The 134,300-nt window shown below is 55.8% G+C and overlaps 9 protein-coding genes across 20 annotated transcripts; 4 read left to right on the top strand and 5 right to left on the bottom strand.

Moving 5' to 3' along the window:
* Positions 1-9,978: 9,978 nt before the first annotated feature.
* Positions 9,979-47,000, top strand: CRKL (CRK like proto-oncogene, adaptor protein). The gene is made up of 3 exons (XM_002719717.5): positions 9,979-10,825; positions 19,553-20,018; positions 43,462-47,000. Exons 1-3 carry the CDS (start codon positions 10,515-10,517, stop codon positions 43,594-43,596), a joined length of 912 nt encoding a protein of 303 aa, XP_002719763.2. The 5' UTR covers positions 9,979-10,514; the 3' UTR covers positions 43,597-47,000.
* Positions 47,001-52,471: 5,471 nt separating this feature from the next.
* Positions 52,472-66,479, top strand: AIFM3 (AIF family member 3). 2 transcript variants are annotated; one of them, XM_070065924.1, is made up of 22 exons: positions 52,472-52,746; positions 54,378-54,447; positions 54,984-55,155; positions 58,880-59,093; positions 59,257-59,366; positions 59,584-59,693; positions 59,784-59,828; positions 60,061-60,157; positions 60,253-60,365; positions 60,642-60,728; positions 61,013-61,104; positions 61,207-61,337; positions 61,447-61,562; positions 61,669-61,740; positions 61,829-61,892; positions 62,090-62,166; positions 62,264-62,381; positions 64,343-64,441; positions 64,637-64,712; positions 65,102-65,206; positions 65,466-65,486; positions 65,701-66,479. In XM_070065924.1, exons 3-22 carry the CDS (start codon positions 55,125-55,127, stop codon positions 65,738-65,740), a joined length of 1,818 nt encoding a protein of 605 aa, XP_069922025.1. In that variant the 5' UTR covers positions 52,472-52,746; positions 54,378-54,447; positions 54,984-55,124; the 3' UTR covers positions 65,741-66,479. The 2 variants fall into 2 exon arrangements, with proteins under 2 accessions (XP_069922025.1, XP_069922026.1); XM_070065925.1 differs by lacking the exon at positions 65,466-65,486 and having other exon boundaries at positions 52,480-52,746.
* A 70-nt stretch (positions 66,480-66,549) lies between these two features.
* LZTR1 (leucine zipper like post translational regulator 1) lies at positions 66,550-79,766 on the top strand. 3 transcript variants are annotated; one of them, XM_008251873.4, is made up of 21 exons: positions 66,550-66,639; positions 67,492-67,554; positions 70,116-70,172; positions 71,509-71,588; positions 72,303-72,411; positions 72,788-72,871; positions 73,159-73,216; positions 73,641-73,780; positions 74,334-74,535; positions 74,881-75,036; positions 75,261-75,371; positions 75,754-75,846; positions 75,949-76,044; positions 76,421-76,586; positions 76,851-77,020; positions 77,143-77,299; positions 77,570-77,696; positions 77,786-77,935; positions 78,457-78,562; positions 78,640-78,720; positions 78,820-79,766. In XM_008251873.4, exons 3-21 carry the CDS (start codon positions 70,123-70,125, stop codon positions 78,934-78,936), a joined length of 2,253 nt encoding a protein of 750 aa, XP_008250095.1. In that variant the 5' UTR covers positions 66,550-66,639; positions 67,492-67,554; positions 70,116-70,122; the 3' UTR covers positions 78,937-79,766. The 3 variants fall into 3 exon arrangements, with proteins under 3 accessions (XP_008250095.1, XP_002723493.1, XP_051696984.1); XM_002723447.5 differs by lacking the exon at positions 66,550-66,639 and adding an exon at positions 66,774-67,075; XM_051841024.2 differs by lacking the exons at positions 66,550-66,639; positions 75,949-76,044 and adding an exon at positions 66,774-67,075.
* Positions 79,767-79,919: 153 nt separating this feature from the next.
* THAP7 (THAP domain containing 7) lies at positions 79,920-82,181 on the bottom strand. Of its 2 annotated transcripts, XM_002723448.5 has the most exons (5): positions 81,842-82,172; positions 81,588-81,667; positions 81,048-81,203; positions 80,589-80,729; positions 79,920-80,501 (listed from the first exon to the last, which is right to left on the bottom strand). In XM_002723448.5, exons 2-5 carry the CDS (start codon positions 81,665-81,667, stop codon positions 79,967-79,969), a joined length of 912 nt encoding a protein of 303 aa, XP_002723494.1. In that variant the 5' UTR covers positions 81,842-82,172; the 3' UTR covers positions 79,920-79,966. The 2 variants fall into 2 exon arrangements, with proteins under 2 accessions (XP_002723494.1, XP_051696993.1); XM_051841033.2 differs by lacking the exon at positions 81,048-81,203 and having other exon boundaries at positions 81,842-82,181.
* A 210-nt stretch (positions 82,182-82,391) lies between these two features.
* On the bottom strand, positions 82,392-89,095 carry LOC100349209 (tubulin alpha-3 chain). The gene is made up of 5 exons (XM_002723451.5): positions 88,949-89,095; positions 85,868-86,090; positions 84,959-85,107; positions 83,990-84,670; positions 82,392-82,755 (listed from the first exon to the last, which is right to left on the bottom strand). Exons 1-4 carry the CDS (start codon positions 89,078-89,080, stop codon positions 84,317-84,319), a joined length of 858 nt encoding a protein of 285 aa, XP_002723497.2. The 5' UTR covers positions 89,081-89,095; the 3' UTR covers positions 82,392-82,755; positions 83,990-84,316.
* Positions 82,459-84,142, bottom strand: LOC138847476 (tubulin alpha chain). The gene is made up of 2 exons (XM_070066296.1): positions 83,990-84,142; positions 82,459-82,755 (listed from the first exon to the last, which is right to left on the bottom strand). The coding sequence occupies exons 1-2, from the start codon at positions 84,140-84,142 to the stop codon at positions 82,459-82,461; spliced, it is 450 nt and encodes a 149-aa protein (XP_069922397.1).
* A 1,634-nt stretch (positions 89,096-90,729) lies between the features above and the next one.
* On the bottom strand, positions 90,730-107,067 carry LRRC74B (leucine rich repeat containing 74B). Its single transcript, XM_008251876.4, has 9 exons — positions 106,868-107,067; positions 106,111-106,253; positions 105,617-105,749; positions 104,518-104,724; positions 100,583-100,692; positions 99,614-99,729; positions 96,942-97,020; positions 95,441-95,536; positions 90,730-93,058 (listed from the first exon to the last, which is right to left on the bottom strand). Exons 1-9 carry the CDS (start codon positions 107,010-107,012, stop codon positions 92,906-92,908), a joined length of 1,182 nt encoding a protein of 393 aa, XP_008250098.1. The 5' UTR covers positions 107,013-107,067; the 3' UTR covers positions 90,730-92,905.
* P2RX6 (purinergic receptor P2X 6) lies at positions 107,010-114,478 on the top strand. Of its 6 annotated transcripts, none has more exons than XM_002723453.5 (12): positions 107,010-107,871; positions 108,362-108,512; positions 110,525-110,596; positions 110,857-110,932; positions 111,052-111,145; positions 111,256-111,336; positions 111,437-111,578; positions 111,656-111,765; positions 112,783-112,876; positions 112,990-113,055; positions 113,204-113,281; positions 113,410-114,478. In XM_002723453.5, exons 1-12 carry the CDS (start codon positions 107,582-107,584, stop codon positions 113,530-113,532), a joined length of 1,377 nt encoding a protein of 458 aa, XP_002723499.2. In that variant the 5' UTR covers positions 107,010-107,581; the 3' UTR covers positions 113,533-114,478. The 6 variants fall into 6 exon arrangements, with proteins under 6 accessions (XP_002723499.2, XP_069922029.1, XP_069922027.1 ...); XM_070065928.1 differs by having other exon boundaries at positions 111,740-111,765; XM_070065926.1 differs by having other exon boundaries at positions 112,783-113,055.
* A 974-nt stretch (positions 114,479-115,452) lies between these two features.
* SLC7A4 (solute carrier family 7 member 4) lies at positions 115,453-118,976 on the bottom strand. Of its 3 annotated transcripts, none has more exons than XM_070065921.1 (5): positions 118,897-118,976; positions 117,205-118,242; positions 116,185-116,825; positions 115,881-115,989; positions 115,453-115,767 (listed from the first exon to the last, which is right to left on the bottom strand). In XM_070065921.1, the coding sequence occupies exons 2-5, from the start codon at positions 118,184-118,186 to the stop codon at positions 115,592-115,594; spliced, it is 1,908 nt and encodes a 635-aa protein (XP_069922022.1). In that variant the 5' UTR covers positions 118,187-118,242; positions 118,897-118,976; the 3' UTR covers positions 115,453-115,591. The 3 variants fall into 3 exon arrangements, with proteins under 3 accessions (XP_069922022.1, XP_069922023.1, XP_051696990.1); XM_070065922.1 differs by lacking the exon at positions 118,897-118,976 and adding an exon at positions 118,364-118,890; XM_051841030.2 differs by lacking the exon at positions 118,897-118,976 and adding an exon at positions 118,358-118,890.
* Positions 118,977-134,300: the final 15,324 nt, after the last annotated feature.

The following is a 134,300-nucleotide window of genomic DNA, read 5'->3' on the forward strand; positions in this document are numbered from 1 at the left end:
GTGAATATTCTAATTATGATAGCAACAAAATAATAGAAGAGCAAAAAACAAAATCATCAATGTGCTTCTGATTTGTTTTAGGAAGATGAGCATAGAAATGTATATAAACCATGGGGAATAGTGATTGAGAACTGATGAGAGACAAAACCTGGGTAAAGCCACTGCCTGCAGTGCTGGCATCCCATATGGGCGCCAGTTCTAGTCCCGGCTGTTCCACTTCCCATCCAGCTCTCTACTGTGGCCTGGGAAAGCAGTAGAAGATGGCTCAAGTCCTTGGGCCCCTGCACCCACGTGGGAGACCCTGAGGAGGCTCCTGGCTCCTGGCTTCAGATCGGTTCAGCTCTGGCTATTGTGGCCATCTAGGGAGTGAACCAGTGTATGGAAAACCTCTCTCTTTGCCTCTGCCTCTCTATAACTCTGCCTTTCAAATAAATAAGTAAATCTTTAAAAGAAAAAAAAAAAACCTACCACATAGGAGGAATTAGTGAGTAAATGCAGAAACAGAACAAGCCAACCAATCCTTGTGTCATAACCATTTGAAGGCTGCCAAACTTACCAAGTCACTGAGCAAATAAATACATTATGTAATTCCATCTCTACACTGGCATGCCTCTTTAAAAAAAAAAAAGATTTATTATTTGAATGGTAGAGTTACAGAGTGGCAGAGGCAGAGAGAGGTCTTCCATCCACTGGATTATTCCTCAAATGGCTGCAACAGCCAGAGCTGGACTGATCTGAAACCAGGAGCCAGGAGCTTCTTCCAGGTCTCCCACAGAGGTACAGGGGCCCAAGCACTTGGGCCATCTTCTACTGCTTTCCCAGGCCATAGCAGAGAGCTGTATAGGAAGAAGAGCAGCTGGGACTCAAACCAGCGCCCATATGGGATGCCAACGCTGCAAGCTGCAGCTTTACCCACTGTGCCACAGCTCCGGCCCCTGGCATGCCTCTTTTGCCCTTAGCATCATTGCTGGAAAAGAATCAAAGGACAAGAAGTGACAGATGTGTGTTTTGGTGCCTTCAGCAAGAACAGCAACCTAGGAAGTCTGCCTGGCCTAACTCATTTCCCAAGGGTTTGGGCCTGCCCAGGTAGGGGGGATAAAGTCAACAGTGGGTCACAAAGCAGTGGCCTTTGTGCAGAGGCAGCATTAGGGTAGGAAATAAGGAATCCAGACAAGTTGCTCAAAAAGCTGTCCGTGTCCTTTGAGTCTAGACTGTAATGCTGTTAGTAAGACAGGAATCTAAGTCTAATACCATCTGGGAATCCTGGGAATGAGCAAGCCAACGTAGGATCACAAATCCATAGGTTATAACCATTTTTTAAAAAGATTTATTTATTTATTTTAAAGAGTTATACAGAAAGAGGAGAGGCAGAGAGAGAGAGAGGTCTTCCATCCAAAGGTTCACTCTTCAATTGGCCTCAACAGCTGGAGCTGCACTGAAGCCAGGAGCCAGGAGCTTCTTCCTGGTCTCCCACGCAGGTACAGGGGCCCAAGGACTTGGGCCCTCTTTACTGCTTTCCCAGGCCATAGCAGAGAGCTGGATCAGAAGGGGAGCAGCCGGGACTAGAACCAGCGCCCATATGGGATGCTGGTGCTTCAGGCCAGGGTGTTAACCCGCTGTGCCACAGCGCCGGCCCTGGTTATAACCATTTTTTTTTAAAAATTATTTATTTGAAAGGTAAACTTAGAGGTGGGAAGGGGGAGTGACTGAGAGATCTTCTATCTACTGGTTCACTCCTGCCAATGGCTGCAATGTCTGGTGCTAGATCAGACAGAAGCCAAGGGCCTGGAACTGCATTTAGGTCTCCCAAACAGATGGCAGGAGCCCAGACATTTGGGCCATCTTCCACTGTTTTCCTAGGTGCACTAGTAATGAGCCAGACTGGAAGTAGAGCAGCTGGGACTCGAACCAGTGCTCATATGGGATGCCAGTGTTGCAGGTGGCAGCTTAACTGCTGTGCCACATTGTTAGCCCTGTGTTATAACAATTTTTAATCTTTCCTTGCTGTTTCTCCATTCTTCTCTTGGCATTTAGGAATTGGTGGTTTTTTTTTCTCTTTAATTTTCTTTAAAGCTTGTCTCAGTTGTTCTATGGAAGAATAAAGCCAAGTATTTTTAAAATTTTTTTTTTTTTGACAGGCAGAGTGGACAGTGAGAGAGAGAGACAGAGAGAAAGGTCTTCCTTTGCCGTTGGTTCACCCTCCAATGGCCGCCGCGGCTGGCGCGCCGCGGCCGGCGCACCGCGCTGATCCGATGGCAGGAGCCAGGAGCCAGGTGCTTTTCCTGGTCTCCCATGGGGTGCAGGGCCCAAGCACCTGGGCCATCCTCCACTGCACTCCCTGGCCACAGCAGAGAGCTGGCCTGGAAGAGGGGCAACCGGGACAGAATCCGGCGCCCCGACCGGGACTAGAACCTGGTGTGCCGGCGCCGCTAGGCAGAGGATTAGCCTAGTGAGCCGCGGCGCCGGCCGTATTTTTAAATTTTTAAAAGATTTATTTATTTTAAAAGCAGAGTTACAGAGAGAGAGGGAAAGACGGAAAGAGAGGTCTTTCACCTGCTCATTCATTCCCCAACGGCCCCTATGGCCGGGGTCAGGCCAGGTTGTAGCCAGAAGCCTAGAACTCCATCTGGGTCTCCCACATGTGTGGCAGGATCCTAAGTACTTAGGTCATCTTCTGATGCTTTACTAGGCACATTAGCAGGCAGCTGGATTGGAAGAAGAGCATCCAGGGCTCGAACTGGCACTTTGATATGGGACATGAGCATCTTGAGTGGCGGCTTCACCTGCTGCCCTTTTTTTCTAATTTTATTGTGAAAACTTCCAAATGTACACAACGGTAAACACCTCCACACACATTATGTCATGTGGCATCAACAATTTTCCAACACATGGCCACTCTTTCTTTTCTTTACATGTGGCAATTTTTAGTTTTACCTTTTTCTAACCTACTTCCTATTTCCCTTTGGGCTATTTTAAAACAAAAGGAGAGGTTTTGATTCACTCTTCAGAGGAATTTTTAAAAAAAGATTAATTTACTTATTTACTAAAAAGACAGAGTGAAAAGAGAGGAAGAGATAGAGAGAATGTTCTTCCATATTCTGGTTCACTCCCCAAATGGCTGCCAACAGCCAGGGCTGGGCCAGGGTGAAGCCAGGAGCGAGGCACTCCATCCTGGTCTTCCACATGGGTGGCAGGAGCCCAAGTACATGGGCCATCCTCTGTTGCCTTCCCAGGTGCATTAGCAGGGAGCTGGATCAGAAGCAGAACAGCTGTGACTTGAACCAGCATTCCAATAGGTTGCTGCCAATGTAACCAGCAGCTATCCTTCTACACAATGCCAGCCTCCAAGAGGAATTTTTAAAGTGGGGAACATGGACAGCTGGCATTGTGGTGCAACAACTTTAGCATCCAGTACAGGTCTTGGCTGCTCCAGTTCTGATCCAGCTCCCTGCTAATGTGCCTGGGAAAGCAGCGAAGGATGGTTCAAGTCCTCGGGTCTCTGCAACCTTTGTGGGAGACCTGGATGGAGTTCCAGGTTCCTGCCTTCAATCTAGCCCAGACCTAACTGTTGTGGTCATTTGGGGAGTAGGCCAAGCAAATGAAGATCTCTTTCTTTGTCTTTCCTTCTCTCTGTAACTGCCTTTCAGATGAATACATGAGTCTTTAAAAAAATAAAACAACAAAAAAAGAAGGGACCAAGACACTTCAGCAGCTGAATGGCACTTGTATCCAAAATCCACACTGGGGGAACAAATCCAACTAGCCTATTCCAGGATTTATATCCCTTTTGCCAAAAGATGTATCATTCTTGGGTACTTTGTTAAAGTTAATTGTTTCTAAAACAAACAAACAAAAAAGAAGTGAAATTAACATTCTTTGGAGGGCATCAGGTTCCCTATCTGCAAGCCAATGAAAACAGATTAAGTCATCCAGTCTTGTCACAGCGAAATAGGAGACTCTGAGTTCAGATCAACAGATCTGGCTGGGGGTGGCTGTTTGATCTAGCAGTTAAGATGCAGCACAGCCCACTTCCCACAGGAAACTGGCTGGGTTCAAGACCTGGCTTCACTTCGAACTCCATCTTCCTGCTAACGTGCAGCCTGGGGAACAGCAGATATGCAGCTCACCATGTACTTAGACCCCTGCCACCCACCCTGGAGATTGAGTTTGGGGCTCCTGGCTTTGGTCTGGCCCAGCTCTGGCTATTGCAGGCATTTGGGGAGTGTACCAACAGATCTCTCTTTTTGCCATTCAAATAAAGTGAAAATAGCTAAATAAAAATAACTGAACATGTAAAAAAAAAAAAACCAGCATGAAATAGTTTTTAAAAAGTTAGTTTCACATGAAAGATCTGGGTGGGTGAGACCCCAGTGGAAAGAAGGGGCCATCAAAGAAGAATGTACTTTTCTCTGAAGGGAGGAGAGAACGTCCACTTTGCTTATGGCCTGGTCTAAATACTGATGGAGTTTGTGGATTCAGAAGGTTTCCATTGCCTAGGTAGCTCATGTCAAGAGCTTCAGGTTGGGCCTGGCGCCATGGCTCACTTGGCTAATCCTCCACCTGCGGCGCCAGCATCTCATATGGGTGCCGGGTTCTAGTCCCAGTTGCTCCTCTTCCAGTCCAGCTCCCTGCTGTGGCCCAGGAGGGCAGTGGAGGATGGCCCAAGTCCTTGGGCCCTGCACCCCATGGGAGACCAGGAGGAGGCACCTGGCTCCTGGCTTCAGATTGGCACAGCACCGGCCGCAGTGGCCATTTGGGGGGTGAACCAACGGAAGGAAGACCTTTCTCTCTTTCTCTCTCTCACTGTCTATAACTCTACTTGTCAAATAAATAAGTAAATAAATAATCTTTTTTACAAAAAAGAGCCTCAGATGATCACTGACATCATACACAAGAGTGTTAATTGTTAAAGTAACAACAGGAGTCATAAGTATGTCTGAGTGCTCACAAAAGATGTATCATTCTTGGGTGCTTTGCTAAAGTTAATTTTTTCTAAAACAAACAAAAAAGAAGGGAAATTAACCCCAAGACTTTGAACAACCCTTGTCTGGAATGTTGAGGAACAGTTTTTTTGTTTTGTTTTGTTTTTACCGTGTAAATTGTTGAACTCTTTACTTAGTATAGAGTTGATTTTCTGTGTATAATAAAGTTAATAAAAAATGGATCTTAGTGGAGAATGGGACTGGGAACGGGAGAAGGAGGAGGAGGACAGGTGGGAATGTGGTGGGAGGGCGGGTATGGTGGGAAGCTTCATTATATTCCTAAAGTTACACTTATGAAACGCATGAAGTCTGTATTCCTTACATAAAAGGTTTCTTTGGGGAGGGGGAAATATGATAGTTTCAGGGGCCAGCGCTGTGGCAAAGCAGGTAAAGCTGCTGCCTGCAGTGCCGGCATTCCATATGATCACCAGTTCGAGTCCCAGCTGACCCACCTCTGACCCAGCTCTCTGCTGTGGCCTGGGAAAGCAGTAGAAGATGGCCAAGTCTTTGAGTCCCTGCACCCACGTGGGAGACCTGGACAAAGCTCCTGGCTTCTGGCTCCTGGCTTCAGATTGGCAAAGCTGCAGCCACTGTGGCCATCTGGGGAGTGAACCAGCAGATGGAAGACCTCTCTCTCTCTCTCTCTGCCTCTACCTCTGTAACTCTGCCTTTCAAATAAATAAATAAATCTTTAAACAGTTAGCTTCAAATACATTTTAAATATATATTTATTATCTAAAAACAGATAACTACACAAGCTAAAATAAATTTTCAGTTTTCTCTGACTTCTCATCTTTTATTTTTTTAAAGGGAGAGTCTCTCTCTCTCTTTTTTTTTTTTAAAGGTTTATTTATTTATTTATTTGAAAGGCAGAGTTATAGAAAGGCAGAGAGAGAGAAAGTCTTCCATCCAATGGTTCATTCCCCAAATGGCCACAATGGTGAGTTGGGCCAATCTGAATCCAGGAGCCAAGAACTTCTTCTGGGTCTCCCATGCAGGTGCAAGGGCCCAAGGACTTGGGCCATTTTCTGCTGCTTTCCCAGGCCATAGCAGAGAGCTGGATGGGAAGTGGAGCAGCCAGGATTTGAACCCAGCGCCCACATGGGATGCAGGCACTGCAGGTGGTGGCTTTCACCCACCATGCCATAGTACCAGCATTGTCTTCTTCTCATCTTAAGCCTACATTCAGTACATACTGAATCAAGCCTTAGCCGGCTAATTAAGACAACATCCCACATCAGAGTTTCATGCCTGCCTCAGCTCCCTGCTAATGCAGACCCTGGAGGCAGTGGTGATGGCTCAAGTAATTGGGTTCCTGCCATCCATCTGGAAAACGTCACTGAGTTCCCGGGTCCAGGTTCCAGCCCAGCCCAATCCCAGCCATTTCAGGTATTTGGGAAGTGAACCAGCAAATGGGAACTCCTTTTCCTACCTCTCAAATAAATTTAAAACAATAAATCATTATGGATTCATTAAGTATTATGTGCTGGTCAAATATGTTAGGCACTGGAAATACAAAAAAAAAAAAAAAAAGCTACATTCTGCCCACAAAATACTCAGATTAGGAAGGGAGAGACACCTATAAAAAACTGCAGTAGAATGTGGTAAGAATTAACTTGGGCTTTGACCACAATGTTTGCATAGTAATCATAAGGTGTGTTCAGTTTTTGTTCTACTCTGTTTATTTATTTTTGTAAAGATTATTTATTTGAAAGGCAGAGTTACAGAGAGAAAAGGAAAGACAGATAGTGATCTGCTGATCTTCTATCTGCTGGTTTACTTCCCAAACAGCGGCAATGGCTGGGGCTGAGCCAGGCCAAAGTCAGGATCCTGGAGCTTCTTCCAGGTCTCCTACATGGGGACAGCAGCCTGAGCACTTGGGCCATCTGCTGCTGCTTTCCCAGGCACATTAGCAGGGAGCTGGATCAGAAGCAGAGCACCCTGGTCTTGAACCAGTGCCCATAGGTATGCCGGCATCACAGGTGGTGGCTTTAGGTGGCCCGGCGCCACAATGCCGGCCCTGTGTTCTTCGTCTTAGAATATACATGTTTGGAGTCACCGGTGAGATCACCCCCTAATGTGTTTATGATGATTACTAGTCTGTCAGAGAAGCCGCTACACAGGCGAAGGGCTGAGCCTATTCTACACTTGGAGGCTGGAGCAAGATGTTACACAAAGAGGCTGAGAACGTATATTTGGAGATGTAAAGAAAAATCATGTTAATGTCACCAGCGTTTAAAAAAAACAAGTTTTTCCGGCCGGCGCCGCGGCTCACTAGGCTAATCCTCCGCCTAGCGGCGCCGGCACACCGGGTTCTAGTCCCGGTCGGGGCGCTGGATTCTGTCCCGGTTGCCCCTCTTCCAGGCCAGCCCTCTGCTGTGGCCAGGGAGTGCAGTGGAGGATGGCCCAGGTGCTTGGGCCCTGCACCCCATGGGAGACCAGGAAAAGCACCTGGCTCCTGGCTCCTGCCATCGGATCATCGCGGTGCGCCGGCCGCAGCGCGCCAGCCGCGTCGGCCATTGGAGGGTGAACCAACGGCAAAGGAAGACCTTTCTCTCTGTCTCTCTCTCTCACTGTCCACTCTGCCTGTCAAAAAAAAAAAAAAAACACCAAGTTTTTCCAAAAGAGGAAGTTTTCAATATAAACATAGGGCCAAGCAGATCAAGGGTAATGATATTTTCAAAGGAGATCACTATTGACCCTTAAAAACCTAGCCAAGCACTATTTCTAAGCTCTTTCCATACATTAGCTTAATACAGCTGCTTCTACCCAGGAGGTAAGTGCAATCATGATTCCTTTATTTTATTTTATTTTATTTTATTTTATTTTATTTTGACAGGCAGAGTGGACAGTGAGAGAGAGAGACAGAGAGAAAGGTCTTCCTTTGCCGTTGGCCACCACGGCCGGCGCACCACACTGATCCGAAGCCAGGAGCAAGGTGCTTCTCCTGGTCTCCCATGGGGTGCAGGGCCCAAGCACTTGGGCCATCCTCCACTGCACTCCCGGGCCACAGCAGAGAGCTGGCCTGGAAGAGGGGCAACCGAAACAGAATCTGGTGCCCCGACCGGGACTAGAACCTGGTGTGCCGGCGCCGCAAGGTGGAGGATTGGCCTAGTGAGCCGCGGCGCTGGCCCCTTAATTTTATTTTTTTAGATTTATTTGAGAGAGAGAGAGAGGGAGGGAGGGAGAAGGTCTTTGATTTGCTGGCTCACTCCCCAAATGCCTGCAACAGCCTGGGCTGCACCAGGCCGAAGCCGGGTACATGGGACTTCATCCAGATCTCTCACATGGGTGGCAGGGTCCCAAGTACTCGGGCCATATCTGCTGCTTTACCAGGCGCATTAGCAGGGAGCTGGATGGGAAGCAGTCCCCCATTAGCTGGGACGTGAACCTAACAGCAGCTTAACCCACTGGGCCACACTCCTATCACTCCCATTTTGTTTTCAAGATTTATTTTATGTATTTGAAAGACAGAGTTACAGAGAGAGGTAGAGACAAAGGGAGAGGTCTTCCATCCGCTGGTTCAATCCCCAGATGGCTGCAACAGCCAGAGCTGTGCCAATCCGAAGCCAAGAGCCAGGCACTTCTTCCGGGTCTCCCACGTGGGTGCAGGGGCCCAAGGACTTGAATCATCTTCTACTGGTTTCCCAGGCCATAGCAGAGACCCGGATCAGAAGTGAAGCAGCCGGGACTCGAACCGGTGCCCATATGGGATGGCAGTGCTTCAGCCCAGGCTTTAACCCGCTGAGCCACAGTGCTGGCCCCTACCACTTCCATTTTATAGATGAGGCACATTATTAAGTAACTGGCCCAAGGGCACCCAGATAGTCAACTGACTAAGCCAGGATTCAAACCCAGGCAGTCAGCTTCAGGTCCTGTGCTTTTTTCAAATCGCACCTGAGCCAGCACATCTCTGGAGAAGATGAAAACCTACTTATCCAGAGTCACAAAAAGCGATAGATTTTCACATTCGGCTGGGCCTAGGGTGGACCCTACAACCTAGGTCACGTTCAGCTTGCTGCGGGAGAGACGGGCAGAGAGGCGCCAACCGCTAAGTATGGTCTACCTGCAATGTCCTTAGCAAGGAAATCCAAGTTTGCTTCTCTCTACTCAGCCATGCTTTCTGCGGCCAATTCCGAGGGCACACGCACCCTGACGACTTTTCTCAACAGTCACTCACTTAACAAATATTTGCGCAGGGACTCAAGGCCAGACATTGTGCAAGGCAGACAAGACAAAGGTGAACCAAGACAGACGAGATCTCTGCTCTCTTAAAAACATACTTCTCGTGGAGGATGCAGGGGGAGGGAACAGGCTTGGGAGGGCATGGCTGGAGCTGGGTAAGCAAGGGGCGCGCCGGGGGGCGGGTGAGTCTTGGGAGATTAATTTGGAGGGGCTGGCGGAATCCGGAGCGGAGGGAGCCCTCAGGGCCACGCCCGAGAGGCATTTTCCTTGCAGCCACTCAGAGCCCGTGGCTGCGGTTGTCCTAGCCCACTTAACCCCGGGTCAATCCAACCTTCATACCCCCTATTGATATCAATCAGGACACTTAGCCACCTGGAGTCCCTCGGCCTTTCAGGTCACCTAGGGCCTGCGTCATCCACTCGCCTCCAGGACTCATCCTCTGGCCGGGCTCCCTCGGGCCGCTTAGACCCGGCCAGGTCACCTCAGTGCCACGCCTCCATGGCCCGCGATTCGCCCGGCACGTTACGCTTTGTTTCCCAGAAGCAGGTTTTCAACCCGCCGCTCCCTCCTCAGCTCCAGCTGTTTTCCTGCCAGCGCTGGGAGGCCCAGCGGCCGCAGCGCCCCCGGCGGCGGAGGACCGAGGCCCAGGAAGGGAGTGCCCGCCGCCCCCCACCTCCTCAGCCTCCTCCCGGAACGCGGGAGCGGGCGCGAGCGGCGCGCGCCCGGACCGCCCCGACCGTGCTCCTGATTGGCTGTGACCCGTGACGTCACGGGGAGGGCCTCGGCGGCCGCAGGGAGCCGGAGCTCCCGCGCGTGCGCAGACGGAGCGCGCTGAGCGGAGGGGGGTGGTGGCCGGTCGCTTGTCCCGCGTCCGCCATTTTGTTGCTGTGGCTATTGGGAACGGGCTGGTCCAAACTGCCCCGGAGGCACGAAGCTCTCTGGAGTCCGGTGCTTCGTGTGACGGCGTGGGGGGTCCGTGAAGACTTGTGGGGCTGCGGAGCCGGTGCGTTCTAGGCCGGGAGTCACCGGAGCCACCCCCTCCCGGCCCCGGGACGCCAGGCAGCCAGATAACCCCGGGGCGGCCTCCGCTGCGGCTCGGCGTCGCCCGCCCAAGGCTCTGCCCCGCATCCCCCCGGGCCGGCTCTCTGTGTGAGGCGGCCTCGGAGCAGGCGGGCGGCGGCAGAGGATGCTGCGGGCCCGGAGCCCAGAGAAAGGTGCTGGCCGGGCCGTGTGAGCGCGCTCCGCGGTGTGCCCAGAGGCCCTGCCTCGGCCCCAGCGCCGTCTGCCGAGCTTCCAGGCTTCCAGGGCAGGCGAGAGCAGCCGCCACCCCGCCGTCGGCCCGACACCATGTCTTCGGCCAGGTTCGACTCCTCAGACCGCGCCTCCTGGTACATGGGGCCGGTGTCTCGCCAGGAGGCGCAGACCCGGCTCCAGGGCCAGCGCCACGGCATGTTCCTGGTGCGCGACTCCTCCACCTGCCCCGGGGATTACGTGCTCTCGGTGTCGGAGAACTCGCGGGTCTCCCACTATATCATCAACTCGCTGCCCAACCGCCGCTTTAAGATCGGGGACCAGGAGTTCGACCACTTGCCGGCCCTGCTGGAGTTCTACAAGATCCACTACCTGGACACCACCACCCTCATCGAGCCCGCGCCCAGGTAACGCGAGCTGCCGCCCTTCCCCGGCGCGCGACCCCCGCCACCGCCGAGGAGGGAGGGGAGGGCATGTCCGGGTGAGGGGCTGGAGCCCGGTCCTCCCCAGCCCTCAATCCAGAACCGCATTGTTCCCCAGAAGGCGTTCCGAACGGGAACGGTTAGTGTCAGGATCTGGGTCACTGGATCAGAGGGCTGCGTGTAAAATCGCGGGAGCGGCGATCGTATAGCTGAAACTCACGCCTTTTGTCATGTTTTCTGCAGTACTAATGGGGTTTTATTTATTTGTTCTTAAAATTTTTTTTTGGGGGGGGTGGGACCATAAACTGCTTTTGAGAATTTGAAGATAGCCAGAGGGTGTCTCCACCCGCCAGAAAGTGCCGGTACACGGAGGTTCACCCCTTGCAGATCTCCAGGTTAAGAACCCCTGGGCTGCAGCCCTTGGGTAGTCGCCAAATGAAAATGCTTTAGCGTTTAGCAGCACAAACCTGTAACTGAAAGAAGTGTCGGCTGATGGTCTGGTGCCAAGTTTGAAGCAGCCCAGACACACCTGTTTCACCTTACATGAATGACAAAGAAAAGAGAAAGTGCGACGCCTTCAGCGAGGGCTTTTTGGGGGGGGGGGGAGTTGGGGGGTTGTACCCTCTCCTCAGGTGGATCATTCAATAGGCTCACGCCTTAGTTTCTGTTTTTTAAAGACAAGAACCCGCAGTGACATTACCGAGCATAATGCGCTATTTTATTTGATTGTTTTCTTTAATTGGTTTAAGCGGGTTTTTTTAGCGGTTTATTTTGTTTAAAATTATGCCAAATTGGAATTGAAAAAATTGCCTAGATTTTTTTTCAAAGGATGTTTCACTGCTCAGTTGGTTTCCTAAAACATCTGTTTAAAAAGAACGGGATGTTGATGTAGTTTTTTTCCTGGAGTGAGGTGTTCCTGACTTTATAGATTGCCTAATGACAAGGTATTGTGCTAAACTTAAAACATTAAGAGCTATTATAATTAATTAAAAACACCAACTGAATGCATAAGTGTTGCTTCTGTGAAATAGAGAAGAAAGCAAGCCACAGTGGTATATTGACTGTAAGATTACTTAGCTAAGAGAGAAAGTCATATAAATCAAATACCGTATAACAAAGGCCACGACGCCAAGAATCTCATTGGTCAGACTCCAAATCCTAACCTGCTAGGAGATAAAGTCCGAACGAGTGTCATTCCAGTGTAAGAGGTGGATGCGAACCTTACCACTGTAATATGGTATTTGTAATACAAGTAAATCCCTTCTCTAGTTTGTACAAGTAAACTGCCTCTATGAAGCTGTATTGTGTGGTTATAACGAGGGGACAGTTGCTGTAATACAGCTGTTGGTTTGAAAAAGTGTGAGTTAATGGGTGAGCTTCCACCAGAGGGAGAGAAGGAAGTACGCTATGGTGGGCTTCCCACTCCCCACAAAACCCAGATTTCCCATAGGCATCTTCCCAGCGTCGGCGCTCTCATCCATGCCTTACGCCTCTGTACCTTTGGTTGTTCATTGACAGACTCCACCCACGCTCCACCTATTGAAATCCTACCTGTTGTCAGTCCCCTCACAAATAATAGGGTGTTTCGCCCTGATCCTCCCCCTCACAATCCACTTATATAACTCTTTCTCTTTCTCTGTGCCCTCTGCCCATGGTTGCTGTTTTTTCCTGAGTATCCCAGTACTGGTCAAATTAGATCTGGGCTTGATTTACTTTTTTATGCTGAATCTTTTTTTTAAGATTTTTTTTTGAAATTCGGAGTTACAGAGAGAGGGGGAAAAGACAGAGACCCTCCATCCTCTCTGGTTCACTCCCCAAATGGCAGTAACAGTCAGGGCTGGACCAGGCCCAAGCCAGGAGTCTGGAACCCCATCTAGGTCTCTGTTGTGGGTGGTAGGGGCCTAAGCCCTGGGTCATCTTCCACTCTTCTCTCAGGCGCATTAGAGGGAGCTGGATTGGAAGTGGAGCAGCTGGGACTTGAAGTTGAACCAGTGGTCATGTGAGATGCCAGTGTTGCAGGTGGTGGCACCACAGTGCCTGAGCTCTTGTTAGGCTGGATCTTTGAGGTGCTACTCCCAAGCTTGAAATTCACAGAAAGCTAGTGGTTAGTGGAAAGTTACCAAATGGAAGACTCAGTGTGGTATGTCTTCACAACCCTAAACAGGATAAATTCAACGATTTATCTTCAGGCATCAGAACTGAACCAGTTTTGGGCCCCTTGGCTAACAGTTCATTTATTTGGTTTTGTTGTTCCATTGTTGAAGGTCATAACTGAAGTGTTTTCCTCAGAAGTTAAGGGCAGATGCTTTTATGTCCGGTCATATTTATTGGCATTTTTCTTAATTCTTCATTTTCTATTTTCATTCTGAACTCTAACCAGCACTCATAAGGGACATTGGCCTCAGAGGTGGCGATTTAACTGCTGCACCACAGTGTCACCCCTATTGACAGATACTCCCTCGTGGATTTTCCATATTAGTGGAGGAGACAGACTAAAAAGTACTTGGAAGAGTAATACAACAAAGGAAAGGACCTTCCTGAGGCAGTACGGTCACAGAAAGCATGGCCACTGTAGAAACAGCAAGCTTGGACTGGAGGAGTCTTCCAGGCAGAGGGGAAAGCTTGTGCAAAGTTCTGAGAAAGCAGTGTTGGTTCTGGGAGGAGAAATGGGTTTACTTGAGAAGAATTCAGAAATAGTGGACAAGGGAAGGAAATTGGTTTTATTTAAAGTGAGATGGGCTCCTTGAAAGGAAGGAAGTTGTCAGTGTAATCCAGGTGCAAAATGATGGTGACTGATAGTGACAGTGAGTCTGTGACTGAGAGGTGCCTATCATGGAGATAAAATTGATGTTTCTGATGACTGGGAGGCATGATGGGGGAGAAGCAAGATCATGGTGTGATGTATTTGTAGCTGTGTGTCCTCTAGGTTTATTTTATTAATTGTTTTTCCTATTTGTTGGATTCCTGTGGTGGGTTTTAAATTTACCCTCCACCGGGTATCCATGTTGAATGGCTTTCGTTGATTTTGAACGAGCCAGTAGAATTCTCCTTCTGCACATGGCTGTCATTTTTATGATGCAGATCATTTGATGAACAGGAATCTTGTAGTGGTTTTCTTTCCCATTTTATTTGATTGGAAGCATTCTAAAGAAGGTTTCTGGACAAATTGTCGGAATATGCAGATGGTCTTTTTTGTTTGTTTTTAGTTTTTATTATTTGAGGGGTGGAGAGGGCACCCATCCACTGGTTCACTCCTCAAAAATGCCAGAATGATCACAGCTGAGCCTAACTGAAGCCAGGATCCTGGGACTCAATCTGGGTTTCTCACATGGGTGTGAGGAGCCAGAGTTGGGAATCAGATCCAGGCACTGGATGTGGGTACCTGAACCACCAAGCCAAATGTCCACTCCTGTCTAGTTCTAGTTTATGTAGATAATATGCAGGATAAGAAAAAAGATCATCAGAAATAAAAATTTATCATTAAGAACTGAGGGAACTTGACCCTTTGAGAAAATCATGTCTGTTTTCACTCAACAGACATTGAACATTGAGTTTATCTGGTAATTCGGAGCCAGCATTTAATCTGATGGTTCCTGTCATGCTCCTGGGGGAGCTTGCTGGTTCCTGAGGGTTTTGTTTTGTTTAAGGCCACTTCCACACGTGGTAAATGAGAGAACCAAGAAAGGGTGTTTAGTCTAACCGAAGAGCCCAGAGGTAGACCCCCACACCTGTGATGGAGAAAGCACCTCGATACCTCCGTCCACATACCCTGTTCTAAATATTATGGACGCAGATGTAAACTTTCATAATTGGGAATAGAGGAGAAGGATTACCAGCGGCTTTGATCAGCATGGAATTTGACCCTTTGATTTAAGCCAACCGGTAGTGTAAATCACCCAAGTTTGCTTCGTTATGCTGAGAATGGAAGCTTGTCCAGTTAAGAGTTGTATTCCTATGCATGTAAAGTGCTGGAAGCCAGGGGCTGGTGTTGTGGTGCAGCGAGTTGAGTAGCTGCTTGTGACGCCAGCATTCCCTATCAGAGCGCTGGTTTAGATCCCGGCTGCTGTGCTTCTGATCCAACTGAAGACAGTGGAGGATGGCTTCAGTGCTTGGTTCCCTGCCACCCTGTGGAAAGATCATGCATGGAGCTCCTGGCTTCACCCCGGTCCAGCCCCAGCAGGTGCTGCCATTTGAGGAGTGAACCAGCAAATTGAAGATCTCTGTTTCTACCTCTCTCTCTCTGTCACTCTGCCTTTCAGATAAAATCTTGGAAAAAAAAAAACAAACTACTGGAAGCCATTTGATTTGTGGCTTTTTGTCAGACCGTTTGTTCTGAACAGATGAACTAAATGATTTCTAAGGGTCCTTGAGGCCGGAATATTTTAGTTCTTTGTGATGAGTAAAAGTGGACCCTGCTTATTAATGGGAGTTGAGATTATCCTGAGCCAAGATCATTACAAGCAAGGTGGGGCCACCAGGCATGTGTCAGCTTGCCTGGAATGATGGCTGAGAACGTCAGGCTAAGAACCTGGAAATACAGGCGGAGGAATGATAAGGTGAGCGGACTGCACAGGCGCACCAAGTGGCACACGGAGTTCTCCTTGTCTGTATAACAGAGCTAAACCAGAGTTAGGTCCTTAGCGCTACAAGCTGGGCTTTTGTGCTTTCAGAAGGAAACAGGAATGGAAATAGGAATGGGAAGTTCTAACATTTGCAGACCTGTGTACCAGTACTAGACAAAGCATATTATGGGAGTAAACCATGGGTTTTTGTTTCTCAGAAGTTCAGTTTGTTGAAAAAAAGGTGATTACCTGTGCCTGAGGAGTCCCACCAGGCTCAGAGGGCTTGCTCTTTCCGGTTCTGGAAGGATGGGAACAAGGATCTGAGAGAGAAGAGGTGGTGGGTGGTGCCTGCTGGGAAAGGCAAGGATTTGTAATTAATGTGAGTGATGCGCTGGAAGCTAGGTAGGAGGGATAAAGCTGACTTGGAAAGCCGGGGCCCCTCTCCCCCACCCCCATGCCTTGTAAATGAGTCTGGCAGTGGGAGCCCGCCAGGTTTTTACTTTTTAGAAACTGTTCTGGTGTGGACTGGGTTAGGGAGAGACTGGAAGTTAATTAAGCGCTACTATGGGAGAGAAACCATGACCAGCGGAACTAAGATTAACTCTGTTGGGAATGTAAAGTGGGGACTCAATCCTTGCTTGGCAGTTGAGCGTAGAAAGTGAGGGAAGAGGCCGGCACTGTGGCTCACTTGGCTAATCCTCCACCTGCCGCGGTTCTAGTCCTGGTCGGGGCGACGGATTCTGTCTCGGTTGCTCCTCTTCCAGTCCAGCTCTCTGCTGTGGCCCGGGAAGGCAGTGGAGGATGGCCCAAGTGCTTGGGCCCTGCACCCGCATGGAAGACCAGGAGGAAGCACCTGGCTCCTGGCTTTGGATCGGCACAGCGCACTGGCCGTAGTGGCCATTTGAGGGGTGAACCAACGGAAAAGGAAGACCTTTCTCTCTAACTCTGCCTGTAAAAAAAGAAAAGAAAAAGAAAGTGAGGGAAGAGGTTTGACTTCAGAGAGGATTAAGAAATGCCTTTGAGGGAAGAGAAAGGATTAGGTGAGGGGGGCAGTTGTTTTCAATAGGAAGTCTTTTGGGGAACCTAATGGCAGCCAGGTGTGCTTTAGTAACCTGATGGATTTGTTACTGAGGGAAGAGGTGGGGACTGAATATGTTGGTTTGGCCCTTAGAATCACACAGAATGGGGCCGGTGCTGTGGCTCAGCGGGTTAAAGCTGCGGCGCCAGCATCTCATATGGGGGTTAGTTCCAGTCTGAGGTAGTTTCCAATTCAGCCCCCTACTAATGTGCCTGGGAACGCATATGGGAGACTGGAAGAAGCTCGACCTGACTGTTGGGGCCATTTAGGGAGTGAACCAGTGGATGGAAGATCTTTCTCTCCCTCTCTCTAACTCTACCTTTCAAATAAATAAATCTTTAGGAAAAAAAAAAAAAACTGGAATGAGCAAAGCAAGAGATGTGGAAGGAAGGTGAGGGGTGTATTGCATGTAGGCCAACAGGTGAAAGCTTTTTCTCTCTCAAAATAATGTTTGAGATAAGTTTATTGTAGTGCAACAATTTGAAATCTAGCTTTTTTTTTTTTTTTTTTTTTTTTTTTTTGACAGGCAGAGTGGACAGTGAGAGAGAGACAGAGAGAAAGGTCTTCCTTTGCCATTGGTTCACCCTCCAATGGCCGCCGTGGCCGGCGCGCTGCAGCCGGCGCACCACGCTGTTCCGATGGCAGGAGCCAGGTGCTTCTCCTGGTCTCCCATGGGGTGCAGGGCCCAAGCACTTGGGCCATCCTCCACTGCACTCCCTGGCCACAGGAGAGAGCTGGCCTGGAAGAGGGGCAACCGGGACAGAATCCGGCGCCCCGACCAGGACTAGAACCCGGTGTGCCGGCGCCGCAAGGCGGAGGATTAGCCTAGTGAGCCACGGCACCGGCCCACACCTGATATTTTTAAGACAAACTGCTATTAAGCAGTTTGCCCTTGGTTATAAAATTGTTAATAAGTAACAAGGCCTTTGAAATTTTAAATCAAGCTCCTAATCACCTAATCATTATGACTTATGAAAGTAGTTGTAGTAAAAAGAGATACAAGGTTTTGTTTTTGTTTTTGTTTTAAGATTTATTTTTCCCCTGTGCTGTGTGGCATAGTGGGCTAAGCCTCAGGTGCCGGCATCCCATATGGGCACTGGTCCCAGTCCAGCTCTCTGCTATGGCCTGGGAAAGTAGCAGAAGATCGTGCAAATCCTTGGGCCCCTGCACCTGCATGGGAGACCGGAAGAAGCTCCTGGCTCCTGGCTTCAGATCAGCCTAGCTCTGGCCGTTGCTTTCATTTGGGGAGTAAACCAGCAGATGGGGGAATCTCTCTCTGCCTCTCTGTAACTCTGCCTTTCAAATAAGTAAATAAATCTTAAAAAAAAAAAAAAAAAGTAATGTGGCTGTATATATTTAGGGCCATAATAAATGTTCACGTTCTTTAACCTAGTTATTTGAGTTCTGGGAGTCATAAGTTAAAAAAGTGATAAAGGGAAAATATGCTCAAAGTGTGTGGCATTGACGGCTAAACATGAAGAAACAGTGAACTATCCAGGGGCGCTTCCTTATGTTGTGCTCACAGAATGCTGTGACAGTGGAGGTGGTGGAGGCCAGTGATGTGCAGACACACCTGTGCTGTGATTTTAGGAAGAAAAGCTGCCGCAGTTTTTCTGGAGTGGATGCAGGCTTTGGTGAAGCCCCCTCTTAGTGAGATACAAACTCTGGAGGCACCCCAGCCTAGGGTAGATTCTGGGCTTCAGAAAAGGGGAAGGGGAAGAAACGTTTTTTTCCACTTGGTGGCTTTCCAGCTTTTCAAACCTTGTCTCAGGCGAGGAGAGACTCGTGTTTCTGGTGGGTGTTAGCAGGACTGTGCTTGTGTGGCTGACCCTGGGAGTTCATCCTACATGTCGTTGGGCAGATATTAATATATCTGTAGCCACTGCAAAGCTGCAGTGGTGGCAGCAGACTGACGCTTACATGGGGGCTCTGACCTGTGCGTTTTGCAGTGTAAGTTTCATTGATGCTCATTTTGATGATCAGGTGGTAATTTTATTTTGGTAGACATCTGGTTTTTGTACTTTGAGGGACCAGAGGCAGACCTTTCTCATCTTTTCTCTGTGTAGCCAGGGAAATGTGCAGGATGTGTCATTAAATTAGGACTGGGAGAAAGAATTTGTGGCATTTGTGACAAAGTCCAATGGAAGGCAGCTACTGAACTTAAGATTTTAAAAATAAATTAAGATTGGGTATCAGCTGGCACCCTGGGTTCTAGTCCCGGTCGGGGCACCGGATTCTGTCTGGTTGCCCCTCTTCCAGTCTAGCTCTCTGCTGTGGCCCAGGAGTGCAGTGGAGGATGGCCCAGGTCTTTGGGCCCTGCACCCGCATGGGAGACTGGGAGGAAGCATCTGGCTCCCGGCTTTGGATCAGCGCAGCGCGCTGACCATAGCAGCCACTTGGTGGGTGAACCAACGGAAAAAGGAAGACCTTTCTTTCTCTCTCTCTCTCACTAACTCTGTCCAAAAAAAAAAAAAAAAAAAAAATTGGGTATCTATATGTAAACAAAAACTTATAAAGCAGATGTGGTGTGTATATACATTTGACATGTAATTTGAAAAGGCATACTCAGGATATTGACTTTCATTAAAGACTACAGAAAGTACAATCTGAAAGAACCTTCTTACTCCTGAGAATAAATATAGAGAAATAATTCATTATGGAGGAGTGTGGTTTATTAAAAAATTTGATAGGGACCAGCATTGTGGCATAGTGGGCTAAGTTTTTACCTGCAGCACTGGCATCTCATATGGGCTGTGGTTCTAGTCCTGCCTGCTCTTTTTCTGGTCCAGCTCTCTGCTGTGGCCTGGGAAAGCAGTGGAAGATGGCCCAAGTGCTGGGGCCCCTGCACCCCATGGGAGACCTATAGGAAGCTCCTGGCTCTTGACTTCAGATTGGTCCAGTTCTGGCCGTTGTGGCCATTTGGGAGTGAACCAGTGGATGGAAGACCTTTCTCACTGTCTCTCTCTCTCTCTCTGTAACTCTACCTCTAAAATGAATAAAATCTTAAAAAAAAAAAAAAAAAGTTTGATGACACTGGTAAGATTTTTCTCCTAATTTTCTTTCTCTCTTAAGGTATCCAAGCCCACAAATGGGATCTGTCTCGGCACCCAACCTGCCTACAGCAGAAGAAAATCTGGAATATGTACGGACTCTCTATGATTTTCCTGGGAATGATGCTGAAGACCTGCCTTTTAAAAAAGGTGAGATCCTGGTGATAGTAGAGAAGCCTGAAGAACAGTGGTGGAGCGCCCGGAACAAGGATGGTCGGGTCGGGATGATCCCTGTTCCTTATGTTGAAAAGCTCGTGAGATCCTCGCCACACGGAAAGCACGGAAATAGGAATTCCAATAGCTATGGGATCCCAGAACCTGCTCATGCGTATGCTCAACCTCAGACCACAACTCCTCTACCTGCAGTTTCCAGTACTCCTGGGGCAGCCATCAACCCCTTGCCATCCACACAGAATGGACCTGTCTTTGCGAAAGCAATCCAGAAAAGAGTGCCCTGTGCTTACGACAAGACAGCCTTGGCATTAGAGGTAAAACCTGTTAAGACTGTCCTTTTGGGTTCTTTGACGTTTGGTTTTCATTTTCAGTTTTAATTTCTGCAAAGTCATGACTTCTCATTTAAGGTTATGTTCATGGGAGTTAAAAAACTGGGTTATTCTGAAAGATGCAGTTAGTGTTGCAGTTTTTGTCCTTTCCTTCTCCTTGTTTCTTCCAAGTTCTCAGCCTGCTTATTCTTAATTCTTGCTCCTAAAAGCCCCTAGATGTGATTTCAGTAGTTGGTTTTCTTTTCAGTAAGGAAAGATGATAATTAAGAAAGGTCCAGAGGCTGGTGCTGTGGCGTAGCAGGTGAAGCTGCTGCCTGTAGTGCTGGCATCCCATATGGGTGCTGGTTCGAGTCCCAGCTGCTCTACTTTCAATCCAGCTCTCTAATATGGCCTGGGAAAGCAGTAGAAGATGGCCCAAATCCTTTGGCCCCTGCGCCCACATGAAAGACCTGGAAAAAGCTCCTAGCTCCTGGCTTCGGATTGACCCAGCTCTGGCTGTTGTGGCCATTTGGGGAGTGAACCAGTAAATAGAAGATATCCTCCCCCCCCCCCCCCCCCAGCCTCTCTGTAACTGCCATTCAGATAATAAATAAATCTTAAAAAAAAAAAAAAAAAAGTCCATGACCTTGAGGAGAAATCAGCATATAGACACATAGTCATTTGTGCAGTTCCCATATTTCTAACCTGCTAAGTAGATCAGCTAGGCAGAGAAATGATTGTAAAATGTTACAGATTTTATAAATTTATAATGTATCATGAAATAGAGCTTGAACATTTTTTTTTTGACAGGCAGAGTGGACAGTGAGAGAGAGAGACAGAGAGAAAGGTCTTCCTTTGCCGTTGGTTCACCCTCCAATGGCCGCCGCGGCTGGCACGCTGCGGCCGGCGCACCACGCTGTTCCGATGGCAGGAGCCAGGTGCTTCTCCTGGTCTCCCATGGGGTGCAGGGCCCAAGCACTTGGGCCATCCTCCACTGCACTCCCTGGCCACAGCAGAGAGCTGGCCTGGAAGAGGGGCAACCGGGTCAGAATCCGGCGCCCCGACCGGGACTAGAACCTGGTGTGCCAGCGCCGCAAGGTGGAGGATTAGCCTAGTGAGCCACGGCACCGGCCGAGCTTGAACATTTTAATCACCATATCATTTTCTTCTGACTAAATACTAACAGCCTTTTTAAAAAAGAAGACTCTTGTGCCAGAGCTGTGGTGTAGTGGGTTAAGCCACAGCCTGCAACACTGGCATCCCATATGGTGCCGGTTCAAGTCTCAGCTGTTCCACTTCTGATCCAGCTCCCTGCTAATGCACCTGTGAAAGGAGCAAAAGATGGCCCAAGTGTTTGGGCCCTTTCCAAAACCTGAGTGGGAGACCTGCAAGAAGCTCCTGGCTCTTGGCTTGTATTGACCCCGCCTTGGCCATTGCAGCCATTTGAGGAGTGAACCAGTAGATGGAAGACTTCTCTCTCTCTCTCTCTCCCTTCTCTCTGTAATTCTGCCTTTCAAATAAATAGAATCTTTTTTTTTTTAAAAAATTTTGTATTTTCAGAGCGGTCCTGTATACTTCCTTTCTTTTCTTTTAAGATTTATTTGTTTGTTTAAAAGGCAGACACAGATTTACATCCACTGGTTCGTTCCCCTAAATGGCCACAACAGCTAGGATTGGGCCAGGCTGAAGGTAGGAGCCAGGAATTCCATCCTGGTCCCCCATATCAGTGGCAGGGGCCTGCCTTCCCCAGCACATTAGCAGGAAGCTGGATCAGAAACAGAGTAGCCAGCATCACAAGTGGTGGCTTAATCTGCTGTACCACAACACCAGCCCCTTTTTTTATTTTTATTAATTTTTGGCCAGGTATACAAATACATACAATGAGGTACAACCTTATTATTTCATTTTAACTTATTTTAAAAATAGATGTATTCTTTAAATTAACTTATTTGAACAAAACGGAGAGATCATCCATCTACTGGTTCACTCCCCAAATGCCTACAACAGCCAGGGCTGGGCCATGCTAGCCCAGGAACCTTGTTTCCCAGAGTGTGCATTAGCAGGAAGTTGAAATCAGAAGAAGAGTCAGGACATGAACCTTTGCACTCTGATATGGGATGTGGACATTGCAAGAGAAACCTTTTTTTTTTTTTTTTTTTTTTTTTTAAATTTTTGACAGGCGGAGTGGACAGTGAGAGAGAGAGACAGAGAGAAAGGTCTTCCTTTTTTGCCGTTGGTTCACCCTCCAATGGCCGCTGCGGCCGGCGCACTGCGCTGATCCGAAGCCAGGAGCCAGGTGCTTCTCCTGGTCTCCCATGCGGGTACAGGGCCCAAGCACCTGGGCCATCCTCTACTGCACTCCTGGGCCACAGCAGAGATCTGGACTGGAAGAGGGACAACCGGGACAGAATCCGGCGCCCCGACCAGGACTAGAACCCGGTGTGCCGGCGCCGCAGGCAGAGGATTAGCCTATTGAGCCGCTGCTCCGGCCGCAAGAGAAATCTTAACTACTATATCAAACACCCTCAAGACCTAAATATCTGCATCAGAACATGGAATTTGGTGCCATAGAGTCCAGCTCTTGTACTTTTGTACTTACTGTTTAACCTGGGGGAGAACACTTCACCTCTGAGGGTTAGTTTCGTTTTATTTTGTTTTCAAAAGATTTTATTTATTTATTTGAGAGGTAGAGTTACAGATAGTGAGAGGGAGAGACAGAGAGCTGGGTCCTTCTGTTGGTTCACTCCCCAAATGGCCACAACGGCCAGAGCTATGCCAGTTCGAAGCCAGGAGCCAGGTGCATCTTCCTGGTCTCACATACGAGTGCAGGGGCCCAAGCACTTGGGCCGTTTTCTACTGCTTTCCCAGGCCACAGCAGAGAGCTGGATTGGAAGAGAAGCAGCTGGGAGTTAAACCGGCACCCATATGGGATGCCAGCACCACAGGCAGAGGATTAACCCACTGCGCCACGGTGCCGGCCCCTGTTTGGTTTTAAGATTTATTTATTTAATTGAAAGGCAGAGTTTACAGAGAGAGATATCTTCTATCCACTGATTCACTCCTCAGATGGCTGGAGCTGGTCCCATCAGGAGCCAGGAGCTTCTTTTGGGTCTCCCAAGTGGGTGCAGGGGCCCAAGGACTTGGGCCATCCTCCACTGCTTTCCCAGGCTTTACTCACCATGCCATAGCACCATCCCAACATCTGAGCTTTTTTGCCCTTACCTGTAAAATGTAAATAGCTCTGTTATGCTCAGTAGCTGTGGTGAAGAAAAAAAATCAAATGATGTTTGTAAAAAATGCTTTTGTAAACCACGGATTGCTGTATAATGGTCACTTGAGTTCCTTTCTTTGATATTATCAAATTGCATATATATTAGAGAAACCAAGATTGTGTTAGTGACTGTTGTCTGTATTCACCATAAGGTCAAAACTGAGAGGGTTGAGAGCCCAGTCATACCATAGGATGACATAATGGAACCCGCTGCTTCAGAAGAGCAAAACTTCACCCGCCAAACAGCCTACCCACAGATAAAAGTCACTGGAATTCATTTTGTGTGTTATTTTCCCCTTCGTATCCTCAGTTCTCTTTGGACCAGGAGAAATAGCTGAGTGAACTACACCTGAAGGTTTATTTCAGAGTCTGTGATGAGGTCTCCCTCTCATGTTGGTTGTTAAGGACTGAATAGTTGAGGCTTGTGGCAGAGACCACAGATGGGGAGGACCCGAGTGGTTTTACACTTCCCAGGGGAAGAACAGCAAAGAAAACAAGAGAAACCTGCCTCTACAGATAAGAATCCTGGCTCTACAGATAAATATCCAGCTTTCTCCCATTTAGTGCCTTAGACAAAACAGGGACCTGCCCCCTCACCCTCACTTTTAAGGTTATTTTGGGGCCAGCAGTATGGCCCAGTGGGTTAAGCCATGGCCTGTAGCACTGGCATCCCATGTGGATGCCAGTTCGAGTCCTGGCTGCTCAACTTCAATCCAACTCCCTGCTAATGGGCCTGAGAAAGCAGTGAGGATGGCCCAAGTAGTTGGGCCCCCGCATCCACATGGGAGACCTTGGAAGAAGCCATTGGGGCCCAGCGCTGTGGTATAGAAGGTAAAGCTGCCACCTGCAGGGCCAGCATCCTATGTGGGTGCTGGTGTGGGTCCCAGTTGTTCTTCCAATCCAGCTCTCTGCTACGGCCTGGGAAAACAGTAGAAGATTGCCCAAATCCTTGGGCCCTTGCACCCCTGTGGGAAACCCGGAAAAGGCTCCTGGCTTCGGATTGACCTAGCTCCAGCTGTTGTGGCCATGTGGGGATTGAACCAGCAGATGGAAGACCTAGCCCCCCACCCCTCTGCCTCTTCTTCTCTGTAACTCTGGTTTTCAAATAAATAAATTTTTTTTAAAGCCATTTGGAGAGTGAACCAGTGGATGAAGTCATTTCTCTCTATAACTCTGCTTTTGAAATAATGAAATCTTTTAAAAAATTAAAATTAAAAAAAGATTATGTATTTGGAAAATCAGAGTTAACAGAGAGGCAGAGAGAGATCTTCATCCCTGGTTCACTCCCCAGATGGCAGTAGCTGCCAGGGCTGCGCCAGATTGAAGACAGGAGACAGGAGCTTCTTCCAGTCTCTCTTACGTGGGTGGCTGGGGCCCAAACACTTGGGCCATCTTCTGCTCTTCCAAGGCCATTTAGAAGGGAGCTGGGTCGGAAGTTAAGCAGGAGGGTCATGAACCTGCTATGCCACAATGCCAGTCCCACCGTGGACTTTTTTTTTTTTTTTAAGATTTATTTACTTATTTGAAAGAGTTACACAGAGAGAGAAGGAGAGGCAGAGAGAGGTCCTCTATCCACCAGTTCACCCCCACAATCAGCCGTAACAGCTGGAGCTACGCCGATCCGAAGCCAGGAGCTTCCTCTGGGTCTTCCCATGCGGGTGCAGGGACCCAAGGAATTGGGCCACCTTCTGCTGCTTTCCCAGGCCACAGCAGAGAGCTGGATCAGAAGAGGAGCAGCCAGGTCTAACTGGCACCCTTATGGGATGCCAGCACTGCAGGCAGCAGCCTTTCCTGCTTTGCCACAGCACCAGCCCTCCCTGGACTGTTTAATACCCTCTGGTTTGCAGGAGTGTCTGGCATAGCAGTTAAAACACTGCTTTGGGAGCCAGCATTGTGGTGCAGCCAGTTAAGCTACTGCCTGCAACTGGCATCCCATGAGCTTTAGTTCAAGTTCTAGCTGCTCTACTTCTGATCCAGCTCCTTGTTAATGTGCCTGGCAGTGCAACAAAGCATGGTCCAAATGCTTGGGCCCCTGCCACACTCGTGGGAGACCCAGATGGATTTATTGGTTCCTTGGCTTCACCTTAGCTCAGCCCTGGCTGTTGCTGCCATTTTGGGAATAAACCAATGGAATGAAGATCTCTCTATGTATCTCTTCCTCTCTCACTCTGCAACTCTGCCTTTCAACCAAAGAAATCTTAGAAAAAAACAAACACTGCTTTGGACGCCTGCATCCCCTATGAGAGTGCCTGGCTTTAGTCTCAGCTCCACCCTAGAGTCCAACTCCCTGCTAGCATGCACCTTGGGCAACAAGTGATGGCTCAAGTGTTTGGGTCCGTGCCACTCACATGGCAGACCCAATTGAATTCTAGGCTCCTGGCTCAGCCCCAGCAGGCATTTGGGGAGTAAACCAGAAGATGGAAGATCTCCTGTCTGCCTTTCAAATAAATAATCAAAAACAGTTTTTAAATACTCTCCAGTTTGCATTGTGGTTTCAGCATTTTGAAGCATTTTCACATCTGTCATTTCAGCATGGGATTCTGGGATTAAGGAAATGGGTGTGACTCATGTTAGGCCACTCATTTATGTTAGCACACCAGAGTGAGAACCTTGGGGGTCAAATTCCCAGTCAGAATTTTGAGCCACCTACCTGTTGATCTTTAGCTCTGTGCTGTGTGCATGCTCGCTTGCTTGCTTTTTTCTTTTATTCTGAGAGGCAGAGAGCTCCCATCTCCTGGTTCACTCCCCAGATGCCTGCAATGGCAAGAGCTGGGCCATGTCAGGAAATCCAATCCAGGTCTCCCACCTGGGTAGCAGGGAGACAGCCACATGAACCATCACCGTTACCTCCCAAAGTGCCTATTAGTAGGAAACTGGGGTCAGGAGCAGAGCTGGGACTCACCCATACACACCTATAGAGGATGTGGGCATCCAAGTAGTGTCTCATCCGCTACCTACCCCTAAACTGTGTGTGTTCCAGAGACCTTGTGTTTGCTCTGAGTTCCTTGGAGTATGTGTAAGGAGGCTGCAGGAAGCAACACAGGAAGTATTGCACTGGGGATCTTTTAGAGTTTGGTGAGTGGGTGCCCAGGCAAATAGGTGCCTAAGAGAGGCCAGGACTAAAAGAAAGAGCCTGCCCACCTGATGATGGATATTTTTTAAGGTTTCTCTACTAATTTGGAAGGCAGCATGTCAGAGAGAGACCGAGATCTTCCGTTAGCTAGTTCACTCCCCAGATGCCAGCAGGAGCCAGGGCTGGGCCAGGCCAAAGCCAATAACCAGAACTCCAGCTAGTTCTCCCACATGGCTGGCGAGAACCCACATACTTAATGCCATCGTTGGCTGGTTCTGAAGAGGAGTAGCCAAGACTCTGACTCTTGATATGTTATATCCCCATCCCATCAGCAGCTAAACCCGTTACACCACAGTGGCGCCCCAGATGATGGGCCTGTTTTAAGATAGCCAACATTATTGGCCATCATGCAGCTCTCCTAGGCTCTTAAACTCTAGAGAGAAGTCTCAACACCTGAGCCTCCTCAACATCACAGCCGTCTGAGTTTCTTTAAAGGCCTTATTTGGTGCTTCTCTGAGAATTTTTGATCAGAAAAATATGCTTTTACCAAATTCCACTTAACGGTGTTTCATTTTCAGTATTATTTTTTTAAGATGTATTTATTTGAAAGAGTTGTGGAGGGGAGGATATTCCAGTTTCCAGATGGCTGCAATGGCCAGCACAGGGCCTAAACAAAGTCAAGAGTCAGAAGCTTCTTCTGGTCTTCCGTGTTGGTGCAGGGGCCCAAGCACTTGGGCCATCTTCCACTGCTTATTCCACACCATTAGCAGAGAGCTGGATCAGAAGCGGAGCAGCTGGGACACAAACATGTGCCCACGTAAGATGCTGACGTTGCAGGCAACGACTTTACCTACTACGCTACAATGCCAGCCCTGACTTTCTTTAGTTCTATATATTTAAATGATGCTTTGACCATAGCATAAATAAATGTGTATGCTTATGTTATCTCTAAAACTATTAGGATAATGTTGCTAGTTTGATCTTGTTCAAAGGAATTCTCTTGGGACTGTTGTAACTAGGTTACAAGGAAAAGTATTAAAATTAGAATGAGAAACAGTGAGACAAGTAGGACAAAATGTGCCAGTCATTAAAGCTTCCTTATTCCCCTTGACAGCATTACAGGGAAGGATGGTGGCTCAGGTCGGGTGGGGATTGTCCGTCTGCAGGCCACATGAGGCCTGTGAAATCGTTCTGTCAGCCCTGCCAAAGCAACTGCAGGCAGGGCTCAAACTCCAATAAATCTACAACAGACTCATTTTTAAGTTCCTAATTTTGTGTGGCCCACAAATGATGTTACAAAAAATATTCTTCATCTCTGGCTTAGCTTAGAGGATCTGCCTTATTTCTTGAATTATTTCAGAAGCTTTTTTTCCTCCATAGCCTGATTTTTTAAAGACTTTCTGTAAGCAAAGAGATATTTTAAAGCTAGTGGTTTTTTTTTTTTTTTTTTTAAGATTTATTTTTATTTATTTGAAAGATAGAGTTACAGAGAGAGGTAGAGATATTGGCCGGCGCCATGGCTCACTTGGCTAGTCCTCTGCCTGCGGCACCGGCACCCCGGGTTCTAGTCCCGATTGGGGCGCCAGATTCTGTCCCGGTTGCTCCTCTTCCAGTCCAGCTCTCTGCTGTGGCCCGGGGAAGACAGTGGGGGATGGCCCAGGTTCTTGGCCCGTGCACCTGCATGGGAGACCAAGAGGAAGCACCTGGCTCCTGGCTTCGGATTGGTGCAGCACGCCGGCCGAAACTGCCATTTGGGGGGTGAACCAACGGAAGGAAGACCTTTCCCTCTCTCTCTCACTGTCTAACTCTGTCAAAAAAAAAAAAAAAGAGAGAGAGAGAAAGAGAGAGAGGGCTTCCATATGCTGGTTCACTCCCCAGATGGCCACAACGGCCAGAGCTGAGCTGATCCAAAGCCAGGAGCCTCCTCTGGGTCTCCCACATGGGTACAGGGGCACAAGCACTTGGGCCATCTTCTGCTGCTATCCCAGGCCATAGCAGAGACCTGGATTGGAAGTGGAGCAGCCAGGACTAGAACCGGCACCCATATGGGATGCCGGTGCTTCAGGCCAGGGCATTAACCCACTGTGCCACAGCGCCAGCCCCATTAGTGTGTATTTATCCGTTGTTACCTCTTGCTCACTTCTTTTCAAGATGACTCCTGGGATTTGATTTGTAGGGGAACACTTGGTACCTCTGTTAGGTGCATTGAGGTGGGTGTCCTGCTCCTTGAGAATGTAGCTTGCTGGTGCCTGTGACGTGGGACTGTGGGGCAATCCCAGGTTGAGGGAAGCACTGCAGCCCTTTATGAGAGACAACTGAGGGGCTGGCACTGTGGCGTAGTGGGTAAAGCCACTGTCTGCATGCCGGCGCCCACATGGGCGCCTGTCCAAGTCCCAGCTGCTCCACTTCCGATCCAGCTCTCCGCTGTGGCCTGGGAAAGTAGTAGAAGATGGCCCAGGTCCAAAAAAAAGACAGTTGTGTAGAACAGAATATTTGAAGCAAGGATACTGTTACAGGATCCCTGTTGGCAAAGCTGGGTTCTGTGACACTGGAGAAGCAAGATGATTAGGAAAATATCACAGACCTGTGTTCCTGGCTTTTACGTGATCTTGGGCAAGTTGTGTTAGTTCTCTGGCTCTAAGATTTGATATTTGTTCACTAATTATCCATTCACGCAGCCAACGTGTGACATGCACGCCTTTGAGGAGCTTCCACCTAGGCAAAGAATAGAAGCAGAAACCAGGAGTGTGATGAGGAAGGGGTGTGGGAAGTAGGGAGGGAATGTATGCAGGTCCTGGACTGGGAGGCCTTTTTGGAAGAGATGAGCTTGCACTGAATTTTGAAGAGTGAAGTGGGAGAAGACATTCCTGACAGAGGGAAGGGCTTTCATGAATGAGATTAACACCACTGAGTAGCTGCAGATAGGTGAGCATGTTGGACATCAGACAAAGCAAGAAAAGTAGTTTGTTGCCCTGTGTCACCAAGGAGAGGAGATTAAGTTTTCTTCTCTTTTTTTTTTTTTAAAGATTGATTTATTTATTTGAAAGAGTTACACAGAGAGAGAGAAAGAGGTCCTCCATCTGCTGGTTTACTCCCCACAGAGATGGCCACAAGGACCAGAGCTGCACCGACTTGAAGCCAGGAGCCAGAAGCTTCCTCCAGATCTCCATGTGGGTGCAGGGACCCAAGGACTTGGGCCATCCTCCACTGCTTTCCCAGGCCATAGCAGAGAGCTGGATTGGAAGTGGAGCAGCTGGGACTTGAACAGGCACCCATATGGGATGTCGGCACTGCTGGCAGTTGCTTTACCCGCTACGCCACAGCGCCGGCCTCTATGATTTTTTTTCTTTCACCTGTCTTTGATGCATGAAGCAGCCAGTTTGTCACAACTGATGGAAATACTAAAGTTTGCCATTCACCTTCGTTGTGGTTGATTTTAGAGCAAATGCTTGACTTCCTCATAATTTGTGTTATATACTTTCCTGATTCACAGTGAAAGGGAAAAAAATTTCTTAGCATCTAAAAATAACACTACTTAACTCCAGGTACAGACACCCATAAGTATTTGCTATATAAAACTTTATATCCAGGCCGGCACCGCGGCTCACTAGGCTAATCTTCCGCCTGCGGTGCCGGCACACCGGGTTCTAGTCCCAGTCGGGGCACCGGATTCTGTCCCAGTCACTCCTCTTCCAGTCCAGCTCTCTGCTGTGGCCCAGGAATGCAGTGGAGGATGGCCCAAGTGCTTGGGCCCTGCACCCCATGGGAGACCAGGAGAAGCACCTAGCTCTTGACTTCGGATCATCGTGGTTCGCTGGCCACAGCAGCCACTGCGGGGTGAACCAACGGAAAAGGAAGACCTTTCTCTGTCTCTCTCTCTCTGTCCACTCTGTCAAAAATAAAAAATAAAATAAAATAAAATAAAACTTTATATCCAGCTGTCTAAATGGAGCCTCAGTTGCAGGTTCTTGTAGGGTATGGGTTAAGAAAATGGTGACATGAGTTGGGTGTCTGCAGAAATTGAAGTCGGTAGAACAGATTCTGTGGAGGAAGAATAATGGTTTTTCAGGCTTCAAGTGAGACTTAGGTAATTTGGGATGGAATTGATACAAAGCAAAGAGAAAAAGAAGTTACAGTGATGCTTATGTCATTTAGTCCAGCCATCGTCTTAAAGCTCTTGGACTTCTACCATTGGCCTTCCAGTTACAACACGGAAATCTCCAAAAACAACCAACTTCAACAATGTTTATTGAGTACTTACCAGGTGGTATGCTAGGAACTTGGGATATAGCAATAAAACAAAGGTTTCTGTCCTTGTGAAACCAGTGGAACACAGACTGTCTCCTGAGGCAGTTTCTCCCCTATTGTATGACTAACTACAAGTAATTTAAAAGTTCTTGCTTGCTTCTTCTCCAGGGAGAAACCATCCACAACCAGTTCTCTTCGTGTGTTTGCCTAGCCTGGTTTGTCCCTGTTGAATTTCTGGCTCTTATTTTCATTTTTAGTATATCTTGTGATTGGTAATGATTATGTTACCGGAGAATGGCAGAGTTTTTGTCTTAGCGCAAGAAAGAATTCAGGCGTGAGACAGAGTAGTGTAAAGTAAAATAGCAAGGTTTATTAGGGAAGGGACATCTGTAAGAACGGATGGGCACCTCTCCAGACAGGACCTGAGAGTACCCAGTTGCTTGGACTGCAGGGGCGGGGGGAGCGAGGTTACAAGGTTGAGTAGAGAGATTACACCTGACCAGGCCAGGCGGGTTGCTCAGCAGAGAAGCAGAGGGCTGAGCGCGCAGTCCGGTTGAGGCTGAGGGGTTTTAAGGAGATGGGTTCTTTGTCTTCACACATCTCCTCCTGAAACAAAGGATTTTATGGATGTAAATATTAAGAAGCTCCTATCTGAGTTTTTCCTTGAAGGTATCAGACAGGAGGAAGCCTAGCTGGTGCCATCCTGGGTTCAGAGGAAGGGTGAGCAGGGCCCCCTAGAGAATCGGGATCCGGAGCAGGGTGTTTGACATGCAGATACTGGGCTGCATCTGGGAGATTGTGGAAGATTTGTCAGGCAGAAGGGGCGGGGACCTCCACCTGGCAGGTTATCAGGTAGAAGGGGGCAGGGCAGGGTGTGAATACCGGGCTGCCCCTGAAACATTGTGAGGATGACTTTGAGATGCAGATGCAGATGCTGGACATATGGCCTGTTACACACACATAAGCTCATATCTGACTTCCTACCTAACAATTAGATCAGGGCTTTTAGTTTTACCTTGTTACAGTGTCTATACACTTGTGAATATTTCTAGATCCTGATTCTGTCATTTAGCAAAATGATTACTGTCCCTTAAAAAAAAAAAAAAGATGTATTTATTTAAAAGGCAGAGTTACAGAAAGAGGAGAGATGAGACACAGAGTGATAAGATTTTCCATCTGCTGGTTTGCTCCCTAAATGGCTGCAGTGGCTGGGGCTGGGCCAGGCTGGAGTCAGGAGCTTCATCCAGGTCCCCGTGTGGGTGTGTTGTGGCCTAGGTTGGGCCAAAGTTAATAACCCAGGCTCTTGCCTTTTACTAGAGAAAGAAGCCTTTAGTACAGGCACAAACACGCATGAAGTGTGATAAGGTTTATTTACAAGTGAGAAGAATGCACAGGCCCATAAGGGCATTGTTTAGGGGGAGTGGACTGGGAACTTCATAACTGCTCTGCTTGTCCTGGGCCCAGGAGGTGGAAAGAGAGAAAGGGAGTCCCCTGCCCTTCACTAGGCTTCCTGTGAGCTTCAAAAAGGGGAATGATGGGGCCAGTGCTGTGGCATAGCAAGTGAAGCTGTTGCCTGCGGTGCCGGCATCCCATATGGGCACTGGTTTGTGTCCCGGCTGCTCCACTTCCAATCCAGATCTCTGCTGTGGCCTGGGAAAGCAGTAGAAGATGGCCCAAGTCCTTGGGTCCCTGTATTGCCTGGGAGACTGGGAAGAAGCTCCTGGCTCCTGGCTTCAGATTGGCACAGGTGCAGCCGGTGGCCATCTCTCCCTCTTTCTCTCTCTCTGCCTCTCTCTCTGTAACTTTGCCTTTCAAATAAAAAATAAATCTAAAAGGGGGGTGGTAGTGGTTATATAGTACTGCTCCCAGGTCCCAGGTAAGGGGAGGTGCATCTCGGAGGGATCATCTGATTGATAGGATTACGTGGGGGTAGGGGAGGTGTGGCCTTCAGCTCATGAACTTAATCTGTCTCCCTGACTTTTCCCACATCAGGTGCGGCAGCCCAAACACTTGGGCTATCTTTCATCTTTCCTAGGTGTTTGAGCAGGGAGCTATATCTGAAGTGGAGCAGCCAGGACTCGAACTGATGCTCATTTGGGATGCTGGCACTGCAGGCACCTGCTTAACACACTGTGCCACAACACCAACCCTGATTACCTTCTTTAGTTTCATCTTTGCCTATAGGTTTCTCTCTCTCTCTCTCTTTTTTTTTTTTTTTTTTTTTTTTGACAGGCAGAGCGGACAGTGAGAGAGAGAGACAGAGAGAAAGGTCTTCTTTTTGCCGTTGGTTCACCCTCCAACAGCCGCCGCGGCCGGCGCACCGCGCTGATCCGAAGCCAGGAGCCAGGTGCTTCTCCTGGTCTCCCATGGGGTGCAAGGCCCAAGTACTTGGGCCATCCTCCACTGCACTCCCGGGCCACAGCAGAGAGCTGGCCTGGAAGAGGGGCAACCGGGACAGAATCTGGCACCCCGACCGGGACTAGAACCTGGTGTGCCGGCGCCGCTAGGTGGAGGATTAGCCTAGTGAGCCGCGGCGCTGGCCTGCCTATAGGTTTCATGAAAGCACCATCCAGATCTTTGTACTAAAGTCCTCCTGTGCAGCTTTTCCTGATAAATCTCTCCTAGCTGTAGAAAAGACAGGTTGGTCTGCTGTGTCTTGTTTTTGATTGAGCCCTTTTTGCTTTCAGTTACTGCACTTCCCGTTCTAAATCACAGACCATCTGTTTGCTATTTTCATCCAGAGTTTTGTGCAGGTTTGATTTCAGTCTTACCAATTTACAGTCTATAGAGTTGGCTATCTCTCTGTTTAAATAGAAACCAAGATCTTTGACCTTTCCTAGGTCTGCCAGTGTCTGTGATGCAGTGTCGTTGTGGCAGGAGACCAGTCTTGAAATGACCCCTGCTTGCCAGTGTACTTGGTCAGCACACATCTGTCCTTATCTGCATAAGAACATCGAGGGGCAGGTGTTTGCAGTGGTCAAGAGGGCCCTTTGGGACACCCGCATCCCATATAAGGCTGCCTGCATTTGAGTCCTGTCCCAGTTCCAGCTTCCTGCTGATGCAGTCTCTGGGAGGCAGAGCTGAGAACTCAGGTGCTTGGGTCCCTGCTGTGCACACGGGAGACCCAGATTGAATTCCCAGCTCCTGATTTCGGCCTGGCCCAACCCTGGCTGTTGTGGGCACTGAGGGAGTAAACCAGTGAATGGCACCTGTCCCTGTCTCTCTGCCTTTCAAAATAATAAAAATTAAATATTCTTGGTGCTTGTTCTTTTTATGATGCTCAGAATCCCCTCTCCCCCCAGTTATTTTATGTATTTGAAAGGTAGAGTTACAGAGAGAGAGAGACAGCTCTTCCATCCACTGGTCCACTTCCCAGATGGCCACAACAGCCTGGGCTGGGCCAGACTGAGACCAGGACCCAGGAGCTTCATCTGGGTCTTCCATGTGGCTGCAGGGGCCCAGGTACTTGAGCCATCTTCCGCTGCTTTTTCAGGTACATTAGTAGGGAGCTGGATCAGAAGTTTCTTCTTTGCTGCCTCTGCTTACTGAGGTGCAGTAGTCTGAACAGCAGATGTAGATTTCAGAGGTGTTGATTGTATTTTTAATCTCTTGGGGGTCAAAATGAGTCCTACTGGCTGAGAAGACCTGCAGTGCACACAGACAGCAGTGACACTGGGTCTGTGCTGAATGTGACTCGGCCTGGAGGGCCATTCACAGTCACAGCCCCTTAATGTCATGAGGCTGCTCTCCTTGCTTGTCCACATCGTCTCCAAGGTTTTAAGAGATGCCCACAAGCTAGCATTCACCTTCTTAAGTAAGACTCACAGGCGTGCTTTACCTGTGGCGTGTGATGCTGTGTGAGTATCCAGGCCTGAGCATTTATTTCCACCCCTCTCCTTGGGCCTTTAAATTGACCAGTCTTGGCCGGCATTGTGGTGTATTGAGTAAGACTATTGAGTAAGATGCCTGCAGTGCTGGCATCCCATATGGGTGCCGGTTTGAGTTCTGGCTGCTCCACTTCTGATCCAGCTCCCTGCTATGGTCTGGGAAAGCAGTGAAGGGTGACCCAGGTCCTTGGGCCCCTGCACCCACATGGGAGACCTGGTAGAGGCTCCTGGCTTCAGATCATTGTGGTTCCAGCCATTGCGGCCATCTGGGGAGTGAACCAGCAGATGGAAGACTCTCTCTCTCTGCCTCTCTGTGTGACTCTGTCTTTCAAATTAAAAAAAAAAAAAAAAAAAATCAAAATAAATAAAAAATAAAAATTTCTTTCCTAGCATTATGTTCTCACTTGGTTGTGAATCAGAAAAGTATTCTTAAAAGGTTTTTGTTCTTGGTTAATTATAAAATGGGTGAGAATACCATGAAATTGCCTGTGCCAGCCTGGTCATTCTGTCAGCCTCAGTTTTCTGTTTGTGGTAGTGGCTGTTACGTAGGGAGAATCACTGGCGAGAGCCTTCTCAGCGCAGTTGGTTCTGCTTGCACCGCCCTGTTTTACACTCCTAGAACTTGAGGTTTATGGAATTCGCTGACAGTATACAAGCAGTAGATGATAGAGCTAGCACTAAGCCACTTTTCTGACAACTTTATTTAGGTACTTGTGTAATTGACATCATATAATTCAGTGGCCTTCAGCTGAGTGTTGGGTTCCTTTACTGAGATGAAACATATTACAGAATTTGCCATTTTCAGTGTACAGTTCAGTATGAATGGCACTCAGTGTTGTGCAAGCATCACTGCTGTTTCTGAAACATTATCACCTCAGACAGAACCTCTGTAGCTATTTAGCAATAACCCTCCCTTCCCCCTCCCAATTCCTGGTAACCTCTAACCTACCTTCTGTCTCTGAATTTGCCTGTTTTAGGCATCTCAGGTAAGTGGAATCCCACAGTAGTTGTCTTCTGGGTTTCAAGGCTTATCCATGTTGTAGCTTGTATCAGTACTTCATTCTTTGTGTAGATGAACAACACTGCATTGTGTGAGTGTGTGTATGCCACACTGTGTTTATTAGTGAGTGTATCTGGCGATAGCTACTTGGTTGTCTCTCTTGGCTGTTGTGAATACTGCTACAGCAAACTCATGGCATACAAATGCCTGTTCACGTTCGAAGCTCTCTGACCTTTCACCTCCCGCATGAATAACAATACTATTTTTTACAAAAGCAGATAGCATTCACTTGTAGGTAAAAGTGTGCGAGACAACTTGACTGCTAGCAAGGGCCCAGGGACAAGAGCCTCGGTCCTCTATAGCCTTTCTAGCTCTGGCAGCTCTGATTTCCCTGTCAGGTGCACAGAGAACATGGGGCAGGGAATAGAGCAGGTGGACGCCCCAGCAGCTCTGTGAGGGCCAGAGTGTGCATCTGCTTTGTCACTGGTCATGTCACTCCAGGGCCTGGCACAGCTGTATTCAGTATTTGTTTTAGTAAACAAAGCCACAAAGAGGATGAAACTCACCCGGTAATTGTGGTCCCTAGATGTTGGATTTAGATCTTTCTGGGTGCTGGACTCTTTGAGAATCCACTGAAAGCTGCGTAAGGTCTTTCTGCAGGAGCACAGCACGTTGGTGCATTCCTTGTACACTTGGGCGATGTTATTTGATCACTGAGACCTATTCATAGCACCCAGGTTGGAACTCTGAGTCCAGAGTAACTTGTACTCCTGATCTTACTGTTACGTAACTTGAGAGGTTGCAGACTCAGAATATCAGTATAGGGCCGGCACTGTGGCACAGCCTGTTAAGCCACTGCATGCGACACCAACATCCCATGTTGGAGTACTGAGTTGAGTCCTGGCTTCTGTGCTTCCAGTCCAGTAGCCTGCAAATGTGACTGTGAAGGCAGCAGAAGATGGCCCAAGTGCTCGAGTCCCTGACACCCACATGGGAGACCCAGATGGAGTTTCTGGCTTCAGTCTTGCCTAGCCCTGGCTATCGGCAGCAATTTGGGTAGTGAGCCAATGGATGGAAGATCTGCCTTTCAAATACAGACATGCTTTTAACAAATAATAAAGGGTTGGTATTGTGGCCATATGGGGAGTGAACAGCAAATGGAAGATCTCTCTGTCCCTCTCTATAATTCTTACTATGTTTAAAAATAAATAAGATAGAAAAGAATATTTGTTTATTTAAAAGATTTATTTTTGGTGGCTGGTGCTGCGGTGTAGCAGGTAAAGCTACTACTGCCTGCAGCGCCAGCATCCCGTATAGGCGCCAGTTCGATTCCTGGCTGCTCCACTTCCAATCCAGCTCCCTGCTTATGTCCTGGGAAAGCAGCAGAGGATGACCCAAGTGCTTGGTGCTTGGACTCCTGCACTCATGTAGGAGACCCAGAAGAAGCTCCTGGCTTCGGATCAGCCCAGTTCTGGCTACTGCAGCCATTTGGGCAGTGAGCCCGCAAATGAAAGATTGATCATGCTCTCTCCCTCTCTCCTTCTCTCTTGGTAATTCTGCCTTTCAAATAAATAAATCTATTTTAAAAAATTTAACCACACGCTGGTTCACTCCCCAAAGGGCTGCGACAGCCAAGACTGGACCAGACCAAAGCCAGCAACCAGGAGATTCTTCCAAGTTTCCCATGTGGGGGAAGGGGCCCAAGCACATTATCAGGGAGCTAGGTCAGAAGTAGAGTATCCGGGACTTGAACCAATGTCTATATGAGATGCTGGCATCACAGGCAGTTTAACACACTCCATAACAATGGCCCCTGCGTGCTTAATGTTGGTTAATATATGTGCTCCACAGATGCTGAATGCAACCAAGCACAAAGATAATCTTTTCACAGCTGTAATAATGACTAGAATTGTCCTGTTGTATAGGTAGAAATTAATGAAGGAGTACATTAGGTGCGTGCTCTGTCTATTGATAGGGTCAGCCAGACCTCCCAGGCTTAGTTTGCTCCTCAAACCAGACTGATAGCTGGTCACTTCAAGGTGAGTGCTTCTTGGGGCTATGTATTTCTGCCATGAACCCAGAGCAAGGACACCATATAGAGCAGGGAGTGAAGAAGGCAGAGGAGCAACGGCGGTGACTGAGAGGCTGCTGGCCATTTTAGGATCCAAGCCCCAGCACTGTTCAGTAGAACTGCGAAAAACGTTGGTCCACAGCCAGGTATACTCAGTGTTGGTGTTCTTGGGGCACATTCCCCACAGTAGAGCCTTGGTCTGAGGTAGAAAACAGCATGAGGCCGGCGCCGCGGCTCACTAGGCTAATCCTCCGCCTAGCGGCGCCGGCACACCGGGTTCTAGTCCCGGTCGGGGCGCCGGATTCTGTCCCGGTTGCCCCTCTTCCAGGCCAGCCCTCTGCTGTGGCCAGGGAGTGCAGTGGAGGATGGCCCAGGTGCTTGGGCCCTGCACCCCATGGGAGACCAGGAAAAGCACCTGGCTCCTGGCTCCTGCCATCGGATCAGCGCGGTGCGCCGGCCGCAGCGCGCCGACCGCGGCGGCCATTGGAGGGTGAACCAACGGCAAAGGAAGACCTTTCTCTCTGTCTCTCTCTCACTGTCCGCTCTGCCTGTCAAAAAAAAAAAAAAAAAAAAAAAACATGAGAGGGCCTGGCATTGTACAGCAGGTTAAGCCACTGCCTGTGACACTGGCATCCCATGTTGGAGCACCAGTTGCAGTCCCAGCTGCTCCTCTTCCACTCTAGCTCACTGCTGATATGCCTGGGAAGGCAGTAGGCTACCCACAGTGGGGGACCCCGGTGGAATTCTGGGCTCCTAGTTTCAGCCTGGCTCAACCACAGCCATTGTGGCCATTTGGGGAGTGAACCAGTGGTTGGGATATCTGTGTGTCTCTTTCTGTCACTTGGCCTTTCAGATAAGTAATTTTTTAAAAGATTTATTTCTTTGGAATGCAGAGTTAGAATAGAGGGAGAGATAGATCTTCATCCGCTGGTTTACTCCCCAAATGGCCTCAATGGCTGGGACTGTGGCAGGCCACAGCTTCATCCAGGTCTCCCACGTGAGTGCAGGGGCCCAAGCACTTGGACCATCCTCTGCTGCTTTCCCAGGCACATTAACAGGGAGCTGGATTGGAAGTGGAGCAGCCAGGACTTGAACAGATGCCCATATGGGATGCCTGGATTGCAGGCAGTGGCTTAACCCTTTACACCACAATGCTGGCTCCTAAATAATCTTTCTTTTTTTTTTTTTTTTTTCTTTTTTTAAGGAGCAGCATGAGAAATGACATGCTGTGTTTTGGCATGGGAAAACTCCTGCCAGGCCAGAACAAGGCATTAGTGGTCACTTGAAGTGATCAGAAGTCCCCAGCCTGACCCATCTCTGCAGGTCCGTGTTCCCTCGGTTGTAGTGAAAGCTCCTTGCTCCTGTGTTCTGCCGCTGATTGCGTGCTGCTTCCCTGCCACTTGCCGCTTTGCACACTGTGCTGTTATCTGATGTTCACTCGTGGAGCGTCTGCCTCGCCCGCACAGTGGGTTAGTTTCTCTGCGTGCTGCAGCAGAGACAAGTTCCCTGAGGAGAGGAGCTACCTGCTTGCTTTCTGTTCAGAATGGGTAGGGTGAGGTGAGGGGGGAAGGGTCACAGGTTAGGCAGACATGAGGTGTGGATGCTCTTGGCAGTGTTCAGTGCCTGGCCCACCTCACCACCCTCCGTGGTCTTCCTCAGCTGCTCAGGGCCCATCACAGTCGCTTAGTAGACTCCCTGTCTTCACTGGCATGGACAGGTCCCTCATTACTGACAGAGTGGAAACCCAGTGGCTAATGCAGCAGAGTTCTCCTTGCTGAGTCCAGCTCTTCCCCCTGCTTCCAGAGGATACATGGCCATTAGAAGCCTGCCAGGGCATGGGGCTGCTGGCTGTGTTTCTGCTCAGGAGTCTCCCACTCCCATCACAGCTACCATTTACTTAAAGGCTGGGTTCTAGATAACAGTTTCTGTGGAGGACTTTATTTAAGTATTGCAAGAACCTTCCTGAGTCAGAAGGAGCCTTGGAAAACTTGAGCAGCTGCCATGGTCATGTAGGCACTGAAGTGGCAGAACCGAGACAGTCACTGCTCCTGCCACTCTCCGAAGCCTGTGGGACAGACTGCCACACCGCCCCACCTCATACTTAGCTTAAGCAGCTATAGCTAGAAGCTTACCTCCCATTCCTAGGTATGTCTGATATCCTAGGAACACAGGACAGGTCCTAGTCCCTGCTCTGAGCTGGACAACTCCCCCAAGCCCCCATCTTCAGTGTGACCCCCCGAAGGTCCTTGGTGCTCTCATTGTCTCTGGGTAATGCTTTTCTTTTCTTTTTAAAGATTTTATTTATTTATTTGACAGGTAGGGTTACTGACAGTGAGAGAGAGAGAGACAGAGAGAAAGGTCTTCCTTTGGTTCACTCTCCAAATGGCCGCAACGGCCAGAGCTGTGCCGATCTGAAGCCAGGAGCTTCTTCCTGGTCTCCCATGCGGGTGCAGGGGCCCAAGCACTTGGGCCATCTTCTACTGCCCTCCCAGGCCACAGCAGAGAGCTGGACTGAAAGAGGAGCAACTGGGACTAGAACCGGCGCCCATATGGGATGCCAGCGCCACAGGTGGAGGATAATCTAGTGCGCCACAGCTCTGGCCAGGGTAATGCTTTATAAGGTGGCTTTGGTAGCCCTTGGGCCTTGTTTGACGTTGGTTGGTGTTGCTTGGTCTAAGGTTTCTTAGTACTAGCTTGGCAATGCTGGGCGAAGCTAAAATGTGACTTTTCAATGTCTTGAGACATTAAAAGTATAAGGAGATTTCTGTCACGTCATGCCCTCTCATCTGTCACAGTCCTTCTCTGGGAAAGAGCTTGGCAAGTCTGTAAGAAAGGAAGCCAGTGTGCTTGGAGAGAGGGAGGGGCAGAGCAGCAGGAAGAGAAGTCAGAGGCGGCGGGGGCGGGGGGGTTCTTGAGGATCAGAGCTGAGAGGTTACTTGTGTGTGGAGGGAGGGGTCAGGTGATCTGAAAAGAACAGTGTGCTTATCTCTGAAGGAGTCAGTCTCTTACTGCCTTGGCCTGCCATCCATGTCCTGAGAACTCTGCTCAGCCACCTGTCCAGCACCTGGGGCACGGTAGCCTAGTGTTCTCTCTTTTCTGTGGGCTTCTGCAAAAGTACTTTACAAGAGGCTCATAACATATATGGGATACAAAATGAGTCAAGGGGGTTTCCCCTTCAGAGAGTGCTGTATGCTGTATGTGGAGTAAGAGTTGACTGTGGACATGCAGAGAATGGGGCTTCATCAGCCATGTCTGCGGGAGTCCTGGAGGAAGCTTCCCTTCCTTCCCTAAGTGTCAAATGAAAAGTATGCATTTTACAGAATACCCCCAGGAAGAGGGCCAGGGCGGAGGGAGGTGTGTGAGTGAGGTCTCTGACTTCACACGCTGCAGACTCACAGAGTGGAGAGCTGGGATGGGGCCATTGGGAGGCTTGCGGTGAAGTGGGGAGAGCGGTGGCCGGGTTATGCTGGGTAGGGGCTGGCTGTAGGAGACAAGGTTGATTGGGAGTCGGGATGATTGAGCTAAAGAGTGACAAAAATGATGCTGAGTGGCTGGGCTGGTTGGGGCAGGTAGGTAGAGGCTGGGGGAAGCAGAGGTAAGAGCACACGCACATCCCCCATGCTGGAAAGATGAGCTCACCCAAGATGGGAGACAGCTGCCTGGGACAGGAATGTCGGGAAGGTGATTCTGTTCTCTTCCACGGTTTATCAGACATCAGCCAGAACAGACTGAGATTCCAATCTTAAGGCAAAAATGTGTGCTCCTTGGGGACTTCCCTGGAGTCCAGTCCTCAGAGCGGCTTGGACCTGGTCACCAGGAGAGGCCTGTGTCAGGCAGGGGCCGGTCTTCACACAGCACGGCTGCGGGTATCTGACACCGCCTTGGCTGCCCACGAGGTTAGAGCAGTGGCTTCAGCACACAAGCGTGGAAGCCGACGTGGACCAGGTAGAAAGTTCCACAGACGTGAATGTGTGAGTGAGATTCCTAAGCATCAGTATCGAAAGCATTCGAGGGGAAAGGTTAACTTCTAATGGGCAGGAAAATTAGAAATAACATTATGAGTGTCAGACGAAGTCTCAGTGTTGCCATCCAGTTTATTTCTGACTTCATTTTATTGGAAGTGGTAATGGACGGTTTTTAGCCTTTACCTTGCTACTTGGGGGACGATCTTCACTCAGGCACATGGCAAAAGAAGCCCCGCTCCAAGGCAGGTCTGCATAACACAGCTGTCCGTGGCAGGCAGTGCAGAGCACATTGAAGTCCCAGTCAGACATCTGTTAGACCCTTAAGGCAGCTCCCCAGAGCCCCACGTGTCTCCAGAACAACTTGAACACCGCTTCCAAAGTGTTCCTCTTGATGAGAAGAGCAGCCCATCCTCTGGCATTGAGTAGAAGTCCTATCACCCTGCAGGTTGAAGATACTCAGAGCTGGGCTTCCTGCCCCTAGCAACCCCCGAACAGTGCACCAGGACTGGACACTTTGGGAGGAGGGGGGGAGGCATGGTGGCTGAGGTCTTAGAATAATTTGATTCCATCTAAATGGGGGGTGGTAATTTATTTGAAAGGCAGAGCAATGGGGTGGGGGGAAATGAGAGGGAGATCTTCCATCTTCTGGTTGGCTCCCCAAGAGGCCACAACAGCCAGGGCTGGATCAGGCCAAAGACAGGGGTCCAGGAATTCCATTCAGGTCTCCACGTGGGTGGCAGTGGCCCAAGCACCTGCACCATCTGCTGCTGTCTCGGGCACATTAGTAGGGAGCTGGATTGGAAGTGGAGCAGCCAGGACTTGACACCCATACAGGATGTCACAGGCAGCAGCTTGCCTACCATGCCACAACAACAGCCCAGGCTTCTCTGTTGCTTTTTTTTTTTTTTTTTTTCCCCAAGCTACTCCTTTTTGTGACAACTCCAGCTGTTCTGGCAGGGTCAGGTGCTCTCTGTCCTGCTGAAGTTAGTAGCTATGTGAAGGGAAAGGCTGCTTTGTACGCAGAAGCCGCTTCTCCTGTCATGCATTCTTTCAAAAAATTTTTAAGGTTTTATTTATTTGAGAGGCAGAGTTAAAGATAGAGAGAAAGGTCTTCCATCCTCTAGTTCACTCCCCAAATGGCCGGAAGGGCCGAATCTGAGCCAGTCCTAAGCCAGGAGCTTCTTCTGGGTCTCCCATGTTGGTTGCAGGGGCCCAAGGACTTGGGCCATCCTCCACTGCTTTCCCAGGCCATAGCAGAGAGCTGGATCGGAAGGGGAGCAGCCAGGCTATGAACCGGTCCCCATATGGGATGCCGGCACTGCAGGCGGAGGCTTCGCCCACTACACCACAGCACCGGCCCCTGTTACGCATTCTCGCCAACCGAAGTGCACTGAGCTTCTCGGTAGCACCTGTGTCTTTGGCACTGCTTGATGGTTAGGCCTAAACGCTGGAGAAACTGGTGAGTCTGCCAGGTGTGTAGGTTCTTTTTTTTTTTTTTTTTTGACAGGCAGAGTGGACAGTGAGAGAGAGAGACAGAGAGAAAGGTCTTCCTTTGCCGTTGGTTCACCCTCCAATGGCCGCCGCGGCCGGCGCACCACGCTGATCCGATGGCAGGAGCCAGGAGCCAGGAGCCAGGTGCTTTTCCTGGTCTCCCATGGGGTGCAGGGCCCAAGCACCTGGGCCATCCTCCACTGCACTCCCGGGCCACAGCAGAGGGCTGGCCTGGAAGAGGGGCAACCGGGACAGAATCCGGTGCCCGACCGGGACTAGAACCCGGTGTGCCGGCGCCGCTAGGCGGAGGATTAGCCTAGTGAGCCGCGGCGCCGGCCCAGGTGTGTAGGTTCTTTTGACTAGGGGATTGTTTGTGATTTAATGTGAGCTTCATTTTGTTCGCAGAGACTTACTAACTTTGTCTTCTTGCTCCATGCCCACAGGTTGGTGACATTGTGAAAGTCACGAGGATGAATATAAACGGCCAGTGGGAAGGCGAGGTGAACGGGCGCAAGGGGCTTTTCCCCTTTACGCATGTCAAAATCATTGACCCTCAAAACCCGGATGAAAACGAGTGATTACTGTCGCCCTGGCTCCTGCTGCTTCGTTGTTCTGCGTGTCATAGTCTCCTTTGAAGTGGGAAAGTGTTCTCTCTCATAGGCAGGTCACGCTGCGTTGCCGACACCCAGCTCTGCAGACTGGCCGTCTCATGCACATTTGGAATGCACACAGCGGCTGCCTCCTGGCATTTGTATCATAGTCGTCTTGTCAAAGAGTAGCCGATTTTAGAGTTCTTTTGGATCACAAACTGGAAGTACTGGTGGAAGCACACGAGTGGAGAGAAGCTGGCGGGAGAGGGTCTTCTCATCACTGCCCTGTATGTCCTTGAGACTGGTTCCGGCGTGCTCGCCCGGGAAGGCGCGGGGCCACAGCGAGATACTGCATGTCGCCACTCTGCAGAGTGGTGGCACCGCTGCCGTCTTGGTTTTCTCTAGACAACAGAGGATGTGAACCTTAAAGGAGGAGAGAATTCTGTCCTTAACCCCACCCTACTCCCCAGTCTGGCTTTGTTTTGTTTTCTTTTGGTTTGGTTTGGTTTTGGAAGACTTAATTAATTAGACTTGTGTGTTCTGAACAGATTTTTAAGTAGCAGGTTGGATTTTTGTGGAAGTCCAAGGAGTAACGCGTGCCTCTGAGCTTCAGAACTGAAGCTGCTGTAGCTAAAGGATTATGAAAAGAGCACTCGGGAAGTAGAGGCCCGTGGTCTTGGTCGCCGTGTAGCAAACACGCACACACATGAGCAGTCGTGCATGCCAGGCTGTGTGCCAGCCTCTTGGATTACTTCGTCCCCAAAAGCATCCGCGTGGGGGTGCTTGAGGAAACCTTTGCTTACCTTGTTTGTTGGTGACAGGAACAGGGAGGGGGTGGGACACTTGGCCAGTTTTCTGTCCAGCAGCTCAATGAGTGCCCCCATTTAAGGTATAGGACTCAGAATTTCTTTAGAAAGTGAGGTTATTCATAGAATCCTTGGACTCATTGATGAGTCCTTCGTTGAATCCTACTCACTGAAGCTCAGTCCTCCCTGCCCCAGCCCAGCCTCAGCAGGCTCCAGAGGAAGATGGTACTGCTGCTGCTGGTCCCAGGTCCACGTGTCTGAGACGCTCCCAAGCAAAGGGAACACACTCTCTGGGGAAACTGGTTGGTGCGTTTGACGTCTCGTGTTTTTGTGGAGAACCGTGAACCATTGATGAGTTTGTTGATGTAGAGCATTTCCCTACTAGCTGAGAGAGGCCTGTTCCTAGAAGCCGGCTGGTGCCAACATATGACCGACCCCTCACCTGCACGGACCAGGCCAGAATCCTGGAGTCTTTATGCAGTTGCCCATCCTTCCTTCTGGACACTGGTGAAGACAGGCCTCAGCCCAGAGCAAATACAGCAGACCTAGAAATGTAGCAGCAACTTAATGTGCGGCTCAGCATTTACCAAGGGTCCGCTCTAACACGACCCTGTCTCTGTACGTTCTTAGGGTTTGAGGTTTAGAGCAATATAGTCTGGTGACAGAATCCCAGCACAGCCATTGTGCATTGTTTTCAATCAGTAGTGCATCAGGCAGATAGCTGCCACGTTACAGAATCTTGGAAGTGTTCCTATGATGAGATTGATGATCAGTTGAGAAAAATAATCATCATTGCTGCCTACCCATCTGTGGTTTTCCTGGAAGACGCTTAGAGAGGAGGAGCTCACCCTGACTGGTGAGAGCCGTGGCTGCCTCCTGCTCTGAAGTCTGCGCTTGCACTTGACCTCTCTGGTTGGTCTGGGAAGGTTTGCTCAGTGGGCTTTGTACCGAGTCAGGCCGGCTCAGCCCACATGATAGTCTCCAAACCGCCCAGAAGCAGCGCTGGCCTTCTGACCGGTGACCCACTCGGCCCTAGCCTGTCGTCGCCACGCCTGGGCTGAGTGTCCAGCAGGAGGTGGGGTATGTGCCTTGTTGAAGGAGGGCAAACCTAAGGCCTCTTCAACCAGGTGCGGCTGGGAGGCTTGACAGCTTTTGGTCGTGGCAGCTGACTGAGAGCGCGAGGAGTGTGGCTGTTTGGGAAAGCATTGTTTCCCTTCCCACAACTGCAAGACGCGTCCAGAGTGGAGGGCCTCAGAGTCACAGCACCCCCTAGCCTCGGGTTCAGGGTCAGCGAGTCCCCTCCTGCTTCAGCCCATGGAGGTGTCTTCAGAACTCAAAGGAAGGTGAGCCTGTGGTTCTGAACCCAAGATAACGTGCCAAAACTAGTAACTTTTTTTTTTTTAACCTAGAACCTTTAACAGTTTTGTAATCAGGCCGGGGGATTCTCTTTCACAGTAAGTATGAGACGCAGCACCTGTCTCGGCTTCGGGCCTGGGCTCCTAGTGATGGGGAAGGCGTTGGTGCTCTGTGGGGCCCACAGATCTGACTGGGGGGGTGGGGGGCGGGGTTCCTCGGAGGATTAGTCCTTACTGCTACCTGCTGTGTGCTGCCCTGTATAAGAAAGAAAACAGTTGGATGCTAAATTAACTCGCTGTGGCTTCTCACCTGGGAAGGACGTCCCCCTGAAGACTTGTCTAGCCTGGGGGCATTGGGTTGTCACTTCTGTGCCACCTGCTAACAGAGAGGAGGATGCGTTGAGCAAACGACTCGGCCCCCCAGCCTGGACGGCTTCTGTGCTCGTGATTGGACGTGGCAAGGCGGGAAGGATGGCTGTGCGCTCCCCGGCGCCTCGCACCCGGCTCCACGCTGGCTTCCTCACAGCTGTTTACAGACCAAGGACGGCCACTGCTCTCGCCATGTTTGCTCAGAGGGATATGAGCATTTTATTTTTGAAAAGGGATGATGTGTGTTTCTTTTTTTGTGCCAGGCGTTTATAATTTAATCCTTTAATATTATGTCCATTAACCTCTTAAAATCAGTGAATTCTTGATTGTTTTAACACAGTCCCTAAGACTAATGCTTTCCGTGGACACTGAGCCCCGCCTCAGGCGCCACGCTCTGGGACCGGAGAGCCACGTTCCTGGCGACTGCTGTCCTCGCAGACACTGAGCTGGCTGTGCCTCTGGAGGAGGAAGACAGTCCTGAGACGGGATTGTTGTCCCTGCAGGAGGAACAGTGGCCTTGCTTCTAGACGGTCTTCACTGTGTGTTTGCAAACAACGACGACAATGTAAAACTCTTTTGACCTGTAACTTAAAGATCATAAACTTCAGGCAATAATATTTTCTGTGTAAGCTTTTAAAATTATTTTTGGGGGATCATAGCTTGTTTTATTTTGTGCTATAAAATTAACAGTATTAAATGACTTATATTCTTAGAATACATCGAGTGTCTTTTCTTAACAGATTTGTGCCTTTTTATTTTTGTATTCCATTTTACGTTACTGGTCCCAGCATCAGAACCCTTGTTTCCGTGGCCTGTTTGTACATTGTCTCAATAAAACTTGCATCAGCCGGTGGTGGCGGCAGCTTCAGTGTTTCAGTGTCTCCTCAGTCAGCCCCCACTGAGCCGCTAAGCGATGGCAGAACCCCTGTGCTCCCCGGAGACCCGGCTGTGCTGCTGCTGCCGCCCAGGTGCCGCCCGCTCCCGCACCCGGGCGCCCAGAGGGGATGTGTGGGGCCTCCCTGCAAGTGAGAAAAAGCATCCGGCTCCCCGTGTGTGGGCAGCGAGGCCGTGGATCAGGAGCTTGGTGCCTTCTGCGCGTGAGGCAGTGGTTCCCACGCAGCGCACCACACCGAGAACTCCGATGCTGCCCCTTCTCGGCGCCCACATGGAGGCTTCCAGCAGCACATGTCCGTGTGGATTCCTTCAGTTGTTTTCTGTTCCTGTCTCTGTGGTCCTGGTGAGCTGGGGGTGCTAGGCTTGGAGTGTGTGACTTGAAATGTTTGGGGGCCCACAGACTTCCCTCTAAGGGCCTCTCACTGAACACCTCAGCCAGGGCCCTGTCCCCAGCCCTCCGTACCTTGTCTCTGACGTCACCTGAACTCTTAACTATTTGCATGTGTATTGAGAGGTTCACGTCTTGCAGACCTCAATAATAGCAACGTATATTGATCCAGAACCACCCTGCTAAAATGCAGTCTCTGGCTCCTTCGAGGATTCTGAATTTCAAGAAGCATTCTGGAAGAAACAATACCACACACAGACATCTGGGTTTTGAAAAGGTAGGAACCGGAGGCCAGCGCTGTAGCATAGCAGATAAAACGCTGCCTGCACTGCCGGCATCCGGTTCAAATCCAGGCTGCTCCAATTCCGATCCAGCTCCCTGCTAATGTGCCTGGGAAAGCAGCAGAAGATGGCCCAAGTGCTTGGGCCCCTGCACCCACGTGGAAGACCCAGAAGAAACTCCTGGCTCCGGATCAGCCCAGCACCGTCCATTGCAGCCATTTGGGGAGTGTATCAGCAGATGGGAAGACCTCTCTGTCTGCCTCTCTGTAACTCTGTCTTTCAAACAAATAAAATGTTTTAAAAAAAAGAAAAAGAAAAATCCCCTGAAGCAAGGGGAATCCTGGACGTGGAGCCCAGGGTGGGGGATGCCTCCCATGTCCGGTCTCCCCGCCCGGGCAGTATCAAAGCCAGCCCGAGGTCTTGAAACCTTACCGGGTGGCCAATACTTGACACTGCCCGCCTTCGCCTGTGGCCATTCGTTCTGGGAGGCTCTGCTCGGGCCAAGTCACCGACACCACCACTCGCATCCGCGGTATTGGGAGGTGACCTTGGCCCTGGCGGTGCTCCGCACAGGCCGGTTATTAGCCCGAAAGGACAGCCAGCAGCACGGGTGCAGACGCGGTGACTAGTGCTCTGACAGTGGGGGGCGATTTCTCGCTGCCTGGGGAGGGAGCCCAGGCGCTGACTCTGAGACCTCCCTTGCTGACTCAAGGTGCAACTGCGGGTTCCAGCTCAGTTGACGTTTTCATGCTTCTGGGTACTGGAGATTTTAAGTTCTCCAGGGGGCTTTGATATGGCTCCAGCTCCCTCAGCCCAGGGACTGTGGTCCACCCTTGGCCGCGAAACCCTGGGGCGGACGGCCCGGGCACCGTTGCGGGGCACAGTGTAGGCGGGGAGAGGGACCGTGCACCCAGAAATCTCAAGGCCAGCTCAGACCCGGCGCTTGGCTGACGCACTTGCACCCTGAGCTCTCGCTGGCCTGCTCTCAGACCTCGGTGCCCGCCCGGCGGATCCTCCGGACCCCCAGTCCCAAACCGAGTTACAGCTGTCTGAGGCGGGACAGAAGAGGGAGAAGGGTGGCGGACGCACCGTCTGCAGCCGAGCTCGGGGGTTGCGGTCCTCAGACCCCAGAGAGGGCTTGACTCCGCTGTCCTCAGGAGCGCCCTGTGGCTGCGGGGATCCAAGACAGACTGTGCATTGAGGGGCTTTCAGTGTGGACTCAGCCATAGGCCCCTTGTGTGCTCGGGAGCAGAGCGCTCAGGGGCGTGGAGCTCCGTGGGCTCCAGGCCAGGGATGGCCCCGGGACAGCCCTGGGGAACCCGCAGCTCAGGCCAAGGGAGGGAGGGAGGACCGCCAAGGGCGATGCCCTCCGGCTGGGCGCCCCAAATCCCCCTCAGCCAGCCCAGGCTACAGAGGCTGTGGGTGATTGGCCCAGCACCTCTCGGAAGGTGGGCGTGAGAGGAGCGGACCCCCGGCCTCAGTACCAGCCCTCTGGGAAAGGTGGGTTGCAGACCACCTGAGCTCCCCACCAGAGCTCCAAGGAGTTTGGGGATTCTGCTACGGCACGGGGTGGGGTGGGGGTGCTGAAGGGCATTCAACATTGAAACGATTGGGGGGGCAGCACTGTTGCTTGGGGGGTAAATCCACCACCTGCAGTGCCAGCATCCCATGTGGGCGCTGGTTTGAGTCCCGGCTGCTCCACTTCCGATCCAGCTCCCTGCTATGGCCTGGGAGAGCAGTAGAAGATGGCCCAAGTCCTTGGGCCCCTGCACCCATGTGGGAGACCTGGAAGAAGCTCCTGGCTCTTGGCTTTGGATCGGCACAGCTCTGTCCATTACAGCCAATTGGGAGTGAACCACTGGGTGGAAGACCTCTCTCTCTCTCTCTCTCTCTCTCTCTCTCTCTCTCTCTCTCTGCCTCTCCTCTCTCTGTGTAACTCTGACTTTCAAATAAATAAATAAATCTAAAAATAGAAAAGATGGGGTGTATTCGGGGTTCTTTGATATTTGGAAGGCAGAGACAGAGAAATCTCCCACCCACTGGTGCACTGGAGCTGGAGACTCAACCCAGGCCTTCCACGTGGGCAGCGGGCAGGCACCAAGCCGCCAGAGCCCTCCACCCTGAAGTCCCAGCTGATTATTTGTCCGTCCTGTTACTCTAGAACACACAGGCAGATCTTGTTTTGTTTTCAATTTTTTTCCCTGTAACATACTTAACTGCTCTCTGCACCTTACCAGGCCCAAGCCAAGGAGCCCAGAACTCCATCCGGGTCTCCCACATGGCTGGCAGGAACCCAAGCACTGCCACCCTGGACGCGTATTAGCAGGAAGCTGGCATGGGAAGCAGAGCCAGGACTCAAACCCAGGGACTCCGATGTAGGGTGTGGATATCCAAGTGGCATCCACATGGCCTCCTCGCTGTGTTTCAGACAGCGTATGGGTCAGCATGTTGAATGCCTTTTCCTTTTCAGCACTGTGAAGTATCCTATGGTACAGGTGGACTGGCCCGCGTTAGTGATCCCCTGTTGATGGACGGCAGGTCCTTCCCAATCCAGGTGTTTGGGCGCATTCCAACAAGTTTCCCTGAGCAGCGTTTCTAGGCCGCATGCTCCAGGCATCTGCAATTTTGAGAGCTGTTGCCAAATTGCCCTCTGTGGGAATCGCCTCAGTTTCCACTTTTACTAGGGATGTATAAGAAAAAAAAATTTAATTTTAAAATTTACTTATTTATATTTGAAAGGTGGAGTTAGAGAGAGAGAGAGAGCGTACTTCCATCTGATGTTTCACTCCCCAAATGGCTGCAACGGTTGGAGCTGGGCCGATCTGAAGCCAGGAGCCAGGAGCTTCTTCTGGGACTCCCACAGGGGTGCAGGGGCCCGAGGGCTTGGGTCATCTGCTGCTTTTCCTGGGCCACAGCAGGGAGCTGGATCAGAAGAGGAGCAGCTGGGACTTGAAATGGCGCCCATACGGGATGTCAGCATCACAGGCGGTGGCTCAACCCGCTACAGCACAATGCCAGCCCCCCTATTTTTTTTTTTTACAGGCAGAGTGGACAGTGAGAGAGAGAGAGAGAAAGGTCTTCCTTTTCCGTTGGTTCACACCCCACAATAGCCGCTGCGGCCGGCGCATTGCGCTGATCCGAAGCCAAGAGCCAGGTGCTTCTCCTGGTCTCCCATGGGGTGCAGGGCCCAAGCACTTGGGCCATCCTCTACTGCCTTCCCGGGCCACAGCAGAGAGCTGGACTGGAAAAGGAGCAACCGAGACAGAATCTGGCACCCCGACCGGGACTAGAACCCGGTGTGCCAGCGCCGCAGGCAGAGGATTAGCCTATTGAGCCGTGGCGCCGGCCAAAATTTTTTTAACATTGATTTATTTGTTTGAAAGGCAGAGTGATGGGGAGATTGGGGGTGGGGGGAGGCTTCCATCTGGGAGTTCACTCCCCAAATGCCTCCATAGACGCCTTTTTATGGCTAAGCAACACTCCACCGTGTGGCAGAGGCAACTTACACTATACAGATTGGTGCCAATCTGTTGATAGAAAATCCTGGGGAGTGGGCAGGGCCCCCTGTGGCTGGCTCAGAGCCAGCCCGCACCCTGGGTGTCTCCAGACCTGCCTGCTCTGTTCTGGCCCAGTGCCAGTTCTCGTTACCGGCATATTTCTTTCCTAAAGACAAACGTGATGCAAACCCCTCGCCTGCTCTTCCCCGGCCACTCTGTGCCGGCCCCTGCCCAGAGCCCAGTGCCCAAGCCAGAAGGGGCGGGCACATTCAGAGCTCCCCAGAACCAGCCTTGGCGCCTCCTTGCCCCAGGGGCCCACCTCCCTCCACAAGGACCGGAATTGAACTCAGAGTCAGCCCCGGGGAACCCAGTGAGTGCCGGGCGGTCAGACCCACGTCAACAGACCTGGGCTGGAGAGAGGCCCGGCGGCAGCAGGAAGTCACCACGCGGCTGCGGCCGCCACTTGCCTCTGCACCCCATCTGGAAATCCACCTGACGTTCAGGAAGAGACCCTCAACTCCTGCCCCTGCGCACACGACCCCCATCCCTTCTCCAGTTTACAGAGCACCGTGCCATTCCTCAGACTGGCCACCAGGGGGTGCCAGTGTCCGTCCCAATGGCAGCTATGGGCGCAGGTTCACTTTGTAAGGTAGGAAGGCTTTCTGCCTGCACCCCCCTGCTCCCGCACCCTAGCGGGAACTGACAGCAGTGGGGCGTGGGAGGGGGTGTTGGCAGAAGGACGCCAGAGACAAGCTTGCTGCCTGATGGGTGCTCCAGGGCCGGGGATGCCTAGGGTTAGACAAGGGTGGGAGGACCAGGGCCGGTGGTTAGTGATAGAAGTGGCTTCACTTTGCCAAAATGTAATTCATTCCTTTCGTACATGGTCACTACACTCCATTCTGCTGCATCGCATCCAGGAGATGTCTGAGACAGACAACCAGGCACTAGGGAGGCTGGTCAGGGAGGGCTTCCTGGAGGAGGGGGCACAACAGTGAGGTTCACTACGATGGATAGAGACCCAGAAAGTTCTGGTGCATTGACAGTTGGGGAAAAGAAAATGTAATTTCTAGCTAAGGTATCTAAGGGGTGGTGGGCAGTGAACAGGTTTTTCTCTCTTGTGGAACCTTCTTCGGGCGACTCAACTTCCCCCACGCCGCCCACGGATGGTTCGGACCAGCGTGCAGCCCAGCCTGGTGACCCTGGACCGAGGGAGGGGGCTGTCTAAGAGCCAGGGTCGGGAGTAGGGGCAGCACCCAGACTCAGCCTGGGGCATCCAAGTGCACCAAGGGGGCCCGGGCTGCCGCCCCACGCCCAGGGCGCTCTCATGGAACGCCGTGGCCCCGCCTTGGCCTGACCCCTGACCCCCTCGGCCGCCCCGCACCTGCTCCGGTCCCGCGCGGGGCGGTGCTGGGCGCAGCGGGCTCCCCGGCCGGCCGCAGTGCAGCCGCAGCGCCGGCCCCGCCCCGCCTGCCCGCCCGCTCCTCCCCTGCCGCCCCCCCACCCCTGCGGCCGCAGCCCCAAGCGTTTCCAGACCCGCGCTGAGCCCAGGTGAGCGCCCGCCCCGGGACCCCGGCCCCCACCCCCACCCCTGCCCCGCCGCCTGGCGCCCCGGTCCTCGCGCCCAGCGCGGCCCGGCTATCGCGCGCGCTCGTGGGTCTCGGATCCCGGGTCGGCTCAGGCGAGAGGCAGTGAGACCGGCCAGGGGTGCTGGAGCGCCCCTGGTCCTCTGGCCCTGCCTCCTGGGAGCCAGTTCCTCGCTGGGCCGCCGGGTCTTAGCGGGAGAGGGGACCAGAGCCGGCCTGGCTGCTCTATGCAGCTCCCCGAGCGGTGGCAGCCACGTGCAAAGTCAGGGAGAGTGGACGGGAGGTGGGCACCAGAGCCCCCTGGGAGAGGGCTGGAGCCGGAGCCCCCCAGACTGGAACACAGGGCTGGGAGCGCTCAGCTTCCATCCCCAGGAAGCCTGGAAGCTGCAGGGGGCCCAGGCTGGAGGCAGGAGCCCCTGGGTGAGGATTAGGGGCAGGCAGGGAGGAGAGCAACGGGCCACAGGCTCCTGCCCAGCCTGCAGCTTCTGGGAGGGACCCTGGCAGCCGGTGCACCTGCGTGACGTGGGGGTCATTCAGTGCCTGCCCCAGGTGTCGCTGGGGGTCCCTGGGGCAGGACACAGGCTCCTGGTGGCAGGGCGTGTTGGGTGCTGTTGGACTGTCTCAGCAGAGAGCAGCTGGTGCACAAGGCAGAGCCATTTGGGGGCTCTTGGGGGGCTCCTCTGCCTGCACTCCTGGCTGTGACCTTGGCCTTTGGTTGGTGAGCACCTCTGGGCCCCAGGCCAGCCTGGCACACACTTGGTGGAAAGCACAGGCCCTACCAGTTCTCCTGTCAGGCACAAGGCCCTGGGGGGTGGGGGAATCTAGAGAGACCCCCTCCCTGGGGCACCTGGGAAGGGAGGGAACAGGTGGCAGAACCAAGCCACCGGTGAAGCCAGGGCCTGGGAGGGGGCAGGTGGTAGCCACGTTTGGTGGTGAGTGGGGGACACAGCAAGGGCACCCCCGGGGGGCTCTGGAAGCCACCACCTGCCTCACCTGTAGCAGCACCTGCAGGCAGGGCGGGCAAGATGGGGGGGCAGGCATAGGGGGTCCTCCACCCAAACTTCCTTCCTTCCTTAGCCCCCTCATGTCAGGCACTCCCCGCTCCCCCCCTCCCCCCGGGCCATGGCCCTTCCTGGCTTCTGGGCCGGTCCAAGGGAGCCTCAGCTCCAACTCCAGTTAGATTCCAGGAAGAACTTCCAAGGGAAACAGAGAGGGGACGGACAATGGGGATGGTCAGTGGTAAACAATGTGGCTCCACCTTTGTCCCGGGGCTTCCAAAGTCCACCTGGAGGCTGCATTTTTCCCCAAGACCCACCCTGTGGCCCCGGTGATGGCTCTGCCGACTCCTCCCCCAGCTGGGCGGGAGGGCCAGGGCCAGGAGGGGTGCTGGGAGCCGTGGCTGCCAGGCAAGGGCTCCGTGGCTGGCTTTCCTCTCCCCAAAACCCATCAGGCTCAGGCTGGCCGCCCGCTTCTTGTTCACCACGGAGCTGAGTTTCCCTGGGGAACGGATGGACTGGCCCACAGCTCACACTGGGAGGAGGGGTGGGGGCTGGGCCTCCTCCTGGACCCCTGCCCTCCTTACCCTGCCTTCCACAGCCCGCCTGGCCTGGCAGCTTCCATCCACTGCTGGCCCACGAGCAAGGAGCTGTGGCTGCCCCTGGAGGAGGTGGGTGCCCAGGGACCACCCAGCCAGGGTGGGGGCCGGGACCAGGGAGAACCCAGTTGTTCCACCCAGCCTGGCTCTTGTCAGAAGGAGAGATCCGAGGAGGATTGGGAGGGTTCTGGCTTGCCCACCGCAAGGACCTGGGGTCTCACTCTGGGGATGGGGGCTTCCTGAGATTTGGAGAGAAGAAGTCCAGGGCTGGGGTTGGAGGAAGCAGCAGAAAGCAGGGGGGACTTCATGGTTAAAGGGTCTGCGGGGCTGGACAGAGGATGGCTGAGGTGTGGGGCCCGAGGGGCTGCCCTGGTAGCAGGCACAGCCCTTGCCGAGGTGGGGCAGGGGTGGGGGTGGGGGAGAAGAGCCTGGAGGGCTTCAAGGGGGTGGTGCCTTCCCCTGTGCCTCTGGGACAAGGTTCCCCTACAGGCAACCCGCAGCTCAACTGTAGTCATCTCCTAGAAGGTCCTGCCTCCCCCCCAAGTCTGTCTCTGTCTCACAGCCCTCCCGGGGCCCGATGCGCCCCCCCACCCCCATCTGCTCTGCAGGATCCAGGGATGGCAGTGGCTCCAGCACCTCCCAGGGCTGCAGGGGGTTCAGCCCCTCAGCGGGGCACCCCAGGCCTGTGACAGCCGAACCATCACCTGTGCTCCCCACCGGCCCCACCCACCCAACCACAGACCACAGCCATGGGCGGCTGCTTCTCCAAACCCAAGCCAGGTACCTCCTCTCTTCCCGCCTGCGCCCTCCCTCCTTCCCTCTCCCCCATCCTTCCCTTCCCCTCCCCCTCTGCACTGGGCGGCAGGCAGCCCGGGGCTGGAAGTAGGTCAGGCCAGGCAGGAGCCTGCGGAATGTTAATACGCTGCTGTGGGCAGGAGCGGGTAGGGGGCCCTGCGGGCTGTTCTCTCGGTCACGCCCCCCCCCACCTCCTGTGGATGCCCCTCTTTAAGTGGTGGAAGCAGCAGCCGGGTCTCCCTCGGAGAGCCGAGGGGGAGGGTGTCTCCTGGTTTGGGGCTGGGGAAAGAGGGCTGTGGCGGGCATCCCTGGGCACGGGGCACCTCCCTTTGCCTGTGGGCCTGTCCTGAGCTCTCAAAGTTGCTGCGAGGGTGTGGTGGGCAGGGGCGCCACCCTCTTGACCCTGCTGCCCTGGGCTGTCTGGGCACGCGTCTCCAGAGACATGGCAGGTGGGGGGCGTGTGCTGGAGATCTGTGTCTGTGGCGGTGGGGGGGCACTCCCTGGGGTCCCCCCCTCTCCCTCTGCCTTCCTCCTAACACCCAGAGGCCTGGGGGCATGTGCCGTAATAGATGGAGAAACCGAGGCTGGGAGAGGCCTCTGGAACCCAGCCTGGCTCTGCAGGTCGCTGCCCCCGGCCAACTCGCCCTGGTACCTGATACCCATTGGCTCCGTTACCCTGGAAGCCATACACTTTCTCCTTTCCTGGGTCTGAAGGAGGATGTGGGGGAGGGGAGGGGAGAGGTGCACCTGCCCCTGGCAATGACGCTCCTTGCCCAGCTCCCACGGATCCAAGACTTTCCCCTGTAGACATGGCCCAGGAAGATGCCCCTCCCCCAAGGCGGGCACCTGGGGGACTGCTGGCTAGCAGGGGCTCTGGGCAGAGAATGCCGCTTGCAGATTTCTTTTAAGGGCCCCTAAGGTGCTGGCCTCCTGCTTGGGATTCCTCGTCTGGGGACCTCCAGTATGGGGGATGGGGAGTGGCCACTCTCACCACCCCAGAGGCTGTGCTCAGAACTGACCGCCCAGATTCCAGATCCAGCACCACCTCCACTTCTGGGGCTGAGCCCTGGGGCCCTCCTGCCTGCAGTGGGCCTGGCAGGCGGGAAGCACTTGCAGAGTGTCAGCCTGCAGTTTGTGAAAGCCACAAGTGCTAGCTGAAGACTTTCCCTCCTCGCCTGGGCTGCCAGGAAGCTCAGAGCCCATTGCTAAATCTCTACTACCCAGTTCCATCTATTGAGCTCTTCCTCTGGGTTACATATGAGGGTGTTTTGTGAAGCTCAAGGAAAATGGAATGAAAAGTCTGAGTTTGTTTTGGTGCAAAAACATTGCTGAAAATCATAGTACACATTTTCCATGTATTACAAAAAATTTTCTTTGCACTGAAATGAACTCATACTTTTTAAAAAATATATTTATTTGAGGCTGGCACCGTAGCTCACTAGGTTAATCCTCCACCTGTGGTGCCAGCACCCCAGGTTCTAGTCCCAGTCGGGGCGCCGGATTCTGTCTCGGTTGCTCCTCTTCCAGTCCAGCTCTCTGCTGTGGCCCGGGAGTACAGTGGAGGATGGCCCAAGTGCTTGGGCCCTGCACCCCATGGGAGACCAGGAGAAGCACCTGGCTTCGGATCGGCACAGCGCGCTGGCTGTAGCAGCTATTTGGGGGGTGAACCAACAGAAAAGGAAGACCTTTCTCTCTGTCTCTCTTTCTCTCTCTCTGTCTAACTCTGCCTGTTAAAATATATATATATATTTGGGGCTGGCTCAGTGGCGTAGTGGGCTAAACCTCCACCTGCAGCACCGGCATCCCATATGGACACTGGTTTGTGTCCCAGCTGCTCCTTTTCCCATCCAGCTCTCTGCTGTGGCCTGGGATAGCAATAGAAGATGGCCCAAGTGCTTGGGCCCCTGCACCTGTGTGGGAGACAGGGAGGAAGCTCCTGGCTCCTGGCTTTTGATTGGCCCAGCTTCGGCCATTGCAGTCATTTGGGGGAATGAACCAGCAGATGGAAGACCTCTCTTCTTTCTCTCTCTCTCTCTGTCTCTTCGTCTCTTTGTCTGTAAATCTGCCTCTCAAATAAATAAGTAAAATCTTTAAAAAATGTATTTATTTGAAAGGCAGAGAGAGAGAGAGAGAGAGAGAAAAACCTGTCACCTGCTGGTTCTAAATGTCCATTACAAGTCAAGACTGAGCCAGGCTGAAGCCAGGAGGAGCTGGGAGCTCCATCCGGGTCTCTCACGTGGGTGCAGGGGCCCAAGCACTTGGAGCGTCTCAAAGGGCCTTTATCTGGTACTTCCTGAGCCGTCACTGTCCAGCAAGGAGGGAGGTGCTGTTCTCTCCCTGACAACAGCTCCTGGAAGCTGAAAGGGACCGGGGTGGGGGTGGGGGGTCATCTGCTGGGCGGCTGAAATTCCTGGATCCCTGGTTGAGCCAGTTCTGTGGAGCCATTCGTCATCCTGCCACTGCTCCTGACTCAATGGCTTCCCGTCGGACTATGAGCAAGCCTTGGAACCTTCTGGAAGGAGGAGGAGGAGGGTGAAAGCAGCCGGCTTGGCTGCTCCCTGGCCCCCGGCCAGCCCGTTCCTATGAGCTCCCACAGCTCGCATAGCTGGTGGCAGCGGAGTCCAGAGTCTTTTTTTTTTTTTTTTTAATTCTTCTAAAAACATTGAACTCCATTACATAAAGGGTGGGGAAACCACCCCACTGCCCCTGCAGCTGGAGCCCCCACCTGACAGTCTGTGTGCTGAGGTCACCCCTGTGGCTCCCACTGTGCGTGCCTGGGCTGCAGCTGGGGGCTGGGACACAAGGATGGGGATAGGGGCCACCCTCCGAGGCTCCCCAGGCCCCGGGCAGGCTGAAGACCCATGCATCACCATGGAGTGATGATGGTGCGTGGGTGGGACCTAAGGGCACAGGCGAGGGCTGGGGGGACTGGGCACCTCCTGCTCCCCCGTCGGCGCCCGCTGTGCCCGGGGCTTAGCTTCCGTCACTCACCCTTCTCTAGGCACCAGCAGCCCCCAGGAGGCTGGATTATCGCTGCTAAAGATTCTGTTTATTGTTCCCTTCTAATTAAGAAAAAAAAATACCCCAGGCACACATCACAGGGAATTTGAAAAATGCAGAAACAGACAAGCATTTAAAATGGCAGTGTCCCCACCGGAGCCGGGTGTCTTGAGGAAATGTCATCCGTCGGGAAGCCGTGGTCGGGGGGGGGGACCCTGTCCTGTCTGCACTGCCCACAGGCTCTCAGCTCAGTGGGATTCACGCCCCACGGGGCCCCAGCCACCTGCACACACAGACACCCAGAGGATTCTGGGAAGGGATGGGTGACACTGCTGATCAGAAGAGCTGTTGCGAAGACTTTTTTTTTTTTTCTTTTGGATACCAAACAAGATTTCTGGCTCCTAGGAAATTTGCTAAGAATAGGACTGTGAGCCCCTCCCCCCCCCCAGCATCTCCAGTTAGGCAGATTGACCAGCTGCACCCCACTTCGGCGGGTGCATCCACCCCCCAAAAAAGCTGTCCCCACGCCATCAGGGACATGGGTGTTGTCCAGCAGAAGAGGCAGCATCAGGGCATCAGGGTCCTCCCGGCACCTAGATTCCTGAGCCCCCTCCCCCCAGTGCCCTTGCCTCACTCCCCCACCCCCAGCTTGCGCGGTGGGAGAGCCAGGGGCCAAGCCGGAGGACTCACGGGGGACCTCTGCCCACAGTGGAGCTCAAAATCGAGGTGGTGCTGCCAGAGAAGGAGCGAAGCAAGGAGGAGCTGGTGGCCAGCGGGAAGGGCAGTCCCCGGACCTACCAGGGCAACGGCACTGCCCGCCACTTCCACGCCGAGGAGCACCTGCCTGCCCCGCACCCCTACCCCGGCCCTCAGGACTGCGTGGAGGCCGCCGTCTGTCACGTCAAAGACCTGGAAAACAGCCAGTGGGTGCCAGGCTTGGGAAGGCGGGCAGCCAGCAGGGCGTGGGGTGGCTAGAAGGGGCCATGACCAGTCCCCTGCCCTGGGCGCTGCCAGGAAGAGGTGCCTGGCCATCCGGCCTTGACCTCAAGAATGCGGTTTCCACTCCCCTCTCCCCCCCACCCCCAGGATGCGGGAAGTGGAGCTAGGCTGGGGGAAGGTGTTGCTGGTGAAAGATGGCGGGGAATTCCATGCCTTAGGCCACAAGTGCCCACACTACGGTGCACCCCTGGTCAAAGGTGAGGTTACGGGGTCCTCAGGGGGAGCCCAGGGATGCCCTGTCCCAGGTCGGCTGGGTTTCCTCCCCGCTGACCCCACAATGTCTTCATCTAGGTCTGTGGAGCAGTGGGGGTGGTGGGGCGGGGTGGGGGGTGGGGAACCCAGCAGGTGCTGGAATACGGGATCCTCGCAGAGGACACCCTGCTGCCGGCCCAGCCTAGCACCGCCCCCTTCTAGGCGTGCTATCCCGGGGCCGCGTGCGCTGCCCCTGGCACGGTGCCTGTTTCAACATCAGCACCGGGGACCTGGAAGACTTCCCGGGCCTGGACAGCCTGCACAAGTTCCAGGTGGGGCCAGGAGCCCGGGACAGGGGCAGGGTGGTCAGGGACCGGAGCATCCCGGAAGCGTGGTGGGGTTGAGCAACACAGCCCTTGCAGGTGAAGATTGAGAAGGAGAAGGTGTACGTCCGGGCCAGCAAGCAGGTGAGCTTGGGGGAGCTGAGGCCGGAGCTGGGAGGACGCCTTGGCCCACTGCCAAGGTCCTCGGGCTGAGGGTGGGGTCCTGTGGCCAGAGAGCCGAGTGAGGGCTGCACAGTGGGGGTGGGGCTGGGTTGAGGGCAGGAGGAGCTGGCGTTTCTGGGAGAAACCGCACCAGGCAAGGTTGTGGATGAGGACCCCAGCTCCCAACTGCCCCTTACTCCCTCTGCGCTCGCAGGCCCTACAAATGCAGAGGAGGACCAAGATGATGGCCAAGTGTATCTCTCCAAGTGCCGGGCACAGCGGCAGCACCAATGTGCTCATTGTGGGTGCAGGTTGGTGGCTGCAGTCCTGGAGGGACAGAGGGGAGTATTGGGGGAATGGGGGGTTGGAGAGAAGGGTCCCCGGCCCCTGGGCCATGTCTGCTCAGGTGCAGCAGGCCTGGTGTGTGCGGAGACACTGAGACAGGAGGGCTTTTCAGACCGGATCGTCCTGTGCACGCTGGACCGGCACCTCCCCTACGACCGGCCCAAGCTGAGCAAGGTGGGTGTTGGGGGGAACGTGGACCAGGCAGGGAGAAGCTGTCCCACTGGGCCCCACGCAGGCCCACTTGGAACCTCGCTCGTGACCTCCATGGCGTGAGTCCTCTGTACTCACACCAGGGCCCAGCCACGGAGCCTCCAAAAGATGGAGTCTGTGGAGTTCTGTCCTGTAGCACCCCACCCCCCACCCCCACGTAAGCCAGGGCCCCACGTCCCCCGCCGTAACAAGAGGAGCAGTGGCCAGCTGGCGCCATCTTGAGCCGGCCATCCCCTGCAGTCCCTGGACGCGCAGCCTGAGCAGCTGGCCCTGAGGCCCAAGGAATTCTTCCGGGCCTACGGCATCGAGGTCCTCACAGAGGCCCAGGTACAGGCTGAGGAGGAAACAGGCTGGGGAGAGGGCTGGAAGCAGCCATGAGAGGCACGAGGCCACGTGGGCCCCTGGGAGTGTGTGGGGGTGGGGTGGGCTCTGGACCCATTTCCTGGCAGGGCCAAAGGTGAGCTGTGCAGGGCTGGTGGGACTGGGGTTATGAGATGGGCTAAAGGAATGGGGCAGCCCCCCGCCTGGGCTCTGGGCATCTGGAGGACCTGGGAGTGGGTGTGGAGCTGCGGCACAAGCTCAGGTCTGTGCTGTGCCGGGGGGGTTTGCAGGTGGTCACCGTGGATGTGAGAAACAAGAAGGCGGTATTCAAGGATGGCTTCAAGTTGGAGTACAGCAAACTGTTGCTGGCACCAGGCAGCAGGTGCAAAGGCCACGGGGGCGGGGCCAGGGCATCCTTGTCCCGCCCTCCCCTCCTGGCCGGCCAGGACGGGAGGCCCTCACCGCGCTGCTCTGTGTGTCTCAGCCCCAAGACCCTCAGCTGCAAAGGCAAAGAGGTGGAGAACGTGTTCACCATCCGGACACCTGAGGATGCCAACCGCGTGGTGAGGCTGGCCCGGGGCCGCAATGCCGTGGTCGTGGGAGCTGGCTTCCTGGGTGAGCAGCTGGGGGGGGGGGGAGTTGGGGGTGGGGAGGGCGGGGTCAGGCCAAGGGCTCCCTAGGGGGTCCCGGGGAGCTGTAGGGTGCCAGCCTGCCACCACCCCAGGGATGGAGGTGGCCGCCTACCTGACGGAGAAGGCCCACTCGGTGTCAGTGGTGGAACTGGAGGAGACGCCCTTCAGGAGGTTCCTGGGGGAGCGCGTCGGTCGTGCCCTCATGAAGGTGAGGTCCAGTTCCCCCTCCCCAACCCGGGAATCCTCGTGGCGGGGTGCTCAGCGCAGCCCACAGCCTGCCGGCCGGGCCCTCACCCACTCACCTGCTCTGACAGATGTTTGAGGACAACCGGGTAAAGTTCTACATGCAGACAGAGGTGTTGGAGCTGCGGGCCCAGGAGGGAAAGGTGGGCCCCTCCCACTCTGCCCTGTGCCGGGGAACCGGGCTCCCCTGCCCCTCCCCATCGCCCCCACTCATCTGCCCGCTCCCCGCAGCTGAAGGAGGTTGTGTTGAAGAGCAGCAAGGTCGTGCGGGCTGACATCTGCGTGGTGGGCATTGGTGAGTGGGGAGGGCGTCAAGGTGGGAGGAAGGGGGGGCCGGGCCGAGCCACTCTCTGAGCTCCTCCCCCCAGCCCAAGCCTGATGGGTTCAGGCTCTGAGGGGTCAGGACAACCAATGGCCCCAGGGTGGGCAGCCTGTGGTTGGGCATGGGAGGCAGGGACGTGCTTAGAGACGCACTGGCGTCTGTCCTGCCAGGTGCGGTGCCCGCCACCGGCTTCCTGAGGCAGAGCGGCATTGCCCTGGATTCCCGCGGCTTCATCCCTGTCAACAAGGTGGGGTTGGGTGGTGGGCCGGGCAGGGTGCTGGGCTGGGGGGTGTGTGGCCCCCATTCCCACCCACAGACAGAGCCTCGGCTCCCCGTCCCAACAGATGATGCAAACCAACGTCCCCGGCGTGTTTGCAGCTGGCGACGCCGTCACCTTCCCCCTAGCCTGGAGGAACAACCGGAAAGTGAACATCCCACACTGGCAGATGGCGCATGCGCAGGGTATGGCGAAGACCCCCCCCCCCAGTGTCCCTCCCCCTGCTGCCGCTTCTTCCCCAGGCCCGTGCAGCAATTGCAGGTCTCGAGTCCCTGGTGCTGTGTTAGGCCCTCAGCCAGTGCACACAGCAAGCCCTGTGCCTCCTCCCCAGAGACCTTCCTCTAGTCCCCCTGGATACCCCGTCGAAGCCAGCCACAGCCCCCCTCCACCCCCGTGTCCTTCCATCCTTTCCTCGGATCCTCAAGGACACATGCTGAAGAACTGCAGACAGACCTGTGGGGTGAACCTGGGGAGGGAGGAAGGGAGGGAGGAAGGGAGGGAGAGAGGGAGGGAGGGGGAGAGAGGGAGAGAGGGAGGGAGGGGGAGAGAGGGAGAGAGGGAGGGAGGGAGAGAGAGGGAGAGGGAGGGAAGGAGAGAGAGGGAGAGGGAGAGAGAGGGAGGGAGGGAGAGAGGGAGAGAGAGGGAGAGGGAGAGAGAGAGAGGGAGAGAGAGGGAGGGAGGGAGAGAGAGGGAGGGAGGGAGAGAGAGAGGGAGATGGAGGGAGGGAGAGAGAGGGAGAGAGGGAGAAAGAGAGAGAGAGGGAGATGGAGGGAGAGAGAGGGAGAGAGGGAGAAAGGGAGAGAGAGGGAGATGGAGGGAGAGGGAGGGAGAGAGTGAGAGAGGGAGAGGTAGGGAGAGAGTGAGAGAGGGAGAGAGAGGGAGGGAGGGAGAGAGAAGGAGAGAGGGAGAGAGAGAGGGAGAGGGAGGGAGTGAGAGAGGGAGAGAGAAGGAGAGAGAGAGGGAGAGGGAGGGAGAGAGAGGGAGAGGGAGGGAGAGAGAGAGGGAGAGAGGGAGGGAGGGATAGAGAGGGAGAGAGAGGGAAAGAGAAGGAGAGAGAGAGGGAGAGGGAGAGAGGGAGAGAGAGGGAGGGAGAGAGAGAGAGGGAAGGAGAGAGAGGGAGGGAGAGAGAGGGAGGGAGGGAGGGAGAGAGAGGGAGGGAGAGAGGGAGAGGGAGAAAGGGAGAGAGAGGGAGGGAGGGAGAGAGAGGGAGGGAGGGAGAGGGAGAAAGGGAGAGAGAGGGAGAGAGGGAGAGAGAGGGAGAAAGGGAGAGAGAGGGAGGGAGGGAGAGAGAGGGAGGGAGGGAGAGGGAGAAAGGGAGAGAGAGGGAGAAAGGGAGAGAGAGGGAGGGAGAGAGGGAGAGAGAGAGGGAGAGGGAGAGAGGGAGAGAGAGGGAGAGAGGGAGGGAGCTGCAGGCCAGTCTCCCACTCTGCCTGTGCTTGAACTACTCAACTCTCTGTGAGTTCAGTTGGCCCCTGTAGGGAACCCTAGAGGCTGCCATCAAGGCTCACGGCATCCCAGGCTCAGTGGGGTGGGAGTGGGACAGACATACCTGGCCTGGTTCCCCGGCATTGCAGGCGCCAGCAAGTTAACCATCTCACAGTGTCAGAGAGGATGGCGCCAGACACTCAGCCTGCTTTCACCTTGCCTGGGTGTCTCAGCCTGAAACCCCACTTCTGGTACCAATCTCTGATCAAGCAAACCAAAGCCTGCTCCTCCGTGGAGCTCTGTGGAGTGATCAGGATTTAGCTGGGAGAGTCCAGGGGTCTCTGGGCCATCTGACTGCGTGCGGGTCTCCCAGGAACTGGGAAGCCACATGCACTGTCCCCCACCCCCACCCCAGGGTGCTGGGTATGGGCGTCAGCTCTGCCACAGCTCTGCTGTGGGTGTTCCGGTCTCCTCCTCTTGGGACCTGATGTGTGTGATGTGTTAGTGTGCTCGCCACACCTGTGCAGAGGAGCCATCCAGACCACCACAGCTGGCTGGCAGGTGGACAACCCTGAGCTGAAAACAGTGCTGCTCCTCCTGACCTCTGGGGAGGCCAGCACAGTAGCCACTGGGGCCAGGGGTCGCCGAAGTGCCGGACACAGGCAAGGGTCGGGGAGGTGAGGACGGGGGTCCCGATTCCCATGACCCAGGGTTCCCGCAGGGCGCGTGGCAGCACAAAACATGCTGGCCCAAGAGGCGGAGATCAGCACGGTGCCCTACCTCTGGACGGCCATGTTCGGCAAAAGCCTGCGATACGCTGGTAAGGGGCGAGTGTGTGTGGGTGGGTGGGTGGCGATCCTCAAAGGGGGTGGGGCCTGAGTGTTAGGGGCGGATCCTGAGGGCAGGGCTAGGACCTCACTAGGCGGACGCCTCTAAGTACGTGCTGGGGCGGGGCTGATAAGAGCTCAGGGCACTGACCCTGTGAAGCCACCGCATCCCCTGCCCTGGCCCACAGGCTACGGAGAAGGCTTCGATGACGTCATCATCCAGGGGGCTCTGGAGGAGCTGAAGTTCGTGGCTTTTTACACCAAGTGAGAGAGCAGCGGTGGGGCCTCATCCAGGAGTCGGCTAAGGGAGCAAAGGGAGGCACCCTGGGCAGGAGGTGGGGTGGGGCGGCCTCCGTGCCAAGTGGGTTTTGATTGCGGCGCCCCCTTCTGCACGGAGGGAGGTCGCCCCGGCAGACAGTGGAGAGCACAGGGCAGGAGCCCGCCCTGAGCCCACGCAGGAGACAGAAGGCTCAAGCTCTGCTAAGCTGGAGCCCACAGCCCGCCTGGGCCCCGCAGTGAAAACCTTCGAAGCAGGCAGGGTGGGCTGGAGCCGGGACCCTCCCCCTGCTCCTCTCCCTGGGGGTCCCAGCTGAACAGGAGTGCACCAGGTCTTGCGGAAGAGGCCTGGCGCTCAGCCACCCTCCCCCCTACAGAGGCGACGAGGTGATTGCCGTGGCCAGCATGAACTACGATCCCATCGTGTCCAAGGTGGCTGAGGTGCTGGCCTCTGGCCGCGCCATCCGGAAGCGGGAGGTGGAGTGAGTGTGGGCGCGGGAGGCTCTGGTGCCCTGAAAGACTGGCTGGAGCTGCCCACCGGGCAGCCAGGCACCCGGGCAAGCCCTTCCCCTCACTCTTGGTCCCCGTCTGAGGATCCCCGGGGCGGGGGCAAGCCTGGAGGGCCAGTGGGAGCTAGAGGCTACGGGACAGTCTGCAAACAGTGGCGGTCCAGCAGGGGAGCGTGATGGTGACTGACATGCTCTCTCCCTGGCCGTTTCTGTCCTTTTTGCCTTCGCAAAGACTGTTCACGCTGCACAGCAAGTACGTGCGCCAACCTCTGCCCTTCCTGTTCACACCTCTTGTCCTTCCGGGTCACGCCTCCGACTCTTTCCCGTCTCAGCCCAGAGCCTGCACCTTTGTCTGCCCAGATGCTCATCCCCTCTGGGCCCCAGGGCTGCCACAGAGCAGGCCCGAGTGGGGAGCCTGCGCTGCTCTCCGCCCGCCCTGAGCCCCATCTCTCTCCTCATTCCCGCAGGACTGGCGACATGTCCTGGCTCACCGGGAAAGGATCCTGAGCTTCACACGCTGGATCTGGGCGGCCATGCTGGGGCCCCAGGGGCAGAGGCCGAGCCCCAGGGGCAGGTGCCAATCAACCTCCAGTTTCCCAGGACTTCCCAGGGCAGAACCCGAGTCCTCTCACAGTGCTTGCCTTCAGCAGCCTGGCACCACCCCCTTAGAGAGGCATCGACTGCCTGCAGAAGATGCGCACGCGCCCAGAGCCTCGGCCGGCACTGACAGCCTGCACCGGGGGCGCGCCAGGCGCTGCTGCTTTAACCGCGGTTGGGTCAGGTCGTGTTAGATAGTACCTGAACATTAAAACGCACACATTCCCAGATCTGTGTGACTCCCGGTGTAATCGCTATCAGGCACGAGCACAGAACGCTAGGTGTCACGACAGGGAAGCTTGGCCCCTGAGCACACCCCCGCCCGCCCCCATCTTCCCCACCAAGGCCAGACGGGGCTTTTCAGCAAGTGCCTTTGGCTTTAGCAGACAGGTAGAAGCGACAGCAGGTGCAAAGGCACACTTTGTGGGGCGGTCTGCAGGAGCTGGTCCCGACACAGACCCCACGCCGCTCACTGCCGCCAGTTTTCTGCAATCCCATCTCGCAGGTGACAGAAGTAGGAGTGAGAATCTGGAGGCTCCGCGACACCGGGAGCCGGGAGGCTGGAGGTTCACGGCTAGGGAGGCGACAGCCAGGAGGGGCTCGGCGGGTCGCCGACGGGAGCCGCTGCCGAGCCCGGAACCCATAGTCTGGGTTTCCGGAAGTGGCGGACGATCCCAGCCGCAACCCCGCGCAGACACAGGGCATGCCGGGAAACGAGATCCCGGTCTGATGGGTTTGCGGGTGGAGTGGGCCTAGCAAGCTCGGGGGAACTGGAGACGGGACACCTCAGTCCCTGGCGCCCATATTTCGTAAGAAATGCGTTCTAGAGGGTTACACGCTGGCCACAAGGCCAGAGACCAGGTTCCGCGCTCGCCCGTCGCGTCACGCAGAGCGCTAGGCCTGCCGGGAAGTGCGGGCCGACGAACCCCCGGAGCTGGCAGGAAGTGCCGCTCGCGTCGGCGCAAGGCCCGTCGGGAGATGTAGTCCCTCCGGGGCGGTGGCCGCAAGTCCTGCGGCCCCGGTGGCCAACCCGGCGGGACCCGGGATGGCTGGGCCGGGTGGCTCCGGGGGCCCGATCGGGGCCGGGGCCCTGGGCGGTGGCGCGCGGTCCAAGGTAGCCCCAAGCGTGGACTTTGACCACAGCTGCTCGGACAGTGTCGAGTACCTGACACTCAACTTTGGGCCGTTCGAGACGGTGCATCGCTGGCGGCGCCTCCCGCCCTGCGACGAGTTTGTGGGTGCCCGGTACGGCGGCGGGGTTCAAGGGGGTCCCAGGGCGGGGTCCAGGGGCGAGACCGAGACGTGGTGTTCCGGGGCTGCGATCTGGAAGTGGTGATGACGGAGATGGTGCCCGTGGGACGGTGTCCGGAGCTGGCGAGGGTGTCGGGGTGGGGTGGGACACCTGCGCAGAGTCCGAGAGCTGTTGATCTGGTGGGTCTCGGGTCGAGGGGGTCCCTAGGTGCCGTGTCGTGGGATGTCCAGAGAGGCCCACGTACAGAGTCCTTTGGGAGGGGTGGGTTTAGAAGTCTCTGGATCCTGGCAATTGTAACCTGCTATCTGGGTCATGTGGCAGTCCTCATGCGTAGTTCTGTTCTTTGGGTGCCCCACCCACCCACCCAGGACCCTGGCCTCACCAGCCATCCCCCTTTCTTTCTTTGCAGCCGGAGCAAACACACGGTGGTGGCTTATAAAGATGCCATCTATGTATTTGGTGGTGACAACGGGTGAGTGACTGTGACTATCCGGGTATTTGGACCAGGCAGGGAGAAGCATTGTGGGATAGGGCTTGGGCCCTTGCACGCGGGGAGCTGGAGTGAGGAGCAGAGCTGAGACTTGAACCCTGGTGCTCCGATGTACAATGCAGGCATCCCTAGCAGCATCTTTTTTATTTTTATTTTAAGAATTATTTTATTTATTTGAAAGTGTTACAGAGAGAAATAGAGCCAGAGAGAGAGAGAGAGGTCTTCCATTCCCCAAATGACTGCAAGGGCCAGAGCTGAGCTGATCCCAACACAGGAGCCAGGAGCTTCTTCAGGGTCTCCCACGTGGGTGCAGGGGCCCAAGGACTTGGGCCATCTTCCACTGCTTTCCCAGGCCATAGCAGAGAGCTGGTTTGGAAGAGGAGCAGCCAGAACTTGAACCAGCGCCTATATGGGATGCCAGCACTTCAGGCCAGGGTGTTAACCTGCTGCGCCATAGCGCCGGCCCCTAGCCCCCTACTCTGTGTCCACCCCACCGTTCCCCATTCTGTCCCCTCCTTGCACTGGGCCACGCTGGCTGCCCTACTGCATGTGCACTGCCCTGGCTCTTCCCTGCCTGTCCTATGATGCTCCTTGTGAGTGAGACCCTCCCTGGCCACCTGGGCATACAGGCAGCCATCCCCTCCCCTGCTCTTCTTCACTGTCTCCCTTGGTCCCTGTAGCACATAGACATTGGTGCTCGTTGCGTCTCTGTATCCCAGCCCAGACAGTGCAGGGTTTGTCCACTGAACAGATGAAAGAAGGGAGATCCCGCCCGCGGGTGTTAGCCGGAGAGAGCGGGAGTGCCGGGGCAGAGCAGGTGTTGGTGTTCTGCCCAGGGCAGTGGGTGGGAAATAGACCCCTCCATTCTGCCTAGTAGGCAGTTCGTGTGTGGCAACTGTGTAGCAAGAAGCCCAGCCCTTTCTGTAAGCTGCTACATACAAAGTGTCAAAAGACAAAAGGCGGTTGGCTTTTATTGGTAATTCAAAAATCAGTACAACCTCTATCATACAAACTCGGAGGAGCAGCCACCTTGGCTGGTAGAACAGGGGGTTTTATAAGGTTGGGGCTAGGGCACTAAGCAACAGACAAGAACCCTGCTGGGTGAGGCGTAGGTTGCTGCAGTTTACATTTTTGGTAACGGTTACAGTGAAGGGGACTTGGTTGTGATGCTGAATCAGGTGTGCCGGCTGCACCTGTTTGGGGATCTCTCCACTTCCTTTGATTTTCTGTTTACGAGGCGTTTAGCAGGAGTGACGCCATTTTGGTTTGGCCTAGCGCAGGAGCTCAGTCTGAAGCAGTGGCCTCCCAGGATTCTGTTTAACAATGGGGACACCAAGAAACAGGATGCAAACTTGTCTTTCCCTGGGTGTGGTTTTTTCCCCTGGGTATGCCAAAGAAGGGTGGCTTCCTGGGGTGTGAATCAGGAAGGGGTGGCCTCAAGTTCAGCTTTTTTTTTTTTTAATTATTTATTTATTTATTTATTTTTTGACAGGCAGAGTGGACAGTGAGAGAGAGAGAGAGACAGAGAGAAAGGTCTTCCTTTGCCGTTGGTTCACTCTCCAATGGCCGCCGCAGCCGGCGCACCGCACTGATCCGATGGCAGGATCCAGGAGCCAGGTGCTTTTCCTGGTCTCCCATGGGGTGCAGGGCCCAAGCACCTGGGCCATCCTCCACTGCACTCCCTGGCCACAGCAGAGAGCTGGCCTGGAAGAGGGGCAACCGGGACAGAATCCGGCTCCCCAACCGGGACTAGAACCCGGTGTGCCGGCGCCGCAGGCGGAGGATTAGCCTAGTGAGCCGCGGCGCCGGCCTCAAGTTCAGCTTTTTTATCTCCCAGGCTGTTTCATCTTCTATAAAATGGAGATGGGGAGCACACACACACACTCCACCGTGCACACTGAGCAAGGCGGAGCCTGGTGTGAGAACACCCTGGTTGCGTTTTTTACCCCCTAAGGCCAGGAGATGGGGAACTCCATCTGGTCTCCACAGCGGGTGGCAGAAAGCCAAGCACCTGAGCCATCACCGGCTGCCTCCCAGGGCGCATTAGCGGGAAGCTGGATCTGAAGTGGAGATTAGGGCTTGAACCCAGGCACCTGGATACGGGCTGTGGGCGGCCCAGGCGGCGGCTTAACCCATTATGCCACAACGCGCGCTCCGGTTGCTACATACACAAGGAGATGAGAGAGGACAGGCACCTCCTGGTGGTGCTTTGTGGTTCTGGAGGTTGCTCTGAGTTCCAAGCCATGACTGGCCTGGGGGTTGTCTCGTGCCCTCCCACCTGCCTCTGGGTGGGCTCCTGGGGGGTCAGGATCATGCTCTTGCCTGTGTGGCAGCCCCAGTACCCACATCAGCAGGGGGAGGGTCTCCTCTGTGTACCGCTTTCGTCCCTCGGGCATTAGCTGGTTGCCTGGCTCTGGCCAGGTGCCCGACTGGGTCAGCGACTCAGCCAGAGGAGACAGCCCTGCCGGGGCTGCGTGCAGTGCCTGTCTGCAGCTCTGCAGCGTACCCCCTGCCAATGCCACCTGCCTCCCGCTGCATTTCAGGAAGACGATGCTCAACGACCTCCTGCGCTTCGACGTGAAGGACTGCTCCTGGTGCAGGTGCGCAGCCGGGACCCCGCCCTCTTCCCCGTGCACAGTGGTACTTATAGGAAAGGCAGTGTCACAGAGACGCAGAGGCAGGGAGAGAGGTCTTCCACCCGCTGGGTCACTCCCCAGATGGCCACAGTGGCTGGAGCTTCGCCGATCCGAAGCCAGGAGCCAGGAGCTTCCTCCAGGTCCCCCACACGGGTGCAGGGTCCCAAGGACTTGGGCCATCTTCTGCTGGTTTCCCAGGCGATAGCAGAGAGCTGGATGGGAAGTGGAGCAGCTGGGACTTGAACCGGTGCCCATATGGGATGCTGGCACTGCAGGAGGCAGCTTTACCCCCAGTGCCACAGCGTCAGCCCCCAGAGTCAGCTCTTCACAGAAAGCCAGAGAGAGGCAGCGAGGAGGAGGGACCCACTCTGAGGCTCCCTGCATGAGTCCCCCTCTGCAATGGGGTGGATTTGATGTGGGGGCACGTTGAAGGGGCGGGCACCAGCTTGATGGGACCCTCCAGAATTGACTCGGAGCTGCTACTTCCTGTCCCCTGCCTGTCTCATAGGGCCCAGAAGTCCCCACAGTGGCAGCACAGAAGCCCCAGCCTCCCCCGCTGTGTGGTCCTGGGCTGGGTGCCTGCCCTCTCTGAGCCCAGCACATTGGTGCCCATCGGCAGCAAAGCGGCCCCTCCGCAGGAGTTGCTCACGTTTGAACGGGGAGATGCGGATCCCGAGCACAGGACGTGCCGGGCTCCCCCGAGCTCTGCTGTGCACTCACGCAGGCTGCCCTCGTGCACCGCACTCCCTGCTATGTGCACGGCCCCCTCACACCCCCCGCACCTCGCTTGCGCCCCTTTGACCGAGCAGGAGGTCACGCGAGTTCCCTGGGACCCATAGCCGCTGCCGAAGCTCACGGGTCATTTCCACCACTCGATTTTCTAGCACAGCCAGTAGTTCCAGGTGAATTGCAGAGACCACCCTGCAAACCCGGTGTTTGTGCTCAGGGGTCAAACTCAGCAAAGCAGCCGGCCTAGCTCAGCAGTATAAGCAAGTTGTGCCCTCATTCAGTCAGCTGCGTGGACCCCGCACTGCGGAGACCACCAGTGCGGGAGCAGCGTGAGGACGGAGGCGTGTTCCCCCGTGTAGCTGGAAAAGCGGACTGCAGAATCCCCATTTTCTGGAGCCGAGAGAGTTTCGGTGCCTGTTCTGTTGTTTTTTCCTTATTGCTGCTTTCCTGAAAGTCTTGTAATGGGACAGGTTTCACCTTTAGAATACCCAGCTGGAGGAGGGATGTGCAGGGGGTGTGGTCCGGGTGGCCGGCCCCTTGCTGACACCCAATACCCCTGTGCCTGCCCCAGGGCCTTCACCACAGGGACCCCACCAGCACCCCGCTACCACCACTCGGCCGTCGTGTATGGGAGCAGCATGTTCGTGTTTGGTAAGGAGCCCTCACCCCCGCGCTGGGCCCATGGGTGCCCTGCCCCCGCCAGCGCTGGGCTCGGGCATCTGGGCACCCGCTGCACTTAGCCGGTGCCTGCCCCGGATGCCAGAGCCCTCAGAATTGCTGCACTGGCTGGGAGCCCCTTTCCCCTAACCATCCTGGGTTCCCGGGGCTAGGTTGGGAGCCTCTGGGACTGGCCTGGGCAGGGAGCACAGCCCTGTTCAGCTGTGTGTCCACAGAGCCCGGCAGGCAGCAGGTGCACTTAAAAATTACTTATCTGAAAAAGCAGAGAGAAGGGAAGGGGACAGAGAGAGAGCCCTTCCATCTGCTGGCCCACTCCCCAGATGGCCACAATGGCACGGGCAGGTCCCGGTCAAGGCCAGGAGCCTGGAACTCCATCCTGGTTTCCCACGTTGGTGTAGGGGCCCAAGCACTTGAGCCATCTTCCACTGCTTTCCCATATGTATTAGCAGGGAGCTGCATCAGAAGTGGAGCAGCTGGGACTCAAACTGGTGCCCATATGGGATGCTGGCATCGTAGGCGGCGGTGGCGGCTTTACCCACTACGCCACAGCGCCAGCCCCAGGAGGTGCCCTTTAAAGATGGCCAAATTGTGTTCCACTCACGGAGGGGTGGGGTGGGGTGGGGTAGGGGGGTGTTGAAGACTTAAATTCTGCCTCTGGGAGTGACTGTGGCTCACTCTTGCCACCAGGGGGCTACACTGGGGACATTTATTCCAATTCTAACCTGAAGAATAAAAACGACCTGTTTGAGTACAAGTTTGCGACTGGCCAGTGGACCGAGTGGAAAATCGAAGGGCGGTGAGAGACTTGTCGCTGGGTCTGGTGGGGTCCTGGGTGGCTGTGGGCCTGTGCACTGCCCCCTGTGGCGTTTGCAGGAGCTCCAAGGACCCCAGCGCTTGCTGCCCACTCCTGCCCCCAGCTGCTAGCCACTTGGGGGGGGCGTGGCTTTGTGGCGCCCCTGGTGGCCATGGGAGGGGGTGCTGGGCTGGGTGGGTGACTGATGACTGAATTCCTCTCCCAGCTGCCGCCTGGGTCCCAGCGCCCTGGGCTGAGGTCTTTAAGGCCTGCGTGGCAGGTGCCTGGGGCCCTGGCAGCCGCCTCTGCCCCTGCCTTACCTCGTGGCCGGGTCCTGCCCGGTGCAGCCTCACTCCTGGTTTTGCCCCTGGTGCTGCAGGTTGCCAGTTGCCAGGTCGGCCCACGGAGCCACGGTGTACAGCGACAAGCTCTGGATCTTTGCTGGCTATGACGGCAATGCCAGGTACGGCCTCCCTGCATCCTGGGGGGTGGGGCTGGGGAGGCGGAGCCTGGTGGGTGTCAAACTCCCAGCTGTTGGGGTCTTCTCACGAAGGGGTGTGAGGGGAAGGGAGGATGGGCAGACAGCGGGGGTGGGGGTGGGGGCCAAGGCCGCTGGGTGGCTTCCTGCAGCAGGCCCGTGGTCCCTTGAATCGCTGGATGGAGTGACCCGGAGCGGGCTGCGGGCTGAGTGAGGGGGTAGGGCAGGGGACAGCCAGTCCGCAGGGCTCCTGATCCTGTGTCCCACTGCAGGCTGAACGATATGTGGACCATTGGCCTCCAGGACCGGGAGCTCACCTGCTGGGAGGAGGTGAGGGCCGCTGGGGACTGGGGTGGGGGTGGGGCCGAGGCTGCCTGACTTCCTGCTTCGCCTGCTCGGCAGATCCCAGCGGCACCTGTGGCAGTAACTTTAGGCTGCACGGCTTCTTGGATGGGCAGGGGCAGAGGCATGGGCGACACATGGGATCGGGGGGCCTAGGCCAGCCTCGCTGGGGCGCAGAGGGCCCGGTGCCGTCCTGTGCCCTGCGCACGGCCGGTTTGTCCCAAGGTTCCGCTGGCCTGGAGAAAGGCCCGGTTCCCGCTGCTTCTCGCTCACCCTGAGGATCTGAGGACCGGGCTAGGTGGGTGAGATCGGGCCCTAAGCGTTTCTGCCAGGCTTCCCCCAGCAGAGGTTGTGTGAGCGGTGGGGGCGGAGCCTGAGCCGTCCTCCCTGCCCTCCCCGCCCTGCCCGCCAGGTGGCGCAGAGCGGCGAGATCCCGCCCTCCTGCTGCAACTTCCCGGTGGCGGTGTGCCGGGACAAGATGTTCGTGTTCTCGGGGCAGAGTGGCGCTAAGATAACCAACAACCTCTTCCAGTTCGAGTTCAAGGACAAGACGTGAGTGCAGCCACGGTGGGCCGTCCCCGCTGAGCTCCCAGACACTCGGGCGCATAGGGTGGGGGGCAGATAGACGGGGCAGGGATGTGCAGGCGCCCTTGCCGCCACCCCCACCCCCCCTTGTGTGTGTGTGTGTGTGTGTGTGTGTGTGTGTGTGTGTAGCAGATAGACGAGGGCAGGTATGTGCAGGTGCCCCCGCCCCCGCCCCCGTGTGTGTGTGTGAGAGAGAGAGAGAGAGAGAGAGAGAGAGAGATCATAGGTAGGGGCTAGGCTGCAGGATCATCTGACTGGGCAAGGTGACCTGGGAGTGCACCTGTCTACACCCCCCCACACACCCTGGCCCTGCTGCCTGCTCCATGGCTGGGGGGCCGGGGCAGGACGCTTTTCGTGGGCTGCGTGGACCTGGGCAAGGCTGATGGCCGAGCGCCATGGGGCCAGGGCTGCTGCGCTGTGGGCTGGGGGGCTTCCCAGCAGGGGCCTGCTGTAGGGAGGCTGCAGGGGGAGCTGAGTGCTGCTCCCCGCCCCAGCACTGGTTCCCCATCCTGTGCCCCAGGTGGACACGGATCCCCACTGAGCACCTGCTCCGGGGCTCCCCGCCACCCCCCCAGCGGCGCTATGGGCACACCATGGTGGCCTTTGACCGTCACCTCTATGTGTTTGGGGGGGCCGCCGACAACACACTGCCCAACGAGCTACATTGTTACGACGTGGACTTCCAGACCTGGGAAGTCGTGCAGCCGAGCTCTGACAGCGAGGTGAGCGCTGCCAGGTCACGGGCGCGGGGCGGGGCGGGGGGCTCCCAGGGGCATCCCAAACAGCCGCTGGACACCAAGGAAAGGCTTGCGTCCTGCCCCCACCCTGCCCAGCTCTGCACAGCCTCAGGGCCCTCCCAGGGCTCTGGACAGCCCCCAGGAGCACGGCCAGGACACCTGGGACCCCAGGACCGGACGCCTGCCCCTCGGGCCCCTGACTCTGTCTGTTCTGCCTCCTGCAGCCTGCAGGCTTTTCACATTGCATGCCCAGCCTCTCTCGGGAAGCCCCCCTCAGCCCAGGGCTGGTCCCCTCGCCGCCCTGAGCCTGTGTGTCCCCCTCCCATCCAGGTCAGTGGGGCCGAAGTGCCAGAGCGGGCGTCCGCATCCGAGGAGGCGCCCACTGTGACGTCTGAGGAGCGGGGCGCCTTTAAGAAGTCCCGGGATGTGTTTGGCCTGGACTTCGGCACCACCTCAGCCAAGCAGCCCTCCCAGCTGGCCTCCGAGGTAAGGGCCGGGCCCCTCAGTCAGGCCCTGTCACCCGCTGAGCCCCGCTCACAGGTGGGGGAACCAACGCTCCAAGAAGCAAGGAGGCCCCTGCCCAGGCTCAGCCTCCGGGGTCAGCACGGGCCCCTGACCCAGGTGCTGTGTTGGGGAGCCCTGTCCCCTCGTCGTGGCCACGCACGTGGTGCCTCGTGCCTTGCCCCCTGCTGACTCGCCCCCGCCCCCAGCTGCCCAGCGGAAGGCTCTTCCACGCGGCTGCCGTCATCTCAGACGCCATGTACATCTTCGGAGGCACCGTGGACAACAACATCCGCAGCGGGGAGATGTACCGGTTCCAGGTGGGGCTCACGGCAGAGCCGGCGTGGGGAGCCGGGTCCAGAGTGGCCACTGCCGGCCCCTTCCCAGGCTGGGAGGGGTAGGGGGTCCGGGTCAGGTTCCTGCAGGAGCTCGGGGCGTAGCGGTGCGGCCAGCATGCACACAGGTGTCTGGGCAGAGGTCTGGTGCGGGCCCGTGGCTGTGGCGGACTCGGGCGGCAGCTGCTGTCTGCCAGCCAGCCATGATGGCCAGCCCTGCTGTCTATGGTGACCCGGGGTGTGGGCCCATGGCTGCGGCAGACTTGGAGGGCCTGTGGGGTGGGCGGCGGCTGCTCTCTGCCAGCCAGCCATGATGGCCAGCCCTGCTGTCTCTGGTGACCTGGGGTGGGGGGGTCTCCTCCCGCAGTTCTCCTGTTACCCCAAGTGCACGCTGCACGAGGACTACGGGCGGCTGTGGGAGAGCCGCCAGTTCTGCGACGTGGAGTTTGTGCTGGGCGAGGTGGGTGCCTTTCCTGCCGTGCCCACGGGGTGTAGCCGGCCTCCCAGCAAGCGCCCAGGGCGGGGGTCGCGAGCCTTCAGCCGCGCATCGTTGTCCGTACAGAAGGAGGAGTGCGTGCAGGGCCACGTGGCCATTGTCACTGCTCGCAGCCGCTGGCTCCGCCGGAAGATTGTGCAGGCCCGGGAGCGGCTGGCCCAGGTGAGGTGCCCACCGCCCGTGGGGTGCCTCTGAAGGGATCCCCCCACTTTCTTTTTTTTTTTTTTTTAATTGATTTATTTGAAAGGCAGAGGTGGAGCGAGAGAGGTCTTCCATCTGCGGGTTCACTCCCAGATGGCTGCAATGACTGGAGCTGGGCCTCCCCAAAGCCAGGAGCCAGGAGCTTCTTGCGGGCTCCCACGTGGGTGGCAGGAGTCTAAGCCCTTGGGCCGTCTTCCGCTGCTTTGCCCAGGGGCATTGCAGGGAGCGGGATCGGAAGTGGAGCAGCCGGGACCTGAACCGGCGCCCATGTGGGCTGTCAGCGGCTTAACCGCTGTGCCGGGTGCCAACCCCAGGGACCCTTTCCCTTTCCCCACAGAAGCTGGAGGAAGAGGCGGCCTCGGCTCCCAGGGAGGCCCCGGGTGCGGCTGGGGCTGGGGCCCGGCTGCCTCTGCTGCACGTGGCCATCCGGGAGGCCGAGGCCCGGCCGTTCGAGGTGCTCATGCAGTTTCTCTACACCGACAAGATCAAATACCCGCGGAAAGGTCCGCCCTGGGTAGGGGGCGGCGCGGGGTGGGAAGGGGGGCGGGCGCGGGCAGCAGCCGCAGCTCTGCATACAGGCGGGGCTCAGAGGCCGCGGTCTGCATCGTGATTAAGGCAGCTGGAGGGCACCTGAGGCCCCTCGCTGCCCTGCCGCGTTCCCGCCCGGCTGCCCCATCCACACTCACTCGTGAAGGGAGCCCCAGGTCCCTCCCCCTCCCCGCCGCTGGCCTTGCCTTCCTCGGGGTCTCAGGGGCTCTTGGGTGCAGGCCACGTGGAGGACGTGCTGCTCATCATGGACGTGTACAAGCTGGCGCTGGGCTTCCAGCTGTGCCGCCTGGAGCAGCTGTGCCGGCAGTACATCGAGGCCTCGGTGGACCTGCAGAACGTTCTGCTAGTGTGCGAGAGCGCCGCCAGGCTGCAGCTGAGCCAGCTCAAGGTGCGGCTCCTCCCCGGGGCGTGGCCGGGGCCACGCAGGGGCGGGGCGCGCTCGGGCCACACCCCACCCCACCCCAGCCCCAGGGCCCTGGGCTGATCTGCCTGTCTGCCCGTCCGCCCCAGGAGCACTGCCTGAACTTCGTGGTGAAGGAGTCGCACTTCAACCAGGTGATCATGATGAAGGAGTTCGAGCGCCTCTCGTCCCCGCTCATCGTGGAGATCGTGCGGCGCAAGCAGCAGCCGCCCCCTCGCGCGCCCTCGGATCAGCCCGGGGACATCGGTAAGGAAGAGGGGGAGGAGTGGGGAGCCAGAGGGGGCACCTGCCCGGTCTGTGGCAGGGACGGGGTGGGTGTGCTGTGGGGTTCCCGGGGGCAGAAAGATGGAGACCCGCCAGCCAGCCCGGGCCGAACCTCTTTCTGGCCTAGCCGGAGGCCTCTGGCTGGAGGCGGCGACGCCCGTGGGGTCCCGGGGCCGGAACCCAAGGCTGCCCCTTCGCTCTGGGTGTTCGGAGGCACCTGCTCAGGGTCCCTCCACACCCCCCCCCCCCCAGGCACATCTCTGATCCAGGACATGAAGGCGTACCTGGAGGGGGCGGGCGCGGAGTTCTGTGACATCACGCTGCTGCTGGACGGGCACCCGCGCCCGGCGCACAAGGCCATCCTGGCCGCCCGCTCCAGGTGGGTCGGGGGCGCGGACGGGAGGGCAGCGGGCCCCTGCTGCGCGCGCTGGGCTGCCCAGCCTGAGCCTGCGCACTGCGCACCTGCAGCTACTTTGAGGCCATGTTCCGGTCTTTCATGCCCGAGGCGGGGCAGGTGAACATCTCCATCGGGGAGATGGTGCCCAGCCGGCAGGCCTTCGAGTCCATGCTGCGCTACATCTACTACGGCGAGGTGAACATGCCGCCCGAGGACTCGCTGCATCCTCACGACCCCCGTGCCCCCGGGGGCCGCTGGGGGGGGGGAGGGGCGGGGCGGGGCAGCCTGGGCCTGCTGCCTGGCGTGGGAGGATTGCCCAGGGCTCTCCCAAGAGCTCCCTGGAGCAGCCAGGAGAGACGGTGGGTTCTCAGTCACGGCTCCATGCAGCAGGCGAGCAGACGAGGAGAGGTTCCTGAGCCTCACTCCTGTGCGGCCCTGAGCCTGCGGTGTGTGGAGGGGCCCGGGGACAGGCAGGTGCCACGACAAGAGGGCTGTCCCCTAAGATCCCATCATCAGTGACGGCACCTGAGCAGACGGCCCAGCCATGTGTTTCTCAAACTCTGCGCCCATCTGTTGGGTCTCGTGTGCACCCTTTGAGCCCTAGTGGTTCACAGCCTATTGAGAGAGCTGGGCGTGGGCCGGAGCCCTGGCCCCAGGCATGCATGGGGGGGCAGCCACACTGTCTGAGTGGGAGGATGTGGTCCCTTCTCCTATGGTGGGCGGCTCCTTAACCAGCCCCCAGCTACCTGTTCGCGGCCCCCTACTACTACGGCTTCTACAACAACCGGCTGCAGGCCTACTGCAAGCAGAACCTGGAAATGAACGTGACGGTGCAGAACGTGCTGCAGGTAGTGCCCCCCGGGCCCACTGAGGGTGGTCGGGGTGGGGGTCAGGAGACAGCACCTCAGGGTCCCTGCTGTGGCAGATCCTGGAGGCAGCCGACAAGACGCAGGCGCTGGACATGAAGCGACACTGCCTGCACATCATTGTGCACCAGTTCACCAAGGTCAGCCCACCCCAGCCCTCCCTCGCCCTGTCCTCGGAGGCCCCACCCCCACCCCTGCCGGCCTGCGAGCCCGTGTCTGTCTCCCGGCCACCTCCGCAGGTCTCCAAGCTGCCCACGCTGCGGTCGCTGAGCCAGCAGCTGCTCCTGGACATAATCGACTCGCTGGCCTCCCACATCTCCGACAAGCAGTGTGCGGAGCTGGGCGCTGACATCTGAGGGCTTGTAGCACCCTGCCCTGTGCGGACAATGACTGTCCCTGCCTGCGCCGGCCATGCAGTGTGCTTGTGACAGCTGCACCTGCTGGGCCAGGGAGCCCCGCCCCTCCAAGAACAGGTGTCCCAGGGAGATGGTATGGCAGACCCCTCCCTACCTGGCACCCTCCCCTGGGGGGGTTGCCACAGGAGGTGACAGATGACCAGACAATGTGGCTTTGGGAGGCTGGGCCTTGCCCCTGTGGCCTGGGTGTTGTGGATCCAGGCACTGGGGCCCATTGCCTGTTTTGGGGAGAGGACTGTGGCCCTAGAGTCGGCCTGGCCACCCTTGGAGCAGCTTGTGAGCAGAGACCAGTGAGGGGCAGGTGTGGTGTGACTCGAGCCGTGATGGGGCCAGGCCAGCGAGTGTGTCCGGCAGTGGGGGGCACCACTGTGCCTCTCCTGGCTGGCAGGACCCCGTGGGGAGATGCAGGGCTTTCCTCTTCTGCCTGTGCTCTGCATAGCGCCCAGGGGGTTGTGGGCAGGTGGACAGGAGGCCCTGGCAGGCAGGGAGGGAAGCAGCCATGAAGCCAGGAAGGAGCCTGCAGAGGCGCTGGGTGCTGGGGAGGAAGCAGCAGGCAGCTTGGAGTCCCCCTTAGCGGGCCACAGAGCCGGCTGCCCCACGGTTTCCACAGGCTGCGGGTCTCACCACACTCCTGGCAGGCTCATCACAACCCCCTTCCCCAGGGCTGGCTTTGCAAACCCCCACGACGATCCGGTGATCCGCAAGGCCCGCTCCTCACTGCCCCCCACCCCGCGACTGTGAATAAATGAAGTGACCGTCTGGAGCTGGAACACTGTGTCTGAGGCCAGAAAGCTTTCAGCTGGGTGGCAGGTGGGACGGGTGGGATGGGTGAGCCCTGCACTCTGACGCTCCCACCCACGGTCCCAGGGTGAACCCCTGGCAGGCCCAGTGTTTGAGCCCCAACCGAGCTAGGCAACAGCACCTCCTGGAATCCACTTTATTCCGGCGTCCGGCCGCGCCCCCAGCCCCCTCAGGCCATGCTGCTGCCCAGCTGCATGGCGAAGTCCTGCACATGCTCCTTCAGCGTCTGCCGGGCGTCGGCCTGAGCCCGCTTCTCCCGGGCCCGCTCCTGCTGCAGCTTGGTCAGCCGCAGCCGCAGCCGCTGCTCCCGCCGCTTGCAGGCTTGCAGCTGCCGCTGGGCCTTGTCCAGGGCGTCCAAGGCCGCCTCGGCCCGGCGCTTCCAGAGCAGGGCGCTGCCCACCTGGTAGCTGTGCTCGTTCTGGATGTAGGCGCCGGCAGGGGGCGGCAGGCGCAGCATGTAGGCGGACGGGGACACGGGCCGCGGCTCCAGCGGCGAGGGCTGCGCGCTACAGCCCGCCTCGTCCGCCTGGGCGCCCAGCGGGCCCAGCAGGTCTGAGAAGGGGCTGCTCAGGCCGGGCTCCAGCCTCCCAGCGGGCGAGGCTGGCAGCGTGGCGGGCGCCGAGGCCTCTTCCGCAGGGAAGCAGCTGACGTCGGCCGGCGGGGGTGGCGAGAACGGGGTGGTGGGCCCCCGGCCTTCGGCGCAGCTGCGGGGACAGAGAGACAGCCTGCCAGCCGGGCCGGGCTGGGGGTGCGCTCCGCGGGGCTGCCGGGCCTCCGCCCGCCGCACCTACCGCTTCCGGCATCGCCGCAGCCTGCCGATGTCCGGGGGGCCGGGCGGGTAACCGTGCCCTTTGCTCTTGGCGCTGCGGCGCAGCTTGGAAAAAGACTCAAAGATGGTGGGGACCGCGCCCTCCTTCAGCCTGTGGTACCCACTGTGGGGAGGAAGCGGCCTGGTGAGCGGGAGAGCGGGTGCTGCCCCTCAACCCCCCACCGCCCGGTCCCGGCGCTGAGGGTGGTGGAAGGCGACACCACGCTTCCCTGGCTTCCCTGCACGGCTCCCCGAAACTGAGGTGTCTGCAACACTCCATCAGCAGCCCCAAGGGATTCCTGCTGGGAGGGCCGGGCAGCGCTCACGGCGGTAGAGGGACTTTCCGGCCCTGGACCTGCCGGTCCTCACGCGGGCTGCTGGAGGGACCCTCTCGGGAACACACGGCCGCCCCGCCCTGCGCGGGCCTGGCCAGGGGGCCCACCTGATTCCCACCAGCTCAAAGCAGTTCTCTTCGAAGTGTTTGGAGCAGAAGTAGATGTACTCGGATGCCGGGTCCCACAGGCCCTGGCCGCTGGGGTCCAGCCGCTGGCAGTTGGCCAGCCACAGGCCTCGCCTCGGGTTGTCCTTCTTGGGGAGTCTGCGAAGCCGTCAACCAGTGCGTGCATGAGTGCCCGGCAGCTAGAGCAGGCCCCACAGCCGCACCCGCAGCGGCCGAGACCGGCGGGGTACGCGCCAGCCCGCCCGGGCATGGCGACGACTGAGGCCTCGAGACGCCGAGCTCAGGGAAGGGCCAGAAAGCAACGAGCCCAAGCCTGCTGGACCCCACCGCGTCCATCTCTCCTGCACTGGCCTCAATCCCTCCGGAACCCCCCACCCCACCGCCTTCGACTGGCACGCGCCACCCGCAAGTTCAAATCCCGCCAGGGCCCGAAAAAGGTGCGGCGCGCATGCGCAAGGCGCGGCCCCAACAGGCGCCTGCGCAAGGGAGCCCCCGCGCGCGCCACCACGCACGCGCGCTGACCTGTGGAAGGAGATGCCGCGGTTGCGCGTCTCGCGCGTGTCCCGTGTGCAGCAGCCGGCGGCGGAGCAGTGACGCGGCATCTGGGGGAGAGGTGGAAGCTAGGTCGCGGGCGGCCGTCGGGGCCCCGGCTGGCCTCGCGCTCTCAGCCGCCGCCCGCACAGGGTGCCCTGGCCCGTCGGGGCTCCCGCTCCCGGCCCGATCGCGCCCAAACCCAGTCACAGCCCGTGTTCTTGACTCCGGTCGGCGGCACTCACGGTCTCGCCATGGCTGCGCCGCCGAAGTCTCGCGAGGGGTGGCGCGCGGCGGAAGTCGAGACCGTAGACACTCGGGAGCGGGCGGCGCCGGAAGAGGGCGTAGCGGGCGCGCCGCGGGGCGTGGGCGGCCGTCGCGCCTGCGCCGTGCTAGTGCTGTGGGCTCCCGTTGAAATTCCCGTTACGGATGGAGCGGCTGCGGCACGGGCCCCGGCCTCCTCCCGGAAGGCCCCTGACTGAGTCGAGGGTCCCGCCCCCGGCCCGCAGAACCGTGCTGAGCTCCTGGCGGCGCCGGAGACGGGGACTTGAGGGGAGGCGGGCGGGGGCCTCTCGAGACGCGCGGGGCGGGGCTCCGTGGCTCCACCCACGGGGCGGGGCCTGGAGGCGCGGGCTCCGAGTCCGGAGGAAGCCGTCCCCTAGTTGCTAGTCCCGGGAGGGGCGCAGGGGCCGAACTGGCACACACGCTGGAGAAGCTCACGTAGAGTCGCACGGCTCTGCCCGAGACCCGCTTGGACGCACGCGTGTCAGAGTACAGCACACGACAGGCGATGGCTCAGTGCCCAAACTTTAATAGGTAAAATAGGTCCTGCAGTGACCCACTGGGAGGGGACCGCAGGTTCTCAGTACTCCTCCCCCTCCTCGGCCTCCGCCTCCACGGAGTCCACGCCCACCTCCTCGTAATCCTTCTCCAGGGCGGCCAGGTCCTCGCGGGCCTCGGAGAACTCCCCTTCCTCCATGCCTTCGCCCACGTACCAGTGCACGAAGGCCCGCTTGGCGTACATGAGGTCGAACTTGTGGTCCAGGCGGGCCCAGGCCTCGGCGATGGCCGTGGTGTTGCTCAGCATGCACACGGCCCGCTGCACCTTGGCCAGGTCGCCCCCGGGCACCACGGTGGGGGGCTGGTAGTTGATGCCCACCTGCCGGAGGAGGACACAGCAGTCAGAAAGGGCGGCTTACTTCTAAAGACAGGCACTGTGTGCCAGTTGAAAACGGCGCCCTGGGAACAGGCCCTTGGCATAGCAATTAAGACTCTGCTGGGGGGGGGGGCATTGTGGCTTAGCGTAAGCCACTGCCCCCCGATGCCAGCATCCCATCATGGGCGCTAGTTCGAGTCCCGGATGCTCCACTTGTTTTTGTTTTTAAAGATTTATTTATTTATTTGAAAGTCAGAGTTACAGAAAGGGAGAGGGAGAGATCGTCCATCCGCTTGTTCACTCCCCAGATGGCTGCAATGGCTGGAGCTGTGCTGACCCGAAGCCAGGAGCTTCTTCCGGTTCTCCCACGTGGGTGCAGGGGCCCAAGGGCTTGGGGCATCGTCCACTGCTTTCCCAGACCACAGCGGAGAGCTGGATCAGAAGTGGAGCAGCTGGGACTTGAACTGGTCCCCATATGAGACGCTGGCACTACAGGCAGCTGCTTTAGCTGCTACGCCACAGCGCCAGCCCATGCTCCACTTCTAATCCAGATTCCTGCTAATGTGCCTGGGAAAGCAGCAGATGGCCCAAGTCCTGGGGCCCCTGCACCCATGTGGGAGACCTGGAGGAAGCTCCTGGCTCTGGAAGAGCCCACCTCTGGCAGTTGTGGCCATTTGGGGAGTGAACCAGCAGATGGAAGACCTCTCTCTCTCTGCCTCTGCCTCTCTGCAACTCTGCCTTTCAAATACATAAAACATATCTTGAAAGAAAAAAATAGGTCATCTGTGTCAAGCTGTCATGAAGGGGGCTGAGAGCGTCTAACAAGTGGTGTGTGATCAGAGGAAGCACAGCCCTCCACGTGGGAAAAGGCAGACACACTGCTCTGGGTTTCTCATGTCATTTTCCATCGGAATGATTCTGGAACTCGAAGCTCCCCCAATACACTGGAACTCATCAGAGCTTACAAATGTGGAATCCACAGCTTTGTCTATGGGGAAAATCACTGGGGACAAGGTTAAAAACCAAAGGGCATGAAGATGCAAACCAGGTGTGTCAGGGCACGCAGCCTGCTAATCACAGTACACCTCAGAGACTAGCTTTCTATTAGACATTTACTGAATTAATTTCTAAACTGGTTGTCATTGCAGTCTCCCCATGGGGTGTGGGCGTGGGGACAGCATTCTCCCAGAGGTCTGCTGCCCACTGACGGGGTGACACCTCCCGGCACCAGGCCTACCTTAAAGCCGGTGGGGCACCAGTCCACAAACTGGATGGTGCGCTTGGTCTTGATGGTGGCGATGGCCGCGTTGACGTCCTTCGGGACCACGTCGCCCCTGTACAGCATGCAGCAGGCCATGTACTTGCCGTGGCGAGGGTCGCACTTCACCATCTGATTGGCCGGCTCGAAGCAGGCGTTGGTGATCTCGGCCACGGACAGCTGCTCGTGGTAGGCCTTCTCCGCCGAGATGACCGGGGCGTAGGTGGCCAGCGGGAAGTGGATGCGGGGGTACGGCACCAGGTTGGTCTGGAACTCCGTCAAGTCCACGTTCAGGGCCCCGTCGAATTACAGGGAGGCCGTGATGGACGACACGATCTGCCCAATTAGGCGGTTGAGGTTGGTGTACGTGGGACGCTCGATGTCCAGGTTGCGCCGACAGATGTCATAGATGGCTTCATTGTCCACCATGAAGGCACAGTCGGAATGTTCCAGGGTCGTGTGGGTGGTCAGGATGGAGTTGTACGGCTCCACCACTGCCGTGGAAACCTGCGGCGCTGGGTAGATGGCAAACTCCAGCTTGGACTTCTTGCCATAGTCCACCGACAGCCGCTCCATGAGCAGAGACGCGAACCCGGAGCCGGTGCCGCCCCCAAAGCTGTGGAAGATGAGGAAGCCCTGCAGCCCCGTGCACAGGTCCGCCTGCAAGAAACCACACAGCGTGAGCGGGCCGGGCAGGCCGCGCCGCCCACCTGCCCCCAGCGGGCTCACTTCTCTCGGCCTCTGCAAGTTAACACAGACACAGCCATCCGCGGTGAACACGTGTTAGAACAGAAGCAAAGAAGCGCACGATAAGACCCACGCTGAGTCCCACACGCACCCTCCGCGGAGGCCTCTGCAGACTCGGTCAGGCTCCTGATCCTGGCCTGAGTTTTGGGGAGCGACCTCCCCTGCCAACCCAAGGCTGTGCGGGAGGAGGGCGCCCCCTACCAGTTTGCGGATGCGGTCCAGCACCAGGTCCACGATCTCCTTGCCGATGGTGTAGTGGCCCCTGGCATAATTGTTGGCCGCGTCTTCCTTCCCGGTGATCAGCTGCTCCGGGTGGAACAGCTGCCTGTACGTGCCCGTGCGCACCTCGTCTGCAGAGACACCAGGGAGGCGGGGCCTGCTGTACTCACCGAGACGGCGCGGCCGGCCCTGCTAGTTCCACACAGCACATGCTGTGCCCTGTAGCCCCCACGGCCCAAGTGTCTCAGAAAACGTCTGTGATGCAAAACCACCCATGCAATTCATGGATCTCAGCGGGTGAGTCAACTCACCGAGGGAATCCCAGAGTTCCCTGCTGCTGTGAAGGGACAGCAGCTCTCCCCCCTCACACGGGGACCGCTTTCTTTCAAGGAATAATTTAAAACTGGGCAGTGCCCAGGTCAGTGTGGCTTTGGCTGGGCAGTCCTGTCGGGGTTGCCCAGGTGCTCTGGGCCCCCCAGGCTGTGACACTGTTGTCCCCTGGCACACCCATCTCTCGGCAGCTCTCCTTCACATGACCTTGGGCTCTAAGCTGGGAGAACCACACGAATGCTCTACGCTGACCTTGTCATGTGGGAGATGCACCTCAAGACTCACGCACCAGCACACAGAGCACGGCGGCAGGGAGGGAACCAGCACACACGGGGTCTGCAGAAGCCACTGACCAAGGCCGAGGCAGCCCCCGGCACATCTCTCCGCGGCCCACCATGTGCCGGCAGAGCAGCTGTGGGTCAGGGGCTGCCGAGTCGCACAGTCAGACTGTGCATCGTGAGCCTTTCGGTTCTCACTCAACAACAGCATGGGCTCCTGCAGCCGTTCTCTCTGCAAGGGAGCCCACGCCGGGCGTCCCACCTCCGGTGCCCGAGCACCTACCGACCACCGTGGGCTCCAGGTCCACAAACACGGCTCTGGGCACGTGCTTGCCCGCCCCCGTCTCACTGAAGAACGTGTTGAACGAGTCATCACCGCCACCGATGGTTTTGTCACTTGGCATCTGACCGTCGGGCTGAATGCCATGTTCAAGGCAGTACAACTCCCAGCAGGCGTTGCCGATCTGGACGCCCGCCTGCCCCACGTGGATAGAGATACACTCGCGCTGGGAACCAGAACATAAACGTGAAACTCGCTCATTGTCAGGCAAGCTGCGCTATAGGGCATGTGAAACCCTTTCATAGTGCATAACGCTTCAGTTTCTAGGGCTTTTTCAACTTTTATTTTCTACAATGGTTAGGTCACCCTTGTATCCTTGCTCACCCTAGCTATTAAGTGCCAGAGTTAGCCCTAGAACCTAAATGTCTGCCATCACACAAAAATCACATTATTTTAAAAGTCGGTGGCCATGTGACATCACCAATGAATCCCCGGGGCCAGCACTGTGGCACAGCAGGTAACGCCGCTGCCTGCAACATCTCCCGTCCCAGCTGCTCCACTTCCGATTCTGCTCCTTGCTAACAGCCTGGGAAGAGCAGTGGAAGATGACCCAAGTTTGGGCTCCTGTCTCCCTCAGGAGACCTGGATGAAGCTACTGCTCCTGGCTTCCGCCTGGCCCAGCCATGGCTGTTGCGGCCTTTTGGGGAGCAAACCAGTGGATGGGAGATCTCTATCTTCCCCCTACTCTCCCTGTAAGTCTGTGTTTCAACTAAGTAACTCTAATTTCAAATAAGTTTTTAAAAGAGACTAAAGAGACAGTGAACTCCCATGTCCTGGTTCACTCCACAACTGCCTAGGAGCAGAAACTCACTCCAGATCTCCCCTGTGGGCAGCAGGAGTCCAGTTACCTCTCAGGGTTTGCACGAGTCAGGACTCAGCAGTCAGAAGCCAGAACTGGGTTTAGAACCTGCTACTCTGTTGTGGGACACGAGCTTGTTAACCGGCATCTTAACTGCTAAACACTCAGCCCCCAATTGTACATTTCTTTAGTAAGCTCTCATCTCAGTAAACACCATTTCCAGGGCAGGCCTCTGGCACAGTGCTACTAAAAGGGATGCTCGCACCCATTACCGAGTTCCTGGTTTGAGTCCCCGCGACACTGCTCCGATCCAGCTTCCCACCCTCTGCACCCTGGAAGGCTGCCAAGTGACAGCGCGAGTACCTGGGTCCCTGCCACCCGTGTGGCAGTTCCCGACTGAGTTCCAGGCTCTGGGGCTTGGCCTGCCCCATCCCTGGCTGTCTGTGCGATCTGGGGAGTGAACTAACAGAGGGAACGTTTCCGTCTCTCTTCTCTGCTATGGAGAGAACACTGCTGGGACTGTCTGAGTTGCAAGCTGACACACTAGGATTATTCAGACTTGGGTAGTTATTTAGGATCCTGTGTGTTGTTTTTAACTTTTTTTTTTTTTTTTTGACAGAGTGGACAGTGAGAGAGAGAGACAGAGAGAAAGGTCTTCCTTTGCCGTTGGTTCACCCTCCAATGGCCGCTGCAGCAGGTGCGCTGTGCACCGCGCTGATCCGATGGCAGGAGCCAGGTGCTTCTCCAGGTCTCCCATGGGGTGCAGGGCCCAAGCACTTGGGCCATCCTCCACTGCACTCTCTGATCACAGCAGAGAGCTGGCCTGGAAGAGGGGCAACCGGGACAGAATCCGGTGCCCCGACCAGGACTAGAACCCGGTGTGCCGGTGCCGCAAGGCGGAGGATTAGCCTAGTGAGCCGCGGCGCCAGCCCTGTGTGTTGCTTTTAAACAAGTAACTTTTTACTTTAAAGAGTTATTTATTTATACAGAGAGGTAGAGGCGAAGAGAGAGGTCTTCCATCTGCTGGTTCACTCCCTAAATGGCCAGAACAGCTGGAACTGGGCCAATCCAAAGCCAGGAGCTTCTTCTGGGTCTCCCAGTGGGTGCAGGGGCCCAAGGACTTGGGCCATCTTCTGCTTTCCCAGGCCACAGCAGAGAGCTGGATCGGAACTGGAACAGCCAGGACCAGAACCAGCACCCATATGGGATGCCGGCACCGCAGGAGGAGGCTTCACCTGCTATGCTCAGCGCCGCCCCAGTGAATAAGCTTTTTAAAAGCTTCTCAAGGGTGGGCATTTGACACTGGTTAAGATGCCACTTGGCTTCCCACATCCAAATGTCTGGGTTTGAGTTTTGGCTCTGCTCCCAACTCCAGCTTCCTGGGAGGCGGCAGGGGACGGCTCAGGTACTCGGTCTCCTGACGCACACGTGGGAGACCGGCTGCCACCAGGGCTCCAACTTCAGGCTTCGGGCATGGCCCAGCAGCCTTGTCGCGGCCAGCTGGGGAGTGAACCAGCAAATGGAAGATCTTTGTCTTTCACACAAAATGGAGAATACAACTTTTCAGAACTCCTCAGTTGAATTTTTGTTTTAAAAGACCTGGAAAAGGGCAGAATCAGAGCGAGATCTTGCACCTGCTGCTTCACTCCCAAAATGGCTGCAATGGCCAGGGCTGGGCCAGGCCGAAGCCAGGGGCCTGGAACTACTGGGCAGGCCTTGGGCCACCTTCCACTGTCTCCCCAGCGCACGGGCAGGGAGCTGGATCGGCAGTGGAGCGGCCACGCCCGGAAGCGGCGCTCACGAGGCTGCCAGTCCCGAGGCGGGGCGGCCTAACCGCGGCCCACCACAGCGGCCGCTCAGTGGAAACTTCCAACAGGAGGAACAGCCCCGGCCGCAGGCACGAAGGCACTGCGGGCCCTCTAGGCGCAGGGATAAGCAGAGCCCACCGCTGCTCCCAGAGACTGACCACCTGACCCTGCCTGCCTCCATCAGCGCCCGGCATCACTTGTGAAAACTAAGATCCCTCCCTCTCGCACCCGGCTGCGGCGGGCGCTCAGCCGCCGACTCCCAGGACAATCCGCCTTCATCCGGTCACCGCTGCCCTCAGACCCGAGAGCACCGGGGCCGCCCGGGGCCGCCCGCGCCCTGCCCCGGTCTTCTCTCCCACCCTCCTCTCTGGCCGCCTCTGTTGCGCCCGCCGGCCTGGGCCCGTCCCGGGACCCTACCATGCTGAACTTCGCCGCTGCCGCCGGACGCCGCTCCTGGGCTTCAACTGCCGCCGGAGCCACCACGGCGCACGCGCGCCCAACCGCCCCGAGCTGCCTCGTGCTGCCCCGGATTCGCTGGGGGGCAGTCATTGGTCCGGAGCCCCTCAAGGCGGGCCAAGGCTCCGGATCCTGCTTCCTATTGGCTGATGCGCGGCCAGCGGATCTGTGGCGCCTTCTGACTGGGTGTGGGTTTGGCGGGAAGGGCGCGGAGTGGCCGACGGCTGCACAGACCCGGGGCCTTCCGGGGGCATCCTCGGACGGTGAGGGCGGAAGCGCTGTGGTGGAGCTTGGGGCGTTGCCGGGCACCCAAGCCCCAGGTGTGCGATTGACTGGAGCAGGAGGAAGTGGGCTGTCCACCCGCTCCCCAGGCAGCCTAGGCTGTTCGCCTCCAGGCTCCTCGTTCGGTCTTTGCAGACATGGCCGCCTCCCAGAGGTCTACATCCCTGTGGACCCAGTCCTGGCACCCTGCTCTCTTTTCTCCCAGCAGGAAAGCCATTCCCGTTCAGCACTCAGGAGACCGGCAGGGTTTGATCGCTGCTTTTAGTGAGAAGGAATGAGTGTCCGGGCCACAGGAGCGGGAGGGTACCCCCTACTCCCAGAAGATGGGGTGGGGTGGGATCGAGTGCCCGCTTTGGTGGACTTCGGAAAAATTGTCAGATTTTTTTCGATTCTTACGGATCATCTTAAATTTATTTATTTTTCTTTTTAATTTGACAGAGTTAGTGAGAGCGAGAGAGAGAGAGGTCTTCTTTCCGTTGGTTCACTCCCCAAATGGCCGCCACGGCCAGCGCTGCGCCGATCCGAAGCCAGGTGCTTCCTCCTGGTCTCCCACGCGGGTGCAGGGACCCAAGGACCTAGGCCATCCTCCACTGCCCTCCCGGGCCACAGCAGAGAGCTGAACTGGAAGAGGAGTAACCAGGACTAGAACCTGGTGCCTATACGGGATGCCGGCACCGCAGGCGGAGGATTAACCTAGTGAGCCACGGCGCCGGCCCCAGGCAGAGACGTAACTACTTGAGCCATAACCTACTGCATCCCAGGATCACATTAGCAGGCAGCTGGATTGGAAGCAGAGTAGCCGGGACTCGAACCAGCACTCTGTTATGGGATGCAGGTATCCCAAGCAGTGGGTTAACCCACTGAGCCACCATGCCTGTTCTACTTTTCCTTTTATAAAATTTATTTATTTAAAAGATTTTCATTTTGTTTGAAGGCAGAGAGACATCTTAAATCCACTGATTCATTCCCCACATGCCCACAACAGATGGGGCTGGACCAGGCCTAAGTCAGCCTGGAACTGCATCCGGGTCTCTCAGGGCCCCAGTTCCTGAGTCATCGCTTGCTGCCTCCACAGGTGCACATCAGGAACAGCTGGATGGGAAGCAAGAGCAGCTGGGGCTCACAACAGGCACTCCTAGGCCGGCGCTGACCCAGCGTAGCAGGCAAAGCTGCAGCCTGCAGTACCAGCATCCAATATGGGCACCGATTCGAGTCCTGGCTGTTCCACTTCTGATCCAGCTCGCTGCTGTGGCCCGGGAGTGCAGTAGAGGATGGCCCAAGTCCTGGGGCCTCTGCACCCACATGGGAGACCCGGAAGAAGTCTCTCCTTCTCTCTGTGTGTAACTCTGACTTTCAAATGAATAAGTCTTTAAAACAAAAACAAAAACAAAAACAAAAACAGGCACTCCTATACGGGACATGGATATTATAACTGCTTTGTCAAACACCCAACTCCAGTCTTTCCCTTTGAAATGCGGCTTTATTGGAATACAATTTACATACTGTACTATTTGTTCATTTAAAGTATACAGTTCCATTGCTTTTACTATATGCACCACAGAACTGTAGAGCCATCACCATAGTCAATTTTGGAACTTTTTTTAATTTATTTTTTAAGGAACACAAATTTCATAAGGACAACATTAGGACTATAGTTATTCTTCCCACCATACCCCCCCTCCCACCTACACTCCACCCCTTCTCCTCCCCCTTCTCTCCTTCCCAGTCCCATTCTCCTTAAGATTCATTTTCGATTAACTTTGTACACAGAAGACCAACTCTATATTAAGTAAAGATTTGAATAATTTGCACACACATGCACACACACAAAAAACTGTTTGAGAACAAGTTTTACAGTGAACAGTGCACAGTGACTCCTGGTGTTTAACAATTAACACTCTTACGTATGACGTCTGGCTCCTGACATGAGCTGCCTAGGCTATGGAAGCCTTTTGAATCCACAATAGAACTTTCTTTTTTTTTTTTTTTTTTTTTTTTTTTTTTTTTTTTTTTTTTTTTTTTTTGACAGAGAGAGAAAGAGAGAGAGAGAGAGAGAGAGAGAAAGGTCTTCCTTTCTTTTGGTTTACCTCCCAAATGGCTGCTACAGCTGGGCATTGCGGCTGGCCCGCTGCGCCAATCCGAAGCCAGGAGCCAGGTGCTTCTTCCTGGTCTCCCACATGGGTGCAGGGCCTAAGCACTTGGGCCATCCTCCACTGCCTTCCCGGGCCACAGCAGAAGGCTGGACTGTAAGAGGAGCAACCAGGACTAGAACCTGGCGCCCATATGGGATGCTGGTGCCGCAGGCAGAGGATTAACCAAATAGAAGTTTAAAAAATGTATTTACTTGATTCATTTGAAAGGCATAGTGAGAGAGACAAAGAAGTCTTCCATCTGCTGGTTCACTCCCCAAATGTCCACAGCCATCATGAGCCTGGAACTCCTCCTGCGTCTCCCACATGGCTGGCAGGGGCCCAAGTACTAGGGCCATCTCCTGCTGCCTTCCCAGGTGCATTAGCAAGGGGCTGGATGGGGAGCAGCACTCCGACATGGGATGCCATACGTAAGTGGTGGCTTAACCCACTGTGCCGCAACACCAGCCCCTGGGCTTTCAGTGAATCATGACTGATTGCCTCCCTAAAGGGTTGTGCCAGTCTGTGGGGAGCAACTCGGACTAGACTAAGTTACTCGAATTAAGACTTATTCTATGCATCTGCTCTCCCACAATATGGCGCTGGGAGAGGAGTAAACAGCTTCTACGCAGCTGCCTCCAGTTCAACCAATAAGCAGCAGGACCTACTCCTGATTGGAGGAGAGCAGCGTACTTGGCGTGTGGGTAGCAGAGTTGGGATTGGTGGAAGAGGACTATAAAGGAGGAGAGAGACAACATGCACCAGGAACATCCGGGTAACATCTGAGCAGCCCCCGAGAGAGCCGGCTGGCGGTGTGCCGCTCCCCCGCGGAAGTGGGGAAGGTGGCAGGGGGAACCGCCCTTCCACGGAGGTGGAAGGGATGGCAGCCAACCCAGGAAGAACCAGCAGCAAACCCGGGAAGGGCCGAGCAGACAAAAGAACAGCGCAGGGTCCTGTGTCGTTCCTCCACGAAGAGGGGGAGCGACATAATGGTGCCGTGACTCGGATAGGAAGCCTAGGAGGCATAATGGTGCCGTGACTCAGATAGGAAACCTAGGCAGGGTTTAGTGTCGTTCCTCCGCGAAGAGGGGGAGCGACACCAGTCCACATTTGTTTAAGTAGCATTTGGAAATGCTAGCTGCACACTTCCTTGGAGATTTCCAGTCTCCCCAGCTGGTCAGGACACAGACCCCAGGAGGACAGAGGCTTCCTTGGGCGTCCGCTGTTCTGTGTCCAGCACAACGTGCAGCACGTGGGAGGGGTTTGTGCTGTGTGAATGAGAGCGAACAAAATCCCAGACGATCACCAGGAGGCACGGGGCAGAGAGGAGGGTACGGTGTCCCAGGGACTGCGAACGCCTGGGAGCTTAGCTCCCGGTGGACGGGGTTGGGTGGGTGGGGGTCTCTTTGTTGACACAAGTGTGGGTAGGGTGTGGGCGGTGGAGGAACCCTGCACGTGGAGCAGGAGGCGGCTGATTGGAGGAAATGAGGCCACGCTGCACAGTCACTTAGGGGACGGACGCTGATAGGGAGGGTCTGAAGCCGGGCGGCGATTCCTTCTTAGGCTCCGCTCGGCGAGCACCAGTCTTGATGCAAAGGCCTGGAAGGGTGACCCGCAGCGAGCCAGCGAGGTCGTCAAACTCTCTGTTCACCTGGACATCCTGAGGAGAAACCGTGACAAGGCAGTGGGTGTATTGCTTTCAGAGAACTTGACTTGTTCTTACACACACGCGCACACACACACACACACACACACACGTCTCCAAGAGGCTCTCTCTGGGTCATTTCTCTCCTTTGGGTGACAGTCACATATTCCCCAAGCCACGGGGACGGGAAAGGGGGGCTCTCCTGAGCTCTGTTCCTTCCCCCGGGGGTGGTTATGGTGAGCGTGTGCTGTCTGTGAAACCACACTGCAGGTGTGTGCGCTTTTCAGCATACTTGTGCTTCTCAATTAAAAAAAAAAAAGGGCTGACTGTGGCACAGCAGGTTAAGCTGCTGCCTACAACACCAGCATCTCAGAAGATCTCCAGGTCCAGTGCCGGCTGCTCCACGTCTTATCCTGCTCCCTTGCTAATGAGCCTGGGGAAAGTAGCAGAGGATGGCCCAAGTACTTGGGCACCTGTCACTCATGTCCGAGACCCGGATGGAGTTCCTGGCTTTTGGCTTCAGCCTGGTCCAGCCCTGGCTACTGTGGCCATTTGGGGAGTGAACCAGCAAATGGAAGATCTTTATCTCTCTGTGTGTAATTCTGCATTTCAAATAAATAAAATAAAAAAATTTTAAGTAAAGCGGTCGAGGAGAAGGCAGTAAGCACTGTCTTCTCTGTGAGTGCCTTCCAGGGTCTGTGCCCTCAGCTAGTGACTCACAGTGACTCTTGGGGGTGGTGTCAGTTCCACATCACATAAAAACAAGGGTGGGGGCCGGCTCTGCGGCTCACTAGGCTAATCCTCCACCTGCGGCACCGGCACCCCGGGTTCTAGTCCTGCTCGGGGCGCCGGATTCTGTTCCGGTTGCCCCTCTTCCAGGCCAGCTCTCTGCTGTGGCCTGGGAAGGCAGTGGAGGATGGCCCAAGTGCTTGGGCCCTGCACCCACGTGGGAGACCAGGAGGAAGCACCTGGCTCCTGGCTTCAGATCGGCGCAGTGCGCCGGCCGTGGCAGCCACTTGGGGGGTCAACCAATGGAAAAGGAAAACCTTTGTCTCTCTCTCTCTCTCACTGTCTAACTCTGCCTGTCAAAACAACAAGAACAACATCAACAACAAGAACAACAAAACAAGGGTGGGGAGGGGCCATTTTGCTTAGCAGGGAAGGCACCCATGTCCCACGCTGGAGCTCCTGGGTCCATTCCCAGCTCTGTCTCCTGCCTCTAGTTTCCTGCTAATGCAGTCCCTGGGAGGCAGTGGAGATTGCGCTACAGCTCGGTCCCTTCCACCCACAGGAAAGGCCTGGATGAGTTCTGCCTCTCAGTTGTGGCATTTTCGGAGTGAGTCACCAAATGGGAGCTCTGTCTCTGCCTCTAAATTAATTTTTTTTTGGTGCTGGCACTGTGGCTGAGCAGGTAAAGATTCCATCTGCAGTCCTGGCATTCCATAAGAGTGCTGGTTCGAGTCCCGGCTGCTCTATCTCCGACCCAGCTCCCTGCTAATGCACCTGGGGAAGCAGAAGATGGCCCAAGTACCGGGGCCCCTGCACCCACATGGGAGACCTGGAAGAAGCTCCTGTCACCTGGCTTCAGATTTAGCCCAGCTAGGGGAGTGAACCAGTGGATGGAAGATCTCTCTCTCACTCACTTGCTCTCTGTATCTCTGCCTTTCTTTTTTCTTTCTTTTCTTTTCTTTTCTTTTTTTTTTTTTTTTTTTGACAGGCAGAGTGGACAGTGAGAGAGAGACAGAGAGAAAGGTCTTCCTTTTGCCGTTGGTTCACCCTCCAATGGCCGCCGCGGCCAGCCCACCACGCTGATCCGAAGGCAGAAGCCAGGTGCTTCTCCTGGTCTCCCAGAGGGGCAACCGGGACAGAATTCGGCACCCTGACTGGGACTAGAACCTGGTTTGCCGGTGCTGCAAGGCGGAGGATTAGCCTAGTGAGCCATGGCACCGGCAAAGCCTTTCAAATACATAAATCTTTTTTAAAAAATTTAAATGCAAAATTGAATTGTAAAGGGGACCCAATCTCCCTCACAGTCACAAAGGAGCGTTTTCACCATCACAGTCTACTTGCAAGCAGTCCAGGCCAGGAGCAAAGACAAGAACAGCTTGCACGGTGCTGGCCCTGCAGACCAACGAAGGGTGGCATCGTGTCCCCAGAATCCCACCTTTTCTCACTCAGCCAATGAAGAACTCAGGCAGGGGCCCAAGACAAAAACCACAGCAGGGTCAGCCCAGAGCGGGAGCAGGGCTGGGGTTGGCACGCCCTCACCGCCTGCCTGTGCCACGCTGTGTCGTGGGCAGAGCGCTTCATTTCTCTCACCCCCACTTTCTTCCTCTGAAACAGACCTCCCCGGGCTGTAGGGAGCATCAGAGACCAGGTTTACGACAAAGCTCTTACAGAGACGTCCAGCAGTTCAAGGGCAGATGCAGGGTTGTCCCGGACAGCCTTGAGAAGACCGAAGCAGCCTTCCGTGCGCACAGGGTTCCTGGTCACCTAGGAAACCCACACAAAACAAAGGCAAGCGGGGTTGGGGCAGGCTGGAGTGGGGCGGGGAAGGCTGGCCCCAGGTGTCTCCGTGGGGCCCAGTGCCCTGGATGAGGCTGCCGGGCTGGGGAGGAGAGGCGGGAAGCGGACACCGACCGAGCACCCACCCAGTGTCTAGCTCTATGTTGGGCACCGAAAATACAGACACAAGAAGACGCTGTGGCCCTTACAGAGCTCACTCACGGCCGGGGAGAGGAGAACAGGGCGCACCACAACAATGCAGTGTGATGCGTGCCCTTCTACCCGGGAGAACACACCTGAGGTTACAGGGTTACAGGTGAGGTGGGTGTTTCAGCAACAGCAGCCAGAGCAAAAGTGCAAGTGAAAAACAGCACCGTGTGTGTGTGTGTGTGTGTGTGTGTAGATTTCTGAGCAACTTGGCATGAGAACCGTGAACTTGGGAGAGGTTGTTAGCAGGACCCAGATTCCCACAAGCCCTGCTGTGATTCATCCAGTGGGGACCTGCTGAAGGATTTAGTGCGGGGAGTGACTGGGAGGTGGGAAAGTGAAAAGAGGCTGGAGCCCGCAGCCTGAGCACTCACTCTGTAGGAGGGGACAGGCTAGGAGGGAAGATGGGGTGGGGTGGGGGGATGGGTCCAGCCCTGGGCCTCAGCTTCCATCCTGAGGAACGGCAGCCCTGAGAGCAGTGATGGGTTCAGGCTGGCCTCTCAGAGCTGACTTGACGGTGGCACTTTAGAGGGGGACTGTCCAGTAGGTGGCTGGGAACGCAGATCCGGGCTTGAGGGTGAAGTCTGGATTCCTGCTGTGGGGGAGGTGGGAGAGCTATGGCGAAGCCCGAGGGTGGGCAGCGGAGGGCAAGGCAGAGCCGGATGCCCCTGCAGCGGGCGTGACTGTCCCCCAGCACGTGCTGCTGGCACAGTGGTCCTCCCACACCCATGCCACCCTCACCTGGCTCCTTCCCTTCTCTGTCTCAGAACCCCTGCTGGGCACACAGGACCTCAGGGAGGCTCTGAGCAGTGCCCAGCAGTCAAGACTGGCCCTGGCTTCCATGGGGGTGTGCAGGAAAAGCAGCGAAGAAGACGGGGCAGCACGGGGAGCCCCAGCCACCCTCCGCATCTCAGCGGGCTGGGGAGCAAGCGCAGAGAGGAGGATGGGGAGCCACTGTTCAGGGCGGAGAGAGGAAGACAATGAAGAACAGTCACTGGCCCGATGGCAGGTGGGGGTGTGGAGGGCAGGGGGAGGAAGCGGCCCCAGGAGGAAGCCAGAGACCACCCCCACTACAACTTGGACCCTGGAGCCTGTGTACCCCGCCCTTTTGCTACCCTTGGGATGGGGGGACGTGGCAGGGGAGGGATCGGGGTGTTGGGGCCTCCCCACTCAGATTCCCACTCACGACAAGAATCCTTAGGGTCTGGTTGACCCGGAGGCCCAGGCCCAGGCTCTGGGCTCCAGCTGCAGAGATGCGGTTGTTGCTGTAACAGAAGACAGTGGCGCTGAGCCCCCTGGCCCAGGGTCCCCGCTGGAGCTGCAGCCGAATCCAGCAGGTTCACGTCTACATTCTAGGCCTCTGTCCACCCCCAGGGCTTCGGCGGCCAATGTGGAAAAGATGGCCAAGATGTTGCCTCCCAGGGTGCAGGGGCTCTCAGGCAGCAAACGCACGCAGAGGCCTGCCCGCCACCCTCCTGCCCCAGGTCTCCACCAGCTGCTGCTTCTGGCCCACTGAGCTCATTAGGCCCGCCCACATGCTCTGGCCCAGCTGGGCCCGTCCCTGTCACCATGACAGCATCTGTTCTGGAAAAACACACGGCTTCCTGTCCATGTCCTTTCCTCCTGCTGGACCCAAACTGCAGATCTCAGCGCTGCTGTGAGTCACTTTGTCTTCGGAGCCACTCCCACTTCTTTTTAAAGATTGTATGTATTTCCATTTTACTTGAAAGGCAGACACACACACACACACACACAGCTTTCATCTACTAGTTCCCTCCTCAATTACCTGCAATCACCAGGGCTGGGCCAGGCCAAAGCCAGGAACCCAGATTCTCCATCTGGGTCTTCTGTGTGGCTGGCAGGGACCCAGAAGTCCTTGGCCATCACCTGCTGCCTCCCAGGCACACTGGCAGGAAGCTGGATCAGAAGCAAAGGAGCTGGCACTCTAACGTGGGATGAGGGCGGCCCAAACAGGGACTCCATCCGTCCAACTCCCACTTCTGTACCTTGAATCTCAGCATCTCTTGTGGAGGCCAACAGCCTTGGCTCATCCCATGGGCAAGAAGAGGGGGCAAGATCAAGGGGACCTCCTTGCCCACAGGGGAGGGGCATGGCCTGCCTGGACTCTGTCTCTTTCCTTCTCTCACGCCCCATTCCTCATCCCTGTCCGTGGTTACCTGCCAATGCTGAGACCCCATTTGACTGGGAAGGGTGCCTCACACAGCGTAGGCACCTAGCCATCACATGTTTTCTGTTTTGTTTTTTATTTATGTATTTTATTTGAAAGGCAGAGTTACAGAGAGAGAGAGTGAAAGAGACAGAGACAGAGATGTTTCATCCACTGGTTCACTCCCCAAAAGACCGCGACAGCCGGGGCTGGGCCAGGCTGAAGCCAGGAGCCAGGAGGTTTTTTTTGGGTCTCCCACATGATTGGCAGGGGCCAAAGCAAGTTGGGCCATCCTCTGCTGCTTTTCCCAGGCCATGAGAAGGGAGCTGGATGGGAAGTGGAGCAGCCGGGACTCAAACTAGCGCCCATATGGGGTGCCAGCGCTGGAGGCGGCCACTTTACCTGTTATGTCATGAGGCCGCCCCCTCGCATGTTGAGGCAAGCACATGCACCAGCCACATGGCGGGCCCTGCCAGGCCTGCACTGAGACCTGTGACGATGCGTCTCGCTCACAGCTTCGTGACCCCCACCTCTACTTCAGTCACAAGTCTCAATGTGTAAATCATGAGGTTGAGTAAAAAAGACAGAGCTGGGTACTTAGGAATTGTGGCTCAAGCCCCATCCTGGGTAGACTGTGGTTGATCTGGAAATTAAAGAGATTTGGTGTGGGGGGCTGGCTCTGTGGCACAGCGAGTTAAGCTGCCACCTGTGATGCTGGCATCCCATATTGGATACCAGAGCACCAGTTGGAGTCCCAGCTGCTCCACTTCCAATCCAGTTCTCTGCCAATGCACCTGAGAAAGCAACAGAAGATGGCCCAAGTACCTGGGCCCTTGCCACCCATATGGGAGACCCATGTGGGAGACCAGGTTTCTTCCTTTGGCCTGGTCCAGCCCTGGCCATTGTGACCATTTGGGGAATGAACTAGCAGATGCAAGATCTCTCTGTCTCTTCTGCTGTCTCTCTCACTCTGCCTTTCAAATAAATAAAAATAAATCTTGGTGTTGCGGCACAACAGGTTAAACCACTGCCCATGAGACCAGCATCCCTTATGAGTGCTGGCTCCAGCCCCAGCTGCTCCACTTCTGACCCAGCTTACCTGCTAATGTGCCTAGGAAAGCAGTGGAGGAAGGTCCAAGTGCCTGAGCCTCAGCCACCCATGTGGGAGACCTGCATGGAGTTCCTGGTTCCTGCCTTGAGCTCGGCCCAGTCCTGGCTATTGTGGGCATTTGGGGAGTGAGCCAGCAAACGGAAGATCTGTCTCCTCGTTTCTCTTTGTTACTCTGCCTTTTTTTTTGACAGGCAGAGTTAGTGAGAGAGAGAAAGACAGAGTGAAAGGTCTTCGTTTAGTTGGTCCACCCCCCAAATGGCCACTATGGCTGGCACGCTGCGCCAATCCGAAGCCAGGAGCCAGGTACTTCCTCCTGGTCTCCCATGTGGGTACAGGGCCCAAGCACCTGGGCCATCCTCCACTGCCTTCCCGGGCCACAGCAGAGAACTGGACTGGAAGCGGAGCAACCAGGACAGAATCTGGTGCCCCAACCGGGACTAGAACCCAGGGTACCAGCGCCGCAGGTGGAGGATTAGCCTAGTGAGTTGCGACACCGGCCTGTTACTCTGCCTTTCAAATAAATAATAAAAAAATTTTAAATGGCCCTGGGGTCCCTGGGGCAGCACCTGGTGCTCCTCACCTCATGTTGAGTTCCTCCAGCACGTTGTTGGTCTTGAGGGCCTCACCCACTGCAGAGGCTCCAGGGTCCCCAAAGCCATTGTGTGAGACATCCAGAACTTTAAGGAAGATGTTTGCCTGGAACAACAAAGAGCAGGCCACAGGGCCAGATCCCACCACGGAAAATGCCAGGCTGGCCACGACCCTTGAGCTCAGGAGGCCCGAGGTACACAGTGTGGAAGGACACTGCCCCCCCTGCCCCCATTAGCGTGGCTCGGACAGTGGTGAGCAGATCTGAATGGCCCCAACAGGGGATGGCGATGTGTAGATGCGACGGACCACCCAGAGACCAAGCAGCTCCAGGTCCCGGAGACACAGTGATCAGACTCCACACCCACTTGGGGTACGGAGGGCAGGGCCCTGGGACACAGAGCAGTCCCAAGGGCCCAGCAGAGGCCCCAGGGCAGGGATGTGCACTCTGGGAAAACAGCCTCACCTGCCGCCTTGTGGGACAGGGCAGCAGCTGTCATTCTCCAAAGATGACCCCACAAAGTTGGTGGCACTGGGGACACTGGAGGCACCTTGTGCCACCCTGGCAGGCTGGAGCCACCCATGGCCACAGCCCGTGAGCAGCAACATCCAGGGAGTAGGTGGGATGTCTTGCGAGGCGTTCAAGGGAACACGGGGGACGTCTTGTTGGGGTCGCATCTGCATCGGCCCCAACAGTGAGCCTGCGTCACCAGAGTGCACAGATGTGTCGCAAAGTCTGGGAGAGGGGCATGACACACAGTTGGGGACCCTTGGGTGAATGACCTATTACAGTCCTTAGATGGGAGCAGAGCAAATTAAAGTTCCCTAAAGAAAAACCCTTTGAGCTCTGTTGGAAGAACCAAGGTTCCTTTCTGAAGAGTGGCAAAGACAAGCAGCTGGTCCCTGGGACACTTGCCCCAGAGGGCATGCCTGAGGGACCACCTACACGTGGGCCTCGTACCTCTAGTGCCCTGGCAAATGCTACGGCTCCCGGGCCTCGGAGGTGATTCCAGCTTAGGTTAAGCTCAGTGAGTCCTGTGTTTTCTGCCAGAGCTGGTGCAAGGGTCTCCCCTTTAGAAACAACAAGGGAGACCTTCTTAGTCACTCTGTCCATTCCTTCAGAAAACCATACTGCCGGGGGGTCTTTAGCCTAGCGTTGGAGACACCCACAGCCTGGGTTCAATTCCTGGCTCTGGCTCCAGTTCCAGAGTCCGGCTTTCTACTAAGGCAGACCCTGAGAGGCAGCGGCTGATGGTTCAAGTGCTTGGGTCCCTGCCACCCCTGTGGGAGACCAGGATTGAGATCCTGGCTTCAGCCTGGCCAGACCCCAGCTGTTGCAGGCCACTGCAGAATGGGTCAGTAGCTGGGAGTTCTCTGTCTCTACCTCTCAAATACATTTTTTCTTTTTTTTTTCTTTCTTTCTTTCTTTCTTTCTTTCTTTCTTTCTTTCTTTCTTTTTCTTTTTCTTTTTTCTTTTTTCTTTTTTTGACAGGCAGAGTGGACAGTGAGAGAGAGACAGAGAGAAAGGTCTTCCTTTTCCATTGGTTCACCCCGCAATGGCTGCTGCAGCTGCTGCACCGCGCTGATCCAAAGGCAGGAGCCAGGTGCTTCTCCTGGTCTCCCATGGGGTGCAGGGCCCAAGCACTTGGGTCATCCTCCACTGCACTCCCAGGCCACAGCAGAGAGCTGGCCTGGAAGAGGAGCAACCGGGACAGAACCGGTGCCCCAACTGGGTCTAGAACCCGGGGTGCCGGCGCCACAGGCAGAGGATTAGCCTAGTGAGCCATGGCGCTGGCCTCAAATACATTTTTTTTAAAGAGACCTTGGGGCTGGCACTGTGCCGTAGTGGGTAGAGCCGCTGCCTGCAGTGCCAGCATCCCATATGGACGCCCGTTTGAGTCCCAGCTGCTCCACTTCCAATCCAGCTCCTTGCTATGGCCTGGGAAAACAGTGGAAGATGCCCCAAGTCCTTGGGCCCCCGCATCCAGTGGGAGACCTGGAAGAAGCTCCTGGATCCTGGCTTCGGATCAGCCCCGCTCTGATCGTTGCAGCCATCTGGAGAACGAACCAGTGGGTAGAACACCGTGGCCCCCACCTCTGCCTCTCTGTAACTCTGTCTTTCAAATAAATCTTTAAGTGGGAGGGGGGGCGCTGTGGCTCACTTGGTAAATCCTCCGCCTGCGGCGCCAGCATCCTATATGGGCACCAGTTCTAGTTCCAGCTGCTCCTCTTCCAGTCCAGCTCTCTGCTGTGGCCCGGGAAGGCAGTGGAGGATGGCCCAGGTGCTTGGACCCTGCACCCGTATGGGAGACCGGGGGGGAGGCCCCTGGCTCCTGGCTTCGGATTGGCGAGGTTCCAGCCATTGTGGCCATTTGGGGGGTGAACCAATGTCAAATAAAGAGAGAGAGAGAGAGAGAGAGAGAGAGAGAGAGAGCGCTTGGGCTGGGAGACCTTGGAGTGCTGGAGCCGTAGTCTGGGTGAAAGGTGACAAAGCTGGCACATGTGTGGTGTGGATAAGGTAGAGATGATAGAGAAAGCAAGGGGATGGTGCTGGGCAAAGAAACCCTGGGGGAGAGTTAGCCTGTAAACCAGGAAGCATCCCAGCCCCGGGTCTGCTCTCCCCTCTGTCATCACTCGGCCAGTCTGACCTGCTCCCCGTCCCTGTACACCAGCACTGCGCCAAGAGCCCTTCATCTGTGCAAGAGCCAAGCTCACGCCTTGCCCGCCCAGCCCCACGTCCACCGTGCTCCCACTCTTCCAGGATCCGACTCATCGCTGCCTGGCCGGTCTCTGCCCCCAGGCTGGGAGTCCCTCCTCCTGGATCTGACCCAGCACAGGTCTCATGAGATTTGCTTGAAAAGGAAAAAAGAAAAAAGAAAAGAATGCAAGGAAGAAAAAAACCGATGGCTCAACCAGAGCTGGGCCAGCTGCGTGGCAGCTGACGCTTTTAGCACCTTGGAGAGCTCCCTGCACTGCAGAGGGAGGGGAGGACTCCGCCCTGGCCCAGGGCGCCCAGGATGGGCCCCGCATCTGATACCTGTAGGCTCTCATACCAGGGAAGCTTCCTGCTTCCACAGAATTGGGAGGGGCGGCCAGCGGTGCCCCCTTTTGCGGGGAAGCCTCTCCTTGGCTGAATAGCTGAAGGGTGAGAAGGTTCTTTCTTCCACAGGCCGAAACCCTGCCAGTGCTTGGTCTCATGAGCCCTGAAGCCACCCTTTGGCAGCAGCAGCACTGTCACCATGGATCAAGCCTCTCACCCCCAGGGGAATTGGGCCCAGCCACAGAACCCCTCTCAGGAAAACAAGGGGGCCGCATGAGCCCATCCTTCCCCCAGCCCCACCCTGCCTCCCCCCACCCAGTGCATGCGTGTGAGTTTTTGCAGCAGTGGCAGGATCTCTGCCCACACACAGGCCTAGAGACCTCGAGAGACACCTCTATTTATTGTAGCCAAGTCTCTCAAGTCCGCCTCTCTTTCATTTCAAGACTCCCCGCTCTAATGTTCTCAGACTGGCTCTGGAAGTTTCTCACAGGCCAAGGCTTGTGCCGCCTACCTCGTTCAGAGCAGCCTGAGACAAAGCCGCTATTCTTGGATCTTCCACATGAGACAATTCTCCTGGGACATCCATTAAAATGCAGATCTACAGGCACTTCCTCAACAGTATGGTTCAGCTGGTCCAGGGCCCAGGATCCTGTATTCTTAATGCAGGGTCCCAGGTGGATTTTTTTTTTTGGATTATTTTATTTGAAAGGCAGAGTTAGACATACACACATACACAAACACACACACACAGAAATATCTTCTATCTTCTAGCTCACTCCCTAAATGGCTCCAACACCCAGGGCTGGGCCAGGCTGAAGCCGGGAGCCAGGAGCCAGGAGCCAGGAGCGTCTTCCCGGTCTCCCACATAGGTGCAGGGTCTCAAGCACTTGGGCCATCTTCCGCTGCTTTTCTCAGGTGCATGAGGGAGCTGGATTGGAAGTAGAGCAGCTGAGAATCAAACTGGCGCCCATGTGAGATGCTAGCATTGCAGGTGGCACTTAATCTGCTACTCCATAGCACTGCCCTCCCTTTTAAAGAGAATCATTTTATTTGAAAGGCAGAGTTACAGAGAGAGAGAGAGAGAGAGAGACAGAGACAGAGACAGAGAGAGCAAGCCACCTTCCATCTGTTGGTTGACTCCCCAGACAGCCGTGGCTGTGCCAGGCCAAAGCCTGAAGCCAGGAGCTTCATCTGGGTCTCCCATGTGGGTGCAGGGGCCCAAGGACTTGGGCCATCTTCCACTGCTTTCCCCAGGTGCATTAGCAGGGAGCTGGATCAGAAGTGGAGCATCTGAGACTCAAACCAGAGCCCATAAGGGATACTGGTGTTGCAGGCAGCAGCTTAATCCATTATGCACAACACTACCCTTTCCTCTCTCCTGCAGGTGATTCTTATGATTGATTGGAACATCTGGGGATGGGCACGTAGCAGTACATATTCCTGGCAAAGCAGACAGCCTGTGCAAAGGCCCTGGGGCATGAGAGCAATGAGATAAAGGAGCTCCATCCAGGTCTCTCACAGCACTTGGGGTAGAATTTCACGTCTTTTGCCCTGTAGCACCTCTCCCCTTGCATCCTCCCCCACAGCCTGGCCATGACCCCCTGGCTCACCAGCCTGGTCTCACTGGCGTCTGTCTGTCTGGGAAACAGGTCTGGATGTCCCCATTCTTCTGCTTGACTGATCTTGCTACGGCTGATTCCTTCCCAGCCTGTATCATTTCGTCTTAAGCGTCCCTCCTTAGAGAGGCCTCCCCAGACATCCCTTTAAAACCAGGGACTCCCTGGATTCTCCTCCAGGACCAAGGACGATGAGCTCTGATGCTCCACGGTGACCTTGGGCTGCCGGGTGTTTGTTACCTGCTTGCTCATTCAGTTGGTTATAGCTGAGGTCTAAGAACTTCAGGCCTGTGTGGGCCAGCAGGAGCTCAGCAAGATACCGGGCCGCCTGCTCCTCCAGCCCGTTTCCTGCCAGCCACAGCTTCTGCACACTCTGGTTCCCTGAGAGGCCGGCACAGAGAGCCTGGGCCCCTGCTGCTCCCAGCTGGTTCTCAGACAGGTCCACATCTGAGGGCCGACAGCATTCTCTGGTCAGTGGGACGCAGAGGCACAGGAGCCACCCTCCTCCACCTCCCTCCATTCCCCCAACCCTCCAGGCTGGAGGCAAAGGGAGACCCTGTGCGGTCGGACTGGTCTGGGGTTGCACGGTGGTCGTGTCCCCCATCAGCTGGGTCCCAGTGGACCCCTGATGCCTCCCTCCCTATGAGTCTATGAGCTGTTGTGTCAAGGGTTAAAAGCACCTGTCAGGTGGTGCTGTGGCAGAGGCGAGCCACCCCGCTGACAGCTGGCTCCCACAGCGACAGCAGCCACGCACAGAGGCCCCCACAGCCAGAGGCCAGCAGGCATCGGCCGGGTGGCCGAGCACAGGGCGCGCATGTGGATCAGCTGCTCGGCTGACCACTTCACAAACACAGTTTGGCTCCATGTTCACCACAACCCCGAGGGCTACGTGGTGTACTTGGAGCCATTTTGCAGGGTGGAAACCAAGGCTCTGAGAGTTCAAGTGGCTTGTGCATGTCACCCCACACAGCAGTGGCAGAGCCAGCATTTGGATTTGGCCCCACTGAACCCCTACCTTGTGTCCCCTCTCTCACCATGCCCACCCCATTCTCTCTGTCTCCAAAGACTCTCGCACCCCACACACAGGCACTGGGGGACCTCCAGATGCTGAGGTGCTGGCCAGCAGAGGAGGGGTTGGGTTGGGGTCCAGACTGGGTGCACTGCCGAGAGCCTAACTCCACCCCATGTGCCCCACCCTGTGATGAAGCCCCTCCCCCTGTCCCCAGCAGCACCAGCAGGGCCCAGATAAGAAGGCCTGGCTTAGGGGCTGTGTGTGGGACTGCATCTCTGAGCAATGGGAAGACTAAAGCCCGCCATCGGCCCTCAGCACAGCACCTACCACAGATGCTACTGGTTTTGCTCAAGGCACCTGCCAAGGCCTTTGCACCGGCCCCACGGAGTCCATTGTCCCGAAGATCCAGACGCTTGACGTAAGGGATGGAGGCCAATGTGGGAGCCAGGGCGCGGGCCCCCTGGGACGGAACACAGGGGTCTGAGGGGCCAGACACAGCTGCCCACTACCCAGCCTCATATACCCAGGGCTCGGTCCATTTGACGCCTTGCAACTGAGAACTGTCCCCTTCCCATGTGCCGTCTCCCAAGGGACCCCTGCTTCTCCTTCCATAAGGCACCCCAATCTCACATCCTGGAACCAGGCTCCCCAGCCCTCTCACTGATCCGTCACAGCCTCGGTCCCAGGTCCCTGGCACAGAGGAAGTGGGGAATGTGGGTTGGACTCAGGTGTGGGATGGGCTCATGGAGGGGCACTCCCGCTGCTCTTGTCTCCTGGGTCCTTCCTCTCCAAGCCTGGCCCCGGGTTTCTTCCAGGGGTACCTGGGGCCCCAGGCCACGGTGCCGCAGGTTCAGCTCTGGGGTGTTCCCTTGGCGCAGAAAGCAAGAAGCAGGCACAACGCCATGGGCCCGGCAAGACCTCAGGTAGAGGGTGTCTCTGGCGAGTTCTCCACTCCCAGGGGTGCCTGAAAGAAGACAAGAGGACCACGGTGGACTCCCTCACAGGTCAGCCACCTGCCTCCTCCCCTGCCCTCTGTGATTGAACAGCCTTTGTTTCCCGTGCTAGTGGGACTGATTGTTCCATATTACAGATGAGCACATGGGGGCTCAGAGACAGCAAATCCCTTCCCCAGAGTCGCCCAGGCAGTCAAGAGTCAGGATAGGATTAGGATTAGATCCCGCCTGCCTGTTGTGTCTTCCTCACCTCCTCCTGCCCCCCCAGTGCAGACCACCAGTGTTTTACGGACAGCTGTTGGGGTGGGGTGGTGGGCTGGACACTGTAAATTCTATCTATCAGCTTAGTTCTTCCTGCGGGTTCAGACAACCCAGCTCTAAATCCATCTCAGGGCGGGATCCCCCTTCGGAGCACTGTTCGTGCACTCTGCGTTTAGGCGTTGTTCTAGAAATGGTCCAGCCGGGGAGAGCGCGGGGCCGCGGGGGCCACCGGCTGTCCGGAAGGGGCCCCATGCCAAGATCCGCTCCTGACGGAACAGGGGTCTCCAGCGCGCCCCCCGCCCCACCACGGAAGAAGCTCTCAAATGAAACAAGTCTGCTCCCACCCCCCAAGTCTAGGGGGCACCTGCTGTCTCCAGATCGGAGTCCGAATCCGGGCCCTCCTCGGCCTCCCTGAGCCCTGCCACACGCCCAGCGCCCGACACCCGCTCTTTGTCCCGCTCTTCATCTTCTCCAGGTCTCTCACAAGGACCCCTAATCGCTGCGTCCATTCCGCAAGCTGCCAGAGGCTGGGAGAGCGCGTTGCGTCGCGTCGCGCCTAGAACTCTGCCCGGGGATGTGGGCGGGCCCTGTGGCAGCACTGACCAATAGAATATGGCGTACGGCGAACGGGTTCCCTCAGCAGCCAATAGCGATGCTCCTCCCGCCTCCCGGGCGCCGGTCGCCCCGGCAACCGGGTGTTGTAGGTTGCGGACCTACGACACCCGGTTGCGCTGCCTCCCCAGGGCGGCTAAGACCCGCGCGGCTGACCAGGCAGAAGGCTGGGTGCCTTGCGGGCGTTTGTTCTTCCCGCCTCCCTGTGAGGTTCAGCAGCGCCCCCCTTTATGGACTGGGAAACACGCCTGACTCCCCAACATTGCTTGTTGACCTTCAGAATCTGCACGCTCAGCGGTCACTTCTTCCTGGTGCCCTCCGGGGACACGAGAGGACAGCCCCCTTCTGGGCTCCTGCAGCCCCCATGCCCTCCTCTCACGGCACTTAGAACACCTGTCATTCCCTATCTCAGGCACGGAACTGCTCCTCTCTGCTCCCAGGGCCCCACAGAGGGACTCTGCAGACGATGGGAGACCCAGGGCAGCTGGGGCTTGGGACTGAGCCCAGAACTCTTGGTCGAGGCTGGTGTCCCTTTAACAGCGTCTGGCCTGGCCAGCCTGTTCAGCTGCCTGCAGCTGCCGTGCTGACTCATGTGTCCCGGCAGCCGGCAGAGGCTGAGAGCATGGGCTCCCGGGGGGCTGTGGCTTACTGGGGGCTTCTGGATTACAAGACGGAGAAGTATGTGATGACCAGGAACTGGCGGGTAGGCGCCCTGCAGAGGCTGCTGCAGCTGGGAGTTGTGGCCTATGTGATAGGGTAAGAGAGACTGGCTGCTGGCCAGGTTGGCACGAGGGATCAGGGCTGGTCCTGCGGGGTTGAGACTGGCTCTCTAGGGGCCTGGACTGGTTGGTGTAGGGGTGGCAGGCGGGCAAGAAAAGCGATCCATCCATCCAGAGGCCAGTGGGATACAAGAGCGAGCTGCCCGTGTGGGTCCTGCTGCCTCACCAGGGCCTTGTCCCCAGCCCTGTGCCATTGCTGTGGGTGCAGAGTAGAATTGGCTGCACTGCAGGGCAGGGGTAGTCCAGGGACACCAGCAGCTCTGGCTGGGGATCCTCTTTAAGGAGGGAACTGGGCATGTGGGGTGATGGAGAAGGCTAGAGAGCAGGCAGGGACTCGCAGTACTGGGTTGGCAGCCTGTAGAATATGTGTGTGTGTGGGGAAGGGGGCTGAGTGTGTAGGGCCCAGTCCTGCCACGCTGTTCCAGTGTGCCGGGGACACACAACCCTGCCTGTCACCTCCTCCCCAGGTGGGCCCTCCTCACCAAAAAAGGCTACCAGGAGCGGGACCTGGACCCGCAGATTTCCGTCATCACCAAACTCAAAGGGGTTTCTGTGACCCAGATCAAGGAGCTGGGTAACCGGCTGTGGGATGTGGCTGACTTCGTGAAGCCACCGCAGGTGGGTTGCCGCGGTGCTGCTGCCCTAAGAATCTGGGAATGCATAGGCAGGGGCCAAGGGGACCGGGATCGGGAGGCAGGCCCTGAAGCTGCTTTGACAAAGGCTGTGTCTAGAAAGGAGCAGAGAGTCCAGAACGCTGAGACTTGAGCTCCTGGTACAGTGGGAGGCCAGGGCCTGGAGCTCCTTGTAGCGCCCATCCGTGACCTGGGGTACCGCCGTCAGGTGTGCCCCTCCCAGCCTTCCATCTCCCACCAGCTCGTCCAGGGTGCCCAAATTGTCACCCCACTGCCACGACCAACACACCTGCCCCGGCCAAGGGCAGCTGCCTTCTGCGGTCCAACCATGACCCATGACAAATCACTTCCCCTCTCCTGGCCTGGCCTGTCTTTATCCAGTGAGGGCTGTGACACCCACCTGTGCCAAACCCAGACCCACAACCTAACCACAACACCTTCCTATTCCTCCCAGCAATTTTTTAAAGATTTATTTATACCTTTGAAAGTCAGAGTTACACATAGAAAGAAGAGATAGATAGAGAGGCAGAGAGATAGAGATAGGGATAGAGATAGAGATAGAGATAGAGATAGAGATAGAGATAGAGATAGAGATAGAGATAGAAAGAGAGAGAGAGAGAGAGAGAGAGAGAGGTCTTCCATCTGCTGGTTCACTCCCCAACTGGCTGCAACAGCCAGAGCTGCGCCAAACTGAAGCCAGGAGCCAGGAGCTTCTTCCAGGTCTCCTACGCAGGTGCAAGGTTCCAAGGACTTGGACCATCTTCCACTGCTTTCCCAGGCCATAGCAGAGAGCTGGATCGGAAGTGGAGCAGCCAGGACTTGAACCGGTGCCCATATGGGATGCTGGCACTGCAGGCGACGGCTTTACCTGCCACGCCACAGCACCAGCTCCTCTCCCAGCACTTTTCACTGCCACCTCTCCAGTGCCTGGATGAGACTGTGGTCTCCTGGCGGCCCTTCACTTCTCCCCTCTGCCCCTAAGTGCACGTCGCACAGCAGCTGGATTCAAGTTTTACCCTGGATAGCATCACACAGCCTGATAATCGCATCTGCTTTCTAGCTGCTCATGGCAGGGTTGGGGAACGTCCAGTCCATGGGCCTCAGGTGGGACTTGGAATTCAGTACGTGGGCAGTGGGCTGATTTTTAAGTTGATCATTTTGTGCAGTCCGTGAATAATGTTGTTATAAATATCCAAGTCCCTCCCATGCCGGCTGCCACCCAGGCCCTCCGTGACCTCACTGCTGCCACGTCCTGCCTCCCTGTGCCCTCGTCACTGCCCCTTCCTAGGGGTACAGTCCCCAAGTACATGACACTGGGGCGCTGGCCCCCTCCCTGCGCATCTTTGGCCCCCCAGGCAGCGGTCTCCATGTGTTCTCTTAGTCCTTGCTGTCCCAGTGCTGCCTTGCGTGTGATGAAGGCCCAGTCCCCTCTCGCCTGGGAGGGTGCCTGGCCCAATACACCTCTGTGTCTCCAGTGCGTAGGAGCAGGAAGGGCTCTCGGCAAATTCTGGTTGGGTAGATGACGGTGATCATGAGAAATAATCTTTCTCTTTTTAAAAAAATATTTATTTATTTGAAAGACAGAGTTACAGAGAGGCAGAGGCAGAGAGAGAGAGGTCTTCCATCCACTGGTTCACTCCCTAGATGGCTGCAATGGCCAGAGCTGGGCCAATCCAAAGTCAGGAGCCAGGAGCTTCTTCCAGGTCCCCCCTGCAGGACCAGGAGCCCTAGCACTTGGGTCATCTTCTACTGCTTTCCCAGGCCATAGCAGAGAGCTGGATCAGAAGTGGAGCAGCCGGGACTCGAACTGGCGCCCACATGGGATGGAGCATGGCCCCGAGAAGGCATCTTGTCTCCCAGAGAGGGACCTAGGCATCTGCCACCACCTGCCTCATCAGAGGCACTCTCTCAGGGCATGGGGCCCAACCAGGCTACCAGCTTCTGTCTTCTCCAGTGGATGCAGCCACGCGGGGGCTAACCCTGAGACTCACCTCCTAGGGAGAAAATGTGTTCTTCTTGGTGACCAATTTCCAGGTGATACCGGACCAAGTTCAAGGCAGATGCCCAGAGGTAAGCTTGCCCAAGAGCTTTCCAGTGGGTCTCTACTTCTCCTTCCACGGGAAGGTGGACCAGAAACACAGAGTATCCAGGCAGGCACTCTGACATGGGATGCGGGTGTCTCAAGTGGTGTGATGCCCACCCCCTTTTATTTGCATCCTCCAGCTTTTCCATGTGCCCCCAAGCTCAGGGTACCCTTGGAGGCTAAAGGAGGGAGACAGCTGAGACATCGCCCTGGGCCCTTGGTGACTCTGCTCTCTCACCCACCTCAGCATCCCTCTGTCCCGCTGGCTAATTGCTGGACCGACGAGGACTGCCCTGAAGGGGAGACAGGGACATACAGCCATGGTAATGAAGACTCCATGTGTCTCCCTGTTCCATCTATACCACCCTCCTCCCCACTACCCAACACCCACCCTGGCTCCTGTAGAAATTTCAGAGCCTAGAATTCATCTTGTGTTTTCAAGGCATCAAAACGGGCCAGTGTGTGGTGTTCAATGGGACCCACAAGACCTGTGAGATCTGGGGCTGGTGCCCAGTGGAGGGTGACACCGTGCCTAAGTAAGTCTCCCACCATCCCTCCAGGCAGCCCTGGACCCCTAGGACAGGGCCCCCCCCCCGGGGGGGGGATGGGATGGGTAGTGTCTTTCACCCCTCTCCTCCACCTGCAGGAGGCCCCTGCTGGTCCAGGCGGAGAACTTCACCCTGTTCATCAAAAACACCGTGACCTTCAGCAAGTTCGACTTCTCCAAGTGAGTGTGAGCAGGTCCCAGCTGGCCCCAGACCCTCTAAGGCTGGCCCCCCACCCCACCCCACCGCTGCCTTGTCTGATCCCCTCCTGGTCCCTCCCAGATCCAATGCCTTGGAGACCTGGGACACCAACTATTTCAAACACTGCCGCTACCATCCACACTCCAGCCCCTACTGCCCCGTGTTCCGCATCGGGGACCTTGTGGCTGAGGCCGGGGGAGACTTTGAGGACTTGGCGTTGCTGGTGGGTCTGTGATGGGGGCAGGGTGCTGGGAGGGCTCCAGGCGCTCCGGCTGCTGGAGCAGGGGTCGCTGTGTGCAGGGCGGCTCCGTGGGCATCAGCATTCACTGGGATTGCGACCTGGACGCCGGGGGTTCAGATTGCTGGCCCCACTACTCCTTCCAGCTGCAACAGAGGAGCTACAACTTCAGGTGTGGCCCCTCCCCCACTGCCCTCAGTGCACATGTGTGTCTCCCTCCCCCTGTGTTCCTGTAGGGGCTAGGACAGCCTGCAGCCAGGGCCCAACTCTCTGGATGCTCCACTGTGTGGGCATGCTCTCAGCCCCAGGGCCCCCAGCACAGGTCCTCTCTGGTATCCCCCTGAGCCCTCCACCCCCTCCATCCCCACCCTGCGCCCAGTGTGGACCCTGGCACAGCCCCTCCTCCACCTGACTCTGGCATTTTCCCTCCAGGGCACAGGGGCCTTTCATTTCTGTCTAAAACATTCCTTCTGTTTTATCCAAAAATTTCCCAAAGCCTACAGCAAACTTTAAAGATTGATACCATGAACCTCCTCTGGACTAACTGGGATTTCTGTTGGTTTTGTTTTACCATGGATTGTGCCAATAACAGTCCTACATCTGTTTTCCAAGGATGCACTCGACAGATCTCAAAGTGCCTTTATTATCATGTCTTGGATACCACACACTGCATACATGCATACCGCATCGTACATGTGCACACGCATGTGCCCATACACACCAGTGTACACAAGGCCACCAGGTTTGGGGAAGATACCCTTTGACGTAGATCATCGTGCCCTGCCTGTTGTCGGCTAACCCAGCCCTTTGTAACCACATGGGGGTGGCTCCCCCAGTGCTGCACTTCCTCGGCCACATCCTGGGAGGGGGTTCATTTCCCTCCAGTTCCTGGGGAAGAGTGAGTTCCCCACCCCGGGGGAGCCCTGGGCCTGCCCCCACTCCAACCTGCCTTTCGTTTCCCATCCCCGGTGTGTGCTAAGGGCCCCTTCTGTTCCCTTGAGCCCTCAGCAGGCAGGGAGAGGCAGGCCCTGGTTTGCTTTCTTCCATGCCCTCAATCATGGCAGAGGGCCAGGACTCAGGCATGAGCTTGGGGTTCCTGGAACCAATGGATAAGTAACACCTGGGAGGACCAGCCTGGCCTGGACGTGCACAGAGTAGGTGACCAGGGCCCCCTCTCTCCTGCCCCCAGGACAGCCACTCACTGGTGGGAGGCTTCAGGTGTGGAGGCCCGGAGCCTGCTCAAGCTCTACGGAATCCGCTTTGACATCCTCGTCACTGGGCAGGTAGGGACTGGGCTGGGACGCGGTGTGTGTGGTGGCGGGGGACAGACAGACATGGCTGGAGGAGGCGTGGGCCATTGTCATAGGCCTCGAGCCTTAGCCCAGCCCTCTGTCAGGCAGGGAAGTTCGGGATCATCCCCACGGCCATCACAGTGGGCACGGGAGCTGCAGGGCTCGGCGTGGTGAGTGTGACCGCTGTCAGAGCTCCCTCTGGCTGCAGCCAGCATTGCTCCAGTCTGCTGAGCACACTGACTCCGGGTGAGAGCTGGGGAGATGGCAGGAGGGCTGGCTGAGGGACCAGGATGGGGGTTGTCCCTGCCTCTTGCCCAGGTCACCTTCCTCTGTGACATGCTGCTGCTGTATGTGGACAGAAAAGCCCATTTTTACTGGAAGAAAAAGTATGAGGAGGTGAGCGTGGGCCTGCAGCTCGGGCTGCATGGCTGGGTCTCCCCCAACCCCACCTCCGGGTTCTGCGCCAGCGGGACGGGGAGCAGGGAGGGGATGCTGGGTCCTTGACCCATTGTCTTTGACCATAGGCAAAAGCCCCAAAGATGACTGCCAAGCCCGCATGGATCAAACCTGCTTTCTCACTCGGAGCCCGGCCGCCCAGGTGCCCAAGGCAGGCCTCAGCGCCTGCCCCCAGGCCAGCCCATTCCTGAGCCTGTACTGTCCCCTGCTTGGGTGCTTGGGGGTTGGGGCCCTGCCTGGGGGACCTCAGGGACAAAGCCCCTATAGGAGTGTGGTGGGGGGAAAGGGAAGAATTCTCCTCCAACTCCTGGACTGACCGTCCCTCTGGGGCCTGGGGAAACACAGAAGCCACGTTTTTGTTTGGAGGAGAGCAGTGGAGATGGGGTCGGCCATGGAGACGGTGACAGGTAGAGGGCCACCCCTCCCCCAGCTGATGAGTGCCAGGCAGTGGGGCCAGAGTTGGCAATCCTTGGCTCCTTGGGGACCTCCTATATGCCTCTTTGGAGACCCCCAACTCCTTAGAACCTGCACACCACCGGAGTTCCGGCACCCTAGGGGTGGGAGACTGTTCGTCTGGGGTTCATTGCACTCTGGGTCACATCTAGGAACCTGTCAGGGCAGCTGCCCACTCTGCCTGTGGGAGGTCCTGACCCTGACCTTGGGCAGAGCAGAGTGGCTGGATGGAACGTCCCCAATACAGGACATAGAGCTCCTCCTCAGGCTGGCCAGGTTCTGGCACTGGAATCCCCCTGGTGTGGGGGGGGGGCAAGTCCTACCAATCTCCCTGTGCCCCCCAACCCATGGTCCAAACTCTCACTTGATCCCAGCGTGGGGCAGGGATTTGGGGGGTACCCACCCCAGAGAGGTGAGGGGCTGCCTTCTCCTGCTGGGGAGGGCACCTGCGAGGGGTGGAGTCACCTGGGGCTTGCATCTGGACTTTTCTGGCACTTGCAGCCTCTGCAAAGCCCTTAGGCTCCCTGCCACCTTCAGTCCCCTGAGACTCATCTCTAGGGAAGCAGGCTCTGAGGGGCTGGGCATGGGGCGAAGCCTCCTGGTTCCTGGAGGCAGGTCACATGGCCCCATCATCCTCTGGGAAAGCGGACGTCACTGCTGGAGTAAAGTGTGCCAAAGCCAGCAGCTTCCTGTGTCATCCTTGCGGGCCGGGATAGGAAGGGGACACGCCAACTGTGGCTACAGGACAGCCCCCGGGGAGGGAGTGCAGGGCGGGTGTGAGGTCTTCTGGGGCTCTCCCTTTTCCCTTTGCACTTGGAGTCCCCCAGCCAGCAGCTGGGCTGGAAGGCAGCTGGAGCAGGCCCAGCTTCTCACGTACCTTGTGCACATACATGTCTACTGGACACGTGTGTCCCCTCCTGAGCCTTTATGCCAAAGCCCTGGCAGAGGGGTGTAGAGAAAGAGAGACAGAGACAGCAAGAGCATAGGCTCTGGGCACCCAGGCTTTGAAAGCTGCTGGTTCAGTCCCCACGCAGATGTGCAGCTAAGTGGATCAGGTGGGCACAGGCACCTGGGTGTGCCTTGATGTCCCTGGACAGCCCTAGGGCACACGCCCTGCTCTCTGGGAGCCCTGGGAGACCAAGGGAACCCCAGAACCCAGCTGCCCTTTCTGGGTAGCCTCTTTGAGGGGCCTAGGCCTTGTACCCTGAGTCAACCCTCTAAAGGGGCATGTCGGGAGAGCTATCATGGACACCTCGTGCCTGCTGTGCGTGGCCCCTCTTTGAGCCAGGCAGAGGGCCCTGGCTCCTGACTCAGGGTGGTCCCAGGGTGGGTGGCCTCCGCTTTGCCGAGCCGCAGCATCTTCGCTGTGGACTGAGCACAATCTCACGGTTCCGACACGCACAGGTGAGGAGGACTCAGTGCCACAAAGAATGTCAGGGCGGACTTGGCGGTGGGCCGCGTATCTGGCCAAGCAGTTCTTATTCTGCATCCCTGAGGCGGCTGGCCTCCTCTCCCACCACCCACTCCCTGCCTGCCCAGGTAGCGGGAGTTGATCAGAAAAAAAGGAAGGTGTCAGGTGATGAGACAGCTACACCAGGGGCTCAACCCCTGGGCTGAAGTCCTGAGGCTTCTGCCCCACCCCCCACCCCCGCCCCATCCGCAATCCCCGGCAGGCCTGCACACTCAAGCTGCCCTGGACAGAAGAAGCTCCCCCCACCAAGCCCTTCAAGCCTCCCGATGCAGTGGGGAAGGCAGGGAAGGCATGGGCAGTCCTCGCTGGCCTCCCGCACTGGCCAGCTACTCCGTGCAGCCAGGCTCGTGGGCTGGCGCCTGGCCGGGGGGCTGCACGGGCTGCACGGACTCCTCCAGGCTGCTGCTGGGGAACACCACGTAGCGAGTGGTGATCGGCCCCGGTAACTCCCGCTGGTTCTCCTTGCTGTGCCTGATGCCATAGCCGAAATACACGACGAGTCCTGCATGGGCCGGGGGAAGCGGGCAGTGGCATGAGCCTGAGGGGGCAGATCCCAGCCCTCCTGGCCCTCCCCCTGCCGTGCCCTGGAAGCCCACCAGGCTGGCTCCCACTCACCGATCAACAGCCAGATGGAGAAGCGTAGCCAGGTGAGGTAGCTCAGCTTCAGCATGAGGCAAATGTTCAGGAGGATGCTCAGGGCTGGCGTGAGGGGCACCAGGGGAATCTGGAGGGGCACACGCGTGGGGCTGAGCAGGGCTGCAGGCCCGGGCTCCCTTCTGTTTCACTTGGCCCCGCGCCAGGCAGAGGGAGAGTGGGGCGCGGGTGGGAGAGAGGGGGCATAGATGCCCTGCCCCTCCACGAGTCCTGGTGCATTCTGGGATGGCAGAGGAGGAGGAGGACGGGGTGGAGGGAGCGGTACCTGGAAAGTGTCCTGCCGGTGCTGCTGCTGGTGGACCCCCAGGACCAGGAGGCTGAGCAGAAACACGGTGCCGCTGAGGAGCAGCAGCAGGAAGTAGCCCCAGCGTGGCAGGCTCAGGGCCGAGTCCCCGAAGACCACCACGCAGTCCAGGATGATGGCTGAGGCCACCAGGAAGCCGAGCGCCCAGGTTACGGCGGCTCCAGGGCCGCATCCGCCCAGGAAGCCCAGGTAGGGCTTCAGGGCCGGTCGCAGGTGCCCAGGCTCAGCCACCGAAGCCTGAGCGGCCTCCACCAGCTGGATGTGGTCCGAGAAGGAGTCGTGCTGCTTGCCCAGGGGGCCGGGACTGGCCGGGCCGGGGGAGCTGGGCGGGGAAGTCTTTTGGAAACGCAGCACGATGATGCTAGCAGCCACGAAGGTGTAGGCCAGCAGGGTGCCGATGGACAGGAACTGGACCAGTGCCTCCAGGTCCAGCAGCAGTGCCAGGAGAGCCATGAGGACCCCGAACACCAGGATGCCAACCACGGGCACCTGTGTCCGGGAGTGCACGCGGGCGAACACCTGGAAGAACAGCCCGTCGGCCGCCATGGCGTAGACGATGCGTGGCAGGGAGAAGAGGTTGCTGAGCAAGACGGTGTTCATGGCTGTGGCAGAGAGTGGGGAGGGTCAGTGTGGGGGGTCTCTGCTGGGAGCAGGTGCATGGGGAGCCCCTTGGGAACATGGGTTGAGTGGTCGCTGTCTAGGTGCTCACAGCATGCGTGTGTATGTGTGGGGGGGTGTGCTGGATTGTCAGCCCTCAACCCGGAAATGGGCACCCAGTTTAGGCCGTCATGGGAGAGTCTGATGGCAGCTGAGTCCCTCTGCCCAGAACTGACATTCTGTGTATAATCTTGTCAGAGGAGCCCCGCCCCCGACTCCCAACATGCCTTGGTAGAGAGTGGCACTTCCCTGGGCCCATTATACAACTGGCAAAACTGAGGCCCAGATGGAAGTGTGTTCCCTGGAAGGCTCTGGGTCCCTTACCGCAGATGGAGCCAGCCGCCACGATGAAGCCAGCCCAGCTGTAGCCCCGCCGGTAGAAGGCGTCAGCGAGGGCTGAGTCGGGATCCAAGCTGTGCCAGGGCACCATGAGGGTGAGCACGGTGGAGACGAGGATGTAGGCACTGGCTGCCAGGCTGAGGGAGATGGCGATGGCGATCGGCACGGCCCGCCGCGGGTTCTGGGCCTCCTCGCTGGAGGCAGCAATGACGTCAAAGCCCACAAAGGCGTAGAAGCAGGTGGCGGTGCCGGCCATGATGCCGGAGAAGCCGAAGGGTGCGAAGCCGCCCTCCTCGGCGCTCCAGTTGCGGGGGCGGGCCAGGATGAAGCCCAGGATGACGATGAAGAGGATGACCATCAGGCTGATGGCCGAGAAGGTGTGGTTGAGCCAGGAGGACACCCGGGCACCGCAGGAGACAAAGGCAGAAGCCAAAAGGAGGATGCCGGCTGCCAGGAAGTCTGGGTAGTGGGCCAGGAAGGGCACCTGCCAGACGCCCACGTGGGTCTCGGTGAAGTTGCGGATGCTGTGGCTGAACATGGCATCCAGGTAGCCACTCCAGGCACGGGCCACCGCGGCGCCACCAATGAGGTATTCCAGGAGCACATTCCAGCCGATGAGGAAAGCCCACAGCTCACCCATGGACACGTAGGTGAACAGGTAGGCAGAGCCTGTTCGGGGTACGCGAGCTCCAAATTCTGCATAGCATAGGGCAGCCAGCAGCGAGGCCACGGCGGCCACGGCGAAGGACAAGAGCACGGCAGGGCCAGCCATGTCCTTGGCCACCGTACCTGTGAGCACATAGAGGCCCGAGCCTACCATGCCACCCACGCCCAGCAGGGTCAGGTCCAGTGTGGACAGGCAGCGGCTCAGCGAAGTCTCCATGGTGGACTCCTCCAGCGGCTTCAGCCGGTTCAGCTTCTGGCAGAGGCGTGCCAGGCTGGCGGCGCTGGGCAGCCCCCGGGCCATGGCAGCTGGCAGAGAGGAGCACCACACTCACCACACCACACTCACTGCTGGGCGACCTATCAGGGACAAAGGGGAGTGACAGGCTGCCCGCCCAGGTTCTGGCCAGCCCCCAGTCCTCTCTGTATCCCCGCTATGGGGATTCCCGCTGCTCCCCGCCTCCCCCCAGGGTACCTGCACCTGCCGGAAGGCTGAGATGGGGCCCTGCCAGGGCCTGCGGGGAGGGAGAGGTCCCGTCTGCCTCCAGGGTAGCCAAGGGGGCATGTGCAGACTGGCGCCAGCTCGGCAGCCCTGAGGGTGGGGAGGAGGCAGCCCCAAAGGAGCAAGAGGCTGCGGACAGCTCAGTGGTCTGAGATCCATGAGCCAGGTGAAATCGGAGGCTTCCCCGGGCTCCCGGCCAGGCCGTCAGGACCCGGAACAGGAGCCGCTCTGCAGACCGGGGCGTGGCCCAGGCGGCCACCTGGCCTCAGACAGCACGGTCACCCCCCTCCACTGCCAGGCTGAGGCATCAGCGCACCCAGCACACACAGATGCGAGAGGTGGAGGGGCGGGCAGCGGTTCCCCGGGCCCTGATTCCCGGAGCAGCGGCTCCGAGCAGCTCCCTGCGCCCAAACACCATCGGCGCCAGCTCCGCGCGCCCCTGTCCGCAGTTACCCAAGCCTATTCCCGCTACTGGGCCTGAGCCCGTCCGGGCAGGAGCCGCTGCAACCCACCTGCTGTCGTGGCCGCCGCCGCCGCTCTGCGTGCTGCGCCTGCCCCGCCCGCTGGCACCGCCTGCGCGCAGGGCCCGCCCCCACCTCCAGGGACTGGATCCAGCGCGCTTGGCTCCGCAGCCCCTAGACCCCGCCCGGTGCGGCACAGAGACCCACCCACCGCCACACACCCAGACAATCCACCCTACCCATAGATCACTCAGTTCTATGGAAACCCCAGCCTATAACACAGGAGGAAGCCCCAGATCATGTCACTGGGCAGGGTCCACGGCTGGGGGTAGCCAGCGCCCCTACCTGGGCCTGCAGGAGATACGTGCTTTACCTGTCAAGCCGACACGTGTTTGTCACTCACCCTGGTACCAAGCAGCCCTCCTCGCCCTCTCCCTCCCCAGCCATGGCGCTGTGGGCTCTGTGAACTTCAGGTGCAATGAAATGGGGGGGGGGTGGTTTTGGCTGAGTGGCCCTGGGCAATCCCTGGCCTCTCTCCTCTAATGGCATGGCAGGAAGCCAGGGTCACACATCTTGGCGAAAGAGTACACCCTTTGGAGAGTGTTCTGTGAATGAGTGACTCACACCCACTGTTCTGCGTCTCCAGGTACAACGTGTGTTCCTCAAAGCAGCCTCCTAATAGAATCTTCAGCCCGCTGGTGGGGCCACCCCTGGGGCCTCACAAGCCATCAACAGCTTCTTCGACCCTGGGAGCACCTGCCAGGCCTGGGAGCACCCGCAACTCAGGGGTACTGATTTCTCCATGTCAGGCCCCGTGCCTGGGGCTTGAGTCCCGGGGCCCCACCAGGTGCCCATCACAGACTCCCCACCACTCCTTCCTCCCTGGAGCCATTTCTTGGAAAATGAAAGAGTTAGTGTGACAGGATGTTAATAAACGATAATAACTCAAGGCGAGCAAAGACCCATGCAGGTACACATGCTACAAACCAGCACGCCATATACATTTTGAGGTTTGTGCGTGGTCGTGGAATCAGCTATATCGTAGGGGCACCTGCAAGCCTGCCTGGCTTGATGGCCTGGTGACAGGGTGGTGGACTCTCAGATGACCCCAGGGCCACTTGGTCAACACCCTGGATGACATCCAACATTTTGCTGGTACTGCTTTGAGGAGCTTCTCAGAAAGGCTCTCGCTTCCTGTGGACCTGGCATATCCCCTACCCTCCCCCTGTGTTGCCTGAACTTAACTTAGCAGATGTCCCTTGTCCTGAAATGCCTTCACAGAAGTCTAGAAAAATGCATTTCAGACCAAGAGGCTTGGGCAATTCTGCACGGAGACTTCCCCCAAGGTCTTACCTCTGATTGGCTTATCATGTGTTTGGAGCACTTTTTTTTTTTTTTTTTTTTTTTTTTTTTTGACAGGCAGAGTTAGACAGTGAGAGAGAGAGAGACAGAGAGAAAGGCCTTCCTTTTTCCATTGGTTCTCCCCCCAAGGGACCGCTACAGCCGGCGTGCTGTGCTGATCCGAAGCAAGGAGCCAGGAGCTTCCTCCTGGTCTCCCATGCGGGCGCAGGGCCCAAGCACTTGGGCCATCCTCCACTGCCTTCCCAGGCCACAGCAGAGAGCTGGACTGGAAGAGGAGCAACCGGGACAGAATCCGGCGCCCCAACCAGCACTAGAACCCAGGGTGCCAGCACCGCAGACGGAGGATTAGCCAAGTGAGCCATGGTGCCAGCCTGGAGCACTTTTTAAAAAAAATATTTTATTTATTTGAAAAACAGAGTTACAGAGAAAAGTAGAGACAGAGAGAGAGAGGTCTTCCATCCGCTGGTTCACTCCCCAGATGGCTGCAACTGCCGGAGCTGAGCCGACCCGAAGCCAAAAGCCAGAAGCTTCTTCTGGGTCTCCCACGTGGGTGCAGGGGCCCAAGAACTTGGGCCATCTTCCACTGCTATCCCAGGCCATAGCAGAGAGCTGGATCAGAAGAGGAGCAGCCAGGACTAGAACCAGTGCCCATATGGAATGCTGGCACTTCAGGCCAGGGCTTTAACCCGCTGTGCCACAGCGCCAGCCCCCACTTTTTTTTTTAAGATTTATTTATTTATTTGAAAGGCAGAGTTACAGAGAGAGAGAAAGGGACAGAGAGATCTTCCACTTAGCTGAATCACTCCCCAAGTGACTGCAACAGCTGGGGCTGGGCCAGGCCACAGCCTGGAGCAAGGAGCTTCAGCCTGGTCTCCCTCGTGGGTGGCAGGGACCACTTGGGCCATCTTCTGTTGCTTTATCAGGGGGCTTAGTCAGAAGTGGAACAGCCGGGACCTGGAATCAGTGCCACGTGGGATGCTGGTGTCACAGGTGGCAGCTTAACCCTCTGAGCCACAACACTGGGCCCACGGACCAGAGGACTGCAGGCACCAGCCCACAGCAAGCATTTGAGACCAAGCTTGGTTGATGCAGTGAATCGTATATTTCTAGGGACATGGCGGATCAAGTCCTGGGACCCCCTGAGCAGGGACCCCACTTACACCACGCAACAACCTCAGGCAAGTGCAAGAGGGAGAAGTAGCGGGGGGATGATTTCCAACTCACTCTAGGAAGCCAGGGTTACTCTGACACAAATCCGACCAAGAAACCTTACAAGAAAAGGAAGCTACAAGGCTAATATCCAGGGCCAGCGCTGTGGCATAGTGGATAAAGCTGCCACCTGCATTGCCAGCATCCCATAGGGGCGCCGGTTTGAATCCCGGCTGCTCCACTTCTGATCCAGCTCTCTGCTGTGGCCTAGGAAAGCAGTAGAAGATGGCCCAAGTTCTTGGACCCCTGCACCTATGTGGGAGACCCAGAAGAAGCTCCTGGCTCCTGGCTTCGGATCAGCGCAGCTCCGGCCGTTGCAGCCATCTGGGGAGTGAACCAGCAGATGGTTTACTTTCAAGTAAAATTTAAATATCTTTGAAAAAATTATTTATTTATTTGAAAGAGGGAGAGGGAGAGGGAGAGGGAGAGAGAGAGAGAGGGAGAGAGAGAGAGAGAACTTGGACTATCACCCATTGCCTTATCAGGTGCACTAGCAGGAAGCTGGATAGGAAGCAAAGTAGCCAGGACTGGAGCCAGCCCTCTAATATTGCCTGTGTCGTAAGCAGTGGCTTAAACCCACCGCACCACAATGCCGGCCACAGGCTGTTCACCCTCACCACCTGTATTAGCATTGTACTGGAGGTTCTAGCCGGGGGAAAACGAAACAAGAAAAGGAAATAAGAGGAATCTAAATTGAAAAGGAAGAAGTCAACCATCCCTACTCACAGACTACATGATCACTATAGAAAATCCTAAGGAATCTACGAAAAGAAAAAAGAAAACACCAAAACCTGGGATTGGCATTGTGGTGTACTGGGTTAAGGAGCAGACTGACACACCCTTATGCGGGTTAGGAGCGTCTGGGCTGGACGGCTGCCTTTGCCTCCGATCCAGCTTCCTGCTAACGCACACTCTGCCAAGCAGCAGGTGATGGCTCAGTGCTTGGTTTTCTGCCGCCCGCCCGTGTGGGAGACCTGCATGCAGTTCCTAGTTTGTGGCGCTGGCCTGGTCCAGCCCTGGATGTTGGCAGTCATCTGGGGAGTGAACTAGCAGATGGAAGATCCTTGCTTTGCCTTTCAGATAAATAAAAATTAACTTCTTAAAAAAAAAAAAAAACTATTAGAACTAACAAAAGCTCAACAAAGATGTGGGATACGAGATACGTGTTTCTATATCCCAGCAATGCACTATCCTAAAATGAAATTAACAGAACAATTCTATTCTACACATAGTGTCAAAAATAATAAAGTACTTAGAATAAATTCATTTATAAAAAGTCTTTGAGGGGCTAGTGTTGTGGCTGAGTGAGTTAAGCCACCGCCTATGATGTAGGCATCGCTTTTTTTAATTTTTTTAATTTTTTATTTTTTTTTACAGGCAGAGTGGACAGTGAGAGAGAGAGACAGAGAGAAAGGTCTTCCTTTGCCGTTGGTTCACCCTCCAATGGCCGCCGCGGCCGGCGCACCGCGCTGATCCGATGGCAGGAGCCAGGAGCCAGGTGCTTTTCCTGGTCTCCCACGGGGTGCAGGGCCCAAGCACCTGGGCCATCCTCCACTGCACTCCCTGGCCACAGCAGAGAGCTGGCCTGGAAGAGGGGCAACCGGGACAGAATCCGGAGGCCCAACCGGGACTAGAACCCGGTGTGCCGGCGCCGCAAGACGGAGGATTAGCCTAGTGAGCCGCGGCGCCGGCCCAATGTAGGCATCTCTTATGAGCACCAGTTCAAGTCCTGGCTGCTCCACTTCCCATCCAGCTCCCTGCTAATGTGCCTGGAAACACAGTGGAGGATGGCCCAAGTGCTTGGGCTCCTTCTACTTGCATGGGATACCTGGATGGAGTGCCAGGCTCCTGGCTTTGGCCTGGCCCAGCGCTGGCTGTTAAGGCCATTTGAAGAGTGGACAGTGAAGGGAGGTCTTTCTTTCTTTCTGTCTTTCTGTCTTTCTTTCTGTCTTTCTCTCTCTCTCTCTCTATCTCTATCATCTCTGCCTTTCAAATAAATAAGATAAATCTTTTTAAGGGCTGGCGCTGTGACACAGTGAGTTAAAGCTCCAGCCTGCAGTGCTGGCATCCCATGTGGGCACTGGTTCGAGTCCTGGCTGCTCCTTTTCCAATCCAGCTTCCTGCTGTGTGCTTGGGAAAGCAGCCTAAGATGGCCCTGAAGTCCTTGGGCCCTTTTATCCACCCAGGAGACCTGAAGGAAGCCCCTGGTTCCTGGCTCCTGGTTTCGGCTTGGCCCAGCTCCAGCTGTTGTAGCCATCTGGGGAGTGAACCAGTGGATGGAAGATCTCTCTCTCTCTCTCTCCCCGCCCCCTATGTGTGTGTGTGGCGGGGGGAGTGAACTAGCAGTTGGAAAATCTGTGTGTGTGTGTGTGTGTGTGTGTCTTCCTCTCTCCCTATTGCTCTGCCTTTCAAATAATCTTAAAAGGAGGAGGAGGAGGAGGACATGGAGCCGCCTGCAGCACCGGCATCCCATATGCACACTGGTTCGAGTCCCAGCTGCTCCCATTCCAATCCAGCTCTCTGCTAATAGCCTGGGAAAGCAGAAGAAGATGGCCCAGGTCCTTGGGCCCCTGCACCCATATGGGAGACCTGGAAGAAGCACCTGGCTCCTGGCTTCTCATCTGCTGACTTCTGGCTGTTGCAGCCATCTGGGGCATGAACCATCAGATGGAAGACCTCTCTCTCTCTCTCTTCCTCTCTCTGTGTAACTGCCTTTCAAATAAATAAATAAATCTTTTTAAAAAAAGGACAAAATTGGACAGTTCACAATTCGTGATTTCTAAACTGACTACAAAGTCACAGTAATGAAGACTGTAGTATTTACATACAGTGGTAGAGATCGATGGGATAGAACTGCATCCAAAAATAAACCCTTATTTATGGCCTATTGTTTTTTAATAGTCTTTCTTCTTCAGAGCAGTGTGAGGTTCACAATACATTGAGCAGAAAGTACAGAGAGTTCCATTTACTGCCAGTCCCCACACAGACACAACCTCCCCGCCAACCTCCACTCCAGAGCCGTGCATTTGTTACAACCTAGGGGCCTACGCTGACACGTCCTTATCACCCAGAGTCCATGGCTGAAAGAAGGGCTCTCGCCTGCGTTGTGCAGCCCGTGGGTTCTGACACATGTGTAATGTATACACTGTGAGTAGCTGCACCTTCCTCAAAATCCTCTTGCTCTACCTTTTAATGCCTCCCTCCCCAATCCAGGAAAACAACCATATTTCTACTTTTTTTTTTTTTTTGACAGGCAGAGTTAGTGAGAGAGAGAGAGACAGAAAGGTCTTCCTTCCATTGGTTCACCCCTCAAATGGCCGCCACGGCTGGCACTGCGCCGATTCGGAGCCGGGAGCTTCCTCCTGGTCTCCCATGCAGGTGCAGGGGCCCAAGCACCTGGGCCATCCTCCTCTGCCTTCCCGGGCCACAGCAGAGAGCTGGACTGGAAGAGGAGCAATTGGGATAGAATCCGGCGCCCCAACCAGGACTAGAACCCAGGGTGTCAGCACAGCAGGCAGAGGATTAGTCTAGTGAGCCATGGCGCCGGCCCTACTTTTCTTTTTTTTTTTTAAGATTTATTTTCTTTATTTGAAAGGCAGAGTTAGAGAGAGAAAGGAAGACATGCACGCACACACACACACAAAACAAATCTCCCACCTGCTGGTTTGCTGGTTTACTCCCCAAATGGCCGTAGTGGCCTCAGCTCAGCTAAGTCGAAGCCAGGAGCCAGGAACTTCATCTGGGTTTCCTACATGGCTAGCAAGGGCCCAAGCACTTGGGCCATCCTCCACTGCTTTCCCAGGAGCGTTCGCAGGGAGCTGGATTGGAAGCAGAGCAGAGGGGTCTTAAACAGGCTCTCAGGTGGGGTGCCAGTGTCAGCAGGCAGTGGCTTAACTTGCTACGTCCCAACGCCGGCCTCCCATCTTTTTATTGTCTCCATTGAGTTACCTTTTCCAGAATGTTCTGGAAAAAAGATTGGCCTTGCTTAGCAATATGCATTCAGGGTTCCTCTATTTTTTCATGGCTTGTTACTCCACTGAGTAACTCCCTGTTGTCTGGATGGCCGAAGTTTCTCCACGCACCTACTGAACCACATCTTGGTATCTCTCCAGTTCTGACAATAATGAGTAAAGCTGTAATAAACATCCATGCCCAGGTTTTTTCTGTGGCCACATCTTCGACTTATTTGAGAAAACACCAAGGAGTGTGATTGCTGGGTTATGTGGTAAAAATATGTTTCGTTTTGTAGGAAACTGCCGGATTGGAGGCCAGTGTTGTTGTGTAGTGGGTTAAGCCACAGCCTTTGATGCCAGCATCCCATCTGGGCACTGGTTCAAGACCTAGCTGCTCCACTTCAGATCCACCTCCCTGTTAATGGCCTGGGAAAAGCAGCAGAGGATGGCCCAAGTGCTTGGGTCCCTGCACCCACATGGGTGACTCAGGAGAAGCCCCTGGCTCCTGGCTTTGGATCAGCGCAGCTCCAGCCATTGCAGCCATTTGGGGGGTGAACCAGTGGATGGAAGCTCACTCACTCGCTCTCTCTCTCTCTTTCTCTGCCTCTCCTTCTCTCTCTATGTAACTCTGACTTTCAAATAAATAAATAAATTTTTTTTTTTGACAGGCAGAGTGGACAGTGAGAGAGAGAGACAGAGAGAAAGGTCTTCCTTTGCCGTTGGCTCACCCTCCAATGGCCACCGCGGTGGGTGCGCTGCAGCCGGCGCACCGCGCTGATCTGAAGCCAGGAGCCAGGTGCCTCTCCTGGTTTCCCATGGGGTGCAGGGCCGAAGGACTTGGGGCATCCTCCACTGCACTCCCAGGCCACAGCAGAGAGCTGGCCTGGAAGAGGAGCAACCGGGACAGAATCCGGCGCCCGACCGAGACTAGAACCCAGAGTGCCAGCACCGCAGGCAGATTATTAGCCTATTGAGCCGCGGCGCCAGCAAATAAATCTCTTTAAAAAATATTTGTTTTATTTGAAAAGCCAAGTTAGAGAGACAGACAGAGAAAGGTTTTCAATCCTCTGTTTCACTCTCCAAATTGCATAAACAGGGACATAAACAGGGAGCTGGATCAGAAATTACAGAGTTACAGAGAGAAGTAGAGACAGAGAGAGAAGTCTTCCATCTGCTGGTTCATTCCCCAGATGGCCGCAACAGCTAGAGCTGTGTCGATCCAAAGCCAGGAGCCAGGAACTTCTTCCAGGTCTCCCACTTGTGTGCAGGGGCCCAAGGACTTGGGCCATCTTCCACTGCTTTCCCAGGCCATAACAGAGAGCTGGATCGGAAGTGGAGCAGCCAGAACTCAAACTGGCGTCCATATGGGATGTTGGCATTGCAGGCGGCAGCTTTACCCGCTATGCCACAGCACCTGCCCCTACCTTAGGTCTCTTGATTCATCTAAAATGACACAATCTGGCTGGGAGGTGAACAGCAGGCAGGACTGGCATCTCCAGCCCAGGCCACCAGTGGCCACACTGAGAGGCACCAGGAGCCTCTGCTCTGTTACGTTGCGTGTGTCTGCCTCTGAGCTGCTGGCGGGAGGGCGGTAAGATGAGGAGTGAGTTGATTGTCTTGGTCGCGCAAAGACTGCGTTACACAGAGTCCAGGATGATCCTTGTGGCAAGTAGGAGGCAGAAGTGCGGGAACCGGGTCGAGTGCAGCTCTGTTACACCTGCAGATGCCGGTTGTCCTCCCAGATGGGGTGGAAACTGGTTTGAGATCTCCCCCGCCTTCCCTTCCTACTTAGATGAGGATACTTAAAAAGCTCGTGGGGAATTGGAGGTAAAAGCTACGTTTATTTGTGTGCAAAATATTTTTGAAACCTGTGCATAGTTTTTTCATAATAGGCATTTCCACAATTTTCTTTTTAAAGATTTATTTATGTGCTTGAAAGGCAGAGGGAGAGAGAGAGAGAGAGAATCTTCCATCTTCGCTTCCCAAATGGCTGCAACAGCCAGACTTGCACCAGGCCAAACCCAGGAGCCTGGAGCTTCTGGGTCTCCTACATAGGTGCAGGGGCCCAAGCACTTGGGCTATCTTCTGCTCCTTTCCCAAACACATTAACAAGGGAGCTGGATCAGAAGTGGAGGAGGTGGGACTCGAACTGGCACCCACATGGGATGCCAGCACCACAGGTAGAGGCTTCACATTGTATGCCATGGCGCCGGCCCAGTGAGAAAGATTATGTGGCTGCCTTGGAAAACAGCTGTGCAGTCTCTTCAGGTGCTAACTATGAAGTAGATGGGATGCAGCCCTTGTGTTCCAGGTGTATATATGTTAGGTAGGAAGATAAGAAATCAGCCTCTCTGTGTGTGTGTGTGTGTGTGAGAGAGAGAGAGAGAGAGAGAGAGAGAGAGAGAGAGAGAGAATCTTCCACCTGCTTGTTCACTCCCTAAATGGCCACAACAGCCTGCGCTGGGCCAGGCTGAAGCCAGGAGCCAGGAGCTTCTTCTGCAGCCTCTGCTGCTTTCCCAGGCACATTAGCAGGCAGCTGGATCAGAAGTGGAGCAGCCAGAGCCGGAAGCGTCGCCCCTAGGGGATGGCAGCGCTGCAGAGGGGGTCACCCGCTCAGCCTCAGCAACGGCCCCAGGTGTATCCTTTTCATGAAACTTGGCAGGCACCCTTACTGCTACTCTGTCTTACGTTTGAATTCTTTCTTGTATGAAGAAAAGCACCTCTATCCCACCCCAACCCCCATAACATACGTACACAAGAGAAGTGAAAGTGTGCGTCCATGTGGAAAACAGCCTGTGAATTTCCATAAAAGTATCATTCGGAAACCACTTGAACACCCGTCAGCTGGTGATGGATAAATAAACTGATTTAGCCATACACTGGAATAGTATTTGCCTATACAAATCAAGCGCTGATCCAACATAGATGACTCTTGCTCAGTGGAAGAAGTTAGCCACAAATGACCATATGGTAAATTATTTCATTTCAACCAAAGATCCAGAACAGGCAAATCAGTAGAGACAGAAAAGAGGTTAGTGATTTCCAGTGGGTAGGGGAAAAAGGAATGCTAATGGGTACTGGGTTTCTTATCTGCAGTTAGGTCGTGGTGATGGTTGCGTAATTCTCTGAATATATTAGAACTTCTGATCTGTATCACCATGTGTGAATTATAAAGCTGCTCTAAAGACAGGGGGGCGGGCACTTGGGCCAGTGGTTAAGCTGCTGTGTTTGGATAATGGCGTCCCATTTCAGAGTGCCTGGGTATGGGTTCTGGCTCCATCCCTGGTTCCAGCTTCCTATTTTTTTTAAAGATGTATTTATTCATTAGAAAGGCAGAGTTACAGAGAAGCAGAGGCAAAGAGACAGAGAGGTTTTCTATCCGCTGCTGGTTCACTCCCTAGATGGCCCAGATGTCTGCAACGGCTGCAGCTGAGCTGATCCAAAGGCAGGAGCCTGGAGCTGCTTCTGGGTCTCCCACGCAGGTGCTGGGGCCCAAGGACTTGGGCCATCTTCCACTGCTTTCCCAGGCCATAGCAGAGAGCTGGATCGGAAGAGGAGCAGTCGGGACTAGAACTGGCACCCATATGGGATGCCGGCACTGCAGGCAGTGGCTTTACCCGCTATACCACACTGCCAGCCCCTGGTTTGATTGTTAAATCATTTTCTTCTTCTGAATTCTTTTCCTTATAATGTACCTTTAAATAATTAATTAGGCCGGCGCTGCGGCTCAACAGGCTAATCCTCCGCCTAGCGGCGCTGGCACACCAGGTTCTAGTCCCGGTCGGGGCGCCGGATTCTGTCCCGGTTGCCCCTCTTCCAGGCCAGCTCTCTGCTGTGGCCTGGGAGTGCAGTGGAGGATGGCCCAAGTGCTTGGGCCCTGCACCCCATGGGAGACCAGTAGAAGCACCTGGCTCCTGCCTTCGGATCAGCGCAGTGCGCCGGCCGCAGTGCGCCGGCCCGCGGCAGCCATTGGGGGGTGAACCAATGGCAAAGGACGACCTTTCTCTCTGTCTTTAAGATTTATTTATTTATTTGAAAGTCAGATTTACACAGAGAGAGAAGGAGAGGCAGAGGGAGAGAAAGGTCTTCCATCCACTGGCTCACTCCCCAGATGGCTGCAACGGCCGGAGCTGCGCCGATTCGAAGCCAGGAGCCAGGAGCTTCTTCTGGGTCTCCCAGACAAGTGCAGTGGCCCAAGCACTTGGGCCATCTTGCACTGCTTTCCCAGGCCATAGCAGAGAGCTGGATCGAAAGTGGAGCAGCTAGGACTTGAACCAGCACCCATATGGGATGCCGGTGCTGCAGGCCAGGGCATTAACCCGCTGCACCACAGCGCCAGCCCCTCCCCATTATTTTTAATGAACATTGATTGTATGTATGAGTGCAGTGTGACATTCGATATAGGTATACAGTGTGTAGTGATCAAATCAGGGAAGTGAACATTTCCCCTCTTGGTCTCTTTAATGAACACAGAGATGACTGGAGAGGAAAATTCTATGATTCAAAAGGAAAACTGTATGGAACACACCCTTATGGATCGTCAAGCAGTGCCCTCTGTCACTGGTATTAAGCTGCTTCCTCTTTGTGAACGGCTCTTGCTGTGTAGTACAGCTCATCAACAGTCTCTGTAGGGACTCAGTATCTCCACAGCCGTTGTGGTCACAGGTCACTATCCTGCCCTTCAGGTAATCCTGGAGGTCATCTTCATTACGGTAATCTGATGTCCTCAGTAGACTGCTGCACTGTCTCGCATTTCCAAGTAGCCACAGGCCACTTTGTCTGTGAAATCCGTTACCTGCTGCCTTCAGGTGCAGAGATCTGCATGTCTCACGGCTGCCTGAGACCACCCTTCAGCTCCCCAGAAAATGACACTCCGCGTGATGCTGGGCTTGCTCACCTCTTTCCTTAGATCTCTCTGTACCTTCCACCTTCTGAATTTTCCCAAAACAAAGTCATTAATAATGGAGCCAGCGCTGTGGCGCAGCAGGTTAAAGCCCTGGCCTGAAGTACCTGCATCCATATGGGCGCCGGTTCAAGGCCTGGCTGCTCCACTTCTGATCCAGCTCTCTGCTGTGGCCTGGGAAAGCAGTAGAAGTGCTGTGGCATAGTGGCTAAAGCCAGTGCCTGCAGCACCGGCATCCTATATGGGCACCAGTTCGAGTCCCAGCTGCTCCACTTCCAATCCAACTCCCTGCTAATGGCCTGGGATAGCAGTAGAAGAAGGCCCAAGTCCTTGGGCCCCTGCACGCACATGGAAGACCTAGAAGAAGCTCCAGGCTTCTGGCTTCAGATTGACTCAGCCCTGGCCATTGCAGCCATCTGGGGAGTGAATCAGCGGATGGAAAAATCTCTCTCTCCTTCTCTCTGCCTCTGCCTCTCTGTAACTCTGCCTTTCAAATAAATTAATAAATCTTAAAAAAAAAAAGCACAAAGATCAGGGTGATCTTTTTGTACCTGCCATTTTTCAAGTGTTTTTAGCTTACTCAGTATGCTACAGGGGTACATAAGGGTACTCAAAAAGTTCATGGAGGGGTCAGCATCATGGCACTGCCAGTTAAGCCCCTGCCTGCAACCCTGGCATCCCGTAAGAGCACCGCCTCAAGTCCCAGCTGCTCCACTTCAGATCCAGCTCCCTACTAATGAGCCTGGGAAAGCCACAGAAGATGGCCAAGTACTTGGGCCCTACCAACTATGTGGGGGTCCCAGACAGAGTTCCAGGCTCCTGCCTTTGGCCTGGCCCAGCCCTGGCCATTGTAACCATTTGGGGAGTGAATCAACAGATAGAAGAGCTCCCTCTCTATCTGTAACTCTCCTTTGCTCTCTGTAACTCTGCCTTTCAAATAAATAAAGTAAATCTTAAAAAAAAAAAAGTTCATCAAGGGGTAAGCATTTAACCTAGCAGTTAAGATGCCTGTATCCCATTCTGGAGTGACTGGGCTCAATTTCTGGCTCCGACTGCCAATTCCAGTTTCCTGCCAGTGTAGACTCTAGTAGGCAGCACGGATGTCTCAAGCAATTGGGTTCCTGTTACCCATGTGGGAGACTTGGATTGGGTTCCTGGCTCCTGGCTTTGGCCCAGCCCAGCCTCAGCCATTGTGGGCATTTGGTGAGTGAACCTGCCCATTCTCTCTCTCTCTCTGTACCCATCAAATAAAATAAATTTGAAAGAATTCTTTCAAAGTTTGTAGAAAATGCTTATGATGAAAAAAACAGCATGGTTTCACCAATGTTCAGCACCAAAATAAATTTATCTTTTCATTACATCTTCCCCAAACTGGCTGAAGTCCCCTCGCATTTTAACTATTTCATTTCCCCACTTGATTTGATGCCTACGGAGAGAAGAAATGCATTAGCAGCTGAGTGGCAAAAGCAAACCAAGAGAAAAACGTGATTGACATAAGCAGGAGAGAAGAAACCTAAGTGTACCGTCCAGTACCTTATTGAACTAATCTCTTAGGGACACAGATAATTCAATCCCATTAAGCCATGGTGTCTCCCCTCAGGAGGTGATGTTATAGCTGAACTCCGGACTGAGTGAAGCCTTGCTCTGGTATGAGCAAACAGGTATTTGATGAGAAGTATTTTTATTGAAACAAAAATAAAGCAAAGGTTAGTGACTGGAACAGATACACACCCAGTTTTTGAGTTCAGAGAGCAATCAGTTGAAGAGATTTCTGCACGTTGGATTTGAGCTATTTTTAGTTGGAGTGAGGGTAGGCAGTGACAACTCCGATGAATTTCCTTGGAGTCTGATGTCGCTTGGCGATGTCACTGGCTGTCAGATGGCCTACGTGAAGGTTGTCCATCCTCGTCTGTTGTAATTGCTCTGGTGTTTGTATCAAGCTGTCCAGATCTTAGCTTGTTAGGACTTCAGGAGAATGGTAATTTGAGTTATTAATGATTTATTTTTTAAAGATTTATTTATTTATTTCAAAGTCAGAGTTACACAGAGAGATAAGGAGAGGCAGAGAGAAAGAGGTCTTCCATCCACTGGTTCACCCCCCATTGGCTGCAACAGCCAGAGCTGCGCAGATCCAAAGCCAGGAGTCAGGAGCTTCTTCCAGGTCTCCCACACGGGCACAGGGGCCCAAGGACTTGGGCCATCTTCTACTGCTTTCCCAGGCCACAGCAGAGAGCTGGATCAGAAGTGGAGCAGCCAGGCCCTGAACCGGCGCCCATATGGATGCGGGTGCTTCAGGCACTGGCTTTAGCCACTATGCCACAGCACTAGCTCCTGTGCTATTTCTTATAAAGCAGAAGATGAAATTCTCAGATGAAAGATGTCACATCCTTATTCTCAAGGATGCGGAGACTTAGAAAACTCTGTGCAGATCTTATTAAAAATGACTTATGTTTGCAGCTTCCCCAGTGTTAGTTGCCTCTTCACAGCTTAGCAGTCTTGTTCAATTGAGTCAATGGTAATCTCTCCCTAGCTGTGGGGGATACATTCAAAGACCCCAGTGGATGCCTGACACAGTGGATAGTATCTAATCCTAATAAAAACCTATTATAAAGTTTAGTTTATAAATTAGGCACAGGCCGGCGCCACAGCTCACTAGGCTAATCCTCCGCCTAGCGGCACCGGCACACCGGGTTCTAGTCCCGGTCGGGGCGCCGGATTCTGTCCCGGTTGCCCCTCTTCCAGGCCAGCCCTCTGCTGTGGCCAGGGAGTGCAGTGGAGGATGGCCCAGGTGCTTGGGCCCTGCACCCCATGGGAGACCAGGAAAAGCACCTGGCTCCTGGCTCCTGCCATCGGATCAGCGCGGTGCGCCGGCCGCAGCGCACCGGCCGCGGCGGCCATTGGAGGGTGAACCAACGGCAAAAGGAAGACCTTTCTCTCTGTCTCTCTCTCTCACTGTCCACTCTGCCTGTCAAATAAAAAATAAATAAATAAATAAATAAATAAATTAGGCACAATAAGAAATGAATAAGTAGCAATAAAATACAGCAATTATAATATACTGAAATAAAACTTATGTGAATGTAATCTCTCTCCAAACCTCTTTTTTAAAAAAGATTTGTTTGAAAGTCAGAGTGAGAGAGAGAGAGAGAGATTATCTTCCATCCTCTGGTTCACTCCCCAGATGGCCACAATGGCTGGGGCTGGGCCAGGCCAAAGCCAGGAGCCTGGAAATCCATCGGAGTCTCCCATGTGGGTGCAGGGGCCCAAGGACTTGGGTCATCCTTGGCTGCTTTCTCTGCATTAGCAGAGCGCTGGATTGGAAGTGAAGCAGCCAGGGCTCCCTTGAACTGGTGCTCATGTGGGATGCTGGCATCACAGGCAGTGGTTTAACCTGCTGAACCATGATGGCCCCCTCTCAAAATATCTTACTGTAAGTACTGTGCACTGGACACAAGGATGATTCATATTTTTGGGGGGCTTGTCTAGGATTTAGTCAGAATACTAAAAATGGTGCACAATTTAAAACTTACTGTTTCTGGGATTTTCTATTGAGTTTTTTCAGGCTGAATCCAAAATGTTGGTGCCTAGTGGTGGTACTAACTGTGAGGGGTTTGCTGAGTGCCAGGAATTACTCCAGGTGATGAGCTTGTCAATTGAAACAGAATGGCACATGAATTAAACACTGTGGATTGTGGGTTGGGCATTTGTCTCAGCAGTTAAGACGCCACTTGGCATACCTCCATCTCATAGCAGACTCCCTGGGTTCAAGTCCTGGTTACTTTATTTTCAATTTAGCTTCCTGCTAATGTGCACCCTGGGATGGGAAGCAGCCAGTGAAGGCTCAAGTACTTGGGTTCCAACTACCCAGGTGGGAGACCTGGATTGAGTTCCTGGCTCCTGGCTTCCACCTGGCTCAGCCCTCGTACTTGCAAGCATTCGGGCAGTGAACCAGTCAATGTTTCTCTCTGGGCCTTTCAAACAAAAACAAAATAAAATAAACACAAAAGAACACTGTGTTTCCAACAGCT

Source organism: Oryctolagus cuniculus, chromosome 21 (genome assembly GCF_964237555.1).
Source record: "Oryctolagus cuniculus chromosome 21, mOryCun1.1, whole genome shotgun sequence".
NCBI lineage: Eukaryota > Metazoa > Chordata > Mammalia > Lagomorpha > Leporidae > Oryctolagus > Oryctolagus cuniculus.

Excerpts from the sequence above, each read along its gene's own strand:
- CRKL (XM_002719717.5), top strand. The coding sequence starts at position 10,515 with ATGTCTTCGGCCAGGTTCGACTCCTCAGACCGCGCCTCCTGGTACATG. Across the intron at positions 10,826-19,552 it reads CTCATCGAGCCCGCGCCCAG|GTATCCAAGCCCACAAATGG; the intron begins GTAACGCGAGCT and ends TTCTCTCTTAAG. Across the intron at positions 20,019-43,461 it reads AGACAGCCTTGGCATTAGAG|GTTGGTGACATTGTGAAAGT; the intron begins GTAAAACCTGTT and ends CCATGCCCACAG.
- AIFM3 (XM_070065924.1), top strand. The coding sequence starts at position 55,125 with ATGGGCGGCTGCTTCTCCAAACCCAAGCCAG. Across the intron at positions 55,156-58,879 it reads CTTCTCCAAACCCAAGCCAG|TGGAGCTCAAAATCGAGGTG; the intron begins GTACCTCCTCTC and ends CTCTGCCCACAG. Across the intron at positions 61,893-62,089 it reads CATCTGCGTGGTGGGCATTG|GTGCGGTGCCCGCCACCGGC; the intron begins GTGAGTGGGGAG and ends CTGTCCTGCCAG.
- LZTR1 (XM_002723447.5), top strand. The coding sequence starts at position 66,876 with ATGGCTGGGCCGGGTGGCTCCGGGGGCCCGATCGGGGCCGGGGCCCTG. Across the intron at positions 77,936-78,456 it reads ATGCCGCCCGAGGACTCGCT|CTACCTGTTCGCGGCCCCCT; the intron begins GCATCCTCACGA and ends ACCAGCCCCCAG. Across the intron at positions 78,563-78,639 it reads CGGTGCAGAACGTGCTGCAG|ATCCTGGAGGCAGCCGACAA; the intron begins GTAGTGCCCCCC and ends CTGCTGTGGCAG.
- THAP7 (XM_002723448.5), bottom strand. The coding sequence starts at position 81,667 with ATGCCGCGTCACTGCTCCGCCGCCGGCTGCTGCACACGGGACACGCGC. Across the intron at positions 81,204-81,587 it reads CGCGGCATCTCCTTCCACAG|ACTCCCCAAGAAGGACAACC; the intron begins GTCAGCGCGCGT and ends ACGGCTTCGCAG. Across the intron at positions 80,730-81,047 it reads TTTGAGCTGGTGGGAATCAG|TGGGTACCACAGGCTGAAGG; the intron begins GTGGGCCCCCTG and ends TCCTCCCCACAG.
- LOC138847476 (XM_070066296.1), bottom strand. The coding sequence starts at position 84,142 with ATGGTGAAGTGCGACCCTCGCCACGGCAAGTACATGGCCTGCTGCATG. Across the intron at positions 82,756-83,989 it reads GGTGCCCCACCGGCTTTAAG|GTGGGCATCAACTACCAGCC; the intron begins GTAGGCCTGGTG and ends CTCCTCCGGCAG.
- LOC100349209 (XM_002723451.5), bottom strand. The coding sequence starts at position 89,080 with ATGACTGCCCCCCAGCGAATCCGGGGCAGCACGAGGCAGCTCGGGGCG. Across the intron at positions 85,108-85,867 it reads CCTGGAGCCCACGGTGGTCG|ACGAGGTGCGCACGGGCACG; the intron begins GTAGGTGCTCGG and ends GTGTCTCTGCAG. Across the intron at positions 84,671-84,958 it reads TGGACCGCATCCGCAAACTG|GCGGACCTGTGCACGGGGCT; the intron begins GTAGGGGGCGCC and ends GGTTTCTTGCAG.
- LRRC74B (XM_008251876.4), bottom strand. The coding sequence starts at position 107,012 with ATGGACGCAGCGATTAGGGGTCCTTGTGAGAGACCTGGAGAAGATGAA. Across the intron at positions 105,750-106,110 it reads ACCGTGGCCTGGGGCCCCAG|GGGGCCCGCGCCCTGGCTCC; the intron begins GTACCCCTGGAA and ends GTTCCGTCCCAG. Across the intron at positions 99,730-100,582 it reads CATTTGCCAGGGCACTAGAG|GCAAACATCTTCCTTAAAGT; the intron begins GTACGAGGCCCA and ends TTGTTGTTCCAG.
- P2RX6 (XM_070065926.1), top strand. The coding sequence starts at position 107,582 with ATGGGAGACCCAGGGCAGCTGGGGCTTGGGACTGAGCCCAGAACTCTT. Across the intron at positions 107,872-108,361 it reads GTTGTGGCCTATGTGATAGG|GTGGGCCCTCCTCACCAAAA; the intron begins GTAAGAGAGACT and ends CCTCCTCCCCAG. Across the intron at positions 111,146-111,255 it reads GAGGGTGACACCGTGCCTAA|GAGGCCCCTGCTGGTCCAGG; the intron begins GTAAGTCTCCCA and ends CTCCACCTGCAG.
- SLC7A4 (XM_070065921.1), bottom strand. The coding sequence starts at position 118,186 with ATGGCCCGGGGGCTGCCCAGCGCCGCCAGCCTGGCACGCCTCTGCCAG. Across the intron at positions 116,826-117,204 it reads GGCGGCTGGCTCCATCTGCG|CCATGAACACCGTCTTGCTC; the intron begins GTAAGGGACCCA and ends TCTCTGCCACAG. Across the intron at positions 115,990-116,184 it reads ACCGGCAGGACACTTTCCAG|ATTCCCCTGGTGCCCCTCAC; the intron begins GTACCGCTCCCT and ends GTGCCCCTCCAG.